Here is a 144,179-nt window from a genome sequence, read left to right as displayed (position 1 = left end):
TCACACCCATGTCCATGCCCCAAACCCCCAACAACACCCATTTAGCAGTGCTGATCACACTGACTGGTACTGAGGGCACAGTGGCTGGCATTGTGGGCACAGTGGCTGGTACTGTGGGCACACTGACGGGGACTGAGGAAAAAACAGAGAGAGAGAAAAAAGAAAACAGAGAGAGAGAAAGAAAAGAGAGAGCAATAAAGGAGAGAGTGAGAAAGAAAGAACAGAGAGAAAGAAAGAAAGAAGAAAGAAAGTGAAACAGAGATAGAAAGAAAGAAAGAAAGAAAGAAAGAACAGAGAGAATTAGAAATGGGACAGAAAAAAGAACAGAGAGAGAGAAAAAAGAAAGAGGGGAAAGAAAGAAAGAACAGAGAGGGAGAGAGAAAGAAAGAGGGGAAAGAAAGAACAGAGAGAGAAAGAATGAAAGAAAGAAAAAGAAAGAGGGGAAAGAAAGAAAGGGGAAGGAAAGAAAGAAAGAAAGAAAGAAGGAACAGAGAGGGAGAGAGAAAGAAAGAGGGGAAAGAAAGAAAAGAGAGGGAAGGAACGAAAGCAAGAAAGAAAGAGAAAGAAAGAAAAGAGAAAGAAAGAAAGAAAGAAAGAAAGGGGAAAGAAAGATAGAAAGAAAGAAAGAAATAAGGAACAGAAAGGGAGAGAGAAAGAAAAAAGAAAGAACAGAGAGAGAAAGAAAGAAAGAAAGAAAGAAAGAAAGAAAGAAGTAACAGAGAGGGAGAGAGAAAGAAAGAGAGGAAAGAAAGAACAGAGAGTGAAATAAAGAAAGAAAAAGAAAGAGAGGAAAGAAAGGACAGAGAGAGAAAGGAAAGAAAGAACAGAGAGATAGAGAGAAAGAAAGAAACAGAGAGAGAAAGAAAGAAAGAAAGAAAGAAAGAAAGAAAAAACAGAGATATAGATAGAGAGAAAGAAAGAAAGAACAAGAGAGAAAGAAAGAGGGGAAAGAAAGAAAGAACAGAGAGAGAAAGAAAGGGAAAAGAAAGAAAGAACAGAGATAGAAAGAAAAGGAAACAGAGAGAAAGAAAGAAAGAAAGAACAGAGAGAGAGAAAGAGGAGAAAGAAAGAACAGAGAGGGATAGAGAAGGAAAGAACAGTGAGAAAGAAAGAGGGGAAAGAAAGAGAACAGACAGAGAAAGAAAGAACAGAGAGAAAGAAAGGAAGAACAGAGAGAGAAAGAGAGAAAGAACAGAGAGAGAAAGAAAAAAGATTAGAGAGAGAATGAAAGATTAGAGAGAGAAAGAAAGAGGGGAAAGAAAGAACAGAGCGAAAGAAAGAACAGAGAGAAAGAGAAAGAAAGAGGGGAAAGAAAGAACAGAGAGAAAAAGAAAGAACAGAGACATAAAGAAAGAACAGGAAGAGAAAGAAACAGAAAGAGAAAGAAAGAATGATTCTATAAAGATACTATACCAGACTGGCTCACATTGTAGTGCCCACCTGAGCCTCCTGGTGCAGGACATATCATGATCCACTCACATGGCCCACATCCTTGAGTCCAAGGCAATCCCGCTGTCCGCACTGTCAGAGGAGGACACGGTGATGATCTGAAGCATTCCCTGAAGTGCCTCCATGGTTCTGTCACAATCTCCTCTCGAAATCACCTCATTTCCGGTCAGCTTCAAGCACGTCACTTCCAATGGAACATCACGTGTGAGTTTTCAAGTGCTCCTCGGGACTCCGCCATGTACTCCTGTGTCTGCGGGAAAAGTAAGCTCCCGGTCAGGGCATTGGGGCAGACTCTCAAAATCTGGGATGGTTGGGAGGTATGAATGCTCCCCATCAAACACCTTGTACACACATGGCTCCGCACACCTCATACACACACAATTCCGCATTGTACACCTCACACACATGGCTTCACTCAGTACCCACATGGCTCCATTCGGTAAACTGCGTACACATGCGTCTCTGCTCCGTACACCTTGTACACTTGCGGCTTTGCTCCATACACCTCGTACACATGCGGCTCCACTCTGCTCTGTAAACACACGGCTCAGCTCTGCACACTATGTACACACAGGTATCCATTCCGTACACCTCGTACACATGCGACTCTGCTCCGTACACCTCGTATACACACACGGCTTCCCTCTGTACACATCTCCGCTCTGTACACACGCGGCTCCGCTCTGTACACCTCGTACACACGTGGCTCTGCTCCGTACACCTCGTACACACACGCGGCTCCATTCCGTACACATCTCCACTCCGTACACACGCGTTTCTGCTCCGTACACTTCGTACACATGCGGCTCCGCTCCGTACACCTCACACACACATGCAGCTCTGCTCCGTAGACCTCGTACAGACACGTGGCTCCTGTCATGATCCATGCTAGATCATGTCAGATAAGAGCACTGGTAACCTTTTTTTTCTCTCTCTAAACTTTGTGCTCAGAGATAGTTTTGCCCCCGGTGGCCAGTATGGTCATTGCACTGGTGTTTTTAGAGATAGTTTTGCCCCGGTGGTGGTTAGTGTAATTGCACGGGAATCACTAACAGGTGTGTTTACTCAATAAAGGTGTGTCAGTTGTGCTCACTCACGTTGGTGATATTGTTGGGCTTTTCCACCCATCCTGGGTGAACGAAGGAGCTAGGAGAGTCCTGAAGTGGCAGCTATGGTGTCAGCGAGGAGTTTTTGTAAAGCATGGTGGAGTGGCAGCTATGGTGTCAGCGAGGAGTTCGTGGAAAGTATGGTGGAGTGGCAGCTATGGTGTCAGTGCAGAATTCTTGCAAAGCTTGGTGGAGTGGCAGCTATGGTGTAGAGCTGCACTCAGTTTGCTGGACTCTGTTACTGGAAAGCTGCACTCAGGTGCTGGACTCGGTTGCTGGACAGTTGCACTCAGTTGCTGGACACTGTTGCTGGACAGCTGCACTCAGGTACTGGACTCTGTTGCTCCAAAGCTGCACTCAGGTGCTGGACTCAGTTGCTGGACAGTTGCACTAGTTGCTGGACACTGTTGCAGGACAGCTGCACTCAGGTGCTGACTCTGTTGCTCCAAGGCAGCACTCGGGTGCTGGACGCTGTTGCTGTAAAGCTGCACCCAGGTGTTGGACACGGTTGGAGGAAGATGCACTCAGGTGTTGGACTCTGTTGCCAGGAACAAGTGCATCAGAGCAAAGCTAAGTGTTTCCCTGTTTGTCACTTTTCCTCATGTTGGTGTTAGTGCAGCGGTGGGGCAAGTGCCTACACCACCCAGCTCCCTATTAAGGAATAGGTGTAGGGTTTGCTAGGGTGACAGGTTCCTGATCGGCGACATGTGAGGAGCCTGTATAGGGAACGTTAGGAGTGTTAGGGACACTGACTCAGGAGAGTGCAGCAGGTCTCCACGTCCCCCGTTCCCTATCGCAGGGCCCACCATTGTAAATGTTTCCCTATCCCCTTTGTCTTGTTGTATTAGTTACCGGCCTGCGGGCCGTGTCACACTGGACAATTACATGTGACGCATCCTGTTGTATTAGTTACCGACCTGCTGGCCATGTCACACAGGACAGGGCACGTGACAGCTCCACTCCGCACACACCTCCGCTCCGTACACACGTGGCTCCCCTCCGTACACCTCATACACACGTGGCTCCGCTCCGTACACCTCGCACACACACACAGCTACATCCACCCTGTAAACCCCTCCTAACCCCACACATACTTCCCTCATCCAGCACGATGACAACCAGCACAGCAGAGTCCTGCATACATCAAGGGCTGTACGCACAGGACGTGTGATGAGGTCACAGGAGGGGAGGAGTCAGGGGCCTCATCACAGGTCCTGTGCGCACAGAGCAGGGATTTATCAGTGAGGGGCTGCGGTGGCTGGTGGGTCTGTCTGGGAGGGCGAGGATGGGATCAATGCATGGGGGGATGGTTGGGAGCTATGGTGATGGATTATAAAGGGGCAATTTACCCTGGGCTGGGCTACAGATAGTATGATCCAGACACAATCTTGGTCTTTCTAGTGAGACCCAAGCATTACCTTAGTCAAGCTTTTAAGTTCTCATGAATCCAAGTTTAGATTTTACAATTCGTTTCATGCAAATTTAGAAAAATAGAGGTCAGCTAAAATTGTCAAGAAGTGGGACAGGGTTAAAAATATGTAATACTCACTTTGTTGTTCACTTGCCCTGGCTCTGTCACTGGCTGCCATCAGGTTCTATGACTCTGGAAATTCTGATCTATGTGATTCAGATGTTTTGGTGCACATTGTGCCATCATGACACCGCCATGTGATTCGTCACACATGCCAAGCTACTGTATATGTTGTCATGACATGCGCTGCAACATCTGAGGCCTAGCTTGTGTGGCAAGTCCTGCCATTGAGCGAAGAAGTCTGAAGAAGAAGACACGCGCTGGGTTGCATCAGAAAGAAGCGGCCAAAATGCACAAAGAACTAGGTGGTGAAGTAATGTGACAGGTAACTATTTTTGTTATGGGTTTTTTTTTTCGGCATGAAGTTGTTATGTTTTGGGGTCTTAACAGAACCCAGAACATGACATTTTGCAGCAAATAACATTGTTGCACATTGAAGTTTCCAGCCAAGATTAGCTATTTGGTTAATTCGAATAACAAATTGCCCTTCTCTAAAAATACATTACTCATTGTAAAATTGATTGTTTTAATAAAAAGTTTATTTAATAATTATAACCTCCTCCTATTCATCCATACTACTACAGACTAGATATTTGTTAGTGTCTTTTATGCTCCTACATGCCTCGTGATGCATTGTTTTTGTATGGTGATTTTTCATTTGATATCTTCCTCTTCCATGCAGTGGATAAGAAGAGTTTGCCACCATGCCTTTACACACTTTTCTTCGATGGAAGCTTGGTGTTGAACTTACCGAATGCTAAAACTCAGAAGTGAGATGGATCTGATGGTAAAACAGCAAAAGAAGACAGAGTATAGACACATTGAATCACATGTCCTGCATCAAAATCCTGAATTATAAGCATGTGCTGTCATAAAATGCAATTAGAAATATTCTTGTCTACAGCTCTTAGAACAGATGAGGGAAGGTTATTAAGTAAAACACATTAGTGTTAGTCGATAAAATCTGTATCTGCTGGATTGGAGCCTTGAGAACTGCCTCTTACCTACTAGCATCCAAGGCTCTTCTTTTGATTACATACCATAGAAGGAAAAAAGCGGGACAAAGGCACAGCTGTGTGACCTCGGGTTAATGAAGCTGCACACACATCAGGGAATATGGGTGCCACTTCCAAGGAAAATAGTCTGTATATCCATAGAGAAGAAAGTGGATAGGCACAATCCGTCCCGTGCAAAGAATACCCTTTATTGTGGCATCAAATTACCAACAGCAGGCAGATAAAACCATGGAGCAAATACAGACGATGATCGTTTTGCGCTTACATTGCGCTTCATCAGGTCACCTGTTGAAGCGCAATGTAAGCGCGAAATGATCATCGTCTGTATTTGCTCCATGGTTTTATCTGCCTGCTGTTGGTAATTTGATGCCACAATAAAGGATATTCTTTGCACGGGACGGATTGTGCCTATCCACTTTCTTCTTTTGATTACCTGGCCTGGTTCAGTGGCATCATTGTGGCATACCTCATTTGTGAAGGCTGGCTAATCAAAAGGGGATTCGTGGTTGCCCCCAGGCAAGATGAGGCTCTCCGAGCTGTCCATCAGGTATGGTTTATAGACCCGGTCCTGCAAATCAATTCACATCAACTCTAGGCAACACCTTTAAAAATATATGTATACATACATTTGCTTACTGAACCAACTATATCCACATTTATAAAATCCTATAGAATCACTTTGAGATCATTTTCTGATTACGTTTATAAGCATTCAATCATAAAACTCTATACCTCAAGTGCAGATACATATTTAATCACGTTATCTACTTTACTTGCAATGTCATCAGTTCTAGATCTTCACTACGTTATCGAAAATTATATACATTGTCTGCAAGGCTGCCTGAAACGTTTATACATATTAATGGGTATTCAAATGGCATCATCTTTAAATGATTTATATTATATTTCAATAATATTTTGAGAAAAGAAGAAAAAAAAACAGATACTGATGACATCTAGGGCTGCATGACACCAGAGATACCTTTGCTGCTGAGATAAAGAGTATCATCTGCATGATATAAATAGTAGGAAGCACTGTTACATTTTTTTTTAAATGTTAGATTGATAATTCACACAACTCGGTTGAGACAGAACAGAGATACAACATGTACTGTATTCTACTATTAGTCCTGGATGGTACACTTTCAGTAGCATAACCTTATGCTGACCCTGTCCAGCCACTGCTTGTTGTAGATTTGACATTCAGTTAATTTATAGGTCTGAAAATCTGCATGCATCATTGCCTTTGGACATTTATTTCAAGAATAGCTGTCAGCTTCAAGGGGGAATGCGGCAAAATTGGAAACATTCTTACTCAGGAATTTATAATAGGACTGGGAATCAAAACAGCAAAAGTTTGCTAAAAAAGAGAAATGAACAATTGATATAAAAAGCAGCTAAATAAAATGTCTCTTCTTGATTATATATTTGGAAAATAAATGTTAGGATTATTTAATATGGTTCTGGAAAGGTTTGTTTATGGATGCAATCAATAGGCCGCAGTCGTTTTTGAGTGATGTTAATTCAGTACAGTGATATTTCATTTGTGATATGATGGACCTCTAGTTTTATTCAGCAATAATGTGTAAATCTTTAGCTGCAAACTTCAGAATATATTTAAACTTGCAAGTGCCAGAGAAGCAAATCATAATTTTACTAATGATTGGTGTTCTTACTGCTAACAGACGACATGACTTTACAATTATGTCTGCAACATTAGAGCAACTTATTAGGAATGCTTTCCCCTTGAATTCTTTATTTTAAACCTGGAAACCAACGTTATCTAAAGAATTGTATAATCATGAGTTTACTTGTAACTTACAGGTGATTCTCACAAAATTAGAATATCATCAAAAAGTTCATTTATTTCAGTTCTTCAATACAAAAGGGGAAATGTTACGGGGCAGTTGCAGGGAAACAGGAGACATGGAACCAGGGCCCCTGAACTGCCCCTCAGGCTAAGGAGGTGCCCTGACTTTCCTTAACTTGGGGGTAGACTTAAAAGTAGTGAGGCCCAAGTCCCCGACCTGTCACGATCTCCTGTTTAGCCCTAGGCTAAAGCCCCAACCCCTTCCCCAGGAGGTGAGACAGGGAAAAGATGTACTGCACCAATAACACAAAGGAAAGATACAACAGACACCATGGGGTTAAAGCAACTGAACAGCAAAACTTATCTTCCTCTGCAGTCATGCACCGGACAGCAGAGTTAGGCACCAGAAAAGGAAATAGCTGGAGCTCCACTGTAACACCACCTGCTCCTGACTCCAGCTTGGTTGAGGAATAATATCACCAACACTGAGTGCAGCACCTGATGACCCTTTATAGAAAGGAGGGAGTGGTCACACCTGCTGACTGGCTAAACATGTAGTAACACCAGCGGACACCAGGAGGGAAACCCAGAAGCATACTAACTAAAGTTGTAGTAACACCAGCGGCCACTGGGGGCAAAAACCCATATTAACCTCCGAGGGCTAGAAAGGAAAAAGGTTTATATTAGAGATTCCAGACTCTGACACAGATCCAAAAATGGATCGTGACAGTACCCCTCCTTCAATAAGGGGCCTCTGGACCCTCAACACTGCACCTCACCAGAAAAACACCTATGGTGTGGACGTCTAGATCCAACAGTAGTTCACCTCAGCAACCACCTGACTCGCAGGTTTATGGCAAACGTGGGCAGATGGGAGTGGCAATGTATGCTCCGGAGGCACAACAAATCTCCAGAGTGCTGACCTGGGGAATGAGTTGTGTATTATTATTATTATTATACATTTATATAGCACCATTTATTTCATGGTGCTTTACATGTGAAAAGGGAAAATATAGACAAGTACAATAAACATGTGCAAGACAAGGGACACACAAGTACAGAAGGAGAGAGGACTCTGCCTACGAGGGCTCACAGTCTACAGGGATGGGTGAGGATACATTAGAGGGGAGAGCTGGTTGTGCGGTGGTTCAGTAGACTGAGGATCATTGCAGGCTGTAGGCTTGTCGGAACAGGTGGATCTTCAGATTCTTCTTGAAGGTTTCCGTTGTTGGTGAGAGTCTGTGTTGCGGCAGAGAGTTCCAGAATATGGGGGAAGCACAGGAGAAGTCTTGTATGTGGTTGTGGGAAGAAGAGATGAGGGGGGAGTAGAGAAGGAGATCTTGAGAGGATCGAAGGTTGCGTGCGGGTAGGTACGGGGAGACCATGTTAAAGATGTATGGAGGAGACAGGTTGTGGATGGCTTTGTATGTCATGGTTAGAGTTTTGAACTGGAGCCTCTGGACAATAGGAAGCCAGAGAAGGGCCTTGCATAGGGGGGAGGTTGGGGAATAGCGGGGGGGACAGGTGGATTAGTCGGGCAGCAGAGTGTAGGATAGACTGGAGTGGTGCCAGAGTGCTGGAGGGGAGGCCAGAGAGTAGGAGGTTGCCGTAGTCGCAGTAATCGAGGCGGGAGATGATAAGGATTTGCACTAGTGTTTTTGTGGTTTCTTTGTCGAGGAATGCGCGGATCCGGGAAATATTTTTGAGTTTAAGGCGGCAGGAGGAGGCAAGGGCTTGGATATGTGGCTTGAAAGAGAGGGCAGAGTCGATAATCACCCCAAGGCACCGAGCGTGCGGGACTGGGGAAAGAGAGCAGCCATTGACATTGATGGATTGGTCTGGTGGAGGTGTAGAGTGAGATGGGGGAAAGATGATGAATTCTGTTTTGTCCATGCTCATTTTGAGAAAGCGAGCAGAAAAGAAGGCTGAAGTAGCAGACAGACATTGTGGGATTTTGGTCAGTAAGGAGATGAGTTCAGGTCCAGATAGGTAGATCTGCATGTCATCGGCGTAGAGGTGGTACTGTAAGCCATGGGATTCTATGAGCTGTCCCAGGCCGAAGGTGTAGATGGAGAAGAGTAGGGGTCCGAGGACTGAGCCTTGAGGAACACCGACAGACAGGGGGCAAGACGAGGAGGTGGCATGTGAGAGGGAGACACTGAATGTTCAGTCTGTTAGGTATGATGAGATCCAGGATAGGGCCAAGTCTGTGATGCCAGTGATGCCAAGAGATGAGAGAATCTGCAGCAGGAGGAAATGGTTCACGGTGTCGAAGGCAGAAGACAGGTTCAGGAGAAGGAGGACTGAGTAGTATCGCTTGCTCTTGGCGATTAGTAGGTCATTAGTGACTTTAGTTAGGGCAGTTTCAGTTGAGTGATGTGGTTGGAAGCCAGATTGTAACCAGTCAAAGAGGGAACAGGAGGAGAGGTGGGAGGACAGTTCAAGATATACATGCTCTTTCAGTACTATAAAGAGAGCACGGCACTCAGGAATAGCTTGGTTGTTGGTGCTCAAGTCGAGTATCCACCCATCAATCAAAAATGACAAAAATCTTGGCACTCAATATGTGAAATATTCAGACACTTTTATTTTGTGCATCCAGACAGAAAGGTTTAAACGTTTTCGGTCCAGCATAGGACCTTCATCAGAAAAATCTCGTTTACTGAAATAAATAAATCCTTGCAATGGTAGCCAAAAGAAGGACAAAGTAGAGAGTCTGGATGGCCAGTGGAAATGTTAAATGGCTGGCGTCTGGAAAGCGTATGTGGACTGAGCCGCCCAAAATTAGAACAGGCAGCTGTACAGTGTAGGGCTTCAGAAAAGGGACCTCCAGGGTCACTAAAATAAGGAGAGAAGACAGCGCTGATAGCAGTGGGTATACAACCTCTAGAATTGAATTGCGCTGGTGAAGCCCTGGTCTGTGGTCTGGCTGCCCTGTGTGGAAGACGCTCTTCCACACAGGGCAGCCAGACCACAGACCAGGACTTCACCAGCGTAATTCAATTCTAGAGGTTGTATACCCACTGCTATCAGCGCTGTCTTCTCTCCTTATTTTAGTGACCCTGGAGGTCCCTTTTCTGAAGCCCTACGCTGTACAGCTGCCTGTTCTAATTTTGGATGGCTCAGTTCACATACTCTTTCCAGACGCTAGCCATTTAATATTTCCACTGGCCATCCAGACTCTCTACTTTGTCCTTCTTTTGGCTACCATTGCAAGGATTTATTTATTTCAGTAAACGAGATTTTTCTGATGAAGGTCCTATGCTGGACCGAAAACATTTAAACCTTTCTGTCTGGATGCACAAAATAAAAGTGTCTGAATATTTCACATATTGAGTGCCAAGATTTTTGTCATTTTTCATGCTCTTTCAGTAGTTTTGAGGCATAAGGGAGAAGAGATATCGGGCGATAGATAGACACCAAGGATGGGTCGAGGGAAGGCTTTTTGAGGATGGTTGTGATTGAGGCGTGTTTGAAGGATGAGAGAAAGACACCATTTGTAAGTGAAAGGTTGAAGAGGTGTTTTAGAGTTGGGATGAGGACTGTGGCAAAATTAGGGATGAGGTGGGATGGGAGCGGGTCAAGCGCACAAGTGGTGAGATGTGATCTTGACAGGAGGGTGGAGAGCTTATCTTCTGTCATGGTGGAGAAGCTGGTTTTGGGAGAACAGGGATGAGCGGCTAAGAGGGGCATTGGGGGCTGCGGGCCAAAGCTTTCTCTGATTGTAGCAATCTTCTGCTTAAAGAAGGAGGCAAAGTCTTTAGCAGAAATGAGAGGAGATGGAGGAGGTGATGTGGGACGGAGTAGAGAATTGAAAGTGTTGAAAAGCTGTTTAGGGTTGTGAGACAGTGAGGATATGAGGGATGCAAAGTAAGTTTGTTTTGCAGCAGAGAGCATGTACTTGAAGCTGGCAAGGGACTGCTTGTATGCATTGAAGTGCTCGGTAGAACGGATTCTCTTCCATCTCCGCTCAGCGGCCCTGGAAACCCGTCTCAGTTCTTTGGTCAGGCTGGTCAGCCAGGGCTGCCTGTTGATTGTATGGAATTATTGGGGCATTGTATAGGCATTATTGGGGGTAGCTCCAGCTGGTAAGTCCTTGGGCCGAGGATGGCCGAGACCCGATCACCTGAGAACTCTAGACACCAGCAGCACATCTCTACCGGATGTTTTTGGGGGACAGCCATATGTACTCATTCACACACAGGTCCATACCTGAACGTTTATTGCCACGCACACGTCTGCCACAAGATGGTGAACTCTTCACAGCACCGACAACAGAGGCATCCCCCTGTGTCATCACACTCACACCCCCACAAAGCTCAGAAGGAGTCACCACCTTCCTCTGACCCCTCCTCGTAAGAGGACTCCGACACCCAGGGTTAGCATGTGGTGAGGGTAGAGACTTGCCCCTACTCACTGGCAGCACCTCTGCTGCCCCCACTGGAGAAGAAGGAGATGGTTGTAGAAAGGCAGCAGAGACAGTAGCCCCCAGGCAGCAGCCCTCACATGACTGATCCCAGCTGACTACTTCCCAAGACCGCCAATCTATTTCCAGGTTGTGTCTTTCCAACCAAGGGAGGCCTAAAACGATGGGTGATGGCATACCCCCCAAGACGTAGCATGACAGGGACTCTTCATGCTTATTCCCTATACGCAGGTGTATATTTTCTACGACATGGGTCAACCTCCCCTGACTCAGTGGGACAGAGTCAATGGCATGGACAATTAGGGGTTTAGCCAGCGTCCTGCACTTCAGGCTATGGAAACACAAACAAAAAGCACAGAATGACAAATGCGCAGAAATACCTTGCAGTAAGACATATGACAGTAGCCAGCAATTGCTGATAAAAGGTAACAACAAATACTGGGTATTTAGTTGATAATTTGTTTGCAAAAAAATGTATGCCAAGCTGCTCCACCTCATCAATGTAACCCATATTGAAGCAGTCCCTATCTAATGTATTTAAAACCTGAACATATGAACAGTGTCTAAATGAGCAGGATTAAGACAGGCGCTTTCTAGTATGGGCACGTGGTGTAAGACAGCTCCTTATGTGCACAACCAAACTGTGAGGAAGCATGAGCAATCTCAAGCCTACAAGTCCATCTCCAAAGACCTGAATGTTCCTGTGTCTACTGTGCGCAGTGTCATCAAGAAGTTTAAAGCCCATGGCACTGTGGCTAAGCTCCCTAGATGTGGACGGAAAAGAAAAATTGACAAGAGATTTCAACGCAAGATTGTGCAGATGTTGGATAAAGAACCTCGACTAACATCCAAACAAGTTCAAGCTGAACTGCAGTCCGAGGGTACAACAGTGTCAACCCGTACTATCCGTCGGCATCTGAATGAAAAGGGACTGTATGGTAGGACACCCAGGAAGCTCCCACTTCTTACTCCGAGACATAAAAAAGCCAGGCTGGAGTTTGCCAAAACTTACCTGAAAAAGCCTAAAACGTTTTGGAAGAATGTTCTCTGGTCAGATGAGACAAAAGTAGAGCTTTTTGGGCAAAGGCATAGAGTTTACAGGAGAAAAAAGAGGCATTCAAAGAAAAGAACACAGTCCCTACAGTCAAACATGGCGGAGGTTCCCTGATGTTTTGGGGTTGCTTTGCTGCCTCTGGCACTGGACTGCTTGACCATGTGCATGGAATTATGAAGTCTGAAGACTACCAACAAATTTTGCAGCATAATGTAGGGCCCAGTGTGAGAAAGCTGGGTCTCCCTCAGAGATCATAGGTCTCCCAGCAGGACAATGACACAAATCACACTTCAAAAAGCACTAGAAAATGGTTTGAGAGAAAGCACTGGAGACTTCTAAGGTGGCCAGCAATGAGTCCAGACCTGAATCCCATAGAACACCTGTGGAGAGATCTAAAAATGGCAGTTTGGAGAAGGCACCCTTCAAATATCAGGGACCTGGAGCAGTTTGCCAAAGAAGAATGGTCTAAAATTCCAGCAGAGCATTGTAAGAAACTCATTGATGGTTACCGGAAGCGGTTGGTCGCAGTTATTTTGGCTAAAGGTTGTGCAACCAAGTATTAGGCTGAGGGTGCCAATGCTTTTGACTGGCCCATTTTTGGAGTTTTGTGTGAAATGGTCAATGTTTTGCTTTTTGCTTCATTCTCTTTTGTGTTTTTTCATTTAAGACAAATTAAATGAAGATAATAATACCAAAGAATTTGTGTTTGCAGTCATTTTCAGGAAGAAACGGAGCATTATCTGACAGAATTGAAGAAACTGAGCATTATCTGACAGAATTGCAGGGGTGTCAATACTTTTGGCCACAACTGTATGTGCAAAAATATGTCCTCATAAATGCAAAAAGTCCAATGACATAATCATTCTTGTTTTCTTATTATAGCTAATGTAAAAAAATCTTCGTAGTCATTTTCTTGCTTTCCAAGATACAAATCCCAGAAGCGGCCATCATTCACCATCCTATATACATATTAAATGGCATAGAACAACTTCTAAAAAACAAACAAAACAAAAATTAAGAAAAAATAATATATAAAAAATAAAAACAGAGACCAACTAAAAAGGAGGTGTAATATCTGGAGAGAGGATCAACAGCCGAAGGTACGTATTACAAAAAAAGATGAAAACCCTTTAGTTTCATTTAAACCATTGGTCACCATAGTGCCCAATGTAAAGATCCATTTACATTCTTTTTGGGTGAGGAAACGTCTCACGTGACCTCCCCTTATTCCACAATGTACATGTTCAAAACCATGGACTGTTAGTAATTTGGGGTTACATTAATGGAACATATGAAAATGTCGGTGCAATGTTTTTAATTGTGACACATCAGTTTCCGTTTTAGCTGCCATGATGTCACAGACATGTTCCCGTGTCCGTGTACCCAATCATCTGAAGGTTGTCCAATATATATTTTAGGACAAGAACACATGGCATAGTAGACAACTTGAATTGTGTTGCATGTTATATGTTCTTTAATGGAGAATTTCTTCTTACCATCAACTGACTCAAAAGTAGATGTTCGAAGAATATTTTACATGCAACACAATGGCCACAGGAGAAACATCTCTTAATTGGTCCACTCAAACCGAAAGGGTTTTTCTTCTTTTCTACCACTGAGACATAGTGACTTTTCGTTAAATGATCTCTCAAATTATCACTGCATCTTGAGGTCATTAGAGGTTGATCCATCAGGTGCATAGCAAGGACTGGATCTGATCTTAAAATATTCCAATGCTTCTGAAGGCATGTCCTCATCGTGGCCCATTCACCATTAAATGTTGAAATATAATGAATTTTATCATCTGCTTTTTTCTTTCTTCCCATGTTGGGTTGTAATAGGACATCACATGAGCATTTTTTAGCCCTATTCAATCCTGCTTTTATGCACCGGTTAGAGTAACCCCTAGCCTTGAGTCTCTCACAGAGATCCAATGCCTGGCTCTCAAATCGAGAGTCTGAAGAACAGATCCGCCTCATCCTGAGAAATTGACCAACTGGGATAGCCCTAATAGTACTAGAAAGATGACTAGAACTAGCATGCAGCAACGAGTTGGTAAAAGTAGGCTTCCTGTGGACATCAGTTTGTAAAAAAAGATCTTCATCAACTGAAATTTTAATGTCCAAAAAGTCCACAGAAGTCCCACTCATTGTGTAAGTCAATTTGATGTTATACTTATTCAAATTTAGTTGCCGCATGAAATCATGTAATTGCAAATCAGAACCCTGCCAAATAATAAATAAATCATCAATGTAGCATAACCAGCACTGCACATGGTCCACGGCCCAGACACCATCAAAAGCCTCTCACTCCCAAAAACCTAAAAAGAGGTTGGCAAAAGATGTCGCACAGGCCACGCCCATGGCAGTGCCACGCTGCTACAAATAAAAAACATCCTTGAATACAAAGAAAAATTCAATCTAACTATGGTGTTAGTAATATGGAAGTCTTATAGACATCTCCCCATTATTAATCTGTGGGCTTGGTGTCAGCAGCCATAAAACAGCTGACATCAACCCCACAAATATTACCCCACTTACCACTGCATCAAGGCAAGGGATAAAAGCCAAGCAAAGCACCAGAATTGGCACATCAAATAGAGGTGCCTTTTCTGGGGCAGCTGCATGCTGCTATTTTTAGGCTGGCAGGGACTATATCCATGGTCCCTAACCAGTCTGAGAATATCAGTCCTCAGCTGTTAGCTTTAGCTGGCTGGTTGTCAAAAATGATGAGACCCCAAGCCCTTGTGTTGTGAACTCATTTTCTGGTCTGCCTCTGGTTTCTGGCAAGGGAGCTAGTTGTGCTGACAGAGGAGTTGTGAGTTCTCTTTCTGGGCTCCCTCTGGTGGTGACAGGAGGTAATGAAGCTGATCTAATTAACAGAGACCTGCCACCTGATAATGAGGATGAGGATTGGACATCTGGAGTCTTTGACTGGATTTAAGACAGCTGACTCCCTATTCCCATGCTGGTGATTTTTTCCTGCCTTCTGAGGTCTTAGTTTCCAGCTCAGTTCCTGCCTTCTCAAGCTAAGTTGTTCTCTGCTTATGTTCACATTTGATTTGGTTTGGTCTATTCAGTTTTTTGTGTGGTCAGCCAGCCCCGGCTGGGGCTGTGCTGAATTTCCTGTTGTGAGTTCATTTTCCCCTTCGTCACTGAGGTATGGTGAACTCCCTATTCTGGTAAAGGAAGGTAATGAGCCTGATTATCAGGCACCTGAGCCTAATGATGATGACTGGCTGAGTGGAGTCACAGACTGGATATAAGGCTGCCGACGCCCTTCTGCCCTGCGGGTGATTTCTCTGTGGACTTCTAGGAGATCAGTCTGATTCCTGCTCCTCTAAAGCTAAGTTTTCTGCTTTGCCTTTTAGCATTTGTGTTTTGTTTTTGTTTGCCTTGCTTTTCTGGATTCTGCCATTCCCTGCTGGGGTGAGCTGAATCTCCTTTTGCCGGTTGCTCTGTCTTCAGAATATTCCTGAGTACTGACATAGTCTTTTTGAAGCCTAGCGTCTTCAGGGCCATTTTCACTGTCAGTCTGTTGGCTCTTATTTTCATAGGGTTTTTCATGGATTGCAGACAGCAGCCTTCCTGTCCTTTCCTATCTAGTTAGCTTGGGCCCCGTCTTTGCTCAGTCTATCTTTCTGTCTGTGTTTTGTTCTTTCTTCTTGCTTCACCGTCATTGTATGTGGGGGGCTGCCTTTTGCTTTGGGGTCTGCTCTGGGGCAGTTTAGATTTCCCTTTCTGTCTTTAGGCTATTTAGTCCTCCAGCTGTGTTCGAGGGGTCTAGGGCATCGTAGGAACCCCCCACGGCTACTGCTAGATGTGTTGATAGGTTCAGGGGTCTGCAATCCGATAGCTGCCAACCTCTCTGGTTTTCTGGACTTAGCTAGCATTTCTGTTTTTGCCTCCTACGGTGACTCAATCATAACAGAATCACCCGCCATACCGCAGATCCTAGGGTACTCAATAGCAGGAAAGAATTGTGTTTAAAAAAAAAAAAAAAGTGTATATTCTTTCCTCTATATCTCTGAGGCCGTAGGGGGAATTTTTTTTTCTCTCAATGGAGATAAAGCAATTGTCTGATCGTGTGGAGCAGCTCGCTGCGAAAGTGCGGGGAATTTCCGCCTACCTTGCTCGTTCGCATTCTGTTGAACCAAAGATCCCTACACCTGATGTATTTTTTGGGGATCGATCTAAATTTTTGAGTTTCAAACATAATTGTAAATTATTTTTTGCCTTGAAGCCTAATTCGTCAGGGAGCTCCGCGCAGCGGGTTAAAATTGTCATCTTTGCTGCGTGGCGATCCCCAGGATTGGGCGTTTTCTTTGAAACCAGATGATCCTATTCTGACTAATGTGAACGCATTCTTTCAAGCCTTGGGGTTGTTGTATGATGAACCTAATGCTATTGAACAGGCTGAAAAGACCCTGTTGGCATTGAACCAGGGTCGAGATTCTGCAGAGTTGTACTGTCAAAAGTTCCGAAAATGGGCGGTCCTTACTACCTGGAATGATAATGCCTTGGCTGCTCTCTTTCGGAAGGGTTTGTCCGAAGCCGTAAAAGATACTATGGTGGGATTTCCTGTTCCCTCTGGTCTGGACGATTCTATGTCATTAGCAATTCAGGTTGATCGGCGTTTACGTGAACGCAGGATTGCACGAGAGGTGTTGCCACCGGTTGAACAGACGTCTGAACCTATGCAATGTGATAGAGTTTTGTCTAAGGCGCAACGTCAGGAGTTCAGAAGGCGTATTAAGCTGTGTTTTTTCTGTGGAGATGCCTCGCTTATTATTTCTGTTTGTCCTAAACGAGAGAAACGCTTTGCACACACATTTTCTGTTGGTGGTGTTCAACCTAAGTTTCTTCTGGCAATTACTCTGATCTGCTCCCTGTCCACATTTTCCGCCAAGGCTTTTGTGGATTCAGGAGCAGCGCTAAACCTAATGGACTTGGATTTTGCTAAACGTTGTGGATTTCCGATGACACCTCTGCAGACGCCTATCCCTTTGAGGGGGATTGATGCTACTCCTTTGGCGAAAAATAAACCTCAGTTTTGGACCCAGGTGGTCATGCGGGTCGCCCCAGACCATCAAGAAAATTGCAGATTTTTGGTGTTGCATGGTCTGCATGATGCCGTTGTTCTGGGGTTTCCCTGGTTGCAAATTCATAATCCAGTTTTGGATTGGAAATCTGTGTCTGTGGTGAGTTGGGGTTGTCGGTGTGCCTTTAGTGAGGCTCTGTTTTTTTCCACCTCTCCTCAGTCGCATGATGTTCCTGACTATTTGGTGGACTTTTATGATGTATTTAGTGAGAATGAGTCTGCGTCCTTGCCTCCTCATAGGAGTTATGACTGTGCAATTGAACTGAGCCCGGGGTGTAAATTTCCCAAGGGTCGGCTCTTCAATTTATCTGTACCCGAGCACGAGGCTATGCGGTCCTATATTAAGGAGGCATTGGAGAAGGGTCATATTAGACCATCCTCTTCACCCTTAGGTGCCGTTTTTTTTTTTGTGGCCAAAAAGGATGGTTCTTTAAGGCCTTGTATTGATTATCGTGCCCTCAACAAAATTACTATTAAATATCAGTATCCGTTACCCCTGATTTCGGATCTATTCTCTAGAGTTAGAGGTGCTTGCTGGTTTACCAAGCTTGACCTCAGGGGGCGTATAATCTTATCCGCATTAAGCAGGGGGATGAATGGAAGACGGCGTTTAATACTCCGGAGGGACATTTTGAGTACCTGGTGATGCCTTTTGGGCTCACTAATGCCCCTTATGTCTTCCAGTGCTTCATGAACGATATTTTCCGAGACTTTGTCGATAAATTTTTGATTATCTATCTGGATGATATTTTGATCTTCTCCAAGGATTGGGATTCTCATGTGGAACATATTCGGACTGTGTTCCGGATCTTGAGGGAGAATTCCCTGTATGTCAAAGGATCGAAATGCCTTTTTGGAGTACAGAGGATTTCATTTTTGGGATTTATTTTGTCTCCGTCAACTATTGAAATGGACCTGGCCAAGGTACAGGCCATTTATGATTGGGTTCAGCCCACTTCTTTGAAGGCCCTCCAGAAGTTTTTGGGTTTTGCTAATTTTTATCGGAAATTTATAGCAAAATTTTCTAGTATTGCCAAGCCATTGACTGATCTGACTAAGAAGGGTGCTGATGTGTTGAATTGGTCTCCGGAGGCTGTTGCTTCCTTTCAGGAGCTGAAGCAAAGATTTACCTCCGCCACAGTTTTGCGGCAACCTGATGTCTCACTCCCGTTCCAGGTAGAGGTGGATGCTTCTGATTGGTGCAGGAGCTGTTTTGTCCCAAAAGGATCCTGTAACATCTAAAATGAATCCCTGTACTTTCTTTTCCCGAAAGTTCTCTCCATCTGAACGTAACTATGATGTGGAGAATCGGGAACTGTTGGCCATGAAATGGGCATTTGAGGAGTGGAGACATTGGTTGGAGGGCGCTAAACATAGGGCGCTAAACATCAAGTTGTGGTCCTCACTGACCACAAGAATTTGATTTACCTAGAGTCGGCTAAACGCTTGAACCCTAGACAGGCTAGGTGGGCCTTGTTTTTTACACGGTTTGATTTTGTGGTCTCTTTTCTTCCTGGAACTAAGAATGTCAAGGCAGACGCCCTCTCTAGGAGCTTCTTTGCTGATTCTCCTGTGGTGACCAAGCCTGCTACCATCTTAGGCGAAGGGGTAGTTCTTTCTGCCATCTCGCCCGATTTGAGACTTGCTCTGCAAGAGTTCCAGGAGGACAAACCTGAGCGTTGTCCCAGTGGAAAGTTGTATGTTCCTGACCAGTGGAAGAAGAGAGTGATGTCTGAAGTTCATTGCTCTGCACTGGCTGGTCATCCAGGTATTTTTGGTACTAGAGATCTGGTGAGTCGCTCTTTTTGGTGGCCCACCTTGTCTCATGATGTCAGGAATTTTGTGCAGTCCTGTGGGACTTGCTCCCGGTCTAAATCTTGTTCTCACTCTAGTGGGTTGTTGATGCCTTTGCCGGTCCCCAGGAGGCCATGGACCCATATTTCAATGGATTTCATCTCTGATATGCCGGTCTCTCAAAGAATGACTGTTATTTGGGTGATTTGTGATAGGTTCTCTAAGATGGTTCATCTTGTACCACTCCCTAAGTTGCCGTCTTCCTCTGAGTTGGTGCCCCTGTTTTTGCAACAGGTGGTTCGCTTACACGGGATTCCTGAGAACATTGTATCTGACAGAGGAGTTCAGTTTGTGTCTAGATTTTGGAGGACTTTCTGTTCCAAGCTGGGAATTCAGTTGTCCTTCTCCTCTGCTTTTCACCCTCAGACCAATGGGCAGACAGAGAGAACAAACCAGACCTTGGAGTCGTATTTGAGATGTTTTATTTCCGCTGATCAGGATGATTGGGTTTCATTTTTGCCCTTGGCCGAATTTGCTTTAAATAATAGAGCTAGTTCTGCCACTTTGATGTCACCTTTTTTTTGTAACTTTGGGTTTCATCCTCGATTTTCTTCAGGGCAGGTGGAGCCTTCTGCCTGCCCAGGTGTTGACACTGTGGTGGAGAGAATGCACCAGATCTGGGACCAAGTGGTGGATAAGTTATCTCTCTCCCAGGAAAAGGCCCAGCGGTTTTCCAATCGACATAGGACCATTGGTCCCCAGTTTAAGATTGGTGATATGGTGTGGTTATCATCAAAAAATATTGCTATGAAGGTGGCTTCTCCTAAGTTTAAGCCTAGATTTATTGGACCTTACAATATTTTGGAGATTATTAATCCGGTCTCTTTTCGTTTGGCTCTTCCTGTCACATTTAAAATCAATAATGTGTTCCATAAGTCCTTGTTGAAGAGGTTTGTCGAACCAGTTGTTCCTGGGGTGGCACCTCCGGACCCTGTATTGGTTGAAGGTAACATGGAATATGAGGTAGAGAAAATACTGGATTCCCGTCTGGCTAGACGGAGACTCCAGTATTTGGTCAAGTGGAAGGGTTATGGTCAGGAGGATAATTCCTGGGTCTCTGCCTCTGATATTCATGCCAAAAGATTGGTGCGTGCCTTTCATCGGACTCACCCTGATCGCCCTGGTGGCGTGGTTGAGGGTTCGGTGACCCCTCCTCAAGAGGGAGGTACTGTTGTGAGTTCATTTTCCCCTTCGTCACTGAGGTCTGGTGAACTCCCTATTCTGGTAAAGGAAGGTAATGAGCCTGATTATCAGGCACCTGAGCCTAATGATGATGACTGGCTGAGTGGAGACACGGACTGGATATAAGGCTGCCGACGCCCTTCTGCCCTGCGGGTGATTTCTCTGTGGACTTCTAGGAGACCAGTCTGATTCCTGTCTAAAGCTAAGTTTTCTGCTTTGCCCTTTAGCATTTGTGCTTTGTTTTTGTTTGCCTTGCTTTTCTGAATTCTGCATTCCCTGCTGGGGTGAGCTGAATCTCCTTTTGCCGGTTGCTCTGTCTTCAGAATATTCCTGAGTACTGACATAGTCTTTTTGAAGCCTATCGTCTTCAGGGCCTTTTTCACTGTAAGCCTGTTGGCTCTTATTTTCATAGGGTTTTTCACGGATTGCAGACAGCAGCCTTCCTGTCCTTTCCTATCTAGTTAGCTTGGGCCCCGTCTTTGCTCAGTCTATCTTTCCGTCTGTGTTGTGTTCTTTCTTCTTGCTACATCGTCATTATATGTGGGGGGCTGCCTTTTGCTTTGGGGTCTGCTATGGGGCAGTTTAGATTTCCCTTTCTGTCTTTAGGCTATTTAGTCCTCCGGCTGTGTTCGAGGGGTCTAGGGCATCGTAGGAACCCCCCACGTCTACTGCTAGTTGTGTTGATAGGTTCAGGGGTCTGCAATCCGATAGCTGCCAACCTCTCTGGTTTTCTGGACTTAGCTAGCATTTCTGTTTTTGCCTCCTACGGTGACTCAATCATAACAATTTCCACTCTTATGTCATAGTATGTGCTAGTTTGCTTTTTGTCCCTTGTTAGATTGGCCTCTTTTTGCTCTGTTCTCAGAATATGCCAGAGTGCTGATATAGTGGGAGAAGTCTAGTGACGTCTGGGTATTTTTTGCTATCAGAAGTGCTGGACATTTTTGCAGGGTTTTTTGGCGTGATTGCAGACAGTATCTTTCCTTTCCTGTCCTTTCTAGTTAGTGTGGGCCCCATCATTTGCTCAGCCTCTTTTCCTACCTGTGTTTGTGCTTTCATCTAGTCTCACCGTCAATGCATGTATGGGGGCTCTCTATTCCTTTGGGGTCTGCTCTGGGGGCAGTTTAGATTTCCCTGTTTCTTGCTTTAGGCTTATTTATTCCTCCGGCTGTGACGAGGCGTCTAGAATCATCGTAGGTACGCTTCACGGCTGCTGTTAGTTGTGTGGTTAGGATCAGGGGTCTGCAATCCGCGTAGTTATCAACCTCTCTGGTTTTCTGTGACTTGGCTTTGTCTTGTTTTCCTCCTCAGTGACCCATTCATAACACCCTTGTTTTGAATTATTTATTTAAACAATTAAAAACAAACAGTGTGAGACCCCTCTATTCTTAATAACCAGCCATGATAAAGCTGACAGCTAAGGGTTGCGACCCATAGCTGTCAGTTATGCCTGCGCTTGTTATCAAAAATAGAAGAGACCCCATGTCATTTTAAAAGAAAAAAAATATTTATTTACAGCGCACAGGTACTAGTGGAATTATTTTTTCCCTTAATAATAAAGACCTTCATTTAAAAACTGCATTTTGTGTTTACTTATGGTATATTTGTCTAAAATTGTTTTAGTGATCAGAAACATTTAAGTGTGACAAACATGAAAAAGAATAGGAAATCAGGATGTGGAAAAACACTTTTTCACAAAACTGTATATAAAACTAAGGGAAAAGAGAAGAATTAACTGATTAGAAGAGCAAATTCGCAATTTTAAGTACACTGTGCAATATATTATATATACTGTAGATATGATGACTGTTATATAGTAACAAGATAAATAAACACCAAAAAACACCTTCGGGAGGAAGGCAAAAACACCACTAGGCAGATGCCAATTGCTCCATATGAGGGGAAAAATTTGTTCTCAATTTCAAAAATTACAATCAGACTAGTTTCCTGGATCAATGTCCAATATCTAAAATCTAGTTCTGATAACTTGTAATATTATATTTTTCAAAAACGGCATCCAGGCCTATCTTCTACTTTTTTGGTGAATCAACAATTAAAACATCATGTGGCAGAGAATTCCATAGTCTCGCTGTTTATACAGCTAAATAAATCACTGTCTATATTTTTGCTGATTAAACCTAGGTGCAATGCTCCCTAGGATATCCCTAAGATATGACAAGGGATATATCCCTTGTCATATCTGTAAGCTCGTAAAGAGCTGGATATTGACTTAAAGGGCCACTTAATATGGTGGTAATGGTGGTCTCCGAAAGGAGCCACTCCTTGGCTGGGTCCTTTCCTGGAGGAAGGTCTGGCTAGTCCCGTGTTTGAGACTCTTAAATGAGGCTCCACGGACTTTATTTGCATATTCGTATTTCCCAGGGAGCATTGCACCTAGGATTTCACTGATTGAGCGCATTTGCCGGCTGCCGCAGTGTTTTCTTTGACTGGTCTCCCTGAGATCAGTGATTGTTTCGTGATGTTGGTCTACTAGGCATTGCTCCCACCTATCCAGAATCCTAGTCCACACTGATGAGGGGGCAACACCCCGAAACAGCTGTCTGTGGATGGATACCTGGCCTTGTTATTTCCCTTGTCATATCTGTAAACTCGTAAAGAGCTGGATATTGACATAAAGGGCCACTTAATATGGTGGTAACGGTGGTTTCCGAAAGGAGCTACCCCTTGGCTGGGTCCTTCCCTGGAGGAAGATCTGGCTAGTCCCGTTTTTGAGACTCTTAAATGAGGCTCCACTGACTTTATTTGCATACCCTGAATAGTAACAAGAGTACTCTGCATACCTTACTTGACTGACTGCATCATGGAACTTGCTTTTCACCATGAATTGAATCCACCAGTAGTTATTGCTAATGTAAACTTCTTTAAGGAAGAAATCCCATCAACCTTTTTTTTCTCTTGATAAATTGCAATGATTCTGTTATATGGCACTGTGAATTTACATGAGTCATCATCAGAACTACAATTTTACATCACTGCAAAGACCCTGGCAGCCCAGTTCCATCCCCTCTTCAACTCCTGACCTAGCTTCCCCACTCACCCCCCCACCAGGGACTTTGCAGTGATGTAGAATTGTAGTTCTAATGATAAATCATACAAGGAAAAAAGAACTTCATGTGCTGGGTTCAACCGGAAGATGTCACCTCAGTGTATATCCCCCTAAAAAAAATCATATACTTAAACTTGGCAGATAGCCATAGACCTAAGGAAAATTAGGAATCAATGAAGCCCAACAATTTTTTATTAACAAATTTGCTCTTTCTGACTGCATATAAATGTACAGTGGCGCAATCCTAACCAGAATGAGCTCCAAGCAAATGAAAGGCGTTCTCCAGCTTAAACCCCTTCATGACCCAGCCTATTTTGACCTTAATGACCTGGCCATTTTTTGCAATTCTGACCAGTGTCCCTTTATGAGGTAATAACTCAGGAACGCTTCAATGCATCCTAGCGATTCTAAGAATGTTTTTTTTGTGACATATTGGGCTTCATGCTAGTGGTAAATTTAGGTTGATAATTTTTGCGCTTATTTGTGAAAAAAACAGAAATTTGGCAAAAATTTTGAAAATGTTGCAATTTTTACAATTTGAATTTTTATTCTGTTAAACCAGAGAGTTATATGACACAAAATAGTTAATAAATAACATTTCCCACATGTCTACAATTTTGGAAACAATTTTTTTTTTTGCTAGGAAATTGTAAGGGTTAAAAGTTGACCAGCGATTTCTCATTTTTACAACAAAATTTACAAAACCATTTTTTTTAGGGACCACCTCACATTTGAAGTCACTTTGAGGGGTCTATATGGCAGAAAATACCCAAAATTGACACCATTCTAAAAATTACACTCCTCAAGCTACTCAAAACTACATTCAAAAAGGTTATTACCCCTTCAGGTGCTTCACAGGGACTAAAGCAACATGGAAGGAAAAAATGGACATTTTAATTTTTCCAACAAAAATGTCCTTTTAGCATCAATTTTTTCATTTTCACATGGGTAACAGGATAAAATGGATCCTAAAATTTGTTAGACAATTTCTCCTGAGCACATCAATACTGCATATGTGGTCATAAACCACTATTTGGGCGCACGGCAGGGCTCAGATGGGAAGGAGCGCCATTTGACTTTTTGAATGAAAAATATGCTGGAATATTTAGCGGTTGCCATGTCGGGGTTGGAGAGTTCCTGTGTGCCTAAACATTGGAGCTTCCCCACAAGTGACCCCATTTTGGAAACTAAACCCACCAAGGAACTTATCTAGATGCATAGTGAGCACTTTGAATCCCCGAGTACTTCACAAATCGATCCATAATAAAAGTACTTTTTTTCACAAAAATTTTCTTTTAGCCTCAGTTGTTTCATTTTCACATGGACAACAGGGCAAAAATGGATCATAAAATTTGTTGTGCAATTTCTCCTGAGTACAATGATACCTCATATGTGGTCATAAACCACTGTTTGGGCACATGGCAGGGCCCAGAAGGGAAGGAGCACCATTTGACTTTTTGAATGGAAAATTAGCTCCAATCGTTAGCGGACACCATGTCATGTTTGGAAAGCCCCTGTGTGCCTAAACATTAGAGCTCCCCCACAAGTGACCCCATTTTGGAAACTAGACCCCCAAAGGATCTTATCTAGATGTGTGGTGAGCACTTTGAACGCCCAAGTGCTTCACAGAAGATTATAACGCAGAGCAGAGAAAATAAAAAATCATTTTTTGCTCAAAAATGATTTTTTTTAGCCTATTTTTTATTTTCACAAGGCTAACAGGAGAAACTGGACCACAAAAGTTGTTGTGCAATTTGTCCTGAGTACACCGATACCCCATATGTGGGGGGTGACCACTGTTTGGGCGCATGGGAGAGCTCAGAAGGGAGGAGCGCCATTTTGGAATGCAGACTTTGATGGAATGTTCTGCGGGCGTCATGTTGCTTTTGCAGAGCCCCTGATGTGCCTAAACAGTGGAAACCCCCTACAAGTGACTCCACTTTGGAAACTAGAATCCCCAAGGAGCTTATCTAGATGTGTAGTGAGCATTTTGAACCCCCAAGTGCTTCACAGAAGTTTATAAACGTAGAGCCATGAAAATAAAAAATCTGTTTTTTCCTCAAAAATGATTTTTTAGTCCACAATTCTTTATTTTCCCAAGGGAAACAGGATAAATTGGACGCCAACCGTTATTGTCCAGTTTGTCCTGAGTATGCTGGTACCCCATATGTGGGGGGAACTGTTTGGGCACACGTTGGTGCTTGGAAGTAGTGATGTTCTGAAATGCCGACTTGAAGGAATGGTCTGCGGGCGTCATCTCACAATTGCAGAGCCCCTGATTCGCCTAAACAGAGGAAACCCCCCACAAGTGACCCCATTTTGGAAACTAGACCACCTAAGGAACTGATCTAGACGTGTGGTGAGTAGTGTTGAGCGATACCATCCGATACCCTAAAATATCGGATCGGATGGTATCGGCCCGATACGAAAAAAGTATTGGGTATCGCCGATTCCGATACCGGAAGTCCCATTCAAGTCTATGGGACTTCCGGTATCGGAATAAGAAAAACCCTTTTCTGTCCTTGTACAGCCTCTCGGGGGGGTGTACGGACCTTCTGGGGGTCTGTGCCGACTGCCCGGGGTCTGTGCGGACTGCCGGGGGGCTGTGCCGGCCAGCCGGTGGTCTGTACCGACTGCCCGTGGGTCTGTGCGGACTGCCGGCTGGGCTGTGCCGGCCTGCCGGTGGTCTGTACTGACTGCCCGGGGGTCTGTGCGGACTGCCGGGGGGCTGTGCTGGCCTGCCGGGGGGCTGTGCCAACTGTCCGGGGGTCTGAGCAGACTGCGGGGGCCTGTGCAGGATCGTCCGATGGGACTACAAGTCCCATCGGGCGATGCCTTGTACCATGACGGTGATTGACACATTAGCCAATGATGGGACAGTAATAGTCCCATCATCCGGCTAATGTGTTGAATGTACAAAAAAAAAAAAATGCATACTACATACATACTACATGCTACATACATACTACATACATGCTACATACATACTACATACATGCTACATACATGCAACATATATACTACATGTATGCAACATACTTACATACTGCATATATACCACATGCATGCAACATGCATACTAAATATATACCACATATATACTACATGCATGCAACATGCATACTACATATATACCACATATATACTACATGCATGCAACATGCATACTACATATATACCACATATACCGGGGGTCTGTGCCGACTGCCCGGGGGTCTGTACCGACCTGCCGGTGGTCTGTACCGACTCTCCGGGGGTCTGTGCAGGCTGCGGGGGTCTGCGCAGGCTGCGGGGGTCTGTACCGGCCTGCCGGGGGGCTGTGCCGGCCTGCCGGTGGTCTGTAACGACTGTCCGGGGGTCTGAGCGGACTGCCGGGGGTCTGTACCGGCCTGCCGGGGGGCTGTGCCGGCCTGCCGGTGGTCTGTACCGACCACCCGGGGGTCTGAGCGGACTGCCGGGGGTCTGTACCGGCCTGCCGGGGGGCTGTGCTGGCCTGCCGGTGGTCTGTACCGACTGTGCGGGGGTCTGTGCAGGCTGTGGGGGTCTGTACCGGCCTGCCGGGGGGCTGTGTTGGCCTGTCGGTGGTCTGTACCGACTGTCCCGGGGTCTGAGCGGACTGCCGGGGGTCTGTACCGGCCTGCCGGGGGGCCGTGCCGGCCTGCCGGGGGGCTGTGCCGACTGTCCGGGGGTCTGTGCCGACTGCCCGGGGGTCTGTGCGGCCTGCCGGGGGTCTGTACCGGCCTGCCGGGGGGCTGTGCTGGCCTGCCGGGGGGCTGTGCCGACTGTCCGGGGGTCTGTGCAGGCTGCGGGGGTCTGTGCAGGTATCGTCCGATGGGACTACAAGTCCCATTGGGCGATGCCTTCTACCATGACGGTGATTGACACATTCGCCAATGATGGGACAGTAGTAGTCCCATCAGCCGGCTAATGTGTTGAATGTACAAAAAAAAAAAAAATACATACTACATACATACTACATGCTGCATACATACTACATACATGCTACATACATGCAACATACATGCAACATATATACTACATGCATGCAACATACATACATACTGCATATATACCACATGCATGCAACATGCATACTACATATATACCACATATATACTACATGCATGCAACATGCATGCTACATATATACTACATGCATGCAACATGCATACTACATATATACCACATATACCGGGGGGCTGTGCCGACTGTCCGGGGGTCTGTGCCGACTGCCCGGGGGTCTGTACTGGCCTGCCGGGGGGCTGTGCCGGTCTGCCGGTGGTCTGTACCGACTGTCCGGGGGTCTGAGCGGACTGCCGGGGGTCTGTACCGGCCTGCCGGGGGGTTGTGCCAGCCTGCCGGTGGTCTGTACCGACTGTCTGGGGGTCGGAGCGGACTGCCGGGGGTCTGTACCGGCCTGCCGGGGGGCTGTGCTTGCCTGCCGGGGGTCTGTACTGACTGTGCGAGGGTCTGTGCAGGATGCGGGGGTCTGTACCGGCCTGCCGGGGGGCTGTGACGGCCTGCCGGTGGTCTATACCGACTGTCCGGGGGTCTGAGCGGACTGCCGGGGGTCTCTAACGGCCTGCCGGGGGGCTGTGCCGGCCTGCCGTTGGTCTGTACTGACTGTCCGGGGGGGTCTGTGCAGGCAGTGGGGGTCTGTACCGGCCTGCCGGGGGGCTGTGCCGGCCTGCCGGTGGTCTGTACCGACTGTCCGGGGGTCTGAGCGGACTGCCGGGGGTCTGTACCGGCCTGCCTGGGGGCTGTGCTGGCCTGCCGGGGGGCTGTGCCGACTGTCCGGGGGTCTGTGCAGGCTGCGGGGGTCTGTCCAGGCATCGTCCGATGGAACTACAAGTCCCATCGGGCGATGCCTGCTACCATGACGGTGATTGACACATTGGCCAATGATGGGACAGTAGTAGTCAAAAAACAAAAAATACATACTACATACATACTACATGCTACATACATACTACATACATGCTACATACATACTACATGCATGCAACATACATTCATACTACATATATACCACATGCATGCAACATGCATACTACATATATACCACATATATACTACATGCATGCAACATACATATATACTACATACATACTACATGCAACATACATATATACTACATGCAACATGCATACTACATGCATGCAACATACATACATACTACATATATACCACATGCATGCAACATGCAAACTACATATATACCACATATATACTACATGCATACTACATATATACCACATGCATGCAACATACATATATACAACATATATACTGCATGCAGCATACATACTACATATATACTACATGCATGCAACATACATACTACATATATACTACATGCATACTACATATATACCACATATATACTACATGCATGCAACATGCATACCACATATATACTACATACATGGAACATACATACAACATATATACTACATGCATGCAACATGCATACTACATATATACCACATATATACTACATGCATGCAACATACATATATACTACATGCAACATGCATACTACATATATACTACATGCATGCAACATACATACTACATATATACCACATGCATGCAACATGCATACTATATATATACCACATATATACTACATATACTACATGCATGCAACATACATATATACTACATATATACTACATGCATGCAACATATATATAATACATATATACTACATGCAATATACATACTACATACATACTACATATATACCACATGCATGCAACATGCATACTACATATATACTACATGCATGCAACATACATATATACTACATACAATACATTCATACAATACATACATATAGACATACAGTACATATAACATAGAGTACATACTCACCATCACTTGTCACTTTGATCCCCGAAGCCATTGTCATCTATGGAATAAATATTAAAATAACAAAGCACCAATATACTCACCCCTGATCTGCAGAAGTCCACGGGTGTCCCACGACGATCTTGCGTGGAGAACAGCAGCATCATCTCTACGGGCTCCAGGAAACCAGTGTCGGGAGGTAGGTATCCTTCCGCCCTGTATTCCTCCGCCACTGTGAAAAAAAAAAGTTATTTTAATATTTATTCCATCGATGACAATGGACTCTATGTTATATGTACTGTATGTCTATATGTATGTATTGTATGAATGTATTGTATGTAGTATATATGTATGTTGCATGCATGTAGTATATATGTAGTATGTATGTTACATGTAGTATGTATGTATTATATATGTATGTTGCATGCATGTAGTATATATGTGGTATATATGTAGTATATATGTATGTTGCATGCATGTAGTATATATGTGGTATATATGTAGTATGCATGTTGCATGCATGTGGTATATATGTAGTATGTATGTAGTATGTATGTTGCATGTAGTATATATGTATTATATATGTTGCATGCATGTAGTATATATGTGGTATACAGTCATGGCCAAAAGTATTGACACCCCTGCAATTCTGTCAGATAATATTCAGTTTCTTCCTGAAAATGATTGCAAACACAAATTCTTTGGTATTATTATCTTCATTTAATTTGTCTTAAATGAAAAAACACAAAAGAGAATGAAGCAAAAAGCAAAACATTGATCATTTCACACAAAACTCCAAAAATGGGCTGGACAAAAGTATTGGCACCCTCAGCCTAATACTTGATTGCACAACCTTTAGCCAAAATAACTGCGACCAACCGCTTCCGGTAACCATCAATGAGTTTCTTACAATGCTCTGCTAGAATTTTAGACCATTCTTCTTTGGCAAACTACTCCAGGTCCCTGATATTTGAAGGGTGCCTTCTCCAAACTGCCATTTTTAGATCTCTCCACAGGTGTTCTATGGGATTCAGGTCTGGACTCATTGCTGGCCACCTTAGAAGTCTCCAGTGCTTTCTCTCAAACCATTTTCTAGTGCTTTTTGAGGTGTGTTTTGGGTTATTGTCCTGCTGGAAGACCCATGACCTCTGAGGTAGACCCAGCTTTCTCACACTGGGCTCTAAATTATGCTGCAAAATTTGTTGGTAGTCTTCTGACTTCATAATGCCATGCACACGGTCAAGCAGTCCAGTGCCAGAGGCAGCAAAGCAACCCCAAAACATCAGGGAACCTCCTCCATGTTTGACTGTAGGGACCGTGTACTTTTCTTTGAATGCCTCTTTTTTCTCCTGTAAACTCTATGTTGATGCTTTTGCCCTAAAAGCTCTACTTTTGTCTCATCTGACCAGAGAACATTCTTCCAAAATGTTTTAGGCTTTTTCAGGTAAGTTTTGGCAAACTCCAGCCTGGCTTTTTTATGTCTCGGGGTAAGAAGTGGAGTCTTCCTGGGTCTCCTACCATACAGTCCCTTTTCATTCAGATGCCGACGGATCATACGGGTTGACACTGTTGTACCCTCGGACTGCAGGGCAGCTTGAACTTGTTTGGATGTTAGTGGAGGTTCTTTATCCAACATCCGCACAATCTTGCGTTGAAATCTCTTGTCAATTTTTCTTTTCCGGCCACATCTAGGGAGGTTAGCCACAGTGCCATGGGCTTTAAACTTCTTGATGACACTGCGCACGGTAGACACAGGAACATTCAGGTCTTTGGAGATGGACTTGTAGCCTTGAGATTGCTCATGCTTCCTCACAATTTGGTTTCTCAAGTCCTCAGACAGTTCTTTGGTCTTCTTTCTTTTCTCCATGCTCAATGTGGTACACACAAGGACACAAGACAGAGGTTGAGTCAACTTTCATCCAGGTCAACTGGCTGCAAGTGTGATTTAGTTATTGCCAACACCTGTTAGGTGCCACAGGTAAGTTATAGGTGCTGTTAATTACACAAATTAGAGAAGCATCACATGATTTTTCGAACAGTGCCAATACTTTTGTCCACCCTCTTTGTTATGTTTGGTGTGGAATTATATCCAATTTGGCTTTAGGACAATTCTTTTTGTGTTTTTTCATTTAAGACAAATTAAATGAAGATAATAATACCAAAGAATTTGTGCTTGCAATCATTTTCAGGAAGAAACTGAGTATTATCTGACAGAATTGCAGGGGTGTCAATACTTTTGGCCATGACTGTATATGTAGTATATATATGTATGTTGCATGCATGTAGTATATATGTAGTATGCATGTTGCATGCATGTGGTATATATGTAGTATGTATGTTGCATGCATGTAGTATATATGTAGTATGCATGTTGCATGTAGTATATATGTATGTTGCATGCATGTAGTATATATGTGGTATATATGTAGTATGCATGTTGCATGCATGTAGTATATATGTTGCATGCATGTAGTATTTATGTGGTATATATGTAGTATGCATGTTGCATGCATGTAGTATATATGTGGTAGATATGTAGTATGCATGTAGTATATATGTAGTATGTATGTTGCATGCATGTAGTATATATATAGTATGTATGTTGCATGTAGTATATATGTTGTATATATGTAAGTTGCATGCATGTGGTATATATGTAGTATGCATGTAGTATATATGTGGTATACATGTAGTTTGCATGTTGCATGCATGTGGTATATATGTAGTATGCATGTATGTTGCATGCATGTAGTATATATGTATGTTGCATGCATGTAGTATATATGTAGTATGTATGTTGCATGTAGTATGTATTATATATGTATGTTGCATGCATGTAGTATATATGTGGTATATATGTAGTATATATGTATGTTGCATGCATGTAGCATATATGTGGTATATATGTAGTATGCATGTTGCATGCATGTGGTATATATGTAGTATGTATGTAGTATGTATGTTGCATGTAGTATATATGTATTATATATGTTGCATGCATGTAGTATATATGTGGTATATATGTAGTATATATGTATGTTGCATGCATGTAGTATATATGTGATATATATATATAGTATGCATGTTGCATGCATGTGGTATATATGTAGTATGTATGTTGCATGCATGTAGTATATATGTAGTATGCATGTTGCATGTAGTATATATGTATGTTACATGCATGTAGTGTATATGTGGTATATATGTAGTATGCATGTTGCATGCATGTAGTATATATGTTGTATGTATGTTGCATGCATGTAGTATATATGTGGTATATATGTATGTTGCATGTTGCATGCATGTGGTATATATGTAGTATGTATGTATGTTGCATGCATGTAGTATATATGTATGTTGCATGCACGTAGTATATACAGTATGTAGTATGTATGTTGCATGTAGTATGTATGTATTATATATGTATGTTGCATGCATGTAGTATATATGTGGTATATATGTAGTATATATGTATGTTGCATGCATGTAGTATATATGTGGTATATATGTAGTATGCATGTTGCATGCATGTGGTATATATGTAGTATGTATGTAGTATGTATGTTGCATGTAGTATATATGTATTATATATGTTGCATGCGTGTAATATATATGTGGTATATATGTAGTATATATGTATGTTGCATGCATGTAGTATATATGTGATATATATATATAGTATGCATGTTGCATGCATGTGGTATATATGTAGTATGTATGTTGCATGCATGTAGTATATATGTAGTATGCATGTTGCTTGTAGTATATATGTATGTTGCATGCATGTAGTATATATGTAGTATGCATGTTGCATGTAGTATATATGTATGTTGCATGCATGTAGTATATATGTGGTATATATGAAGTATGCATGTTGCATGCATGTAGTATATATGTTGTATGTATGTTGCATGCATGTAGTATATATGTGGTATATATGTAGTATGCATGTTGCATGCATGTAGTATATATGTGGTATATATGTGGTATATATGTAGTATGCATGTAGTATATATGTAGTATATACAGTCATATGTTAAAGTTTGGGCACCCCTATTAATGTTAACCTTTTTTCTTTATAACAATTTTGTTTTTTTGCAACAGCTATTTCAGTTTCATATATCTACTAACTGATGGACTCAGTTATATTTCTGGATTCAAATGAGGTTTATTGTACTAACAGAAAATGTGCAATCTGCATTTAAACAAAATTTGACCGATGCAAAAGTATGGGCACCCTTATCATTTTCTTGATTTGAACACTCCTAACTACTTTTTACTGACTTCCTGTACTTGGTTTTGTAACCTCATTGAGCTTTGAACTTCATAGCCAGGTGTATCAAATCATGAGAAAAGGTATCTAAGGTGGCCACTTGCAAGTAGTTCTCCTATTTGATTCTCCTATGAAGAGTGGCATCATAGGCTCCTCAAAACAACTCTCAAATGATCTGAAAACAAAGATTATTCAACATAGCTTTTCAGGGGAAGGAAACAAAAAGTTGTCTCAGAGATTTAACCTGTCAGTTTCCACTGTGAGGAACATAGTAAGGAAATGGAAGAACACAGGTACAGTTCATGCTAAGCCCAGAAGTGGCAGGCCAAGAAAAATATCAGAAAGGCAGAGAAGAAGAATGGTGAGAACAGTCAAGGACAATCCACAGACCACCTCCAAAGACCTGCAGCATCATCTTGCTGCAGATGGTGTCACTGTGCATCGGTCAACAATACAGCGCACTTTGCACAAGGAGAAGCTGTATGGGAGAGTGATGCGAAAGAAGCAGTTTCTGCAAGCACGCCACAAACAGAGTCGCCTTAGGTATGCAAAAGCACATTTGGACAAGCCAGTTACATTTTAGAAGAAGGTCCTGTGGACTGATGAAACAAAGATTGAGTTGTTTGGTCTTCCAAAAAGGCGTTGTGCATGGAGGCTAAAAAACACAGCATTCCAAGAAAAACACTTGCTACCCACAGTAAAATTTGGTGGAGGTTCCATCATGCTTTGGGGCTGTGTGGCCAATGCCGGCACCGGGAATCTTGTTAAAGGTGAGGGTCGCATGGATTGAACTCAGTATCAGCAGATTCTTGACAATAATGTGCAAGAATCAGTGACGAAGTTGAAGTTACGCAGGGGATGGATATTTCAGCAAGACAATGATCCAAAACACCGCTCCAAATCTACTCAGGCATTCATGCAGAGGAACAATGACAATGTTCTGGAATGGCCATCCCAGTCCCCAGACCTGAATATCATTGAACATCTGTGGGATGATTTGAAGTGGGATGTCCATGCTCGGCGATCATCAAACTTAACTGAACTGGAATTGTTTTGTAAACAGGAATGGTCACAAATACCTTCATCCAGGATCCAGGAACTCATTAATAGCTACAGGAAGCGACTAGAGGCTGTGATTTTTGAAAAAGGAGGATCTACGAAATATTAATGTCACTTTTATGTTGAGGTGCCCATACTTTTGCACCGGTCAAATTTTGTTTAAATGCAGCTTGCACATTTTCTGTTAGTACAATAAACCGCATTTGAATCCAGAAATATAACTGAGTCCATCAGTTATTAGATATATGAAACTGAAATAGCTGTTGCAAAAATCAAAATTGTTATAAAGAAAAAAGGTTAACATTAATAGGGGTGCCCAAACTTTAACATATGACTGTATGTATGTTGCATGCATGTAGTATATATGTATGTTGCATGCATGTAGTATATATGTGGTATATATGTAGTATGCATTTTGCATGCATGTGATATATATGTAGTATGTATGTATGTTGCATGCATGTAGTATGTATGTAGCATGTATGTAGTATGTATGTAGCATGTAGTATGTATGTATTTTTTTTTTTTTTACATTCAACACACAGGCCGGATGATGGGACTACTACTGTCCCATCATTGGCTAATGTGTCAATCACCGTCATGGTAGCAGGCATCGCCCGATGGGACTTGTAGTCCCATCGGACGATCCTGCACAGACCCCCGCAGTCTGCTCAGACCCCCGGACAGTCGGTATAGACCACCGGCAGGCCGGCACAGCCCCCCGGCAGGCCGGAACAGACCCCCGGCAGTCCGCACAGACCCCGTGCAGTCGGCACAGCCCCCCTGCAGGCCGGTACAGACCCCCGGCAGTCTGCTCAGACACCCGGACAGTCGGTACAGACCCCCGGCAGGCCGGTACAGACCCCCGCAGCCTGCACAGACCCCCGGACAGTCGGTACAGACCACCGGCAGGCCGGCACAGCCCCCCAGCAGGCCGGTACAGACCCCCGCAGCCTGCACAGACCCCCGGACAGTCGGTACAGACCACCAGCAGGCAGGCACAGCCCCCCCGGCAGGCCAACACAGACCCCCGGGCAGTCGACACAGCCCCACGGTATATGTGGTATATATGTAGTATGCATGTTGCATGCATGTAGTATATATGTGGTCTATATGTAGTATGCATGTTGCATGCATGTAGTATATATGTGGTATATATGTAGTATGCATGTTGCATGCATGTAGTATATATGTGGTATATATGTAGCATGCATTTTGCATGCATGTGGTATTCATGCAGTATGTATGTATGTTGCATGTATGTAGCATGTATGTAGTATGTATGTAGCATGTAGTATGTATGTAGCATGTAGTATGTATGTAGTATGTATTTTTTTTTTACATTTAACGCATAGGCCAGATGATGGGACTACTACTGTCCCATCATTGGCTAATGTGTCAATCACCGTCATGGTAGCAGGCATCGCCCGATGGGACTTGTAGTCCCATCGGACGATGCCTGCACAGACCCCCGCAACCTGCACAGACCCCCGGACAGTCGGCACAGACCTCCGGCAGGCCGCTCAGACCCCCAGACAGTCGGTACAGACCACCGGCAGGTCGGCACAGCCCCCCGGCAGGCCGGTACAGACCCCCGGCAGTCCGCTCAGACCCCCGGACAGTCGGTACAGACCACCGGCAGGCCGGCACAGCCCCCCGGGCAGTCGACACAAACCCCCGGACAGTCGGCACAGCCCCCCGGTATATGTGGTATATATGTAGTATGCATGTTGCATGCATGTAGTATATATGTGGAATATATGTAGTATGCATGTTGCATGCATGTGGTATATATGCAGTATATATGTATGTTGCATGCATGTAGTACATATGTTGCATGTATGTAGTATGTATGTAGCATGTATGTATGTAGTATGTATTATTTTTTTTTTCTTACATTCAACACATAGGCCGGATGATGGGACTACTACTGTCCCATCATTGGCTAATGTGTCAATCACCGTCATGGTAGCTGACATCGCCCGATGGGACTTGTAGTCCCATCGGACGATGCCTGCACAGACCCCCGCAGCCTGCACAGACCCCCCGGACAGTTGGTACAGACCATCGGCAGGCCGGCACAGCCTCCCGGCAGGCCGGTACAGAACCCCGCAGCCTGCACAGAACCCCGGACAGTCGGTACATACCACCGGCAGGCCGGTACAGACCCCCGACAGTCCGCTCAGACCCCCGGACAGTCGGTACAGACCACCGGCAGGCCGGCACAGCCCCCCGGCAGGCCGGCACACACCCCCACAGCCTGCACAGACCCCCGGACAGTCAGTTCAGACCATCGGCAGGCCGGCACAGCCCCCCAGCAGGCCAGTACAGACGCACAGCAGTCCGCACAGACCCCCGGGCAGTCGGCACAGACCCCCGGGCAGTCGGCACAGACCACCGGCAGGCCGGCACAGCCCCCTGGAAGGCCGGTACAGACCCCCGGGCAGTCAGCACAGCCCCCCGGCAGGCCAGCAAAGCCCCCCGGCCCGGCAGGCCGATACAGACCCCCGGCAGGCCGCTCAGACCCCCGGACAGTCGGTACAGACCACCGGCAGGCCGGCACAGCCCCCCGGCAGGCCGGTACAGACCCCCGGCAGTCCGCTCAGACCCCCGGACAGCCGGTACAGACCCCCGGCTGTCCGCTCAGACCCCCGGACAGTCGGTACAGACCACCGGCAGGCCGGCACAGCCCCCCAGCAGGCCGGTACAGACCCCCACAGCCTGCACAGACCCCCGGACAGTCAGTACAGACCACCGGCAGGCCGGCACAGCCCCCCCAGCAGGCCGACACAGACCCCCGGGCAGTCGACACAGACCCCCGAACAGTCGGCACAGCCCCCCGGTATATGTGGTATATATGTAGTATGCATGTTGCATGCATGTAGTATATATGCAGTATGTATGTATGTTGCATGCATGTAGTATATACAGTATGTTGCATGTATGTAGTATGTATGTAGCATGTATGTATGTAGTATGTATTTTTTTTTTCTTACATTCAACACATAGGCCGCATGATGGGACTACTACTGTCCCATCATTGGCTAATGTGTCAATCACCGTCATGGTAGCTGGCATCGCCCGATGGGACTTGTAGTCCCATCGGACGATGCTTGCACAGACCCCCGCAGCCTGCACAGACCACCGGACAGTCTGCACAGCCCCCCGGCAGGCCGGTACAGACCCCCGCAGCATGCACAGACCCCCGGACAGTCGTACAGACCACCGGCAGGCCAGCACAGCCCCCCGGCAAGCCGGTACAGACCTCCGGCAGTCCGCTCAGACCCCCGGACAGTCGGTACAGACCACCGGCAGGCCGGCACAGCCCCCCGGCAGGCCGGGACAGACCCCCACAGCCTGCACAGACCCCCGGACAGTCGGTACAGACCATCAGCAGGCCGGCACAGCCCCCCGGCAGGCCGGTACAGACCCCCGGCAGTCCGCTCAAACCCCCGGACAGTCGGTACAGACCACCGTCAGGCCGGCACAGCCCCCCGGCAGGCCGGTACAGACCCCCGGCAGTCTGCCCAGACCCCCGGACAGTCGGTACAGACCACCGGCAGGCCGGCACAGCCCCCCGGCAGGCCGGTACAGACCCCCGCAGCCTGCACAGACCCCCCGGACAGTCGGTACAGACCATCGGCAGGCCGGCACAGCCCTCCGGCAGGCCGGTACAGACCCACAGCAGTCCGCACAGACCCCCGGGCAATCGGCACAGACCCCCGGGCAGTCGGCACAGACCACCGGCAGGCCGGCACAGACCACCGGAAGGCCGGTACAGACCCCCGGGCAGTCGGCACAGCCCCCCGGCAGGCCAGCACAGCCCCCCGGCCCGGCATGCCGGTACAGACCCCCGGCAGGCCGCTCAGACCCCCGGACAGTCGGTACAGACCACCGGCAGGCCGGCACAGCCACCCGGCAGGCCGGTACAGACCCCCGGCAGTCCGCTCAGACCCACGGACAGTCGGTACAGACCACCGGCAGGCCGGTACAGCCCCGAGGCAGGCCGGTACAGACCCCCGCAGCCTGCACAGACCCCCGGACAGTCGGTACAGACCACCGGCAGGCCGGTACAGACCCCCGGGCAGTCGGCACAAACCCCCGGACAGTCGGCACAGCCCCCCCGTATATGTGGTCTATATGTAGTATGCATGTTGCATGCATGTAGTATATATGTGGTATATATGTAGTATGCATGTTGCATGCATGTAGTATATATGTGGTATATATTTAGTATGCATGTTGCATGCATGTGGTATTCATGCAGTATGTATGTATGTTGCATGTATGTAGCATGTATGTAGTATGTATGTAGCATGTAGTATGTATGTAGCATGTAGTACGTATTTTTTTTTTTTTTACATTTAACGAATAGGCCAGATGATGGGACTACTACTGTCCCATCATTGGCTAATGTGTCAGTCACCGTCATGGTAGCAGGCATCGCCCGATGGGACTTGTAGTCTCATCGGACGATGCCTGCACAGACCCCCGCAACCTGCACAGACCCGCAGACAGTCGGCACAGCCCCCCCGGCAGGCCAGCACAGACCCCCGGACAGTTGGTACAGACCACCGGCAGTCAGGCACATCCCCCTGGCAGGCCGGTACAGACCCCCGCAGCCTGCACAGACCCCCGGACAGTCGGTACAGACCACCGGCAGGCCGGCACAGCCCCCCGGGCAGTCGACACAGACCCCCGGACAGTCGACACAGACCCCCGGTATATGTGGTATATATGTAGTATGCATGTTGCATGTATGTAGTATATATGTGGTATATATGTAGTATGCATGTTGCATGCATGTGGTATATATGCAGTATGTATGTATGTTGCATACATGTAGTATATATGTTGCATGTATGTAGCATGTATGTAGTATGTATGTAGCATGTATGTAGTATGTATGTAGCATGTAGTATGCATTTTTTTTTTTTTGTACATTCAACACATTAGCCGGATGATGGGACTACTACTGTCCCATCATTGGCTAATGTGTCAATCACCGTCATGGTAGCTGGCATCGCCCGATCGGACTTGTAGTCCCATCGGACGATGCCTGCACAGACCCCCGCAGCCTGCACAGACCACCGGACAGTCGGCACAGCCCCCCGGCAGGCCAGCACACCCCCCCGGCAGGCCGGTACAGACCCCCGCAGCCTGCACAGACCCCCGGACAGTCGGTACAGACCACCGGCAGGCCGGCACTGCCCCCCGTCCGGCCGGTACAGACCCCCGGCAGTCCGCCCAGACCCCCGGACAGTCAGTACAGACAGCCAGCAGGCCGGCACAGCCCCCCAGCAGGCCGGTACAGACCAACGCAGCCTGCACAGACCCCCGGACAGTCGGTACAGACCACCGGCAGGCCGGTACAGACCCCCGGCAGGCCGGTACAGACCCCCGGGCAGTCGGCACAGCCCCCCGGTATATGTGGCATATATGTAGTATGCCTGTTGCATGCATGTAGTATATATGTGGTATATATACACTCACTGGCCACTTTATTAGGTACACCATGCTAGTAAGGGGTTGGACCCCCTTTTGCCTTCAGAACTGCCTCAATTCTTCGTGGCAGAGATTCAACAAGGTGCTGGAAGCATTCCTCAGAGATTTTGGACCATATTGACATGATGGCATCACACAGTTGGCGCAGATTTGTCGGCTGCACATCCCTGATGCGAATCTCCCGTTCCACCACATCCCAAAGATGCTCTATTGGATTGAGATCTGGTGACTGAGGAGGCCATTTGAGTACAGTAAACTCATTGTCATGTTCAAGAAACCAATCTGAGATGATTCGAGCTTTATGACATGGCGCATTATCCTGCTGAAAGTAGCCATCAGATGTTGGGTACATTGTGGTCATAAAGGGATGGACATGGTCAGCAACAATACTCAGGTAGGCTGTGGCGTTGCAACGATGCTCAATTGGTACCAAGGGGCCCAAAGAGTGCCCAGAAAAAATTCCCCACACCATGACACCACCACCACCAGCCTGAACCGTTGATACAAGGCAGGATGGATCCATGCTTTCATGTTGTTTACGCCAAATTCTGACCCTACCATCCGAATGTCGCAGCAGAAATCGAGACTCATCAGACCAGGCAACGTTTTTCCAATCTTCTACTGTCCAATTTCGATGAGCTTGTGCAAATTGTAGCCTCAGTTTCCTGTTCTTAGCTGAGAGGAGTGGTACCCAGTGTGGTCTTCTGCTGCTGTAGCCCATCTGCCTCAAAGTTCGACGCACTGTGCATTCAGAGATGCTCTTCTGCCTACCTTGTTTGTAACGGGTGGCAATTTGAGTCACTGTTGCCTTTCTATCAGCTCGAACCAGTCTGCCCATTCTCCTCTGACCTCTGGCATCAACATGGCATTTCCGGCCACAGAACTTCCGCTCACTGGATTTTTTTTCTTTTTCGGACCATTCTCTGTAAACCCTAGAGATGGTTGTGCGTGAAAATCCCAGTAGATCAGCAGTTTCTGAAATTCTCAGACCAGCCCTTCTGGCACCAACAATCATGCCACGTTCAAAGGCACTCAAATCACCTTTCTTCCCCATACTGATGCTCGGTTTGAACTGCAGGAGATTGTCTTGACCATGTCTACATGCCTAAATGCACTGAGTTGCCGCCATGTGATTGGCTGATTAGAAATTAAGTCTTAACACACAGTTGGACAGGTGTACCTAATAAAGTGGCCAGTGAGTGTATAGTATGCATGTTGCATGCATGTGATATATATGCAGTATGTATGTATGTTGCATGCATGTAGTATATATGTTGCATGTATGTAGCATGTATGTAGTATGTATGTAGCATGCAGTATGTATGTAGTATGTATTTTATTTTTCTTACATTCAACACATAGGCCGGATGATGGGACTACTACTGTCCCATCATTGGCTAATGTGTCAATCACCGTCATGGTAGCAGGCATCGGACGATGCCTGCACAGACCCCCGCAACCTGCACAGCCCCCCGGCAGGCCGGTACAGACCACCGGCAGGCCGGCACAGCCCCCCGGCAGGCCGGTACAGACCCACGGCAGTCCGCACAGACCCCCGGGCAGTCGGCAGAGACCCCCCGGGCAGTCGGCACAGACCACAGGGAAAGGCCAATACGGACCCCCGGCAGTCCGCACAGACCCCCGGGCAGTCGGCACAGACCCCCCGGCAGGCCAGTACAGAACCCCGGGCAGTCGGCATAGACCCCCCCGGAAGGCCCGAACTAACGGCGCATCATGATGATGTCATTTCGGCAGCCAATCAGAGCCACAGCAGTGGCTCTTTGCATTATGGGAACTTCCGATTCCGATATCCGATATTGAAAAAATATCGATACTCGGTATCGGAATTCCGATACAGCGAGTATCGGCCGATACCCGATATTTGCAGTATCGGAATGCTCAACACTAGTGGTGAGCACTTTGAACCCCAAGTTCTTCACAGAAGTTTATAACACAGAGCCATGAAAAAAAAATCTTTTTCTTTTCACAAAAATAATTATTTTAGCCCCCAATTTTTTATTTTCCCAAGGGTAACAGGAGAAATTAGACCCCCAAAGTTGTTGTGCAATTTTCAAGTATTTTTCCTTTCATGTAATCTGACTGCTGTAGCTAATCACAGGCTTAAGCAATCAGGTAACTGAAGGACAGATTAGTTTCACTTTGTGTCCTAACAGCAGACAAAAAGGCAGCCACACTTACCTGCCCAGATCTTGGAACAAAGGCACTGCAGGGTGCAGCCAGCCCATAAAACAAGATGTTAGCAACACAGGTGCAAAATACCAGATCAATAGCCACTCTCCACCTACCCATTCCTGGAGGGGGTGACTGCCAAGTATACAATTGCACAATAAAGGCCCGCATAGGGCGCTGTTCACACAAAGGTACTGCATAGTGTCTGGTTCCCAGCCTATTAGTCACGCCCCTACTTTTTGTGTAGGTGGGCTGGCCAGCACACTCTCAATGCAAAACAGTGTGAACACCCCTCATGCGAGACCAAACGTGTTTGGGCTTGGCTGCACCCCAAAAAATATAGAGCAAAAAATACAAAAATAGTGAGGTATTAGTTGATATGTTCCCCCTCCTCCTCTCATTTCCATCTGGCTGGCAACATGCTTTCTTTTATTAGCTTTTGAACAGTCTTACTTGCTGATTCCATTGGCTGGTTGTACCTGGACCTTTCTTATACTTGAAAATCCTATGGGATCTTTCAGTTCCCATATGTGTTGTGGTTTTCATGGTTAGGACCATCTTTATGGCTTTATTTTCATAATGTTCATTTATTATTAGTAAGACATCATGCTTCATGGGTCTGACGTTTTACATTATGAATCGATATAATTGTGGATAAAGGTGGGCATATAACTTTTTGGTTATCTGTCAAAAATCAGCAAGAGGTTTATATTCATTGCATATCTATTATAATAAATGCCCTAAGCAGCTTCCGGTTGTAACAACTTCCGTCCAGTTGTAACCGGTGACGTCACCGCACACCTCTTTCCATGTTAACCCTCAACACACACACTCCTCTCACCTTTCACCATCTCCACTCACTCTTTCACTCCACATACGACCCTTTCTCTCACTCCGTCTCTCATACTCACGCTGTCATCGCCGCTGATCCACGATCCCCGACATCTTCTTCCGCTGGCGCCATCCTGGATCCAGACGTCCTCCACACCGGCGACATGTTCCTGCGGCGACGCTATTTTGGATCGGCAAAATCCCACGATACTCAAGATGGCGTCGCCGCAAGAACATGTCGCCGGCGAGGACGACCTCGGGATCCAAAATGGCGTCGGCGAAAACTCGCGAGAGTATCGCGGGATTTCACGATACTCAAGATAGCGTCGCCTCAAGAACATGTCGCCGGCGTGGACAACGTCTGGATCCAGGATGGAGCCGGCGGAAGAAGATGTCGGGGATCGTGGAGCAGCGGCGATGACGGCGTGAGTATGAAAGACGGAGTGAGAGAAGGGGTCGTATGTGGAGTGAAAGAGTGAGTAGTGATGGTGAAAGGTGAGAGGAATGTGTGTGTTGAGGGTTAACATGGCAAGAGGTGTGATGCTATCGCATCCTCCCGATGCGATAGCATCGGGCCATAATCTAGTATATATATATATATGTTTGCCTAGCACTTTGGAGGAGGTGAGGTCCTCACATGGACCTTTGGTGGTGTATTTATGGGGCCTTTTTGGCTTGTTTTAATTGTTTTTAAATTTGTCTTTCAAGTGTGTCTTATGTGTGTTTATACAATTAAAATTTTATATATATTTTTTGCTATATATTGTTCTCATATGTGGTTGATCAAGACCTTAGTACACACTACTTTTCTTGTTTCTCTGTAAATATATATGGGTGCCTTTTGTTAGGCATCACTAGATATAGCTCTTAATAACTGTACAGTATTTGCCTTTTAAAGGTTTCAAAAATAATTATTTTAGCATTCAGGTGTATAATGTATCTAAAAATGAAATCAAATATGTGTACAAGTCATAAGGATTACCATGTAAATGTTCTTTAAATAGTGTAATAAAAAGTCTAACCATATATCAAAAAGTCATTTAGGGTTTTTAAAAGTTTCACTAAAGGCCTGGAATGTACCTAAAATAAAAAAATAATATTGACCTTTTAAATTTCACCAAAGTTACATTCATGGATCTACCATGCTCAACATTATAAATCTGGCTCAAAGACGTCTCATCATATAAATATGGAGCTTAGTAGGTGCCAATGGATGTGATGTAGCTGTGGACAAATCGTCAGACTACTACTACTATATGATGTAACGTGATGTTGCAAGTGGTGACAGATTATTGTACCAAATTGCAAACAATGAGCATCACAAACCCATGGTAAAAGTGGCAGAGCAGAATTTTAATAGAAAACATATTTTAAAAATATTCTATTTTGAGTCTTTTTTTCCCTCAAAATTTCCCCTTTAAGTTACTTCTGCATGTATAATATTCATTTATTTAGCTGAGTATTCATTTCACGATTTATGAATTTTGAGCACAGTTTCTTTAGCTAATTTCCACTTCCTTGGTGCTATGTGGGTTGACTGACCTATTGGTTCATCAAAAATTGTGCATCTGAAAATACATTTTTCTTTGTAAATGTATTAAAGCCAGCAATAATCCAGAAAATCAATGGATCCTTCATATTTAATGTCAATTAATCATAGCAAACATTGATTTACCTAATATGATTCTGTGCACACACTCATGAGCTGACAAATTAGAGATATGTCATCAATAAATGTGAAAATAAATTCATTTCATCCAACTCATGGAAATCTATGACATATTTTAACTATGTTGTATTACTCCAAGTAATAAATTACAGTCTGTTTATATGCACCACGCGAATTCTAAGGTTTAAATCCAAGAAAACCTTAAAAGGATTTTGCCTTTTTATTATTTAGACTTAACCTCTAAGGGTTTTATTGTACGTGTGGGTCCCATCTTTAGGACACCAACAAATCTTACTAATGAGTAAAACCCCATAGATACATTAGGGCACTATTCTTAACCATAAGCAAGTGCTGAATAGTGAATTATTTGCGCTAGTCAGTTAGGATTTGCTTTTCATTTTCGTGCTACATTAAGTTTCCCCCGTTAAGGGACAGCAACACAGAGGTTGAAGCATTTTAGTGAGAACTGGGAGTTTTTTCATTAAAAAGAACAATGAACATCCCTATCAATGCAATATGGAAGAACATGGAAGATAAAGAACCGTTTCAGCAGAATTCTAGCTGAAGAAGAAAATACTTGCATGGTTGATACGTTGATATTAAGGTAATATTGGGCAACGACAAAGCTAAGAACAACGCTGTTGAACAGTCTCCTCCATAAGTTTTCTATGGGATTAAGGTCTAGAGACTGGCTGGCCACTCCACGACCTTAATCTATAAATGTTTTTGTACACCACAGTGGACAAAAATATAAAATCAATAAAATGATAAGTATATTGATCCCCCTCAGTACTTCTCAAGACCAGTAGAAATCCATGTAGTGACCAAGTAAATGCACTTATATTAAATTAGAAAATAAAAGCTAATGTATAGTTACTCACACAATCTTTAGTTAGGGTCTATTTGTCATTGGCAATCTGTAAATAAGTGTTTAATACCCTACGCTGATTCTTTATGAACAAGTGAAGGTGCAATATGTATGATTATCTCACTAATGAAAGTTCCCTCTAAAGTCCACTAATCACTAGTGGTCCAGCAGCTTGGACAGTCTATATGCATTCGACAGCTGTCTCAAAAAACTCCTGATTGATATGCACACTGAACATTTATCACCATCAAAATCATGTGAGGAAGGATAAAAAAGGAAAAATCAGCAACTCACCAGTGAAGGAGAAATGGCAGATAGGGCGCTGTAGCATGGATAGCTCCAGGCTGGTTCCTGGGCTGAATTTGAAGGAGAGAAAGTTGTTAACCAGCGGCTGCAATATCAAAACAATAAATATAAAACTTTTTATTTATTTGGATGATTAAAATTAAAACCTGGGAAAAGACATAACCGTGGCAATAGGTGTCCAAATGCCAGATCTGTGCTCTTCGAGGAAGCAAGTTGTTTTTTTTTGAGATAGCAGATGCTAGCTGAATACTCTTTTGTACTGCACGATTCATGACCATATTCATATTTATCTCCTTAAGAACTAAAGGGTAGAGCAGGTGAAATCTAGATGTCAAATCCTTATATCTCCCAACAACTGCTGTCATAGTCCCACCTGCACATGAATGCTTGGCTGATTAAGTTAAATCATTAAGGTTCATCTGATATATATATATAAATGCGTAAAGCCAGTTGAAAAAACTCATAGATAAGATGAAATCGTTATAGAAGACGTGGCAGGACACACACTGCAGAAGACAATAAATACATACATATATATCAGACAATCCAAACACTGCTGTATAATGAAATTTATTTGCATTTCATTACATGAGCGTTGAAATAAAACGAAAAAAGTGGTTTGGTACCGTGTTAGCCAGTAGAAAAAAGTATATAAAAGTGCTCTCAGTGAGAGAAACAAAATAGACGATGAGACCTCATCCTTGCTCTCAGTCTCTGTCCTGTTTCTCCAACATAGAGGCCACCCACAGGACATATATTGCATTGAATTAAATACACCACATTGGAAGAGGAACAACGATGAGACCTCATCCTTGCTCTTTGATCCACTCGCGCCTATTAAGTAGTTAAATGCTGCTGTCAAACACTAACAGTGGCATTTACCAAAGGCTTCCGGCCACCGGGCTGGAAATACGTGACCCATTGACCCCCATCACATGATTGGGGGTCATCGGTGCATTGGCATAACAACCAGAGGTCTCCTGGAGACCTCTACGGTTGTTGATGCCGGATTGCCCTGTGGTCGGCGCTCGTAGCAATGCAGTAATTCTGCTACATAGAGGTGATCTGAGCATCAGTAGCAGAGGCGATCGAGCTATGGCAGCTTCTAGCCTCCCATGGAGACTATTGAAGCATTCCAAAAGTAAAAAAAATGTTTTAAAAATATGAAAAAAATAAAAATACATAAAAATTTAAAACACCCCCATTTCGTCCCATTCAAAATAAAACAATAAAAAGTGAAAAATACACATATTTGGTATCACCACATTCAGAATCGCCCGATCTATCAATTAAAAAAAGGATTAACCTGATTGCTAAACGGCGTAGTGACAAAAAAAAGTCAAAATGCCAGAATTACATTTTTTGGTCGCCGCGACATTGCATTAAAATGCAATAACGGGCAATCAAAAGAATGTATCTGCACAAGCGTGGTATCATTAAAAACGTCAGATCGGCACGCAATAAATAAGCCTTCACCCAACCTGAGAGCACTAAAAATGGAGATGCTATGGGTCTCAGAAAATGGTGCATTTTTTTTTAGCAAACTTTGGAATTTTTTTTCACCACTTAGATAAAAGAGAACCTAGATATGTTTGATGTCTATGAACTCAGAATGACCTGGAGAATCATAATGGCAGGTCAGTTTCTGCATTTAGTGAACCTAGCCAGAAAGCCAGACAAAAAACAAGTGTGGGATTGCACTTTTTTTGCAATTTCTCCGCACTTGGAATTTTTTCCCGTTTTCGAGTACACGACATGCTAAAACCAATGGTGTTTTTCAAAAGTACAACTTGTTCCACAAAAAAATAAGCCCTCACATGGCCATATTGATGGAAAAACCTCTGAAGGTGCTGATGCCACCACTGCATCTCAAGTTAGGCCTCATCAAGCAATTTGTCACTGCTCTTGACAAGGAGTCAGCAGCTTTCAAATACCTCCAAGATCTCTTTCCAAAGTTATCCAAGGCAAAGGTCAAGGTTGGTATCTTCATCGGACCGCAGATCAAGAAGATCATAGAATGTGACGAGTTCGCCAAGCTGCTGAACAGGACAGTGAAAGCAGCTTGGAACAGTTTTGTTGCAGTGGTTCATGGCTTCCTGGGTAATCACAAGGCTGAAAACTATGTGCAGTTGGTTTAGACTCTCATAAAGAGTTACGCCACAATGAGATGCAAAATGTCTTTCAAAGTTCATATCCTTGAGGTTCATCTTGACAAGTTCAAGGAGAACATGGGAGCTTACTCAGAGGAGCAAGGTGAGCGCTTTCATCAAGATATATTGGACTGAACTTCGTTACCAAGGACAGTATAAAGAAAACATGATGGGGGACTACATATGGGGGCTTCTTCGAGAAAGCGATTAGCAGTACACTCGCAACTCTAGAAAAACTGCTCATTTCTGGACCTTTTTGAGTGATTTTTGACCGTCTTTGTCTATTTACCATGCAAGTGTTTTTTATCAGATTGCATGAACAAAATTATAATAATTTCCTTTTTTTGACACAATAAATACAAAATTTTTCTTGCCTGTGGCTATAAAATCAAAGTTTGTGCTGAATGTAGTCGTTTTTCCATTGTCTTTAAACATAAGCAGTTGAAATATTACACTTGGAAGCCAGGAACAAAAATTGTGTTACATAGTGTAATAGAATCTTCTGGTGAGACAGTTCCAACTAAACCTACTGTATATTGTACTAAATATAAAATTCTTACATTTTTTGTATTGTATATGCATATACTACACAACCCTTGGGCACAAAGTAGTTTAAATAGTTATTACCATACTAGAAAGAGACCCAATGCTATAGCATCGGGAGGGCAGTAATGTCATGATGGGGGCAGGCTTTACAGCATTTAGAATCTCCCCCCATGTGCTCACTCACCTATCCCCTCTCTCTTTCCCCATGTGCTGACCTGTCCCGTCTGTACTTTGTTCTTTGACCTGTCTACCCCATGTGCTATCCCCCTTGTCTGCTGTCTCCTTCCTGTGCTCTGTTGTCATCTCATGTACTTACATGCATTGTTTTTGTCCCAGCGATGCTGTTGCTCTTCAAGAGTCTCATTTGCCCGTTGTTGTCTTTGACGTTGTGCCTTTGCTTCTTTCCTTTCATTGTCATTGGCATACTTTTTAGGAGGAGCCATGTTGGCATTGATATTTACTTTTTAAAGGGGTTTTACCATGAACAAAAGTTCATTTTAAAAATTGTGTTTGACCGTGTACAGAACATACCACAGCTCCTGGGCAGGGGAGGAAGCAAAAGACAATACTGACATTACAGCAGTAGATCCCAGAGGATACATTTTGTGAGGTAAAATATTGTTTAAAAACAGTCAGTGAAGTATTTTACCTCACAAAATGAATCCTCTGTGATCCTCTGCTGTAATATCAGTATTGTCTTTTGCTTCCTCCCCTGCCCAGGAGATGTGGTATGCTCCGTACATAGTCAGACACAGACAATTTTTAAAATGAACTTTCATTTGTGGGAAAACCCCTTTAATGTGACCGGCTTCCTCTGCCTGTAGACACGTTGCGCATCTGCCACCAGGATCAGCCGAGTGATTCACTGCGCCTGCGCGGAATTCATGCAGGCACAGTAAATCAGACCACCGCCATCTTTGTGCAGACAGCGGCGGTCACATTAAAACTGCGCATGCGCTTCTCCTGTACTAAGATGGTGGCGGTCAGGGAATCATTCGGCTGATCCCGGCGGTGGCATGTTCGCGATGGTGTTCCGCTGGTGGTACCACGCAAGAGGCTGCGTACGGCATATACAGTGTGCTTGTGGTGCATACAGCATATACAGTGTGTGTTTGTGTGTGTGGTGCGTACGGCGTATACAGTGAGTGTGTGTGTGTGGTGCAACGGTGTTCCGCTGGTGGTACCGTGCAAGAGGTTGGTACCACCAGCAGTTTCCATATTGAGACACCTATCACGTGGGTGTCCCAATATGGCAGTCGGTTAACTTCCGCCGCTTGGAATTCTGGGATCTGGACACATCTGGTTGGAACAGGATGTGAAGACATTACAAGGTAAGTATATATTAGATTGGACATTTAAGTTGTGTTCAGATAAAGAGTTTTATTTTCTCTCCTTCCTAATTTACTGGTTGGGATAATGTCAGGTGGGGATTTAGGATTTTTTAATTAAAGTAGGTTTATATTTTAATGAGCAGTTATTAAATATTAAAAAGAAGCTATATTCAAATACATCTAACACCTTAATAGACATTTCGAGCCATTCGTGTGATGTTTATTACTGTACATATTAGCAAAAACAAAATACCAAGGACAAGTATCTAAAAATTTACAATTATTCAAGTAAAATTGCGAGAATTGTACAGACTGATATATTTGCAGATCAACAGTGAACACATTTGTTAGGAAGACTTAATGTGATTTTTTGATGTACTCTGGGCTAGAGATGAGCAGGTCATTTGAAAATCAAATTGACAAAGTTTGGTAAACTTGCCATAGCAAATCAATTTGTAGCATTTTGTTCACAGCGAAATGGAGGAAGAGGGAAGTGAGAAAAAGAGAGAATGATTTACAATCCGAGCTATTGTACTGCTGTGAGGAATCCTGTGGATGTGAGAAGGTTGTGTTTTATTTGAGTACAAATACCGCAGAACAAATGGACAATTTCAGTAATCAATTTCTACATGCTACTAACTAAAGCATTTGGCAAATGTTTTAAACATTGTCTCCCTGTCCCAATTGCTGAGCTCTAATGTCATCACACTAGCCATCAAGGACCCTAAAATAGCCACTGGATCCCTCACGTAGTCTTTGATACAAGGTCTGAAATTCTCATTATGGAGGGTAATGTGGAGACATATGCAATTGAATTCTACAGCTGTGTAAGAAGTGACCTTAGGCATTATTTTTTATTTTTCTATCCTATCAAAACTCAAAGTATACAAATTTGCATGAACAAAAATATTTCAGGAAATTTGAGATTGAACTTATTAGAGCGTTAGGGTACCGTTACACCTAGTGATGCACCAGCGATCCCGACTAGCGATATGACGCGGTCAGGATCGCTGGTGCATCGCTAGGTGGTCGCTAGTGAGCTGCCACACAGGCAGATCTCACCAGCGACATCGCTGGGGTCGGGGATCGCTACTTACCTGTCAGACGCGGCGATCCTGGCGTCCTCCCGCCCGCCTCCACGCGACGCTCGTCGGCGCCACAGGAAGCGCCGCAGGAAGTGGCCGACGAGGAATGGTCCAGGAGCTTCTCGCGCGATCAGCGATAACCAGCGGGGGAGCCGGTCCGAGGTAAGTATCACATGCAGCGATATCGCTAGCAATATCGCTGCTGCGTCACAAAATCGGTGACTTTACAGCGATATTGCTAGCGATATCGCAGTGTGTAACGGGGGCTTAATACTGCATGATTATTATTATTTATACACCTAAATAAAATGGGAATTGTTGGTGACATCAACTTCCTGTTTGTGGCACATTAGTATTTGGGAGGGGAAACTTTTCAAGATCGGTGGTGACCATGGTGGCCATTTTGAAGTTGGCCATTCTGGATCCCACTTTATTTTTTTCCAACGGGAAGAGGGTCATGTGACACATCAAACTTATTGAGAATTTCACAAGAAAAACAATGGTGTGCTTGGTTTTAACATAACTTTATTTTTTCATGAGTTATTTACAAGTTTATGACCACTTATAAAATGTGTTCCCCACTGTTGACACAATGACAGCAGCACCGCAGAAGAAATGCTAGCACAGGTTTCCAGTATTCGTTATTTCAGATGCTGCACATCTCGTAACTTCAACGCATAGACAATTGCCTCCAGTTGACTCCAAAGATAAAAGTTTAAGGGGGTCAGATTGGGAGATCTTGGTGGCCATTCAACTGGCCCACGGTGACCAATCCACTTTCCAGGAAACTGTTCATGTAGGAATACTCAGACTTGACACCCATAATTGATGGTATGGTGTGGTATATGGGGTACAAAGATATTGGGGCCATTCTTCGGCAATGGAAACCTCAATGCCACTGGATATCTGAAATTGCTACATGATGATGTGTTGCCCTCTTTATGCACTGAAGATGGCACGTTCCCTGAATTTTTCCAGCAAGATGGTGCACCACCACATTATGGGTGTCAGGTCCGAGCATTCCTACAAGGAATGTGACCCCCTTAGACTAGTATGTCTTCTGCAGTGTTGCTATCAGTGTGTCAAGAGATTATTGTTATTATTTACTTATAGAGCACCACTGATTCCATGATGCTATATGTTTCTATAGATAACTAAAATACTTGCCAAATTATGTTAGTGAGATCAAGTCATTTCAGGTTCATACAGATGGCCTTTTTATGGATTTTTGTTATAAAAATTTACAAAAATCCACCCCATATATTTCTATCGTTCTAAACTGTACCTCAATGTGCCTTTTATCATTTGCTTTATTACACAAACTTTCTTCCCTAGAAACATTGCATCTAGAAGAAAATACAGTGCCTTATGTGTATAATCCTTTATTAGGAGTTTTCTGTTACTGCTGCAGATTCATTTAACTGACAGCAGTACCCTCCTGTTGCCTTATACACATGCATTCTCAACTTTGTCAAGTATATAGGTGTTTTCATGTGTGTGGGAAAGATGGAATGAGCAGCTACCAAACACATCTAAAAGCAATTTATATTCCACATGAAAAAAGATCAGGAAAGTTGAAATCCAGCATCTGAATTCTTTTTTTCCTCTGACTTTTGTCATTGGAATTAGTGTTGAGCATTCCGATACCGCAAGTATCGGGTATCGGCCGATACTTGCTGTATCGGAATTCCGATACCGACTTCCGATATTTTTTCAATATCGGAAGTCGGCATCGGAATCGGAAGTTCAAAGTTGATTGACAGCCTGACGTCATCATGATGCGCGGTGTGTGCGCATCATGATGCGCCGTCATTTCGGGCCTTCCGGGGGTCTCTGCCGGCCTGCCGCGGGGCTGTGTGGACTGCCCGGGATCTGTACCGGCCTGCCGGGGGGCTGTGCCGGCCTGCCGGTGGTCTGTGCACCCTGTGGGGGTCTGTACCGGCCTGCCGGGGGGCTGTGCCGGCCTGCCGGTGGTCTGTGCACCCTGTGGGGGTCTGTACCGGCCTGCCGGGGGGCTGTGCCGGCCTGCCGGGGGGCTGTGCTGATGTCCGGGGGTCTGTGCAAGCATCGTCCGATGGGACTACAAGTCCCATCTGGCGATGCCTGCTACCATGACAGTGATTGACACATTAGCCAATGATGGGACAGTAGTAGTCCCATCATCCGGCTAATGTGTTAAATGTTAAAAAAAAAAAAAAAAATACTACATACATACTACATGCATGCTACATACATACTACATGCTACATACATACTACATACATACCACATACATACTACATACATACTACATACATACCACATATATACATACATACATAACACTTATATACTACATGCATGCTACATACACACTACATGCTACATACATACTACATGCTACATATATACTACATACATACTACATATATACTACATGCATGCTACATACATACTACATGCTACATATATACTACATGCATACTACATACATACTACATACATACTACATGCATGCTACATACATACTACATGCTACATACATACCACATACATACTACATACATACTACATACATACTACATGCATGCTACATACATACTACATGCTACATACATACTACATATATACTACATGCATGCTACATACATACTACATGCTACATACATACTACATATATACTACATACATACTACATACATACTACATGCATGCTACATACCACATACATACTACATACATACTACATGCTACATACATACTACATATATACTACATGCATGCTACATACATACTGCATGCTACATGCATGCTACATACATACTACATACATACTACATGCTACATACATACCACATATATACTACATACATACTACATACAATACATTCATACAATACATACATAGACATACAGTACATATAACATAGAGTAACATACTTACCAATACTTGTCACATTGTTCCCCGAAGCCATTGTCTTTTACGGAATAAATATTAACATAACAAACCACAAAAATACTCACCCACGATCCGAAGCAGTCCACGAGTGTGTCCCACGACGATCTTGGGTAGAGAACTGCAGCATCAGCTGTTGCTGCCGTTCTCTACGGGCTGCAGGAATCCAATGACAGAAGGTAGGTATCCTTCCGCACTGTATTCCTCCGCCACTTAAAAAAAAAAAGTCCCTAGTCTCACTTTATGCCATTGCTGTGTGGGAATTTCCCACGCAGCAATGGCATAAAGTGAGACTAGGGACTTTTTTTTTTTTAAGTGGCGGAGGAATACAGTGCGGAAGGATACCTACCTACCGTCATTGGATTCCTGCAGCCCGTAGAGAACGGCAGCAACAGCTGATGCTGCAGTTCTCTACCCAAGATCGTCGTGGGACACACTCGTGGACTGCTTCGGATCGTGGGTGAGTATTTTTGTGGTTTGTTATGTTAATATTTATTCCGTAAAAGACAATGGCTTCGGGGAACAATGTGACAAGTATTGGTAAGTATGTTACTCTATGTTATATGTACTGTATGTCTATGTATGTATTGTATGAATGTATTGTATGTAGTATGTATGTAGTATATATGTGGTATGTATGTAGTATGTATGTAGCATGCATGTAGCATGCAGTATGTATGTAGCATGCATGTAGTATATATGTAGTATGTATGTAGCATGTAGTATGTATGTAGTATGTATGTGGTATGTATGTAGCATGTAGTATGTATGTAGCATGCATGTAGTATGTATGTAGTATGTATGTAGTATATATGTAGTATGTATGTAGCATGTAGTATGTATGTAGTATGTATGTAGCATATATGTAGTATGTATGTAGCATGTAGTATATATGTAGTATATATGTAGCATGTAGTATGTATGTAGTATGTATGTGGTATGTATGTAGCATGTAGTATGTATGTAGCATGCAGTATGTATGTAGTATATATGTAGTATGTATTTAGCATGTAGTATATATGTAGTATGCATGTTGCATGCATGTAGTATATATGTAGTATGTATGTTGCATGTAGTATATATGTAGTATGTATGTTGCATGTAGTATATATGTAGTATGCATGTTGCATGCATGTAGTATATATGTAGTATGTATGTTGCATGTAGTATATATGTAGTATGAATGTAGCATGTATGTAGTATGTAGTATGAATGTAGCATGTATGTAGTATGCATGTTGTATGTATGTAGCATGTATGTAGCATGTAATTTTTTTTTTTTTTTTACATTCAACACATTAGCCGGATGATGGGACTACTACTGTCCCATCATTGGCTAATGTGTCAATCACTGTCATGGTAGCAGGCATCGCCCGATGGGACTTGTAGTCCCATCGGACGATGCCTGCACAGCCCCCCGAAGCCTGCACAGCCCCCCGGCAGGCCGGCACAGCCCCCCGGCAGGCCGGCACAGCCCCCCGGAGCCTGCACAGCCCCCCAGCAGGCCGGCACAGCCCCCCGGCAGGCCGGCACAGACCACCGGAGCCTGCACAGACCCCCTGGCAGGCCGGCACAGCCCCCCGAAAGGCCCGTACAGACCCCAGAGAGGCTGTACAAGGGAAAAACAGGATTTTTCTTATTCCGATACCGGAAGTCCCATAGACTTGAATGGGACTTCCGGTATCGGAATCGGCGATACCGATACTTTTTTTTAAGATCGGCCGATCCATTCCGATCCGATACTTTGAAGTATCGGACGGTATCGCTCAACTCTAATTGGAATAGATTTTGGTGGCTCCCACAACCATTAAACGGGTTTTCCCATGAATAAAAGTTCATTTTAATCTAAGACTATTTAGAATTTAGAGTCCTCGGTGGTTGATACCTTTTAAAAGGAATCTGTCACCTATTTTTAGCCCTATCAGCTGCCGTCACCGCCATCAGGGGCTTATCTACCGCATTCTAATGCGGTAGATAAGCCCCTGATGTGACCTGAAAGATAAGAAAAATAAGTTAGATTATGCTCACCCGGGCGTTTGGTCCGACGGGTGTCGCGGTCCGGTCCAGCGCCTCCCATCTTCTAGCGATGCCGTCCTCCTTCTTACTTCTGCCTTGGCTCCGTCGCTCTCTGACCTTTCCCGGCACCTGCGCACTGCAGTACTTTACTCTGCCCTCAACAGTGCAGAGAAAGTAGGCCTGTGCAAGAGCCGCTGCAGAAGTAAGAAGGAGGACGTCATATCTGGAAGATGGGAGGCGGCGGACCGGACCGTGACACGCATCGCTTCAGACCGCGCCCCCTGTTAAGTATAATCTAACTCATTTTTCTTATCTTTCTTGTTACATTGGGGGGCTTCTCTACAGCATTGCAGAATGCTGTAAATAAGCCCCTGATGGCGATGCCGGCAGCTGATAGGGATAAAAATAGGTAATAGATTCCCTTTAATGGCTAACTGAAAAGATGGTAACAAATTACAAGCTTTCGAGACTACTCAGGTCTCTTCATTAGGCAAAGACTAATACAGAATCTAAAGAATCACATATTTATGCACAACCCAGCACAGAAAGAAATAATGCAGTAGATAAGACAAGTGACATGACATGTGAAGCAGAAATATCATTATGGGAGAGTGATAAGTAGTTGTGGCCATAAATATTAGAGCAGTTCATAGATAAGGAGTGTGAAAGTTTTATAGTCCTCTGATTGGGGTCTGTGTTATGAATGGGTCACCGATGAGGATGGCAGGAACAGGCTAAGCCACCAGAAAACCAGAGAGGTTGGTAATTAAACGGATTGCAGACCCCTGATCCTATCCACACAACTAGCAGTAGCCATGGAGCGTTCCTACGATGCCCTAGACGCCTCGGCACAGCCGGACAACTAACTAAGCCTAAAGTCAGAGAGGTGAAATCTAAACTGCCGCGAAGCAGATCCCCAAACATATAGAGAGCCCCCAAACATATATTGTCGGTGAGACAAGATGAGACACAAACACAGGCAGAGAACAGACTGAGTAAACGGTAGGGCCCAAGCTGTCTAGACAGGACAGGACAGAAAAGATACTGTCTGCAATCACGCACAAAACCCTTAAAAAAATCCAACACATCTGATATACAAAAAACCTGAGGCCACACGACCTCACCCCCGCTAGATCAGCATGCTGGTATGAACTGGAAGCAAAGCAAAAGATGCTAACATAACAGGGGACTTAACAAACTGACACAAGCTGTAACATATGAGCGGGGCCCAGTGCTGCCCCCAGCAGGGAGTACACTGAACCCTAGTAACAAAGCAGAAAGCAAAAAAAAGGCACGACTAGATTAGATGCAAAGGATTAGCAAAAGAATCACTTAACTGAACCATGCAGATCAGCCAGTAATCCCAGATTCCCAATTATCGTCGTCAGGTTGCAACTTCCATCAACCTGGCCAGCTCCACTACTCCCAGTAACCACCAGAAGGAGCAGAGGGAGCTCCGGCTCAGAAGTCCGAGCAAGGGAATTCACAATAGGTCTGGTTCTGTGTCGTGATGCCCCCATAAGGTCTGAGGGGCAAATTCCTTAATTGACATAAAAAGACATAAATCCCTGCCACACATTCATTCCTGCAATGAGTGTGTCAAAGGTCATCATCAGTTTATACTCCCAGACCCTTCTGTCTCTCTGAGATTTGAAATTACCTTTCAAAGCAAATAATTTCATGTCTATGGTGCTGTGATCCAGCATACAAAAGTGTTAGGCATTTTAATCTAGAAATGTTGAAATAATTATACCTTCCACAATTGGATGTTTTTAAATAAAATGTTCCTGTGCTGAGATAATCTTATAAATGCGACCCAGCTATGTTCTGTCTAAGGCCTCTTTCACACATCCTTGTGATTTGTGTACAGAAAAAAACAGTATTGTGAGATCTTCAGTCCATGTCCATGTGACTTCCGCTTGTACGTATGTGACATCCTAGTGACATCAATGTAACCGTGTGCTGTTCAGATGTCCATGCGATATGTACTGGTGCATGGAAAGGCAGTAGAGTTCACACTGATACAAGGAGTAGACAATGATGTGCATTGTGCTCAACATCAGCTATGTAACTCCAGTGTAAAATAAAGAATTAATTTTAAAAAAGGCATGCAATTTTCATAACCATAAGACGGAAAACCCATGGCTGAGGGTTGATATGTTAAGAATCTGGGATAAGGGACAATATCCCATAAGGTTTCCAGGCTATTAATAATAGCTCACCACGGTTTGCTTAACCTTTCCTGGTAAATTTATGGGGAACTACAGAAAAAAAGGCATAGGGTCCCCCTATACATTCAGAACAGCAAAGGTTAAATAGATGTGTGCTGACATTAATAGCCTGGGAAAGGGTCAGAGATATTGCCGCGCCAGGCTACCAACATCAGCCCTCATCCACCCCAGAAATCACACATCCATATATGTCAAATCTGGCGCTTAGCCTCCCTATTCCCACTTGCCCTGTGGCGATGGCAAGAGAGGTAATATTTGTGGGCTTGATGTCATCTTTATATTGTCATGTGACATCAATCCGCAGTTCAATATTTTTGTATTTTTGCAGGGGACATTGGCATCTGTGAATTAGGCATAAGGTGAGTATTTTTGTTGTTTATTATTTTCAGTTTTTTACAGGGGACAAGAGTTTCAAAAGAATAGGCAAAAGGCAAGTATAACTGTGTTTTTTATTTTTAAATAAATGTGTAAAACAGAGTGTTGATTTTTTTCAAATAAAAGACTATTCTGGCTGTATCTTTTTTACAATATGATTATGGAGTTAGTAATGGAGAGGCCCATAAATATTACCCCACTTGCCACTGGCAGATGGCAAGTGGGAAAAAAACTAAGTGCCAGACTTGGCGCATCTTATGCATGCATCACTTCTGGATCAGCTGAGAGCTGATGTTGGTAGTCTGGAGGGGTGGCAATATGTTTTAGCATCAACTCACAGCTGTCTGTTTAATCCTTTGTTGATTTGATTTTATAGGGGGACCCTACATCATTGTTTTCTGGGGTCCCCCATAAATTCACAAGGAAGGCTAAGCAAACAGCAGTGAACTTTTAGTAATAGCCTGGGAACTTTATGGGATATTGTCCCATGTCCTAGATTCTTAATATAAGCCCCTCAGTGAGCATCGGGGTATGTGCCAGACATACACAGACAGTCAGCAAGCCAGGTAATACCACCCTATTGTAAAACATGGACTTACAACTGATGTTCAATACTCAGTGCTAATGCTGCGGGCACCATGTTATTACTACATTTATACAAACAACTGATTTACATGTGTGTTTATTTTCAGCATGTATTCCCTGGCCCCCTATACTTACCTATTGCTTTACTAATATTGCTCTATTTAGACTTTAAGCACTTTAGTACTTTAGTATGTATTTTATGGATACTCTGACTTGTGTCCTGTAATTGTTCAGCCTTGAATATATCACTATACACTACCTTTTATATATATACAGTACCTATGACCTGGCTTTTATCTTTTTAACTTTTTTTTCACATTTTGTTTACCTACTTCATTCCTCTTTTTAATGTTATTTATTGCATAATTCTTATGACCTCATGTTTTGCTGTTGTATGTTTAGTCACCCCTTGTTAGTTGTGTCACCATTTCACCATGTATCCACAAGAAAGGTGTTTCAATTAGGGATGAGAAAGTAGTGAAGTGTTCAGACTTGCTGTACTCGTTACGAGTACCTCCTAATACTCGGGTACTCGTAGCGAGTCCTATGTAAGTCTATGGGAAATGCGAGTAATGGGCTGTGTGTGTGCTGGGCTGGGCGGGGACTGTGCGAAGACTGTGTCGGGCTGTGCGGGACTGTGCTTGCCTGTGAGAAGACTGTGCCGGGCTGTGTGGGACTGTGCTGGCCTGTGCGAAGAATGTGCCGGGTTGTGCGGGACTGTGCTGGCTTGTGCGAAGACTGTGCCGGGCTGTGCAGAACTGTGCTGACCTGTGCAAAAACTGTGCCGGGCTTTTTGGGACTGTATTGGCCTGTGCAAAGACTGTACAGGGCTGTGCGGGACTGTGCTGGCCTGTGCAAAGACTGTGTCGGGCTGTGCGGGACTGTGCTGGCCTGTGCGAAGACTGTGCCGGCTGTGCGGGACTGTGCTGGCCTGTGCAGGTACTGTGCGGGGACTATGCCGGGCTGTGTGGGACTGTGCTGGGATTTGCAGGTACTGTGCGGGAAGAATAAATGGCAGCAATGAGGGCTAGATAAATACATAATTAAAGCTCAGAGTGCCAGTGAGAAAAATAGAAGTTCCAGCTCATCATAGGACAGTGTAGGACACACTGCATACATAGATAATAAACCACACAGAGGAAAAAACAGTGCAAACAAGTCCAGCGTGTATATGGGTAAAAGATAAATCTTTATTAAATACCAGGTGTAGTAAAATTATGGACTAAAAAGTGACACAGAAATAGGCAGTGTAATGGTGGACAACATACCTCAGCATAGTTTATATAATATAAAAAGTGCATCCCTGGCAGGGTAAATAGTAGCATACATAAATAGTGCGGTGGAGTGGAAGGCACATAAGCATAGTGAAGGAAAAAATCCCTGGCTCAACCCCATTAGATTTAGAACCACCAAAATCGCTGAACGCAAACAAAACACATACCAGGGAGAGAGGGTACTGCTCAGCATACACAGCCAGCCCCGACGCGCGTGAGGACACCCCCTGAGGAAGGAATTATATCCGAAACGCGAGTCGGGGCTGGCTGTGTATGCTGAGCAGTACCCTCTCTCCCTGGTATGTGTTTTGTTTGCGTTCAGCGATTTTGGTGGTTCTAAATCTAATGGTGTTAAGCCAGGGATTTTTCCCTTCACTATGCTTATGTGCCTTCCACTCCACTGCACTATTTATGTACAGTATGCTACTATTTACCCTGCCAGGGATGCACTTTTTATATTATATAAACTATGCTGAGGTATGTTGTTCACCATTACACTGCCTATATCTGTAAGTGTCACTTTTTAGTCCATAATTTTACTACACCTGGTATTTAATAAAGATTTATCTTTTACCCATATACACGCTGGACTTGTTTGCACTGTTTTTTCCTTTAGGTACTGTGCGGGGATTATGCCGGTCTGTGTGGGACTGTGCTGGGCTTTGCAGGTACTGTGCGGGACTATGCCAGGCTGTGTGGGACTATGCTGGCCTGTGCGGGACTGTGCTGTGCTGTGCGGGGACTGTACGGGGACTATGCCGGGCTATGTGGGACTATGCTGGACTGTGCGGCGACTGTGCGGCGACTGTGCTGGGCTGTGCGGGGACTGTGCTGGGCTGTGCATGGACTGTGCGGGCTGTGCCAAATATTGCGAGGTGAGTAGTGAAATACTCACCAGGATTCGAGTACCGCATTACTCGCTGAGTACCGAATCCTAACGAGTATACTCGCTCGTCCCTAGTTTCAATACATAACATCTTGCTTCACTTTTCCTTTATTGAATATATCCTTCCTTTGACCTTTATTTGGTAGTTTCTGTATTGGGTCTTGGTCAGCCCATGCCATTTTTTCATTTAACTATTTATTTTACACAGGAGAGACACAGCTGCTGTTGAATACAACTTCCATTATTGTTTCTTGGTCACGCTGATCTCAGGGTGACCAAGCGACAATGATGAGCACTGCGTTCAGCAGCTGATCACTGATGATAATGCTTCTTCCCATGCACCGATACATGTCACACTGGTTACACACAGATGTCATCCGTGTGTCATTAGTGTGTATGTGTGTACACACATTTTGTTCGTGCTGCACAAAAAAAACTGATATGTCTGCAGGTTTTTCACAAGACACACAGTCCATGTGTAAAACCTGACATGAGTGCACCACAATTAAATACAAAGTGTGTGCATATGTCCATATTTGCAGTCCTTAAAAACAGACCACATACTGTATGCAAATCGATGTAATCTATAAAATTCTCTCTGCAGCAGAGAAGGAGAAGCGGCGTACAGAGAATCTATGTCGTTATTGTGGGGGCACTGGACATTTTGCCATCAACTGTCCTAATAAAAGGACCATAACATTCACAAATGCCAGGACTAAAAGCGATTTAGACCTCTTTGAATGGCCAGACCCAGTTCGGCAGACCATCTCATCCATAATGCAAGATAAAGGCAAAGAGCAATCACCATCATCTCATTTTGTCATTCCCTTACAGGCTTACAGGTCATAATTGGGAGCCAAAACATACAATGCTCTGCAATGTTAGTTTCTGGAGCAGGAGGAAATTTCGTGGACTTACAATTCACACTTGACAATAACATTGCAAGTAGGACTAAATCCATGCCCATCGATACTTAAACAGTGGATTGATCACCTTTATCATCTGGACCTGTTACTCACGAGACAATTGAACTGGAAATCTGTATGGAGCCAAATAATCATGAAGCGGTTAGTTTTCATCTTATTTCACCTCCAAAATTTCCAGTTATTCTAGGAATTTCCTGGTTTTCAATTCATATCCTATCTATCAACTGGGCATCGAGGACCATTACTTTTCCCTCTAAGAACTGTAAGAACAATTGCCACGCTAATTTACCTGCTTCCAAATTCAAATTTCTGAGATTTCTCATCAGAATGATGATAAACTACCACCTCAGTACCAGCAGTTCAGTGAGGTCTGCAGCAAGAAGAAAGCCGATCAACTGCCTACTCATAATGCTTATGACTGTCCCATTGAATTGCTTCCTGGAGCATCAATTCATTTTGGGCGAATTTACAATCTTTCTGAGCCAGAATTAAAAGTATTAAAGGAATACCTAGATGAAAATTTAGAAAAAGGCTTTATTCAACCTTCCTCTTCGCCAGCTGGAGCACCCTTATTTTTTGTAGAAAACAAGGACTCAACCCTGTGGCCATGTATTAATTATAGCGAAATCAATAAAATTACCATTAAGAATGGCTATCTACTCCCCTTACCCTGGAGGGGCATTGCAGTCATGTCCAGTTAGTCCTGCAACGTCTACTAGAAAACCATTTCTTTATTAAACTGAAAAAATGTGAATTCAAGCAAACCAGAAATCCATTTCTGGGATATATCATCTTACCAGAAGGTCTAAGCATACTGTAGATCCCAGTAAGAGCAGAGCCGTAGTTGACTGGCCTACCCCAGGATATCTAAAAAAACGTTCAGCGCTTTATAGGATTTGCAAATTTCTATAGAAGATTCATTAAAAACTTTTCAAAAATAATTTTACCAATTACTTCACTCACAAAGAAAACCAGAGTATTTTTTTGGTCTCCAGAGGCACAAATGGCATTTGACAAACTAAAGATACTTTTTACTTCCGCACCATTACTTGTCCATCCAAACCCTGAACTGCCATTTGTTGTTGAAGTATATGCATCAGACTCTGTGGTGATAGCCGTTTTATCACAGCAAGTTGGAGACAAAATGCAGCTTCATCCACGTGCATTTCTTTCTCATACCATGTCAGCTTCAGAAAACAACTATGACATTGGAAATAAGGAACTGTTAGCCATTAAAGTTGCCTTCTCCGAATGAAGACATCTTTTGGAAGAGGCCCATCATCCGGTGACTGTTCTTACTGACCACAAAAATTTAGAATTTATCAGCTAAGAGGTTGTCTGCAAGACAAGCACATTGGGCATAATTTTTCTCCAGCTCTAATTTTCTAATTTCTTATCGGCCTGGTTCAAGAAATGGCAAGGCTAATGCTCTGTCCAGGATTTTTGTTGAATCTGGACTAGAGGAGAGGTCTAGCACTGACTGTACCAATCTACATCCAAAAAATGTTTTGGGGATACTGGACTCCAAATAATTTTTGACGAAAATTAAAGAGGGATACCAAACAGACTTCTTTCTTAACCATCCTTCTAAAGACATTGATCTTTCCTTTAAGGAGAGATTTTGGATGCAGAACCACCAAATATATGTCCCCGAATATGCTTGATTTGAAGTCCTCAAACGTGTCCATGATTCTAAACTTGTAGGACACCCTGGAGTAATGAAAATGCAAGAGCTACTACTTCATTCCTTTTGGTGGCCTAATTGTAGGAAGGATGTGAGAAAATGTTTCTTCCTGTTTAACATGTGCACGGAACAAGACGCCATGATCTTCTCCTCTAGGACTTCTTCAACCTCTTCCAGTTCCATCTAGGCCTTGGGGATGAATCTCAATGGATTTTATCGTGGACCTTCCTCCCTCAAAAGAAATGACTATTATCCTTGTTGTGGTGGATCGGCTCACAAAGATGGCCCATTTTATTCTGACTTAAGGAATTCCTAACACTGACCAAACTGCAGAATTATTGGTCAAGGAGGTATTCAGACTGCATGGAATTCATGACAATGTCGTTTCTGATAGAGGTGTTCAGTTTACATCAAGATTTTGGAAAACATTCTTTACATCATTAGGAGTTACTGTCAATTTGTCTACTGCCTTCCACTCACAGTACAATGGACAGACTGAAATAACTAACCAAACCCTTGAACAATACCTGTGCTGTTTTATTTCTTACCTACAGAATGACTGGGCGAATTATCTACCAACAGCCGAATTTACATGTAATAACTCCATACACAGTTCTACATTCCAAAGCGCATTTTTTGCTAACTGTGGCTTGCATCTGGTATTTTTTCCCAATGTTCCATTCAGTACCTTACTACTTCCTGCTGTTACAAACAGACTTACTGAATTGCAGAAAACTCAAAAAGAACTAACTGAGAAGTTACAAAAGACCCTAGAAAATGTTAAAGAAGCAGCAGATAAACATCGCTAAGCCCCTCCTACCTTTCAGGCAGGTGACAAGGTTTGGCTTTCTACCAAAAATATGTAGACAAACGTACTGTCTTCTAAATTAGGTCAAAAATTCATAGGACTTTTTCAAATCTCTGCATAAATTAACCCAATGGCTTTCCATTTGAAACTTCCTAGCAGCCTCAAAATTCACCCTGTGTTCCATATGTCCTTGCTCAAGATATTTATTGAGAACCCTTTTCCAGGAAGAACTCAGCCACCTCCTCCACCAGAAAAAGTCCACGGTGAAGAAGAGTACATTGTGGATGAAATTCTGGACTCTAGAAAGTTTAGAGGGAGACTACAATATTTGGCACAATGGAAGTGATATGAATCAGAAGATAATTCATGGGAGCTGGAGGGCAACGTCCATGCACCCAGGCTTACAAGAGCTTTTTTTATCTGAGACATACAGAAAAGCCAGTGCCTGAGATGTCCCGAGGCCTTCCTGGAAGGAGATGAGTACTGTCAGGATTCCAACCTAGCAGCTCTTGTGCACCAGTCGGCAGCTCTTCCTTCTGAGCTATTCAGCTCACTGGACAGTTCCTTGCTTATCCAAATACTTGTACCTATGTTGTTGCTGATGTCTCCTCTCTGAGTTATGACCCTGAGTTCCTGATTGGCTCATTCTGATTGCACATCCTATTTAAACCTGGCCTTGCTCCCTGTTCCTTGCGTGATTATTGAGCTACCTGCTTTTAGTCAAGCTTCTTTCCACCTGCTATTCCTTCAAACAACACTGCTGCCCCTGGTTAATGACCCCTGGTTTCCTTGACTGCAACTCCTGCTTATTCCTTCAGATGACACTGCTGCTCCTGGTCAACCACCCCAGGCTTCTTGACTACGATTCCCAATTCCTGCTTATTCCTACAAAATTCATTCCTGTGTATCGACATCTTGGCTATTCCAGATTACGCTATCTAACCGGTGCTGCCCCTAGTGGTTGAAATATCACTACTCAAACCAGGTCTGTCCGTAACAATTGTAGTGCCTGTTTTATAAATATTACAAGTGATAACATTCATAGCTGAGCACAACATCTAAATATTAGAAAAGTAATGTCAATCACAAAAATTGTGATTTTGTTGAATTTTTATTTTTTATTAGGTTTTCTGCACTGAATATTTGGAAGGAGCTACGCTTGATAAAATGTCAGATTTTTTCCAGGTCCTACAAAATGTCCCTGGCCAGAATATAAATTTAATGTATAATCACTACAATACGGCTATGTATCATCAAAGTACATTATTAAAAAGGGCTCGGATGTTTTTTTCAAGACCATCCCCTCAAGATATGCTATATTTTGAATGATTTACTGAAAGTTCTACTGCCTCCAAGCTGAGCAATCTTAGAATGATAGTGAACAGATACCTTAAGGTTATAGCTTACATTTCTGGAAACTTGTTTATTTTCTCAAGAATGCATTCCATAGAGGGAATAAGCAATATTACCTAACATTTTCTATGTGATTTATTTAGAAGAAAGTCATAGTCACTATGGAACTATATAAGGGCATAGACTAGAAAATTTAGATAGCCAAAAAAGCCAATTCAGTTAATTTTATGATGACCGTTGCACCCCTTCCAGTCAGACTGGTGCGAATGAAGACATTTTTGGTTGATTTGTTTCTGGATCCCCAGTGAACTTCAACAATTTATTTAAATAGTTATTCCATGGTGCTGGCTTCACACTTGACTCTGCTACATCAAGATGCCTGTCTGCCATCTCAGCTATGCTGTTCTAAGAAGCTGTCTACACAATAGGCACTTCTGTACCAATTTGCCTAAGTGCATTGACCTGCCAACACAAGGTACTGTCCACACACTAAGTTCTGTTGTACCAACATGCCTGACTACGTGCATTGCCTGGATATCCGAGGTGTTGTCTGCACACTTAGCTCTGCTATTTCAACATGTCTGTTTATATATCCTGCTCCATTGATCCATGTGACATCCACAACATAAATCTGATCGGAGATATACTGTATGACATCCTGCATATCCAAGTCAACTGTGCATATCCTAGTCAACTGTTCTTTGCTCTTTCACATGCCATTGGGCCTAATAAACGTCACTGCATTAAATTCCTTCTTTCTGTGCTGCTTGGTTTGATCAACAGTTTAGAAAATCCACCTTGTCACATGTCATAGCAGAATCACCGCAACTCAGCCACAACATAGTAACATAGAAACATAGTTAGCAAGGCCGAAAAAAGTCATTTGTCCATCAAGTTGAGCCTATATTCCGTCAGAATAGATCCCCAGATCTACGTCCTTCTAAAGAACCTAATAACTGTAAGATACCATATTGTTACGCTCCAGGAAGACATCCAGGCCTCTCTGGAACTCCTCGACTGAGTTCACCATTACTACCTCCTCAGGCAAGGAATTCCAGATTCTCACTGTCCTAACAGTAAAGAATTCTCTTCTATGTTGATAGAAAAACCTTCTCTCCTCCAGACATTGAGAATGCCCCCTTGTGACCATCACCTTCCTTGGTAAAAAAACAAAAGCATCCTCTGAGAGATATTTGTATTGTTCCCTTATATACTTATACTTGGTTATAAGATCACCCCTCAGTCGTCTTTTTTCTAGACTAAATAATCCTAATTTTGCTAATATCTCTGGGTATTGTAGTTCCCCCATCCCCTTTATTAATTTTGTTTCCCTCCTTTGTACTCACTCTAGCTCTATTGTATCAAAGTGGTAGATCATGAAATGGTTACAGAACTGGGTCACTGACTGCTAAGGTACATAGTGCATAAAAGTTGGCAACAATCTGCTGACTCAATAACTTAAGGGTTCCAAACTGCCTCTGGCATTAACAACAGCACAAAAACTGTTAAATATGAGCTTTATGGTATGGGTTTCTATGACTTTGCAGCTCAACGCAGGATTTGCTTCATCAAGCACAATGCCAATCATCAGATGCACGAAAAGCACACTTCTACTAATCTCTAGCGGTGGAAATGAGTTCTGCTGAGTGATGACTCATATCATATCATATCTTACAAGTTTCATGAACAAGGCTGCAGGTTGTGAGAACAATTTTCATGCTCAGCATACAGTACTAAGACATTTTTGAGAATAATACTTATGACATTGTGGAAACAGTTTAGGTAAGGTTGTTTTCTGTTGCAGTAGAACTTGACCCTAGTGAAAAAATAAAGGACCATCTATTTATATAATTTCCTTGTAATGTTTTCATTTCCTGTTCTGTCCAGATGTCACCGTATCCCAGAATTCCAAGCAGAGGAAGTTCACCGACCGCCATATTGGGAGACCCAAGTGATGGTGTCTCAATGTTGAAACTGCTGCTGGTACCAAACTATTGCACAGTACCACCAGTGGCACACAGTCTCACCACACACACACACACTCAGACACTCACTCACACTCAATCTCACCCTCACACACTCACGCAGCCTCTTGCGCGGTACCACCAGCAGAACACCGTTGCACTGCGCCTGTGTGAATTCTATTGAATCATTTTGCTGATCCCGGCAGCAGATGCGTGATGTGTCTACAGGCAGATGAAGCCGGTCACATTAAAGGGGTTTTCCCAGGAACAAAAGTTCATTTTAAAAATTGTCTGTGTCTGACCATGTACGGAGCATACCACATCTCCTGGACAGGGGAGTAAGTAAAAGACAATACTGACATTACAGCAGGGGATCACAGAGGATTCATTTTGTGAGGTAAAATATTTCACTGACTATTTTTAAACAATATTTTACCTCACAAAATGTATCCTCTGCGATCTCCTGCTGTAATGTCAGTATTGTCTTTTGCTTTGACCCCTGCCCAGGAGCTGTGGTATGTTCTGTACATGGCCAGACACTGGGGTGAGAGAGACAGAGCACATGAGGGAAGCAGCTCATGAGGAGAGAACACAGCACAGGAAGGAGAGAGAGACAGCATACAAGGGGGATAGCACATGGGATAGACAAGTCAAAGAAGAGAGCACAGATGGGAGAAGTCAGCACATGGGGAAAGAGAGAGTGGATAGGTGGGTAAGCACATGGGGGGGAGATTCTCAACGCTGCAAAGCCTGCCCCCATCGTGACTTTACCACCCTCCTGATGCTATCGCATTGGGCCTCCATCTAGTAAATACATAACTTGGCAAGTTTGGGATGGGAGAACTTGACTGGCCTAACCTCAACCCTACTGAACAACTTAGTGTTGAACTAGAACAGAGATTGCAAGCCAGAATCTCTCATTCAACATTACTATCTGATATCACAAATGTTCTTCTAAATAAACAAGCAAAAATTTGCACAGATTTGCATAGAATTTCCAAAATCTTATAGAGATCCTTCCAAGAAGAGAAGAAGCCATTCTAGCCTAAATATTTAAATGTCTATGGATATAGAACGGAATGTCATATAAGTTCCTATTTGTGTAATCTGTCGGTGTCCCAACATCTTTATGGATATAGTGTATAGGAAAATGTTTTTGGAAATATAATCTTAACCTTCGTCAGGCTGCATAATTTTACAACGTTAACAGGCTGCAGAGGTACAATTGTACCTTTATATATACCTCCACTGTGGGAAGACTTTCTCCTTTACTTGGTTTCAGAAACTAAAGTTCATTCAGCTACAAATGTTATGCTGATATCTATTGGCCAGTGTTGTTACTGCTCACTTATGTTGCTGTCAATTAAGTTGATTCAAACTGGGAGTGGCTTCTACTTCTCATCCTGCCTCCCTCCTCTCAGTAGCCATTTTGCTGTTCATTGCTGTGAGCACACACATTTCTAGGCTTGTGAAGTCTTCAATTTCTTGGATACGAAGGTAGGAAAGTCTCACAGCATCTAACAGCCAGTTATACCTTCATTCGCCTTATGTGGGGACAGAACAGTCAGAAATTGTCTTTGAGCCTGGACTTGGATAACATATATTTTGTATGAAACTTATCACTATAGGTATGATTTTTATACGAAAAATGGATAATACTTAGTATCTACATATTGTTTTACGATGTTTTACTTATATTCAGCACAAAATAAAGATGGTGGCTCTGTTATAATTTTCCTATTGGTCGAAAAAACAGTCGAAGATGGAATGAAAATTCTGAAACCGTATACGGTTTACATAATATATAAATTACATTTATAAATAATTATCACTAGAAATAATTTACTTTTTTATCTGCACTTTAGAACCGAGTTTCATTCTACTTGCCACGTGTTACGGAACTAAATTACGAAGCCAAAATTCATCTACCAAATCATCATGAGTGATAGTGATGCTGGATCTAGTTTCCGCCATATTCCAAGAAAACGTGTTTGCAGGTTAGTATCATTTTGTGAAAAGCCAATAATGTAGTATTGTGTAGTATTTCCGAAAATTATTTATTTTTCATTTTTTCATATTTACAGATTTACGTCTGATGAAATAATGCAAATGCTAGAAGAATCTGATTCTGAGCATGAGGAAGAACCATATGTTGCATCTGATGATGAAAACTATGTACCACAAGTGGATGTTACTGAAGAAGATTCAGACATTGAACAAGAAAGGGTCATAGAGCAGGAAAAAGAATACGACTCAGACGAAAGTGTTGAGGATGAGTCTGTGCCTCAAAGTGCAGGCGACATTTGGACTGCTAAGGATAAAACTCAATGGTATAGTGATCCACTGCCAAATGCACAAACAAAATCTTGTAATGTCCTATGACAAAGAGGTGGCCCTGCATCAATCAGCAACCTGTATACAGCAAAAGAGATATTCAAGTCAATCATGACTCCCGAGTAGTGTTGAGCGATACCGTCCGATACTTAAAAGTATCGTATCGGATGGTATCGGCCGATCTAAAAAAAATATCGGGTATCGCCGATTCCGATACCGGAAGTCCCATTCAAGTCTATGGGACTTCCGGTATCGGAATAAGAAAAACCCTATTTTTGCCTTGTACAGCCTCTCTGGGGTCTGTACGGACCTTTCGGGGGGCTGTGCCGGCCTGCCAGGGGGTCTGTGCAGGCTCCGGTGGTCTGTGCAGGCCTGCCGGTGGTCTGTGCAGGCTCCGGTGGTCTGTGCAGGCCTGCCGGGGGGCTGTGCCGGCCTGCCGGTGGTCTGTGCAGGCTCCGGGGGTCTGTGCCGGCCTGCCGGGGGGCTGTGCCGGCCTGCCGGTGGTCTGTGCAGGCTCCGGGGGTCTGTGCCGGCCTGCCGGGGGGGCTGTGCCGGCCTGCCGGTGGTCTGTGCAGGCTCCGGGGGTCTGTGCCGGCCTGCCGGGGAGCCGTGCCGGCCTGCCGGGGAGCTGTGCAGGCTCCGGTGGTCTGTGCCGGCCTGCCGGGGGGCTGTGCAGGCTCCAGGGGTCTGTGCAGGCATCGTCCGATGGGACTACAAGTCCCATCGGGCGATGCCTGCTACCATGACAGTGATTGACACATTAGCCAATGATGGGACAGTAGTAGTCCCATCATCCGGCTAATGTGTTGAATGTAAAAAAAAAAAAAAAATTACATGCTACATACATACAACATGCATACTACATATATACTACATGTAACATACATACTACATATATACTACATGCAACATGCATACTACATACATGCTACATACTACATGAATGCTACATACATGCTACATACTACATACATACTACATACATAATACATATATACTACATGCATGCAACATACATACAACATATATACTACATGCATGCAACATGCATACTACATATATACTACATATACTACATGTAACATACATACTACATATATACTACATGCTACATACATGCAACATACATACTACATACATGCTACATACATACTACATACATAATACATATATACTACATGCATGCAACATACATACAACATATATACTACATGCATGCAACATGCATGCTACATATATACTACATGCATGCAACATGCATACTACATATATACTATATATACTACATGTAACATACATACTACATATATACTACATGCTACATACATGCAACATACACACTACATGCTACACATGCTACATACATGCAACATACATACTACATACATGCTACATACTACATACATGCTACATACATACTACATATATACCACATGCATGCAACATGCATACTACATATATACTGCATATATACTACATGCATGCAACATACATATATACTAATACAATACATACATATAGACATACAGTACATATAACATAGAGTACATACTCACCGTCACTTGTCACTTTGATCCCCGAAGCCATTGTCCCCTTGAGGAATAAATATCAAAATAAAAAAACACCAATATACTTACCCCGATCCGCAGAAGTCCACGAGGGTCCCACGTCCATCTTGCGTGGAGAAAAGCAGCATCAGCTGATGCTACCGTTCTCTACCAGCTCCAGGAATACAATGACGGAAGGTAGGTATCCTTCCGCACTGTATTCCTCCACCACTTTAAAAAAAAAAAAGTCCCTAGTCTCACTTTATGCCATTGCTGCGTGTAGTATATATGTAGTATGTAGTATATATGTAGTATGCATGTTGTATGTATGTAGCATGTATGTAGCATGTAAATTTTTTTTTTTTTACATTCAACCCATTAGCCGGATGATGGGACTACTACTGTCCCATCATTGGCTAACGTGTCAATCACTGTCATGGTAGCAGGCATCGCCCGAGGGGACTTGCAGTCCCATCGGACGATGCCTGCACAGACCCCCGGAGCCTGCACAGACCACCGGCAGGCCGGCACAGCCCCCCGAAGCCTGCACAGACCACCGGCAGGCCGGCACAGCCCCCCGGCAGGCCGGCACAGACCACCGGAGCCTGCACAGACCACCAGCAGGCCGGCACAGCCCCCCGGCAGGCCGGCACAGCCTCCCGGAGCCTGCACAGACCACCGGCAGGCCGGCACAGCCCCCCCGGCAGGCCGGCAAAGACCCCCGGAGCCTGCACAGACCACCGGCAGGCCGGCACAGCCCCCCGGCAGGCCGGCACAGACCCCCGGAGCCTGCACAGACCACTGACAGGCCGGCACAGACCCCCGGACAGTCGGCACAGCCCCCCCGAAGGCCCGAACTGACGGCGCATCATGATGCGCACAGACAGCGCATCATGATGACGTCATTTCGGCAGCCAATCAGAGCCACAAAAGTGGCTCATTGCATTTTGGACTTCCGATTCTGGTATCCGATACGAAAAAAGTATCGGTACTCGGTATCGGAATTCCGATATGGCAAATATCGGCCGATACCCGATACTTGCGGTATCGGAAAGCTCAACACTACTCCCGAGATGTGTGACATCATATTACGAGAAATGAATCGAAAGGCCAAGAGAGTTTGTGATGCTTACAACAACGAACTGGTACAACGTTTTCCTGAACGGCCACCACAAAAAACATTCAAGCAATTTACTGAAACTGAACTCCATGCATTTTTGGGCATACTGATTGCTGCTGGTGTGCACAGAGACAACAAAGAGAATCTGGAGGAAATGTGGAATGTTGATGCTCTGCCTCTTATACGTGCAGCCATGTCTCGTGACCGCTTCAAGATGATACTCAGATTTATCAGATTTGACAATGAAAATACACGTGCAGAACGTGTGCAAACAGATAAAGCTGCACCAATACGGGACATCTGGACAATGCTGAACAGAAATCTGAAGAGAACCAACAAGCCATATAATTGTATCACCGTCGACGAGCAATTATTTCCATTTAGAGGCCATACTAAATTTACCCAGTATATACCTTCAAAACCAGCTAAATATGGCATAAAGATTTTCTGGGCTTGTGACTCCTCAAACGCCTACCCATTACAAGGTCAGCTCTACACTGGGAAACCAACTGATGGTCCTCGACAAGTAAACATTGTTGAACGAACAGTATTGGACCTAGTGAGCTCGTATAAAGGCTCTGGAAGAGATGTCACCACCGATAACTTCTTTACAACCATGGAACTAGCTAAGGTATTGAACTCCTGGAACATGACACTGATCTGACAAAGATCTTATAGATCGAAACGCGTTGCCGTGTCCGTGGTTGTGGCATATACTTGTGAAGATGTTATATTTTAAATGATGGAATAAAGAAGAATTTTACACGCAGCTGGAACTAATCGCTTTTTCTAATTGGTTTCACGTCAGTCCAGACAGAGTTCCGAGGTCCGCGGTGGATACCTGGTGAGCTGGCTTATGTTTCTTTTGTGCGTTGACAATTGTACCTACTCAGCCGGACGAAGGTTAAACTATTAAAGCAAATTGCTTCAAATTTTTGATGCTTTTTTTATTTTGGTCACCGATTGGAACATCTACTATATGAATTAAAGCCTCAGAAAGAGGAAAAAATCCTCCAAAAAAAATCAAGAGAAAACCAGACAGGCCTAAATACATCTGCACTAACCAGGGTGCAGCTTACCCTTATTTGAGGCTAGCTATTTCATTTGGTATTATTGCACCTGTGCAGTTGCCATTTTACTTGAGTCCGCTGCACCCTGGTTAGTGCTGATGTATTTAGGCCTATCTGGTTTTCTCTTTATATGAATTATAGAATGCAAAAACTCAATAATTTATGCTGCAAAACAATGATGATGTATAAAAAATACAAAAAACGTAGACATGTAAATATCCAATGAGCCAACTTTAATCCAAAATGACTGCCTATATGCCTTTTAACGGTGGTAGTTAAGGGTACTTAAACCACAGCGCCATTTAGTGATGGCGCTGTGGAAAAGGTGTATAGCGCCCCCCAGATTTTCTCCAGGGTCTCAGCTGCTGGCGGTAGCCGAGACCCCATAGAACATGATTCGGGTCAGTTTTAACTGACCCTGCCTTTGCGATCGCCGTTATTAACCGTATAACGGCGACCGCAAAAAAAAGTCCGAAGTACCATTTAATTTCTCTCTCCTCTGATGTAATCGCACATCAGAGGAGAGGGAAATAAGGTCCCCAATCCTCCCGATCCCTCTCGGTGGTCCTCAGCCCGCATTCTTCCTCTGCATTGGCGCCACCATCTTCTTCTGGGAAGAAAATGGCAGGTGCATGCGCAGTGCACCCGCCGAGATCTGCCAGCCAGCAGATTTCATTCATTCATTCAATGTACATTTTGTTCACTGTGATAAACCCTATAACAGTGATCAAAATAAAAAAAAATAGTAAATAATCCCCCTTTATCACCCCCTTAGATAGGGAAATATAATGAAATAAAGAAAATATATTTAGTTTCATTTTTCCACTAGGGTTAGGGTTAGAACTAGGATTAGGGTTGGAATTAGAGTTAGGGTTAAGATTATGGTTAGGAATTAGGATTAGGGCTAGGGTTGAGATTAGGGTTGGGGTGTGTTGGGGTTAGGGTTGGAGCTAGAATTTAGGGGTTTCAACTATTTAGGCACATCAGGGGGTCTCCAAATGCAACATGGCGCCATCATTGATTCCAGCCAATTTTGCGTTCAAAAAGTCAAATGGTGCTCCCTCCCTTCCAAGCCCAGCCATGTGCCCAAATAGTGGTTTACCCCAACATATGGGGCATCGGTGTACTCAGGACAAATTGCACACTAACTTTGAAATTGGGGGCTAAAAAATCATTTTTGTGGAAAAAAAAGATTTTTTTATTTTCATGGCTCGGCGTTATAAACTTCTGTGAAGCACTTGGGGGTTCAAAGTGCTCACCACACATCTAGATAAGCTCCTTGGGGGGTCTAGTTTCCAAAATGGTGTCACTTGTTTGGGGTTTCCACTGTTTAGGCGCATCAGGAGCTTTCCAAACGCAACATGGCGTCCGATCTCAATTCCAGCCAATCCTGCATTGAAAAAGTCAAAAGGCACTCCTTTCGTTCAAAGCCCTGCCGTGCGCCCAAACAGTGGTTTACCCCACATATGGGGTATTGGCGTATTCAGGAGAAATTGATCAACAGATTTAATGGTTCATTTTCTTTTTTTACACTTGTGAAAATAAAAAAAATTGGTTCTGAATTAAAATGTTTGTAAAAAAAGTTAAATGTTAATTTTTTCCTTCCACGTTGCTTCAGTTCCTGTGAAGCACGTAAAGGGTTAATAAACTTCTTGAATGTGGTTTTGAACACCTTAAGGGGTGCAGTTTTTAGTATGGTGTCACTTTTGGGTATTTTCTGTCATATTGACCTCTCAAAGTGACTTCAAATGTGATGTGGTCCCTAAAAAAATGGTGGTGTAAATTTTGTTGTAAAAATGAGAAATTGCTGGTCAACTTTTAACCCTTATAACTTCCTAACAAAAAAAAAAATTGTGGTTCCAAAATTGTGCTGATGTAAACCAGACATGTGGGAAATGTTATTTATTAAGTATTTTTTGTGACACATCTCTCTGATTTAAGGGCATAAAAATGAAAAGTTTGAAAATTGCAAAATTTTAAAAATTTTCGACATATTTCCATTTTTTTCATAAATAAGCGCAAATCATATCGAAGAAATTTTACCACTAACATGAAGAGAAATATGTAACGAAAAACCAATCTCAGAATCAGCGGGATCCGTTAAAGCGTTCCAGAGGTATAACCTCATAAAGTGAAAGTGGTCAGAATTGTAAAACATTGGCCTGGTCATTAAGCTGCAAATTGGCTCCGTCACTAAGGGGTTAAGTTTTAAGAGATATCAATATTTTTATTGCTCCATTTCAATTACTGTATTTTTAGCAGAATATTATATTCTTTTCTCCTGAACTCAGAACATATCAGAATTAATTTATGACATATAACATGACATGTATATCATGTACGCATTATATGATTTAATTATTGTGACATATCAAAGATGATCATAATTGCAGTCTGCTTTAGCAGTCATAGAATAGACAGGAAAATGACATTTCAAATTATACGTTGTTATTCTTATCAACGTATCACTGCTTGAATACATTATGCAAAAATGTCCACTGTGCAGTAACCCGTAGCAACCAGTCAAAAATTCACTTAAAGGGATGTAATGTAAAATTCATGTGTATACATTTACTCAATTAATTACATTTATAAGCGTGTCATTTTGCTTTAGAATTTAATTAAGCCATATGAGAAAGATTCACATTCATAAAGTTGGAGCTGTATGCTTTACTCACAAATAATAATCACACCCAAAAAGTGTAACTGTTGTGCCAAGAGAACACGTGGCAGAATAACTCTCCATACAATTTTATGAGCACCAACTGCCATTTCCTATTTGAATACTGAGAAAATTTGTATTAATTGAAGACAGCTTTTACCTGTGAATTTAGAATGCAATTCCACTCCAGAAGGAGAAAGAAGCAAATTTCTTTGATAAGGCATATTACGGAGCTTCATATTTTAATGTGTACATGTGATTTACTAAAACAGAAAAATTAAAATGACAATTACACTTTAGCAAATTCAGAACTTTGACATTTTTTTCTAATTCCTGATCAAGCACATTTTTGAGCTTTATCATACATATCGTCTTAATGGCTCTAGAAAAAAAATAATTCAGATATTAAAATAATTTTTGCCTTTTCTTCTGATATCAGGAGAAAATGTACTAAAAATTAATAGGAAATACAGTGGGGAAAATACAATGGCCAAGGTGGAGAGGTTGGAGTGTGATTGAGTATGTGGACAGGTGTCTTTTATGCAGGTAACAAGTTCAAACAGGTGCAATTAATACAGGTAATAAGTGCAGAGTAGGAGGGCTTCTTATAGAAAAACTTACAGGACTGTGAGAGCCAGAATTCTTGCTGGTTGGAAGGTGATCAAATACTTATTTCATGCACTAAAATACAAATTAATTATTTAAAAATCATACAATGTGATTTTCTGTTATTTATTTTTAGATTCTGTCTCTCACTGTTGAAGTGCAAATACGATAAAAATCTCAGACCTCTCCATTCATTGCAGGTGGGAAAACTTGCAAATTCGGCAGGGTATCAAATACTTATTTTCCCCACTGTTCATGTCTCTTTTCACATTTTTTTAATTACTTTATTTTGCACCACAAAGGTTCTCTGAATACATTTTAAACAGCATCTTGCTTTCCGCAGAATTTTTTTTAATATATTTGACTGATCTTTTGCTGATGGAGGCAGAGACAAAAACTGTAGCTCAAATAGAGATATATCATTTTTTTGCTTCATTTTTAAATTCTGTTATTATTTACTTACTTTTTAATTTATTTTAAACACCGTGTCCCTCCCCTTACCAATGTATAAGATTTTAAAAGATCTTTGTGGGGAATTTTAACAAATTAATGCATTTTTATTGTTGCTGATTTCCCATGTAACTGGGGCTGGTATATTATCCATAGTTAAAGGGGAAATTCAGCTTGCTGCATGCATGCACCCAGAAGAAGCTGGCGTCGAAACGCGTGTCAGGGTGAGGGGATGCCAAGCACATCTCCCTTGGCTGACTTATACCTTACAGGTAAAAACTATTCATTCCATTTACCTATTGACAAGTTTTGTACCTGGCTGGCAGCACTGTATTACTAAAGCTATTAATATTGGTTTCCTTTCGCATCCATTCCCTATCCTTATTACGAGGAGGTACATAATATATCCTCTTGTTTCTACGTTATATGGGTTATTTGTGCATTATCATTGCCATTACAGCAAAGGTGTTTTTTGAAGGATTATATTCTTGCACTGTGCCATATGTATGGTTTATTTATCTGGTTATTTGGCTAGAGGGAGAAATTGCAGTATTTTACCCACCTCTGTTATTTGGTATATCATATTTTTTCTCCTCCCTTGTTCGGGATCCATTTTTACGGCATTTTGCTTTTTTATTATATATTTCTAATATATGTGTTGTGAATTCGCTTTTGTGGCCTACCTCTGGTTACTACTGAAGGTAGTAGAGCTGGTCAAATTGACAGAGGGGTTGCAAGTTCTCTTTCTTGGCTCCCTCTGGTGGTTACTGGACGAAATGGAGCTGATCTGATTAACAGAGACTTGCCACCTGATAATGAGTACGACGATTGGAGATCTGGGGTTTCAGACTGGGATTTAAGAAAGCCGACTCCCTCTATCCCTGCTGGTGATTTTCTTCCTGCCTCCTGAGGTCTTAGTTTCCAGCTCAGTCCCTGCATGTTCAGCTAAGTGTTCATTTGCTATTCTGTTTACATTTGATTTGGTTTTGTCTATTTCAGTTTTGTGTGGGTCAGCCAGCTCCGGCTGGGGCTGTGCTGAATCACCATCCATATGTTACTGCTTGTGCCAGTTTGTTTTTGTCCCTTATTAGATTGGCCTCTTTTTGCTCTGCTTTCAGAATATACCAGAGTGCTGATATAGTGGGCGAAGTCGTGCGACTTCAGTATTTTTCGCATCAGACGTGCTGGACTTTTTGCAGAGTTTTTTGAGTGATTGCAGACAGTGTCTTTCCTTTCCTGTCCTGTCTAGTCAGTGTGGGCCCCATCATTTGCTCAATCTATTTTCCTACCTGCATTTGTGTTTCATCTTGTCTCACTGACAATATATGTTTGGGGGCTGTCTATTCCTTTGGGGTCTGCTCTAGGGCAGTTTAGATTTCACCTTTCTTGCTTTAGGCTTAGTTAGCTCTCCAGCTGTGCTGAGGTGTCTAGGATCATCGTAGGCACGCTCCACGGCTACTGCTAGTTGTGTGGATAGGATCAGGGGTCTGCAATCCGCTTAGTTACCAACCTCTCTGGTTTTCTGTGGCTTAGCTTGGGCTTGTTCTCCTCCTCGGTGACCCAATCATAACAGAATCACCAGCCTAACCGCAGACTCTAAGGTACTCAAAAGAAGGAAAGAATTGTAAAAAAAAAAAAAAGTGTCAGAATTTCTTCATATATTTTTTTCTCTGGGGCCATAGGAGGATTTTTTCTTTAATGGAGATTAAGCAATTGTCCGATCGGGTTGAGCAGCTAGCTGCTGAAATGCGGGAATTTCTGCCTTTCTCGCTCAATCATCTGCTGTTGAACCAAAAATTCCTACTCCTGATTTGTTTTCTGGGGATCGGTCTAAATTTTTGAATTTTAAGAATAATTGTAAACCAATTCTTGCCTTGAAGCCTAACTCATCGGGGAGCTCTGTTCAGCAGGTTAAAATTGTCTTCTCCCTGCTGCGCGGCGATCCCCAGTATTGTGCTTTTTCTCTGACACCTGAAGATCCTATTCTGACTAATGTGGACGCATTTTTTCAAGCCTTGGGGTTGTTGTATGATGAACCCAATGTTATTGATCAAGCTGAGAAAACCTTATTAGCATTGAACCAGGGTCAGGATTCTGCAGAGTTATATTGTTAAAAATTCCAAAAGTGGGCGGTCCTTACTAAATGGAATGACTATGCCCTAGCAGCTCTCTTTCAGAAGGGTTTGACAGAAACCGTAAAAGATGTTATAGTGGGATTTCCTGTTCCCTCTGGTCTTGACGATTCTATGTCATTGGCCATTCAAGTTGATCGGCGTTTATGTGAACGTAAAACTACACGAGAGGCGTTGCCGCCTTTTGAACGAATGTCTGAACCCATACAATGTGATAAGGTTTTGTCTAGGGCGCAACGTCAGGAGTTTAGAAGGTTTAATAAGCTGTGTTTTTTTCTGTGGAGACACCTCTCATACTATTTCTGTCTGCCCTAAACGAGAAAAACATTTTGCTCACACATTTGCCATGGGCAGTGTACAGCCTAAGTTCCTTTTGGCAATTACTCTGATCTGCTCCTTGTCTACATTTTCCGCTAAGTCTTTTGTAGATTCAGGAGCAGCTTTGAATTTGATGGATTTAGACTTTGCTAAATGATGTGGTTTTCCCATGATACCCCTGCAGACTCCTATCCCTTTGAGGGGTATTGATGCTACTCCTTTGGCGGAGAATAAGCCCCAGTTTTGGACCCAGGTGATAATGTGGGTCACCCCTGACCACCATGAAAATTGTAAATTTTTGGTGTTGCACAATTTGCATGATACTATTGTTCTGAGTTTTCCCTGGTTGCAAACTCATAATCCTGTTTTGGATTGGAAATCTGTGTCTGTGGTGAGTTGGGGTTGTCAGTGTGTTCTTAGTGACACTCCTGTTTTCTCCACCTCTCCCCAGTCTCACGATATTCCTGATTATTTGGCTGATTTTTCTAATGTATTTAGTGAGAGTAAAGGTACCGTCACACTTAGCGATGTACCAGCGATCCCGCCCAGCGATATGACACGGTCAGGATCGCTGGTACATCACTAAGTGGTCGCTAGTGAGCTGCCACACAGGCAGATCTCACCAGCGACATTGCAAGGGTCGCTACTTACCTGTCAGACGAGGCGATCCTGATGTCCTCCCGCCCGCATCCACGCGTCGCTCGTCGGCGCCACAGGAAGCCCAGCAGGAAGCTGACGATGAGAAACGGCTCAGGACGTTCTCGCGCGATCAGCGATAAACAGCGGGGGAGAGGTCGGAGGTAAATATCAGACATAGCGATGTCGCTAGCGATATCGCTATAACATCACAAAAACCAGTGACGTTATAGCGATATTGCTAGCGATATCGTTTAGTGTGACAGGCCCATAAGTCTGCGTCTTTGCCTCCTCATAGGAGTTATGACTGTGCAATTGAGTTAATGCCCAGGTGAAAATTTCCCAAGGTTCAGTTTTTCAACTTATCGAAACCCGAACATGATGCTATGCGATCTCATATCAAGGAGTCGTTGGAGAAGGGTCATATTAGACCATCCTCTTCACCTTTAGGTGCTGGGGGTTTTTTTGTGGCCAAGAAAGATGGTTCATTAAGGCCTTGTATTGACTATCGTTCCCTTAACAAAATCACTGTTAAATATCAATACCCCTTACCCCTGATTTCTGATTTATTTTCCAGAGTTAAAAGTGCCTGTTGGTTTACCAAGCTTGACCTCAGGGGAGCATATAATCTTATTCGCATCAAGCACGGAGATGAATGGAAGATGGCGTTTAATACTCCGGAGGGACATTTTGAGTACCTTTTGGGCTCACTAATGCCACTTCTGTCTTCCAGTCCTTTATGAATGATATTTTCCGTTACTTTGTGGATAAGTTTTTGATCATCTTTCTGGATGATATTTTGATCTTTTCTAGTGATTGGGATTCTCATGTGGAACACGTCCGGAATGTGTTCCGGATTTTGAGGGAGAATTCCCTGTTTGTTAAGGGATCGAAATGCCTCTTTGGTGAACAGAGGATCTCATTTTTGGGATTTATCTTATCTCCATCGACTATTGAAATTGACCCGGCCAAGGTACAGGCCATTTATGATTGGGTTCAGCCCACTTCTTTGAAGGCTTTCCAGAAGTTTTTGGGTTTTGCTAATTTCTACCATAAATTTATAAGTAATTTTTCTGGTATTGTCAAACCACTGACTGATCGGACCAAAAAGGGCACTGATGTGGTGAATTGGTCTCCAGAGGCAGTCTCGGCATTTCAGGAGCTTAAGCGGAGATTCACTTCTGCTCCGGTTCTACGGCAACCTGAGGTCTCACTCCCATTTCAGGGGGAGGTAGAAGCTTCTGAGATTGGTGCAGGAGCTGTTTTGTCCCAAAAAGATCCGGTGACTTCTAAAATGAATCCCTGTGCCTCCTTTTCTCGAAAATTCTCCCCATCTGAATGTAACTATGATGTGGGGAATCGGGAATTGTTGGCCATGAGATGGGCATTTGAAGAGTGGAGACATTGGTTGGAGGGAGTTAGACATCAAGTTGTGGTCCTCACCGACCACAAGAATTTGATTTATTTTGAATCAGCCAAATGCTTGGATCATAGACAGGCTAGGTGGGCCTTGTTTTTCACACGTTTTAATTTTGTGGTCTCTTTTCTTCCGGGTACTAAGAATGTTAAGGCGGACGCCCTTTCTAGGAGTTTCTTTGCAGATTCTCTTATTCTGACCAAGCCTACTACCATTCTAAATGAGGGTGTAGTTCTTTCCGCCATCTCACCTGATTTGAGACGTGCCATGGAGGAATTTCAGGAGGACAAACCTGAACGTTGCCCTATGGGAAAACTGTATGTCCCTGACTAGTGGAGGAAGAGAGTAATGTCTGAAATTTATTGCTCTGCGTTGGCTGGTCATCCAGGTAATTTTGGTACCAGTGATTTGGTGAGTCGGTCTTTTTGGTGGCCTGCCTTATCTCGTGATGTCAGGAATTTTGTGCAGTCCTGTGGAACTTGTTCTCGGTACAAACCCTGTTCTCATTCTAGTGGGTTGTTGATGCCCCTGCCGGTGCCCAGGAGGCCATGGACCAATATCTCAATGGATTTTATTTCCGATCTTCCTGTCTCTCAGAGAATGACTGTTATCTGGGTGATTTGTGATAGATTTTCTAAGATGATCCATCTTGTACCACTCCCAAAGTTGCCATCTTCTTCTGAGTTGGTGCCCTTGTTTTTACAACAGGTGGTTCGGTTGCAAGGGATTCCTGAGAACATTGTGTCGGACAGAGGAGTCCAGTTTGTTTCCAGGTTTTGGAGAGCTTTTTGTTCCAAACTGGGAATTCAGTTATCTTTCTCCTCTGCAATTCATCCTCAGACCAATGGGCAGACTGAGAGAACAAACCAGACTTTGGAGTCCTATTTGAGATGTTTTATATCTGCTGATCAGGATGACTGAGTCTCATTTTTGCCCCTGACCGAATTCGCGCTAAACAATAGAGCTAGTTCTGCTACTTTGATGTCGCCCTTTTTCTGTAACTTTGGGTTTCATCCTCGATTTTCTTCAGGGCAGGTGGAATCTTTGACCTGCCCAAGTGTGGACACTGTGGTAGAGAGAATGCAGCAGATTTGGGACCAAGTGGTGGATAAGTTGTCCCTCTCTCAGGAAAAAGCCCAAGGGTTTTCCAACCGGCATAGGACCATTGGTCCCCGGTTTAAAGTGGGTGACATGGTTTGGTTGTCATCAAAGAATATTCCTATGAAGGTTGCATCTCCAAAGTTCAAGCCAAGATTCAATGGACCTTATAAGATTTTGGAGATCCTTAATCCTGTTACTTTTCGATTGGCTCTTCCAGTTACATATAAGATCCATAACGTGTTTCATAAATCTCTGTTGAAGAGGTTTGTGGAGCCAGTAGTTCCTATGGTGGTGCCTCCTGACCCTGTATTGGTTAAAGGCAATGTGGAATATGAGGTAGAGAAAATATTGGATTCTCGTTTGGCTAGACGGAGACTCCAGTACTTGGTCAAATGGAAGGGTTATGGCCAGGAGGATAATTCTTGGGTCTCTGCTTCTGACATTTATGCCAATAGATTGGTTTGTGCTTTTCCCCAGGTCCATCCTGATTGGCCTGGTGGCGTGGTTGAGGGTTCGGTGACCCCTCCTCAAGGGGGGCACTGTTGTGAATTCGCTTTCTGGCCTACCTCTGGTTACTACTGAAGGTAGTGGAGCTGGTCAAATTGACAGAGGGGTTGAGAGTTCTTTTTCTGGGCTCCCTCTGGTGATTACTGGAGGTAATGTAGCTGATCTGATTAACAGAGGCTTGCTACCTGATAATGAGGATGACGATTGGAGATCTGGGGTTTCAGACTGGGATTTAAGACAGCCGACTCCCTCTATCCCTGCTGGTGATTTTCTTCCTGCCTCCTGAGGTCTTAGTTTCCAGCTCAGTCCCTGCATGTTCAGCTAAGTGTTCATTTGCTATTCTGTTTACATTTGATTTGGTTTTGTCTATTTCAGTTTTGTGTGGGTCCGCCAGCTCCGGCTGGAGCTGTGCTGAATCACCATCCATATGTTACTGCTTGTGACAGTTTGCTTTTGTCCCTTATTAGATTGGCCTCTTTTTGCTCTGCTTTCAGAATATACCAGAGTGCTGATATAGTGGGCGAAGTCGTGCGACTTCAGTATTTTTTGATTCAGACGTGTTGGACTTTTTTGCAGGGTATTTTGCATGAGTGCAGACAGTGTCTTTCCTTTCCTGCCCTGTCTAGTCAGTGTGGGCCCCATCGTTTGCTCAGTCTATTTTCCTACCTGTGTTTGTGTTTTCATCTTGTCTCACCAACAATATATGTTTGGGGGCTGTCTATTCCTTTGGGGTCTGCTCTGGGGCAGTTTAGATTTCCCCTTTCTTGCTTTAGGCTTAGTTAGCTCTCCGGCTGTGCCGAGGCGTCTAGGATCATTGTAGGCTACTGCTAGTTGTGTGGATAGGATCAATGGTCTGCAATCTGCTTAGTTACCAACCTGTTATGATTGGGTCACCGAGGAGGAAAGCAAGACCAAGCTAAGCCACAGAAAACCAGAGAGGTTGGTAACTAAGTGGATTGCAGACCCCTGATCCTATCCACACAACTAGCAGTAGAAGTGGTGCGTACCTACAATGATCCTAAATGCCTCGACACAGCCGGAGAACTAAATAAGCCTAAAGCAAGAAAAACATATATTGTCGATGATACAAGATGAAAACACAAACTCAGATAAGAAAATAGACTGAGCAAATGATGGGGCCCACACTAACTAGACAGGACAGGAAAGGAAAGACTCTGTCTGCAATCACGCAAAAAAACCCGCAAAAAATGCCCAACATGTCTAATAGAAAAATGCTGAAGTCACTAGACTTCGCCCACTATATCAGCACTCTGGTATATTCTGAAAGCAGAGCAAAAAGAGGCCAATCTAATAAGGGACAAAAGCAAACTGGCACAAGCAGTAACATAAGGATGGAAATTCAGCACAGCCTCAGCCGGAGCTGGCTGAATACACAAAACTGAAATAGACAAAACCAGATCAAATGTGAACAATAGCAAAAGAACACTTAGCTGAGCATGCAGGGACAGAGCTGGAAACTAAGACCTCAGGAGACAGGAAAAAAATCACCAGCAGGGATAGAGGAAGTCGTCTTAAATCCAGTCAGAAACTCCAGATCTCCAGTCATCCTCCTCATTATCAGGTGGCAGGCCTCTGCTAATTAGATCAGCTCCATTACCTCCAGTAACCACCAGAGGGAGCCCGGAAAGAGAACTCACGACCCCTCTGTCAATATAATATAACCAGCTCCACTACCTTCACTAGTAACGAGAGGTAGGCCAGAAAGCGAATTCACAACACCAACCTCTCTGGTTTTCTGTGGCTTAGCTTGGGATTGCTCTCCTCCTCGGTGACCCAATCATAACATATATATTTGAATTAAAATGTATTAATTTGTGTTGAATCTTCTTTTTTCCCCCACATTTAACATTATGTTTGGGATTTGTTGTTATTACTGCATGCATAGCAGGGTTGGCTGGGTTTCCTATGACCCAGCAGCTCCTGCTGCCTTTCTACACCTATCGATGACATGAACACTTGGTTCAAAGCAGGAAGTACTGTTAGTGCTTTATAATCTGTATACACAAATGCTGGTTCAGCATTGTGCATATAGGGAATGAGAAGGCAAATACGGTATTAAACCTTTTTTGTCTTCTCTGTAAGGATTCATTTTGTGCCTAACGGCTGGTTCCCTGCACCCACAACTGCAAGATTTCGTGCAAGCTGCCTACCCTATATTTACATTTTAGAACATCAGTATAAAGTGTGGATCATCTGGATAGTTACAGTTTATGGGTGGCCTTGAATTAGTTAAAGTGGATTTTTCACCAGTTTAAGCATATTAAACTGTCCACATTATGGAAATAGAAGCGGTAGAGCTATAGTAAAATGTACTTTTAATTTTTAATTGCGGAGATGTTTCTAAATTTTAGGTTATAATTATGTTAAGTCATAAGGGGCACCATCAGAGATTCTTCTATGGGGCATGTATTTTTTTCCCTGCATTACATTAACCAATCATAAGCATGAGGCATCAGGGGAAAAAAAGAACACGCCCACCCAATAGCTTAGAGCAGGCTTTCTCATGTGAGAGGATATAATGGAACTAGAGCGGGTACAAAGGAGGGCAACAAAATAAATAAAGGGGATGGAGGAACTACAATACCCAGACAGATTAGCAAAATTAGGAATATTTAGTATAGAAAAAAGACGACTGAGGGGCGATCTAATAACCAAGTATATAAGGGGACAATACAAATATCTCTCCGAGGATCTGTTTATACCAAGGAAGGTGACGGTCACAAGGGGGCATTCTCTGCGCCTGGAGGAGAAAAGGTTTTTCCACCAACATAGAAGAGGATTCTTTACAGTTAGGGCAGTGAGAATCTGGAATTCCCTGCCTGAGGAGGTGGTGATGGCGAACTCAGTTGAAGGGTTCAAGAGAGGCCTGGATGTCTTCCTGGAGCATAACAATATTGTATCTTACAGTTATTGTTAGGTTCTTTAGAAGGACGTAGATGTGGGGATTTATTCTGACAGAATTTTATAGACTGAACTGGATGGACTAATGTCTTTTTTCGGCCTAACTATGTTACTATGTTACTATGAGACGTGATAGGACAAGGCCCTGTCTTGTAATAAATGTTGTTCGCTTAACACTAAATTTCTACAGCAACTGCAACTAAAATTTTTGCTGCTTTTCTTGGCTTGTGATGTCAGCAGCTGGACCCTCGGCAATCAGATGATCGACAGTCCTCACTGAAATTGGGTGATGTGAAGATGGCACAGCCTATTTCATTTAATAAAGGATTTCAGTTAAAAAATATCACTTACAATAATGAATAATAATTGAAACAGCGCAAAGAACATACAGTATGCTACTTATTATATCACATATTATTAAAATTAGTAGACTAGAATGGGGGCAGAATAAGAAATTGTCACTTCATACTTCAGTTCCTAATAATAAATAAATATACAAAATAAAATCTAAAGACAAAAAAATCCTATTTTTTACTGTAGAATAAGGCTATGTTGAAAGAACATATTTGGCTATCAATGTTTATAGACTTTGATTTTATTCTTTATGTTACAATTTTATGAAAATGGTATATTAACAGAAATGCATCTGTTCCATATTATTAACCCCTTAACCCCCAAGGGTGGTTTGCACGTTCATGACCGGGCCAATTTTTACAATTCTGACCACTGTCCCTTTATGATGTAATAACTCTGAAACGCTTCCATGGATCTCGGTGATTCTGACAATGTTTTCTCGTGACATATTGTACTTCATGCTAGTGGTAAAATTTCATTCATATAACTTGCATTTATTTGTGAAAAAATGGAAATTTGGTGAAAATTTTGAAAATTTTGCAATTTTCCAATTTTGAATTTTTATGCCCTTAAATCTCAGAGATACAGCACACAAAACACATAATAAGTAACATTTCCCACATGTTTACTTTACATCAGCACAATTTTGGAACCCAAATCTTTTTTTCTTAGGAAGTTATAAGGGTTAAAAGTTGACCAGCGAGTTCTCATTTTTGCAACACCATTTTATTTTTACGGACCACATCACATTTGAAGCCACTTTGAGGGGTCTATATGATAGAAAATACCCAAAAGTGAAACTATTCTAAAAACTGCACCACTTAAGGTGCTCAAAACCACATTCAAGAAGTTTGTTAACCCTTCAGGTGCTTCACAGGAATTTTTTTAATATTTAAAAAAAAATTAACATTTAACTTTTTTTCACAAAAAAAATACTTCAGGTTCAATTTTTTTTATTTTACCAAGGGTAACAGGAGAAGTTGGACTGCAAAAGTTGTTGTGTAGTTTGTCCTGAGTACGCTGATACCTGATATGTGGGGGGGAACCACTGTTTCGGCGCATGGCAGAGCTCAGAAGGGAAGGAGCGCCGTTTGACTTTTTCAATGCAAAATTGGCTAGAATTCAGATCGGACGCCATGTCACATTTGGAAAGCCCCTGATGTACCTAAACAGTGGAAACCCCCCACAAGTGACCCCATTTTGGAAACTAGACCCCCCAAGGAACTTATTTTCCCAAGGGTAACAGGACTGTAAAAGTTATTGTGCAATTTGTCCTGAGTACGCTGATACCCCATATGTGGGTGTAAACAACTATTTGGGTGCATGGCAGAGCTCAGAAGGGAAGCAGCGCCATTTGACGTTTTTGGCTGGAATTGAGATCGGACACCACGTCGCGATTGGAAAACCCATGATGTACCAAAAAAGTGGAAACCCCCACAAATAACACCATTTTGGAAACTATATCCCCCAAGGAACTTATCTAGATGTGTGGTGAGAACTTTGAACCCCCAAGGGCTTCACAGAAGTTTATAACGCCTGGGCGTGAAAGTAAAAAAATCGTATTTTTTCCACAAACATGATCTTTTAGTCACCATTTTTTTTTATTTTCCCAAGGGTACCAGGAGAAATTGGACCCCAAAAGTTGTTGTCCAATTTGTCCTGAGTACGCTGATACCCCAAATGTGGGAGAAAACTACTGTATGGGCACATGTCGGGGCTCGGAAGGGAAGTAGTGATGTTTTGGAATGCAGACTTTGATGGAATGGTCTGCGGGTGTCATGATGCTTTTAGAGAGCTCCTGATGTACCTAAACAGTGGAAACCCCCCACAAGTGGCCCCATTTTGGAAACTAGACCCCCTAAGGAACTTATCTAGATGTGTGGTGAGCACTTTGAACCCCCCAGTGCTTCACAGAAGTTTATAACGACCGGGCGTGAAAATAAAAAAAATCGTATTTTTTCAACAAACATGATCTTTTAGTCACCATTTTTTTATTTTCCCAAGGGTACCAGGTGAAATTGGACCCCAATAGTTGTTGTCCAATTTATCCTGAGTATGCTGATACCCCAAATGTGGGAGAAAACTACTGTATGGGCACACGTCGGGGCTTGGAAGGGAAGTAGTGACGTTTTGGAATGCAGACTTTGATGGAATGCTCTGCAGGTGTCATGTTGCGTTTGGAGAGCCCCGAATGTACCTAAACAGTGGAAACCCCCCATAAGTGACACCATTTTGGAAACTAGACCCCCTAAGGAACTTATCTAGATGTGTGGTGAGCACTTTGAACCCCCAAGGGCTTCACAGAAGTTTATAATGCCCAGGCATGAAAATAAAAAAATTGGTATTTTTTCAACAAACATGATATTTTAGTCCCCAATTTTTTATTTTCCCAAGGGTAACAGGAGAAATTGGACCACAAAAGTTGTTGTCCAATTTGTCCTGAGTACACTGATACCTCATATGTGGGAGAAAACTACTGTATAGGCACACGTCGGGGCTCGGAAGGGAAGTAGTGATGTTTTGGAATGCAGACTTTGATGGAATGCTCTGCGGGTGTCATGTGCGTTTGGAGAGCCTCTGATGTACCTAAACTATTGAAACTCCCCACAAGTGACCCCATTTTGGAAACTAGACCCCCCACAGAACTTATCTAGATGTGTGGTGAGCACTTTGAACCCCCAAGTGCTTCACAGAAGTTTATAACGCCTGTGCGTGAAAATAAAAAATCATTTTTTTCCACAAAAATGATATTTTTGCCCCCAATTTTTATTTTCCTAAGGGTAACAGGAGAAATTGGACCCCAAAAGTTGTTGTACAATTTGTCCTGAGTACGCTGATACCCTATATGTGGGGGTAAAACACTGTTTGGGCGCATGGCAGAGCTTGGAATGGAAGGAGCACCATTTGACTTTTTCAACGCAGAATTGGCTGGAATTGAGATCAGACGCCATGTTGCATTTGGAGAGCACCTGATGTGCCCAAACAGTGGAAACCCCCCAATTCTAACTCCAACCCTAATCCCAACACACCCCTAACCCTAATCTCAGCCCTAACCCTAGCCCTAACCCTAGCCCTAGTCCTAACCCTAATCATAGCGGGAAAATGGAAATAAATACATTTTTTTTATTTTATTATTTTTCCCTATCTAAGGGGGTGATAACGGGGGGTTTGATTTACTATTTATGGCGGTTTTTATATTTAGCAGCTGACGCACGCTAAAAGACGCTTTTTATTGTAAAAATAGTTTTTGCATATTGAGAGCTATAATTTTTCGATATTTTGACCCACTGAGTCATGTGAGGTCTTATTTTTTGCGGGACGAGTTGTCGCTTTTATTGGTATCATGTTCGGGCACGTGACATCTTTTGATCGCTTTTTATTCCGATGTTTGGGACGCAGAATGAACAAAAACCAGCGTTTCATGAACTTCTTTTGGGGGGTGCGTTTACACCGTTCCACCTGCGGTAAAATTGATAAAGCGGTTTTATTCTTCGGGTCAGTACGGTTACAGCGATACCTCATTTAGGTCTTTTTTATGTTTTGGCGCTTTTATGCAATGAAAACAATTTTATATAAAAAATAATTATTTTGTATCGCTTTATTCTGTGAGCTATAACTTTTTTATTGATGCAGTGTAGCAGCTTGTTTTTTGCGGGACAAGATGACATTTTCAGTGGTACCATGCATATTTATATGTGTCTTTTTGATCGCGCGTTATTGCACTTTTTGTTTGGCGGTATGATAATAAATCATTATTTTTTGCTTGGCCTTTTATTTTTATTTTTTAAGGGGTTTGCTAAAGGGGTTAACTAATGGGACAGTTTTATAGGGCGGGTCATTACGGACGTGGCGATACCAAATATGTGTACTTTTATTGTTTTTTTCTTTTTATTTCCAAAAAATGAATTTATTAGGGAATATTTTTTTTTTTTAAATTTATACAGCGATTTTTTAAAAATTATTTTTAATTTTTTTTTTTTAACTTTATTACATTGTCCCAGGTGGGACATCACTGTCCTGTGACAGATTGCTGATCTGTCACATCACAGATCACTGTGACAGATCAGCAATCTGTCACAGGCAGTGTGCAGGTTTCCTCCTTGCCTGTGCTTTGCAGGCACTGAGGAAGCCAGCTCCCGCAGGCCCCCGAAGGCCCCCGTCGCCATCTTGGATCCGGGGACCTGCAGGGAAAGAGCCCCCTACAGCAGCATTGCACACTGCGCTGCTGTGGGGGTCTCAGGGAAGCACGGAGGGAGCCCCCTCCCTGCCGATGCTTCCCTTTAACCCCCGGTACACCGCGATCGTGTTTGATCGTGGTGTGCAAGGGGTTAACGTGTCGGGGGCGGTCCGTGACAGCCCCTGACACATTGTGCCGGGTGTCAGCTGTGATAATCAGCTGACACCCGGCCGCGATCAGCGGCGCTCACACGTGGGCGCCGCTGATTGCTGTGACGTACTATCCCGTCCCTGGGAATTAAGTCCCAGGGCACATGGACGGGATAGTACATCACATGACAGAAAGGGGTTAAACAATCACATTACAAGAAAATAAAATTTCAGAAGATATTGTAACTTGTCAATCTTAGCAATTTCTTAGGGGGTTAAGCGTAATACAAAAAAAATGTAATTAAATTGCAATTCCATTGATTGCTTTTTATTTTATATAAAGAAATGAAATCGCTAAGTGATATTTTAAGTGATATGTTCAGGTCTCTACTCAGCCCTATCATGTGTGCACATCTATTGGATGATTTCATTGAAAGTGTAATTTTGGTTTAATGACACACCAGCTGATACATTAGAAATCTGCATTTACACACATGGTAAAGTTATGTGTACCAAGCTACTGTAGTATGGTCGAATACAAAAGCACAGAGGAAACTTCTTACTGTATATTAATTTTGCTTATTGATTTGTATTAAGCTATTGAACTTTTAAAACCTCTCTGGCTGTCTACTAATATCCAACTAGTTTTTCATTGTGATATACCTTCCAGGATTACGGGTGACCTTTACTTGCATGGATTATGCCAATTTCCCCCAAATTATGTGGGTATTAGTGTTCATACATATATAGTTTGGCTATAGCTGCTGTAACAATTCATGCATGCTTCCTTTATGAGAACCATAAAGTTCCCATGTTTTTTCATGTCCTGGTGTTCATTTGTATAGTCAAGTTTGACTTTTCAGAACATGTTTGAAGGGATTGGCTGCTCTTCTTTTATAAGCTTATAGTTAGAGTTGAGCGAAACGGGTCGAAAAAATTCAAAAGTCGCCGACTTTTGGCAAAGTCGGGTTTCATGAAACGAAACCCAACCCTAGGATGAGGTCGGCCACGAGGTCGGCGACTTACGCGCCAAAGTCGCGTTTCAAAAGTTTGTTTTGCGCTCTTTTTCAGCCAATCAGTATCCACGGACACTGTGGGCAACGTGATGACATAGGCACGGGTCACCACCATCTTTCAGAAGGGCATGCAAGTGATTGGCTTGCTTTGGTGGGCGTCACAGGGGGTATAAAAGGGCGTGCACGCCGACCGCCATCTTACTTCTGCCGATCTTAGTATAGGGAGAGGTTGCTGCTGATTCTGTAGGGAGAGCGTTAGGCAGGGAAGAAGACAAAAAAACTGCTTCTGCTGCTAGCGATTTGGCCTGCACAACACACAAGTCACTGTGTGTGCAGTGCAAGGGGAGGCTATATTGTGGTGTATCAGTGGTGTTGGTTGTTGGGCTGCCTTTTAAGGCTTCCTGACACGCTGGCATTGCTGTTTACCCACTGCTCCGCAAACTGCTTTTTTAAAAGCAATCCAATCTCCCTTATCCTCTCGTCACTTTGGTCACAGGCAGCTGTGCCATCGAGCGTGTCACATAGCGCTCAGATATCAGTGGGCGGCACACAATCCACAAGTGTCCACTGTCCACAAGTGTACGCAGAGATTCAAAATCTCCATTATCCTCTCGTCACTTTGGTCACAGGCAGCTGTGCCATCGAGCGTGTCACATAGCGCTCAGATATCAGTGGGCCGCACACAATCCACAAGTGTCCAGTGTCCACAAGAGTACGCAGAGATTCAAAATCTCCATTATCCTCTCTTCACTTTGGTCACAGGCAGCTGTGCCATCGAGCGCGTCACATAGCGCTCAGATATCAGTGGGCCGCACACAATCCACAAGTGTCCAGTGTCCAAAAGTGTACGCAGAGATTCAAAATCTCCATTATCCTCTCGTCACTTTGGTCACAGGCAGCTGTGCCATCGAGCGTGTCACATAGCGCTCAGATATCAGTGGGCCGCACACAATCCACAAGTGTCCACTGTCCACAAGTGTACGCAGAGATTCAAAATCTCCATTATCCTCTCGTCACTTTGGTCACAGGCAGCTGTGCCATCGAGCGTGTCACATAGCGCTCAGATATCAGTGGGCCGCACACAATCCACAAGTGTCCACTGTCCACAAGTGTGTGCAGAAATTCTAAAACTCCCCTGTCCTATAGACACCTTGTACCTTGTTTTACATTACTATATAGTTTGTTGGATTTTGTCTACATTTCTACCAAAAATGAGGAAGGCTGGTGGAAGAGGCCGTGGAATTGGGCGGGGGTTGGCAGCTGGTAATGATGGTGTTGGTGGTGGATCTGATGGTAGTGGCAAGAGCAAAATAGGACCGAATGCAGGAGGTGCTGACCCTGCGTCATCGTCTGGCTACATAAGGCCTCAAACGCTTAGTTTTCTAGGAGTTGGCAAACCGCTTTTAAAGGCAGAGCATCAGGAAAAAGTTTTGTCTTACATTGCTGACTCAGCCTCCAGCTCTATCGCCTCCTCTTCTTCAGTTGTAAAAAGTAAAAGCACTGAGTCGTCATTGGAGGCTCATGTTCATGAACCACACCTTTCCTTGTGTCCTTCACCCCAACCAAGATTGAAGGATGACGCAGGCCATACTACTGATTACTCCATGGAGCTGTTTTCACATACCATGCCTGGATTATCAAGTCAAATGGTGAATTACCCAGGCCAAGATGAATCTGACATGGAGTGCACTGATGCACAGCCGCTGATGGATGATTCTGCTGGTACATTCACTCAGAGCACTACATTGTCCTCGCAGTGTACAGAGCCAGATTTTGACCCTGATGAGACTCAGGTGCCCCTTCCCGCACACTATACCACCATACACGGTGACACAGAGAAAGGTGCACATGACATAGAAGAGGAGGTGATGGATGACCCAGTTGTTGACCCAGATTGGCATCCATTGGGGGAAGAGGGTGCTGCTTCCAATAGCTCAGATGAGGAGCATCCACAGCAGACATCAACATCGCAACAGCTGTTATCTGGCAGGCCCGGAGCACTCCAAAGACAGGTTCCAAACATCAAAAGAGTTGCTGGACAGCTTGTCCAGAGGGTCAAAAGATCACAGCGTGCTAGGCCGCAAAATGTCTGCCAAAGTAGGAAGAGTGCAGTGTGGCACTTTTTTGAACAAAATCCTCATGATCAGGCCAAGGTTATCTGTAAGAAGTGCGCAAAGACCTTTAGCCGAGGGAAAAATCTGAAAAATTTGAATACCAGTTGCATGCTTAGACATTTAACCAGCATGCACTTGCAAGCGTGGACACAACACCAAACCTCAAGTGCCACATGTGCAACTGATCACAACGAAGGTAGTCAGCAACGCTACATTGTTTCCCCCACTGTAAGCCCACCGGTTAGCACTGCAGCAAATGTTGAGGTGTCGTTGCAAGGCCACAGCAGTCAGGGAATCCCACTGTTATATCAACGAAAGACTGATTCTAGGCCATCAGAAAGAACACCAACTCCATCACCATCATCAACCCTCTCTCAGTCCGCCCTGTCCACCGCTACTTCCACCATATGCAGCTCTCAAGTCCAGCTCACCCTCCCAGACACTATGAGTAGGTCAAGAAAGTACTCAGTCTCTCATCTGCGTACACTGGGTTTGAACGCCCACATTGCCAAACTAATCTTGTTTGAGATGATGCCCTTTCGGTTGGTGGAAAGCACAGCTTTCCGCGAACTCATGGCCTATGCAGTACCACGCTATGACCTACCCAGTCGCCACTTCTTCTCTCGCAAAGCCATCCCAGCCCTCCACCATCATGTGAAAGACCGCATTGTCCATGCACTCAAGCAGTCAGTGAGCGGAAAGGTGCACCTCACAACTGATGCATGGTCCAGTCGGCATGGCCAGGGCCGTTACGTGTCCATCACTGCGCACTGGGTTAATGTGGTGGATGCAGGGTCCACAGAGGACAGCGGTGGTGGGACAGTGCTGCCTAGTCCACGGTATAGGAAACAGTTGGTTGTAGGCGTTCGACCCTCCTCCTCCTCCTCCTCCTCCAGAAGCGACAGCTCGTCCACAGAGCGCAGTCGTACGAGCACTCCATCTGCAGCTGCCACTTCTGCACACGATGTGTCCCCCTATCGAGCAGCTAGTGGAAAGTGTCAGCAGGCTGTGTTGCAGATGATGTGTTTGGGCGACAGACACACCGCCGAGGTGCTGGCCGAGTACTTGAAGCGACAAACTGAGTCATGGCTGGGCAGTGTACATCTTGAGGCAGGCAAGGTAGTTAGTGATAACGGCCGTAATTTTGTGGCAGCCATAGCCCTTTCAAAACTCAGCCACATACCTTGCTTGGCTCACACCTTGAACCTGGTGGTGCAGTGCTTCCTCAAAAATTATCCGGAGTTAACAGCCCTGCTCCAGAAGGTGCGAAGACTGTGCGCGCACATCCGCCGGTCGCCTGTACACTCCGTTCGTATGCAGAAGCTGCAGCGATTGCTCCACCTTACCAACCACCGCCTCATTATCGACATTGCAACAAGGTGGAACTCCACCCTGCATATGGTGGAGCGGCTGTGCGAGCAGAGGCAGGCCATAATGCATTTGTGGGAGGATACACGGCCAGGCACTTTGAGAGCAGACATGGAGTTGACAGGCGTGCAGTGGTCGAAGCTGAAAGACCTTTGTAAAGTCCTTCAGTGTTTTGAGGAATGCACACGGCTGGTAAGCACAGACGACGCCATCCTAAGCATGAGCATCCCACTTATGCGTCTGCTCATGCAAACTTTGACGCACCTGAAGGAGCAGGCGTCTGCAGCCAATGTTGATGAGGAGGAAGAGGAGGAGGGAATCCTTGATGACATTCAGCCATTGTCTGCTCAGGGACCTCTCCTGGACGAGGTGGAGGAAGAAGAGGAGGAGGAGGAGGAGGATGATGGGGATGATTACTTAGGGGAGGAGGATGCATCTCGTGGGGCAAGTGAAAATGTTGGCGTGGCAAGGTCTGGTACAGGGTTTGTGCGTGACTGGAGGGATGTGGATTTGCCAGAAAGTGCTCCTCCACCCAGCACTCGCAGTGCATCATTGACACCGGGAACATTGGCCCACATGTCAGATTATGCCTTGGGGATCCTAAAAAGGGACCCCCGCATTGCCAAAATGATGAACGATGACGACTACTGGTTGGCCAGCATCCTGGATCCACGCTATAAAGGCAAATTACAAAACATCATGCCACAGGAGAACCTTGACCTAATATTGGCTAATAAACAAGCAACTCTGGTAAATCGGTTGCTTGAGGCATTCCCAGCACACAGCAGCGGTGATGGTTCTCACACGAGCCGTACGGGCCGGGGGCAGCTTGGCAGAGTTGTTCGTGGTGCACACAGCAGAAGTGGCGTTGGAGACAGGGGTTTCATGACAATGTTGTGGACTGATTTTTCAAATACCGCTCACACAACTGGTAATACTGCATCGATGGAAAGTGACAGGAGACAGCAGTTGTCAACTATGGTTACAAACTACTTTTCCTCCAATATCGATGTTCTCCCACACAGGTCATTCCCCTTTGACTATAGGGCCGCTAAACTGGACACCTGGCCTGAATTGGCCCAATATGCCTTACAGGAGCTCGCTTGCCCAGCTGTAAGTGTGCTATCGGAAAGAGTCTTCAGTGCAGCTGGATCAATCCTGACAGAAAAAAGGACCCGTCTGTCAACCCAAAATGTGGATGATCTAACCTTCATTAAAATGAACCACTCATGGGTTTCCAAGGATTTTGTCCCACCTTCCCCTGATGACACATAGGGTGACAGAAAAATGGCTTGCTTTGGTCCACCTCTTCCTGGTACTTCACCTATTTCGCCTTTTGCATCAGTTGAATGTCCAACATCAACATATGCCACTTTCTAAAACTCCCTAACTGTGCTGCCTCCCCCCCCATGGCCAGGGTCACCACCTAGCGCACGACACCGTGCGAGTGCCGTTGCCCTGGACAGGTGGGTAGGCCGACTCTTGGGCGCGGGCACTGGCACAGGGTCCCTCATAGTGCAATCAAGTGTCTCTGACGGTGGTGGTGCACACCCGCTGTCAGACACACCGCTGTACTATGAGGGGACCAGTGCCAGTACCGACGCCCACGAGTGGGCCCCCCTTGCTTGGCCAGGGCCCCAGCATTTGCAATCTTTACCTCTCCCTGCTCCTCCGCTGTGTAATCTGGGCCGTCAAATCCATACTGTGCCTGACACCGTCTGAGCCTGCCTCCTGAGACATATATTTTGAATGTGTACGCTATCCATACATGTTATCCGGGGATACGGTACCCTTTCTAACCTTTGTGCAATGACGTGCAATCCATACTGGGCCTAACACCGTCTGAGCCTGCCTCATGCTGTATAGACATATATTTTGAATGTGTACGCTATCCATACATGTTATCCGGGGATACGGTACCCCTTCTAACCTTTGTGCAATGACGTGCAATCCATACTGGGCCTAACACCGTCTGAGCCTGCCTCATGCTGTATAGACATATATTTTGAATGTGTACGCTATCCATACATGTTATCCGGGGATACGGTACCCCTTCTAACCTTTGTGCAATGACGTGCAATCCATACTGGGCCTAACACCGTCTGAGCCTGCCTCATGCTGTATAGACATATATTTTGAATGTGTACGCTATCCACACATGTTATCCGGGGATACGGTACCCCTTCTAACCTTTGTGCAATGATGTGCAATCCATACTGGGCCTAACACCGTCTGAGCCTGCCTCATGCTGTATAGACATATATTTTGAATGTGTACGCTATCCATACATGTTATCCGGGGATACGGTACCCCTTCTAACCTTTGTGCAATGACGTGCAATCCATACTGGGCCTAACACCGTCTGAGCCTGCCTCATGCTGTATAGACATATATTTTGAATGTGTACGCTATCCATACATGTTATCCGGGGATACGGTACCCCTTCTAACCTTTGTGCAATGACGTGCAATCCATACTGGGCCTAACACCGTCTGAGCCTGCCTCATGCTGTATAGACATATATTTTGAATGTGTACGCTATCCATACATGTTATCCGGGGATACGGTACCCCTTCTAACCTTTGTGCAATGACGTGCAATCCATACTGGGCCTAACACCGTCTGAGCCTGCCTCATGCTGTATAGACATATATTTTGAATGTGTACGCTATCCACACATGTTATCCGGGGATACGGTACCCCTTCTAACCTTTGTGCAATGATGTGCAATCCATACTGGGCCTAACACCGTCTGAGCCTGCCTCATGCTGTATAGACATATATTTTGAATGTGTACGCTATCCATACATGTTATCCGGGGATACGGTACCCCTTCTAACCTTTGTGCAATGACGTGCAATCCATACTGGGCCTAACACCGTCTGAGCCTGCCTCATGCTGTATAGACATATATTTTGAATGTGTATGCTATCCATACATGTTATCCGGGGATACAGTACCCCTTCTAACCTTTGTGCAATGACGTGCAATCCATACTGGGCCTAACACCGTCTGAGCCTGCCTCATGCTGTATAGACATATATTTTGAATGTGTACGCTATCCATACATGTTATCCGGGGATACGGTACCCCTTCTAACCTTTGTGCAATGACGTGCAATCCATACTGGGCCTAACACCGTCTGAGCCTGCCTCATGCTGTATAGACATATATTTTGAATGTGTACGCTATCCATACATGTTATCCGGGGATACGGTACCCCTTCTAACCTTTGTGCAATGACGTGCAATCCATACTGGGCCTAACACCGTCTGAGCCTGCCTCATGCTGTATAGACATATATTTTGAATGTGTACGCTATCCATACATGTTATCCGGGGATACGGTACCCCTTCTAACCTTTGTGCAATGACGTGCAATCCATACTGGGCCTAACACCGTCTGAGCCTGCCTCATGCTGTATAGACATATATTTTGAATGTGTACGCTATCCATACATGTTATCCGGGGATACGGTACCCCTTCTAACCTTTGTGTAATGACGTGCAATCCATACTGGGCCTAACACCGTCTGAGCCTGCCTCATGCTGTATAGACATATATTTTGAATGTGTACGCTATCCATACATGTTATCCGGGGATACGGTACCCCTTCTAACCTTTGTGCAATGACGTGCAATCCATACTGGGCCTAACACCGTCTGAGCCTGCCTCATGCTGTATAGACATATATTTTGAATGTGTACGCTATCCATACATGTTATCCGGGGATACGGTACCCCTTCTAACCTTTGTGCAATGACGTGCAATCCATACTGGGCCTAACACCGTCTGAGCCTGCCTCATGCTGTATAGACATATATTTTGAATGTGTACGCTATCCATACATGTTATCCGGGGATACGGTACCCCTTCTAACCTTTGTGCAATGACGTGCAATCCATACTGGGCCTAACACCGTCTGAGCCTGCCTCATGCTGTATAGACATATATTTTGAATGTGTACGCTATCCATACATGTTATCCGGGGATACGGTACCCCTTCTAACCTTTGTGCAAAGACGTGCAATCCATACTGGGCCTAACACCGTCTGAGCCTGCCTCATGCTGTATAGACATATATTTTGAATGTGTACGCTATCCATACATGTTATCCGGGGATACGGTACCCCTTCTAACCTTTGTGCAATGACGTGCAATCCATACTGGGCCTAACACCGTCTGAGCCTGCCTCATGCTGTATAGACATATATTTTGAATGTGTACGCTATCCATACATGTTATCCGGGGATACGGTACCCCTTCTAACCTTTGTGCAATGACGTGCAATCCATACTGGGCCTAACACCGTCTGAGCCTGCCTCATGCTGTATAGACATATATTTTGAATGTGTACGCTATCCATACATGTTATCCGGGGATACGGTACCCCTTCTAGCCTTTGTGCAATGACGTGCAATCCATACTGGGCCTAACACCGTCTGAGCCTGCCTCATGCTGTATAGACATATATTTTGAATGTGTACGCTATCCATAGATGTTATCCAGGGATACGGTACCCTTTCTAACCTTTGTGCAATCATGTGCAATCCATACTGGGCGTGAGAACGGCTGGCGAGCTGTTAAGCAAGCTACAGCACCTGTCCAGACAAGTACAGGGATTCCCTAGCGAGGAGACTTATTTGATTGTTTTCTATGTTGGGACAGCAATTTTTGGGGAGCACTATACTCTGGAGAATGATAGATGGGGCCCACCATACACTGGAACATTCCAAAGGTGGACATCAGACACTGGAGCAGCATTTACAGGGCCCATTATACACTAGAGCAGTAGAAATGGGGCCCATTATGTTTGGAGCATTATTTGGGCCCATAAGACAGTGGAGCTTCATCCATGGGGACCAACATATACTGTAGCATTATGTGGAGCTCATCATATACTGTTTCAAACATTATATGGGACCAATGATTTTGTATGGAGAAATAGATGGGCCTCGTCATGAGATGTAAAAAGTGAGGTATTTTTCATTGTACTATACCGCTATTTCTCTGCCGTATCGGAGCATGATGAGTTGTGGTATGTGTTAAAGGGGCGCTCTTTCGCCCAGGGCACATGAAAACCTGCAGCCAGCCCTCCCCCCCCACAAATTTAGCCAAATAACCCCCATTTTTCAGTGCGTAACTTGTATTATGAAGTTAATTAAGGTTGACAAGCTTAAGTAAGAAGAATTGATGCTTTTGGCATTCAAATGGGCACTGTAGGTGTGTTTCCTGTCCTCCTCTCACTGCCGACTTTTATTCCCCATTGACTTACATTGGGTTTCGTGTTTCGGGACGACCCCGACTTTTCCCTATAATCGGACGATCTTGCTCGACCCGACTTTTGGAAAAGTCGGGTTTCACGAAACGAAACGCGACCCTAAAAAAGCAAAAGTCGCTCAACTCTACTTATAGTTGATTAAATGGAAACTGGAAGTTTTTAACATCTGTTTCCTCTATATTTGTGACTATGGTGTCATGAGAACTTTGTTCTGTGATGTCATGATCAGGCATCACACATTTGGTTGATCACATACTGTAGGGTCCCTGCCATTAGGTAAGTAACTTGCTCTTCCCTGTGACACTAACACAAGTACCTGATTCCCAGGCTTAAATTGTTTCACTCGAGTCGACCGATTATGCCCCCTGGATTTTTCATCTTAGGCTTTGAGGAGGCTCTCTTTTCCTTTTCCCTTCACTTTTGGTCCCATAAAACAACTGATCATTATACATGGCCTTTTACGGAAACCGATTATCAGCTCCCATTTCTTGGGTAACTCCATTTAAAACACTTACATTTTACAGACTACCTTTTACTGTTCATTTTCTGAATTGAGTAGTCCCACAATTGTCCTGGAACTCCTTCAGGTCAGGAATATTGGCTTCAGGGGATGCTTCCTCATCCTCCTTTCTAGCCAGTATAGTGGACAGAAATTCACTGGTTACATCTTAGGCTTTGAGGAGGCGCTTTATTACCTGACCCTTCAGTTTTGGTCCCAAGAAACAACTGATTATTATACCTGGAACCTTGCGGATACCTATTTTTGGCTCCTGCCTATTGGGGAACTCCATTTAAAACACATTTTCCAGAGTACCTTTTACTGTTAATTTCCTGAGTTGGGCAGTTCCACAGTTGTAATGGACCTCCGGTCATGAATATTGGCTTCAGTGGATGATTCCTCATCTTCCTTTCTAGCCAGTATAGTGCACAGAAATTTACTGGCTACATCATGTGCCTTTGCTGCCATAGTCGACTCCTGGTGGCATACTGGACTACTTAGTGCTACAGCTTTAACCTATGAATCCAAGGAAAAGGAAAATCTCAACCAATAACAATAGCATGCAAAAAGTCCTTTATCATTCCCATTTGGTGGGACACGGAACCCCAGTTTGTGCATATGTCAACTTGGGCTAATGGGAATAATTAATGGGATAATTTTGGCATCTCCTTAGACACACCTTACACATACCCCCTTTCCAGGGACTAATACATGGGTAATTTTGACCTTTACCAGTGTCACCAAACTCAGTGAGTCCATAAATCACATCACTTGAATGGATACCTTTCAGTCACCTGGCATTCCTGAGGCCTCCTCATCATGATGAGGATAATCATTGCAGACAGGGAAGAAGATGGAGTAGCACTTGGATAAGCTGTAGCCCATTAGCTCCGAGGTTAAGGTACAATTGGCTGATATATGGCCAAGCACTCTACACCTCTAACAGACAAAAGTACGAGATGAACCCTTTGAAACTGGCTCTGACCCCTCCTGGGTCTTTGTGAGCTTTTCAGGCTCTGTTAATTGCTCAGGGAGTTTTCCACAGCCAAGTATCTTTCCATGAGGTTCACAAGGTTATCTGAATTCGGTGGATCTCTGTGGGCAATCCAGCTTGGCACAGATTTTGATAGTGAGTGGATAAATCAGTTCACTACCACTCTTTCCACCATCAGTGCTGGAAAGCAGGTCTCAGGCTGCAGCTTTTTTGCACCAGGTGTAATAGGTCAAACACCTGGGACTGGGTTGGTTTGTCCCTTTGGTAGAGTCAGAGGTGCACCCGTTGTGCTTAGACTTCCAGAGTAGCACCCAAACTTGCTATAATATCTGCCTTTAACTTGTATTCAATGGCATTCTGTAGGGCAAGGTCATACTATGCATTCTGCAATTCTCTAGTAAGGTATCGAGCTAGGACTCCTGCCCTTTGTTCTGGGTCAGTTTCCCTCTGTCTGCGACCCCTGAAAATACAGTCAGGAAAGCCTGAACGCCATCCTCTGTAAGACCTCAAACCGTTTTCCTCACCTGGATACCTTCACTTTGGCTGGCAGGTGTTGCCATCTCCCAGGCCTGAACAGTTTCTGCCAGAAGAGACATATGATGCTTCTTTAACTCCTGCTGCTGTTGTTGAAATGGCTGGATCAGAAGCTTGTTAGTCTCCTGCTGGATCAGATGCTGCTGCTGGTGGTCCTGCAGTGTCTGCTGCTGCACCTGATAAATTGCTTAACAAGAGCCTTCATGCTTTCAGACTGTGTTCGCAATGATATAGCTGTCTTTCCCCACGACATTCAATCTTTACACTGCAATCACCTGTGCTCTCCGGGACTTCACATCCACATTTGAACCACCAATTGTAGAGATTCTCTATCTCAAGAAACAGGTAGCATTCACACCAGCACTGGATTTTTGTATCAAAACATTGTGGCATTTAATTAAACCAGTTGCACAGTGCCAAAGTAAAACCATTAACATAAATCTCTAACATTGTCCAGGCACTAACTAAACAATATATACCCTGTCTACCTCAGACACCGCTGAGCTAGCCCCAGTTAGGTTCTACAAAACAGTTACCATCCATATCAACCAGTGATACATGTGGTTTGGTGCACACAGCCTGTGCAAACTCTTCTCAGAGAGAGATTCTGGCTTCTGTCTCTCTTGCGCTCCAACACACATCTAGTCTGGTCAGCTTCTCTTAGCAGATTGACTAAGGTGAACACCTAGTCTGGTTATAAGCTGAGCCAGTCAGGAACACAAATCATAGCCTGAAGAGCATATATGTAGAAATCAAGGCAGAAAAGTCCAGCAAGCGGAAACTTCTGGTGGTATAATAAAATCCAAGAATTTTTATTGCAGATAATTTAAAAAATCCAGAGTTCAGTAACAAGATGCAGACATAATGCTGAACAGACTACGCATTTCGGCGGTAACAACTGCCGCCTTCTTCACAGTCTGAAACCGTGAAGAAGGCGGCAGTTGTTACCGCCGAAACGTGTAGTCTGTTCAGCATTATGTTTGCATCTTGTTACTGAACTCTGGATTTTTTAAATTGTCTGCAATAAAAATTCTTGGATTTTATTATACCACCAGAAGTTTCCGCTTGCTGTACTTTGCTGCCTTGATCTCTACATTGTTGGACTTGTTACCAGTCTTTGTCCGTGCACCACAGAGGAAACAGGTATTTACCATCCAGAGTTCGGAGGTTAGCTGGTCTATGTGCTGTTTTGATTGATATATATATATATATATATATATATATATACTGTATATACACTTTTTTATAATTAAGGAAATGTAATAAATAGGCAAGAAGGGCTATATATTCTACATACAGAGTTCTATATTATATGTTTAACTTTGTTTTAATAGGAAATTATATACTTGACTCTGTTGATGAATTGGATCTTGAATAGGGTTCCAATCTGTAAAAGAAAAAGAGACACATGAGAATCAAACTGATCACAATTTTTATCACGTTTTAATTTTTATTTTTGTTTTTGTGTATAAAGTAAAAATACCCTTTCACTTATACTATTGTTCTATGTTTCACACAGCACCATTATGATGAAGATTTGGATTCAGCGCCGAAACATTAAACATTCTGGAGTTATCTCTGGTTACATTGGATTGATTACTTCACTGCCTACCTCTGAGTGCAGAGTCTTAAGGCCCCGTCACACACAGTGATATCGGCAGCGAGATCACTGATTTTGTGACGCCACAGTGATCTCGCCAGCGATATCGCTGTGTTTGACATGAATCAGCGACCGGCCCCCCTGCCGGGTACCGCTGATCGCGCTGGAATGTCCTGGGCCGTTTTTTGATCGTTGGTCTCCCGCTGGCCAGCATGCATCGCTGCGTGTGGCAGTGAGAGACCAGTGATCAGCGACGCTGGATGCTGGTTTCCAGGGTAAACAGCGGGTATCTAAGAGCCGCACGGCTCTTGGATACCCGCTGTTTACCTTGGAAACCAGTGTGCACGCTGGTTTCCAAGGTAAACAGCGGGTAACTAAGAGCCGCGCGGCTCTGTTTACATTGGATACCAGCTTGTTCGCTGGTCCTGATCGCTGGTGGGTCTGTCTATGTCCCAGCTATCCCATCCATGTCGGATCGTTGGTGGGATCGCTGGGACATTGATGCGTGTAACGGGGCCTTTAGACTAGTTTTGCTTCAATGGCATAATTATTTTAATGCATCAGAGCTTTTACACCAGAATTTTAAAAAGTCACCAGAGCTTTGCGCAACATGAAGCTGCACAATAATTTAGCAACTTTTACAGTTTTTACACCATTTTCACCCTGCTCTGACAAATTGGGGTGGTCTTAGGGACCCCTTCTCTTCAAATCTATGTCAAGATGCAGCATTCCTTATGCAAAAGATCTTGTTCTAGTCCCTGAATGGAATAAGATTTGTGGTCAGGTTCACACACCACCCTGTACCTTGCCTGTTTCATTAATTATACCTCACACTCCATCCATTTCACGTCACAACCAGCTTGAAAAAATGGTGAATTGTAGCAATTATGATTTTCATTTTAAATAAAATATCTTTTAGCATACAATTTGGAGCCTGGTCTTTTTTTACGATCCATATACACACACAGACTATTGACGTAAACATTTCTACACATTGTTAGTAGCTCATGCTGATGAAAATCATATCTACATTATATATCCTTTGCAAATCAATGCATTTACGTAACAAATATTGAATTTGTTTCATGTTCAAAAGATAAAAAAAATCTCAAAATAAAAGCTACAAAATTTAGAGCAAGTAAAATTATGTTAGAATTTTACGTGATGAACACTGTACACGCAAGCTGTAAATCACATTTAAAGAGCAACTGCATTTACTACATTTATTTTTTACTATTTTTAAAATATATAATTTCTTGTATATCCCAAACATAGACGGTGCTCTAGAGTTTAAATCCTAAAGTCCCGCTGAGTCTCATATCTTGAAGAGAATAGGAACTATAGGTGAAATTTAAAGCTCCAGTATATTCGTTGTCACATTCTCATAATGATCATTAATTAATATAAAGGTAATCACATATTTAACTGCATGGCAATAGATCAATCACTTCAGCAGTCTGAATTTAAATGACAAATTATAGCAGTTTAGAAAGCAGAAAGGCTATGGGTTTGAGCTTCCACCCACAAATGTGCTCTTTTGGATGGACATTAATAATGCAAAAAAAAAAAATCCATTGGTGGCCCTTCTAAATAAATTCATCACCAAGCTCTCAGAGTAATTCCCACTTCTCCTGTACGTTAACTTTTTGACACAAGACAAATGCTTCCAGTTTGACATTAAAGACTGCCTTTTCTGATACATAAATACAGCACTTTACACATTTCCCATGTAATGCAAACATAAAATATTATTACTGATTTCATCCCGGTGGTGATAGCTCTGCAGGCAAACGCTTTACAATTCATCTAATCCACCGTTTGTTGTATACCTCTCAATGTCAATTCCCTATAGGTCACTTTTCTTGTGCCATTATTCTTCCATCCCCTATTTTATTTATCTCTTTTTTTAAAGAAAATTCTAGTATCTTTTCCCCACTATGTTTTCCATACATAATTGATCAATGCTGACTTGGCCCAATAAGAATCTCATGTGTATGAGGCCTAAAAAGTGGAAACAAGTAGTGTCATGTTGCTTTCACCATGCTTTATCCCCGATCAACCTGAGCGATTGATGCTGCCAGATCTGTAAAGCTTTCTCTCTTTATTGAAATACACAATGTTTCAAAGTTACAAAGGAGTTTTTTTTTTATTCTTTATGTATGCGAAAAAAGTTAACAGAATAATTTGACATTGCAAGTGATCACTTACAGCAGTTAAATACAGTAACATGGCATGGCATCAATTAAAAGGAAATACGCTTGTCCCTCAAAAATTGGATGAGGGATCCGTTGTATGAAAAGTGTGGTTTTTTTCAATAGAATAATTAGTCTTGAGAAATGTTTTCTTTTTTAGGGCGAGAAAAAGACTAATTAGATGAAAGGAGAAAGTAGCGGTGTGGGGATTTGTAAGGGGACCATACTAGGCAACCAACCTTTTTCATTCAAGAAGTGCATTCAGGGAGAGGTATGTGGAATAACTAAGCTTCCATCTTCTCTGGAACATTGAACCTTCATCCAGTAGTACCATGTCTTGTAAAAACATTGTGACTGCTATAAATCAAAGCCATCAGGTACTCCATATAGTGTAAGTCATTGACCTTGGAAATCCAGAGGGACATACTAGGTGGATTTGTTGTCTTCCAAAGTAGAGGGATGCAGGATCTGGCAGTCATCATCAAGAATCTTAATAGTAAGAGTTTATAGTAGGAAGCAGTAGCCTCCCAGAGCTGAAGGAGAAACAGTTCAGGACTCATCTCTGTTGTATGACCAGTGACTAGCCTAGCTTTTCAAATCAGTCCAAAAGGGTTGTAGATGCAAACGATATTTGGAAAATTGTCTTCATGACTAGTGTTGAGCATTCCGATACTGCAAATATCGGGTATTGGCCGATATTCACTGTATCAGAATTCCGATACAGAGTACTGATAATTTTACAATATCGAATACCGGAATCGGAAGTTCCCATAATGCAATGAGCCAGTTGTGTTAGCCACATTAACTAATGGCATGGCGGTGATTGGCTGCTGAAATGATGTCATCATGATGCGCTGTCTGTGCGGGCCTGCCGGGGGTCTGTGCGGGCCTGCCGGGGGTCTGTGCGGGCCTGCCGGGGGTCTGTACGGGCCTGCCGGGGGTTTGTGCGGGCTGCCGGGGGTCTGTGTGGGCCTGCCGGGGGTCTGTACAGGCCTGCCGGGGGTCTGTGTGGGCTGCCGGGGGTCTGTGCAGGCCTGCCAGGGGTTTGTGCTGGCTGCCGGGGGTCTGTGTGGGCCTGCCGGGGGTCTGTACGGGCCTGCCGGGGGTCTGTGTGGGCTGCCGGGGGTCTGTGCGAGCCTGCCGGGGGTTGTGTGTGTGTGCAAGCATCGTCCGATGGGACTACAAGTCCCATCGGGCTATGCCTGCTACAATGGCAGTGATTGACACATTAGCCAATGATGGGACAGTAGTAGTCCCATCATCCGGCTAATGTGTTGAATGTAAAAAAAAAACAAAAAAAACCCATACATACTACATATATACTACATATATACAACATTCATACAACATACATACATACTGCATACTACATACATACTTCATATATGCTACATTCATACAACAAACATACATTCTACATTCATACAGCATACATACTACATACTACATACATACTACATATATACTACATTCATACGACATACATGCATACAACATACTACATACATACTACATAAATACTACATTCATACAACATACATACTACATACTACATACTGTGATAAAACACTGCGGGATCGCCTTCGCTGGGGTCAAAGGTCACGTGCGTTCAGCATGAAACTCAGGCGCAGAGCTGGGATTCGTGTATAACTGACCCTGGGTCAGGTTTATTAACGGTGAAAGCAATGCAAAAGGAAATAAAACATAAAACAAATCCTTGCCTGTCCGGCACTAACTAAACAATGGACAACCTAACTACCAACTGGCGGGCTTCTCCCGTCCAGCCAAACCACAGTTGCAGTGGGCACTGCTTTCACTCACGTGTGTGTCTCTCACACAGACAGGCTCTCTGTGTTCCCAGGCTGAGACACTCACACAACCACCTGGCATCCTTTTATATCCACCTCCCATTATTCATTAGCAAGCAGGTGCGATACTGATCAGAGTAGGCCACATAGGAAAGGAATCTGAGTGAGATATACCTGCCCTCATCCACTATTCCCACATGATTCTCACATATCCCCCTTCTGCTCAGACCACTCCGGTCGAGCAATGACACCCGCCAAACAGTGCACTCGGGACAGGGCATCTGCATTTCCCATCTGTACCCCTGGGCGGTGCTCCACCATAAAAGTGTAGGCCTGCAGGGCAAGGAACCACCGGGTCACCCGGCTATTCCGTTCCTTGTTCAAGTGCATCCACTTGAGAGGGGCATGGTCAGTGATCAGCCTGAACTTTCGGCCCACCAGGTAATATTTGAGGGCCTCTAGAGCCCACTTAACGGCGAGGCACTCTTTTTCTACGACTGCATACCTTTGCTCGTGTTTATTCAGCTTCCTGCTGAGATAGAGGACTGGGTGTTCCACTCCGTCCCTCACTTGTGAGAGTACGGCCCTGATACCGGTATCAGAGGCATCCGTTTGTACCACAAACTCGCTGCGGAAGTCCGGAGTCACCAGTACGGGCTGAGAGCAAAGTGCCCGTTTTAGGCTATGGAAGGCTTCTTCAGCCGCTAAACTGCATTTAATCATGACTGAGTCTTTCCCTTTTGTAAGATCCGTCAGGGGGGTAGCGATGGCTGCAAAATTGGGTATGAACCGGCGATAATAACCGGCGATCCCCAGGAAGGCTTGCACCTGCTTCTTGTTGACAGGTTGTGGCCAGTCCTGAACCGCCTGAATCTTATCAACCTGGGGTTTAACAACACCCCTCCCAATTACATACCCCAAATACCGGGCTTCTTCTAGCCCGATGTGACATTTCTTGGGGTTCGCGGTTAGACCTGCCTCCCACAGGTCGTCAATCACAGCTTGTACTTTCTGGAGATGAGTCTCCCAGTCCAAGCTGTAAATGACAATGTCATCCAAATAGGCCGAAGAGTACCGCCTATGTGGCCTCAGGACTCGATCCATCAGTCTCTGGAAGGTTGCCGGTGCCCCGTGCAGTCCAAACGGCATATACACATACTGAAATAAACCTTCCGGCGTAGCAAATGCCATCTTTTCTCTGGCAGCCTCCGCCAGAGGGATCTGCCAATACCCCTTTGTTAGGTCTAGGGTCGTAAAATACCGGGCTTTTCCTAACCGATCTATTAACTCGTCGACCCGGGGCATAGGGTAGGCATCAAATTTTGAGACCGCATTCAGTTTCCTGAAGTCATTGCAGAACCGGATGGTGCCGTCCGGTTTAGGAATTAGCACAATCGGGCTGGACCAAGCACTGTGCGATTCCTCAATGACACCTAACTCTAACATTGCCTTCACTTCTCGGGAAACGGCTTCACGGCACGCTTCCGGGATTCGGTAGGGCTTTACGTGAACTGTGACACCAGGTTCCGTTACAATGTCATGTTTCATTAGCGTAGTCTGCCCGGGTTTTTCTGAGAAAAACTTTTGGTTGTGAAGTAGAAACTGCCTGACCTCAGTCTTTTGTCGCTCCGAGAGAGTCTCTGCAACCCATACCTCCGGTACGGTATGTGAGCAGACGGGACGGGCCAGCTCCGCTGACAAGGCAGACCGATCTTTCCAGGGTTTTATCAGATTTACATGATAAATCTGTTCAGATTTCCGTTTACCTGCCTGGTATACTTTGTAGTTTACTTCACCAACTCTTTCCTTAATCTTAAAGGGGCCCTGCCACTTTGCCAGGAACTTACTGTCCACCGTGGGGATCAGGATCAACACCCTATCTCCGGGTGCAAACGTACGGATCTTGGCGCCCCTATAATAGATTCTTTTTTGGGCTCCTTGAGCCTGTATCATGTGTTCTTTGACGATAGGCATAACAGCCGCAATACGGTCCTGCATTTGTGTGATGTGATCTATCACTGTTTTAAACGGTGTGACCTGACCCTCCCAGGTTTCTTTTGCAACGTCTAACAGTCCGCGAGGACGTCGGGCGTACAATAACTCGAAAGGCGAGAATCCCGTGGAAGACTGGGGTACTTCCCTGATGGCAAAAAGCAAATACGGAAGTAAATAGTCCCAGTTCTTCCCATCCTTGTCTATCACCTTTCTCAGCATCTGCTTCAGAGTTTTATTGAACCGTTCGACCAACCCGTCTGTTTGAGGGTGATACACGGATGTGCGTAACGGTTCGATTTGTAACAATCGGCAGAGCTCCTTCATTACCCTGGACATAAAGGGGGTCCCCTGGTCGGTGAGTATCTGTTTTGGTATACCGACCCGACTAAACACATGCACCAGTTCCTTGGCAATCGTCTTGGTGGCCGTGTTACGCAAAGGGATGGCCTCCGGGTAACGAGTGGCATAATCCAAGATGACCAGGATATGTTGGTGTCCACGTGCAGACCGTGGAAGGGGCCCAACTAAATCCATCCCAATCCTCTCAAACGGGACTTCAATAATAGGTAGGGGTACCAAAGGGCTACAGAACCGGGGCTTAGGTGCAGAGGCTTGGCAGTCAGGACAAGACTCACAATATACACGAATATCGTGATGCATGCCTGGCCAAACAAAACAGTGTAATATCCTTTCGGTGGTTTTCTGGACTCCCAGGTGACCTCCCATCACATGTCCGTGGGCCAGGTCCAGCACCTGCCGCCGGTAGGGTTTTGGCATGACTAATAGTTGCACCGTATCTTCCCCCTTTTTCTCTATCTGATAGAGTAAATCATTCTCCAGAACCATGTAAGGATATGCCAGCCTAGAGCCAGGTTCTACGGGTACCCCATTTATCACTTTTACATTTGTCCTAGCCTGAGAAAGGGTAGGATCCTTTATTTGCTCGCTTTGGAAGTCATCTTTCTGAACTTCTAAATCCGGCAAACGGGGAGGTGGACGGCTGTCGGCCTCCTCCTCTTCCCCGGTCTCCTCCGTATCACCCGCCATGACTGAAAACGGGAACGGCAGGTCATTTCCCACAGACTCTTCCCCAGAGTCTTCCGGGGAGACCTCTTCCAGGGGTTCGGGACCCACACGCGCCCTGGGAGAAGAATCATGTACACTATTACCCTGGGGTATCAACTGATTCTCCCACAATTGCCAGAAGTGGGGAAAATCCCGGCCCAGGATAACATCATGCAATAACGCCGGGACGAGTCCCACTTTATGTTGCACAGACCCATAGGAAGTAGTAATGCATATGACCGTGGTGAGGTACGAACAGGTGTCTCCATGCACACGTTACAGAAAATTTGTCTGATGGTCCAGTCGGGGCTGACACCAGACTGGCCTTCACCAGAGTCACCACACTTCCCGAGTCTAACAATGCCACCACATTTTTGCCATCAACAGTTAAATCACACAAGTGTTTTTCCACATCCTTTTGACCGGCATTCACACTCACCACCCGTGCAACCATAGACATGCGGTTTTTAGAGTCTGTGACGTCGCACTGCATGGGTTCAGTAGTGACCGGACAGTTCGCAGCAATATGTCCCATCTCTTGGCAGCGGAAACACCTAACGGGCCCCTTGCTTAGACCATAGTTCGTTACTCTCGGCCTCGCAGTGCGGGCAGTCCCGTTTTCCTCCCCCACTGTCTTAGGGATTTTTCCATCTCCCCTAGTCCCTGGAACAGTCTTACCGGTTCCACGTGGAGATGATGAAGAACGAGGTGGGGTAGCGTCATCTCGGAGTCCTTCCGCCACGGAGTAACGTTCAACCAGATCCACCAGTTGATCTGCTGTCGTAGGATTTCCATGGCTTACCCACTTCCTCAGTGCTGGCGGTAGAGGTCTCAGGTACTTGTCCATGACGACTCTCTGGATTATCTCTGGCGCTGTCAACACCTCGGGTTGTAGCCACTTCTTCGTCACGTGGATCAGGTCGAACATCTGGGACCCCGGTGGTTTATCCGGCTGATAAGTCCATTGATGCACTCTCTGTGCACGGACAGCGGTCGTCACTCCCAGCCGGGCCAAGATCTCGGCTTTCAATTTGTCAAAGTCCTGCGCGGCTTCAGGCTCTAAGTCATAATAAGCCTTTTGGGCCTCACCGGAAAGAAACGGGGCAATCAGGCCGGCCCATCGTGCCTTCGGCCATTTTTCTCGCACCGCCGTCCGTTCAAACGTGGTCAGGTATGCCTCGACGTCATCTTCGGTCGTCATCTTCTGCCAGTACCGACTCACGTGAATCACTCTCGACTCCGCTTCCAGGTTAAGCTCAGGTAAGCTTGCCAAGCGCTACGCCACCTGCTGGAGAAGCGAACGATCGGTAACTGTCATGTCCACCAACTCCTTCAGCTGGGCCATCATCACCCAATTAGCTTCTTGCTGGACGGCGGTGGACTGTACCAGCGCTTTCACCACGTCCTCCATGCTCATGCTTGCAACGTGATGCCCGTGTTCTCCACCACAATGTGATAAAACACTGCGGGATCGCCTTTGCTGGGGTCAAAGGTCACGTGCGTTCAGCATGAAACTCAGGCGCAGAGCTGGGATTCGTGTATAACTGACCCTGGGTCAGGTTTATTAACGGTGAAAGCAATGCAAAAGGAAATAAAACATAAAACAAATCCTTGCCTGTCCGGCACTAACTAAACAATGGACAACCTAACTACCAACTGGAGGGCTTCTCCCATCCAGCCAAACCACAGTTGCAGTGGGCACTGATTTCACTCACGTGTGTGTCTCTCACACAGACAGGCTCTCTGTGTTCCCAGGCTGAGACACTCACACAACCACCTGGCATCCTTTTATATCCACCTCCCATTATTCATTAGCAAGCAGGTGCGATACTGATCAGAGTAGGCCACATAGGAAAGGAATCTGAGTGAGATATACCTGCCCTCATCCACTATTCCCACATGATTCTCACATATCCCCCCTTCTGCTCAGACCACTCCGGTCGAGCAATGACACCCGCCAAACAGTGCACTCGGGACAGGGCATCTGCATTTCCCATCTGTACCCCTGGGCGGTGCTCCACCATAAAAGTGTAGACTAGGCCACATAGGAAAGGAATCTGGGCGAGATATACCTGCCCTCATCCACTATTCCCACATGATTCTCACAATACATACTACATAAATACTACATTCATACTACATACTACATATATACTACATTCATACAGCATACATACATACTACATGATACATACAGTACATACTACATATATACTACATTCATACAACATACATACATACATACAACATACTACATACATACTACATTTATACTACATTCATACAGCATACATACATACATACCGCCCACAACTTCGCCCACAACAAACTTAACCAACTCCAAGACGCCCTCCAAGACAACTCCTTCTGGGAACTATGGAACCACATGGGCACAAAAGACAAGAAAAACAACATCCATATCCAAAATGGCAACATCTGGCTCCAGTACTTCAGAGACCTCTATAAAGACATTCCAAAGGAAGAACTAAGCCAAGAACAGGAAAGCATAATGGCAAAACTAAAAGCAATGGTGGAAAAAGTAAAAAATTTCCAAAACCCCGTGGATGCACCTATTACATTATAGGAAGTAGCAGAGAGAATCTCTTCCATAAGATGTAGAAAAGCCGGTGACCTGGATGGAATCCTACCAGAAATGCTGAAGTACAGCCCACCAGAAATACAGGCCGCAATGGTTAAACTCTTCAATATTGTGCTAAGTGCCGGATACTTCCCTCGTACCTGGAATCAAGGCCTCATCACACCCATACACAAGAATGGGGACAGGTATGACCCTGCCAACTACAGAGGCATATGTGTCAGCAGCAACCTGGGAAAACTGTTCAACAGCATCCTGAACAAGAGGATCCTCAGTTTCCTCACAGAGCACAATGTCCTCAGCAAGAGCCAAGCAGGGTTCATGCCAAACCACCGCACTGCTGACCACATCTACACCCTGCACAGCCTCATTCAGAGCCACGTCCACAATACAAAGAACGGGAAGATATACGCCTGTTTCGTGGACTTTAAAAAGGCCTTTGATTCGGTGTGGCACCCAGGCTTACTCCTGAAACTGCTGGAGAGAGGAATAGGAGGAAAGACCTATGATGTTATCAAAAGCCCCTACACCGAGAACCTCTGCAGTGTGAGTGTGAATGGCAGAAGAACGGCCTATTTCCAGCAGAGCCGGGGAGTCAGACAAGGCTGCAGCCTAAGCCCAACGCTCTTCAACATTTACATCAACGAGCTGGCTACCGCTCTGGAATCTTCCACAGCACCAGGTCTCACCCTCCACGACGCGCAGGTGAAATTCCTGCTGTATGCAGATGACCTGCTGCTTCTGTCACCAACCGAGAAAGGCCTCCAAGACAGCCTGAAAATCTTAGAGATATTCAGCTCCACCTGGGCACTATCGGTCAACCTAAAGAAAACCAACATCATGGTGTTCCAGAAGAGAAAGGGAAAATCAGACCAGTACCCTTCATTTTCCTCAACAACTGCGCCCTTACAGGAACGGACAAATATACCTACCTGGGCCTAGAGATTCACCAATCAGGGAGCTTCAAACAAGCCAGAGACCCTGAAAGACAAGGCATGCAAAACCTTCTATGCCATCCGAAGGAAACGCTACCATCTAAAGCCACCAGTGAGGGTCTGGTTAAAAATCATCGACTCTATCATCGCCCCAATTCTCCTGTATGGCAGCAAAGTCTGGGGTCCTCACACCTAACAGAAATATTCCACCTGGAATTCTGCAAGCACCTTCTCCAAGTCCATCGGAGCACGTTCAACAGTGCTTGCTGGGCCGAGCTGGGCAGATTCCCTCTACACCTAATGGTTCTAAAGAGTGCACCGTCATTCTGGGCTCACCTAAGTAGGAGCAATCCAAGCTCCCATCACCATAAAGCCCTGACACATGTAGGGGAAACAGAAAAACCAGGATCCTCGGAACAGCCCACCCAAACCCAACCTGACCAGAACACCAATCACAACAACCTAACAAAAGCCAGAATCAGGAAGATGGTAAACGAAGGCCTAGAGAGGTACGTAAGTGACTGGAAGAACGACATCATCAGCTCACAGAAACTGACCATGTACCAGAGTCTACAGAGAGACTACAGACTGGCCCCATATCTGGAGAAACTCCCGGACCCCAGAGACCGCAAGATCCTGAGCCAGTATAGACTCAGTGCCCACAGTCTGGCCATCGAATCCGGCCCACACAGGCAGAGCTACAAGCCCAGGGAGGAAAGGCTATGCCAACACTGTGACCAGGAGGCCCTGGAGGATGAGACCCACTTCCTGCTACACTGCTCCAAATACTCAGCAGTGAGGGACACTCACTTCAGGAGACTCTCACATCTCTTCCTGGATTTCATCACCATGAAGAAGGAAGAGAAAACATATATCCTGCTGGGGGAAGAAGAGAGAGCAGTGGAGATAGCAAGCGCAATATGTGAGCGAATGTCATAGACTGCGAGAAAGAGAACTATGATATGCCATGGACTTCTATGGCCCCCACCCTGGATATGTCCCAAACCCCATCCACCTTCCCTATGCCATGGACTTCTATAGCCTCATCCTGGATCTGCCCCATCCAACTTTCCTACAGCCCCTACCCAACATCCCTACAGTCCCTATCCCTATTCCCTTCTGTACACTTGCTTTGGCAAAACTAATGTGTATTTTGTCCTGCCAATAAAGCTTCTTTGAATCTTGAATCTACATACTACATACACCATGCATACTACATACATACTACATACATACTGCATACAATATATTCATACATTCATACAATACATACATATAGACATACAGTACATATTACATAGAGTACATACTCACCATCACTTGTCACTTTGATCCCTGAAGCCAGTGTCATCTCTCTGTAAAATATATTAAAATAACAATCAACCAATATACTCCCTGATCCGCAGAAATCCACGCGTGTCCCACGATGATCTCCTGCAGTGCATCACTGAGAGGTTACTATAGTTCACAGGTCTCACTTTATGGCAAAAGCTGCGTGGGAACTTTCTCACACAGCAATGCCAAAAGTGAGACTAGGGACTATTTTTTTACAGTGGTGGAGGAATACAGTGCGGAAGTATACCTACCTCCCATCATTGTATTCCTGGGGCCCCTAGAGAGCGGTCGCATCAGCTGATGCAGCTGTTCTCCATGGGAGATGGTCATGGGACACTCGTGGATTTCTGTGGATCAGGGAGTATATTGGTTGCTTGTCATTTTAATATTTTTTACAGATGACACTGGCTTCGGGGATCAAAGTGACAAGTGATAATGAGTATGTACTCTATGTTATATGTACTGTATGTCTATATGTATGTATTGTATGAATGTATTGTATGTAGTATGTATGTAGTATGTATGTTGTATGTCTGTAGCATGTTTTATGTATGTTGTATGTATGTAGTACAGTATGTACTATGTATGGATGTTGTATGAATGTAGTATATATGTAGTATGTATGTAGTATGTATGTATGTATGTTGCATGAATGTAGTATATATGAAGTATGTATGTAGTATGTAGTATGTATGTTGTATGAATGTAGTATATACAGTATGTAGTAAGTATGTAGTATGTATGAATGTAGTATATATGAAGTATGTATGTAGTATGTAGTATGTATGTATGTTGTATGAATGTTGTATGTATATAGTATGTATGTAGTATGTTTTTTTTTTTTTTTACATTCAACATATTAGCCGGATGATGGGACTACTACTGTCCAATCATTGGCTAATGTGTCAATCACTGTCATTGTAGCAGGCATAGCCCGATGGGACTTGTAGTCCCATCGGACGATGCCTGCACACACACACAACCCCCGGCAGGCCCGCACAGACCCCTGGCAGCCCGCACAGAGCCCCGGCAGGCCCACACAGACCCCCGGCAGGCCCGTACAGACCCCCGGCAGGCCCGCAAAGAGCCCCGGCAGCCCGCACAGACCCCCGGCAGGCCCGCACAGACCCCCGGCAGGCCAGCACAGACCAGCGAGAGGCCCGTACAGACCCCGCCCGCACACACAGACATGCACAGTGTCCGCCCATGCACTGCCCACACTCTTCCCCCCTCCCGAACTGGATGTGCAATGAAAGAAAGGGTTTATTTTCGTTCCAATATTTGTGCCCCATTGACTTGCATGGGTTTCCGGTATCGGAATCGGCGATAGCCGATATTTTTGGGGTATCGGTCCGATCCAATCCGATCCGATATTTCCAGATAACGGAAGGTATCGCTCAACACTATTCATGACAGCTACATCTCTAACACATAGGATCAATGGAGGGGAACATTTTATCTCATTTAGTTAGAACCCTATATCATCTGAACAAGATTTTATAATTCATTTCTTGGCTTATTCAAGATTTGTGAGTGAAGGGTAAAACCGTAAACCCTTTGATTTTTGATTGGTGAAAGAGAAATGTTTCTAAAACTAAACAGCAATAGCACAAAAAGAGGACTTGAAAATCCTCCAAAATTCAAAAATACTGAAAAAAGGCAGAGATGCTTACCTGCCAAGGCCTCCAAACAAATGCACTATCAGGATGCAGTGGACCCATATAGTTAAGATGGCGGCAACTCAGGTGCAAGAATACCGATGAGACAGCCGCTCACATCCTACCAATCCATGGAGGGGGCGGCTGCTTGGTATATAAATGCAGAATGAAAACTTGTGTATGGTGCTGTTCACACTATGGCAATGCACAGCATCCAGGTTACCAGCCTATTAGTTACGCCCTTCTATTAGATCAGGCAGGCTGCCCAGTGCTATCAAGATGCATCCCATGTGAACTGACACCACAGTTTGCACCCCGAATAAAAAAGTGCAAAAAACACATTAAAAAATGTGAGGTATTAGTTGATAATTTTACACCAAAATGCCTCTCAAAATAATTATATGAACTGGATATTACCAACAATGAGATACTTGAGGATTACCTAGAGTTTCAAAATTTTAACTAAAGTAATTTTGCAGATAATAGCAAAAAAGAAAGCACTTGGGCCTAAAAATGCCCCCAATCCGCATTGTAGGGTTAAGAAGAGGATGTTCAGTAGTTGACAACTTTTATACTAGAACCAATATACTGGGTACCAGATTAAGAATGTGAGTTAGCAATTAAACACGTTATATGTAGTAAATGTTGCATAACTGCTAATGAATTTACATTGGATGCTCTGACTTTATCCAGTCACCCTAATTGGATTTTACAAGTGGCATTTACTCACAAGGCACTGAATAAGGACCTTCTCATAACTGGGTTCCAACGTTAAGAAAGACTTGACACAGATAGTTGCACCAGAAAGAATACATAAAATGAACCAATCATCTCCAAAGACTCAAAAATATGCCTAGTGCTTAGAAAAACTGAGAAACCATCTGAAAGATACCCTAAACAGGAAACTCTCTAAAAATCTTCCTTTACTATATAAACAAAATTTCTGCTTACAGGGAAAATTTGGGATAATTAATGCCAATGCTCATTTAAAAATAGAGGGCGAAGTGGTTTATTAACTCCATTAGAAATAATAAACGCTCTCTGTTAACCACTATGTCTTATATAGCTAGGGAATTTAAAGATTTATATTCATCGCTTTACAATTTGTGAAATTCTAAATCCAATGCAGATGTACTACACTTAAAAATAGCATAATAAAACAATTTCTGTATTCCATTTAAGTCCAATCTCGACACTATAACACTATGGTGACATTACAAAACTCTTAAGCCCCCGTTACACATAGCGATATCGCTAGCAATATCGCTGTAACGTCACCGATTTTGTGACGTCGCAGCGATATTGCTAGCGATATCGCTACATGTGATACTTACCTCCGACCGGCTCCCCCGCTGCTCATAGCTGGTCGCGCGAGAACGTCCTGGACCATTTCTCGTCGGGAACTTTCTGCTGGGCTTCCTGTGGCGCCGACGAGCGAGACACGTGGACGCGGGCGGGAGGACGTCAGGACAGGGCCAGCCCAAGAGATTACGGTGCCCTAGGCAAAACTATTTTGTTGCGCCCCTACTATTCTTGGCAGTAGATGAAAACTTGGGATATAAATTTAGGAGAAATGAAAGTAGAAGAGCTGCGCCTGTCAGATCCATTGTTCCTGACGGAGGGTTAAGTATACGTATTTTTTTCTCTCGGGCACCCCCTTAGTGTAGTGTGTGCTAAGTGTGCATTTTTGGTTGTCTGCTTTGCTTTGCCAACATTTGAAAACTTAGGAGCAAAATAAACGCGCAGGATCAAACACCTGTCAGCAGACGATGCAAACGACTCACGTCCGTAGTTTAGCGGCTCCTTTACGTGCGTAAATTGAAGCTCAATGGTTTTTCTTTTAAATTTATGGTAAAAAAATTTATGTACACTTTTCTTTCCATCCCTAAAACTTTTTGCCTTTTGAAAAGATTTTTTATAATTTTTTTCTATTTTTTCTCTGGCGCCCCCTTTGGGTTGGCGCCCTAGGCGGCCGCCTAGTTCGCCTATACGTTCGGGCCGGCCCTGCGTCAGGATCGCCGCGTCTGACAGGTAAGTAGCGACCCCCGACCCCTGCTATGTCGCTGGTGAGATCTGCTTGTGTGGCAGCTCACTAGCGACCACTTAGCGATGCACCAGCAATCCATATCGTTGTCGGGATCACTGGTGCATCACTAAGTGTAACGGTACCATTAGCCCCCATCACCAAGAAAGGGGTGAAAGAGATATATTTGTCCTTTCCATGGGAGAAAAACCTGGGTCCAAATGGATTAATATAGGAGATTTCAAATCCTTCCTTCACTTGAGTTTATAATGCTCTAATAAAAGGAGAGCCATTGCCTATGAAACATTATGAAATCCCTATTTTGCACAAGGTTGGTAAATACTAATCTTTATCTCAAATTTACAGGCCTATTTCACTGTTAAAATCTGGAGCAAATTCTTAGCCACAAAAATCCACAAGCCTCACCCTAAATGTATCCATTCTGGACAAATGGACTTTGTTTGTAGCAGACAGGACAAGCATAATGCTCTGTCTAATGAAGGCAATCTTGCATGAAAGCGATTACGGTAATTAATTATTTTTGGAACAGATACTGAGAAGGCATTTGAGGGTGACGTGGGATTTTAGACACCATACTCTCATTATATCTAGCTTTCCCTTTCACATTGTCTCAGCAATATTTTAATTATAGTCTCCACAATTTTGCATACAAAACAGCACACAACAGAGCTGTCCATTATTGCCTTCTCTCTTTCACTTTTTGTGCTACTTATGGAACAACTGTTACAAAAATTGAGACAAAAATCAACAATACGAAGCCTGAATTTAGGAGCACACACGTTGTTACAACATTTGCAGATGACTTTAGCTTTCCTGGCCACAAACCTACAACAGGCCCACCTACATATCTAAAATATTTTTGAGGTGAAGTACGGGAAATCTGAAATTCTTAACATTGCTCTCTCTCCAGGTAGAGCCCATAGTTTGAAAAACAATTCACCTTCTTGTGGCCTAAATCCTAGTTCCATTATCTAGTAACAAGCAACCTACATCTAGTATCTAAGTTTCTCTTAGGAAAGATGTGAATGATCTCTACACACTTAACCCCTTTCTGCCAGATGACCAACTATCCCATCCATGTGCCCTGGGACATAATTCCAATGGACAGGATAGTACGTCATCACCGATCAGCTGCGCTCACTGGGGGAGCGCGGCTAATCGTGGCCAGTTGTCAGCTGATTCTCACAGCTGACACCCGACACTAAGTGCAAGGAGCGATCACGGTCAACCATGATCAGCTCTGACAGCCCCTCTGCCTTTGGATCAGAGACCCCAAGGCATGTCTCAGGGTATCGATCACTGCCATGGAGACCCAATGTCATCATGATGACATCCGGGTCTCCTGGCATGAGAGACTTCCTGTTATGCGCAGTGCATATCAGGAAGTCTCCCAGGTCAGTGTAAAATTATCTGTATGCTATAGACGCGATCAGCCTGCTCAAAATGAGTGTCCCATAGTGGGACAGGGTGTAAAACTAAGACTTAAATAAAAAAAAAAATTAAATAATTGTAAAAATATTTAAATAAATAATAAAAAATAATTAAAAAAATCAATATTTATTCTAACATTAAATCAATATTTGAATAAATAAAATCTAAACAATAAAAGTACACATATTTGGTATCCCTGCGTCCATAACAACACAACCTATAAAACTGTCCCACTAGTTAACCCCTTTAGTGAACACAGTTAAAAAAACAAGTAAAAAATGCTTTATCATCATACCACAGAACAAAAAGTGGAATAACATGCGATCAAAATGACAAATATAAATAAACATGGTACCGCTGAAAATGTCATCTTGTCACGCAAATCACAAGACCTCATATAGCATCATCAGCAAAAAAATAAAAAAGTTTATAGCTATCAGAATAAAGTGATGTAAAAATAATTATTTTTTATATAAAATGGTTTTTATTGTTTAAAAGCGCCAAAACATAAAAAAATATAAATGAGGTATCGCTGTAATCGTACTGAGCCGAATAATAAAACTGCTTTATCAATTTTACCATACGCAAAATGGTGTAAACGCCCCCCCAAAAGAGATTCATGAATTGCTGGTTTTTGTTCATTCTGCCTCACAAAAATCTGAACTAAAAATGATCAAAAAATGTCATATGCTCGAAAATGGTACCAGTAAAATTGTCAACTCATCCAGCAAAAAAACAAGACCTCACATGACTCTGTGGGCCAAAATATGGAAAAATTATAGCTCTCAAAATGTGGTGATGCAAAAACTATTTTTTGCAATTAAAAGCGTCTTTTAGAGTGTGACAGATGTCAAACATAAAAACCCGCTATAAATAGTAAATCAAACCCACCTTTATCACCCCCTTAGTTAGGGAAAAATAATAAAATAAAAAAAATTATTTATTTGCATTTTCCCGTTAGGGTTGGGGCTAAAGTTAGGGATAGGATTGGGGCTAAAGTTAGGGTTAGGATTGAGGCTAAAGTTAGGGTTAGGATTGAGGCTAAAGTTAGGGTTAGGGTTGGGAATATGGTTAGGGTTGGGATTAGTTAGGGTTGGAATTAGGGATAGGGGTGTGTTAGGGTTAGGTGTATGGTTAGGGTTATGGTTAGGGTTGTGATTAGGATTAGGGGTGTGTTGGGGTTAGGGCTGGAGGTAGAATTTGGGGATTTCCACTGTTTAGGCACATCAGAGGCTCTCCAAACACGACATGCGCCTTATCTCAATTCCAGCCAATTCTGCGTTGAAAAAGTCAAGCGGTGTTACTTCCCGTACGAGCTCTGCCATGTGCCAAAACAGTAGTTTACCCCCTCATATGTGGTATCAGCATACTCAGGACAAATTGCACAACAACTTTTGGGGTCCAATTTCTCCTGTTACCCTTGGGAAAATAAAAAATTTGGGGCGAAAAGATCATTTTTGTGAAAAAAATAAGATTTTTTTATTTTTACGTCTCTACATTATACATTTCTGTGAAGCACTTGGGGGCTCAAAGTGCTCACCACACATCTAGATAAGTTCCTTACGGGGTCTACTTTCCAAAATGGTGTCATTTGTGGGGGGTTTACACTGTTTAGGAACATCAGGGGCTCTCCAAACGTGACATGGCGTCGGATTTCAATTCCAGCCAATTTTGCATTAAAAAGTCAAACGGCGTTCCTTCCCTTCCAAGCTCTGCCATGCACCCAAAACAGTGGTTTACCCCCACATATGGGGTATCAGCGAACTCAGGACAAATTGTAGAACAACTTGTGGGGTCAAATTTCTCCTGTTACCCTTGGTAAAATAAAACATATTGGATCTGAAATAATTTTTTTGTGAAGAAAAGTTACTTTTTTTTAAACATTCAAAAAATTCCTGTGAAGCACCTGAAGGGTTAATAAACTTCTTGAACATGGTTTGAGCACCTTGAGGGATGCAGTTTTTAGAATGGTGTCAATTTGGGGTATTTTCTATCATATAGACCCCTCAAAGTGACTTCAAATGTGATGTGGTCCCTAAAAAAATGGTGTTGTAAAAATGAGAAATCGCTGGTCAAATTTTAACCCTTATAACTTCCTAACAAAAAAAAAATGTGGCTCCAAATTTGTGCTGATGTAAAGTAGACATGTGTGAAATGTAATTTATTAACTATTTTGAGTGTCATATTTCTCTGTTTTAAGGGCATGAAAATTCAAAGTTGGAAAATTGCAAAATTATCATCAAATTTTCATTTTTTTCACAAATAAATGCAAGTCATATGAAATACATTTTACCACTATCATCAAGTACAATATGTCATGAGAAAATAATGTCAGAATAACTGGAATCAATGGAAGCATTCCAGAGTTATTACCTCATTAAGTGTCAGTGGTCATAATTGTAAAAATTAGCCTGGTCATTAATGTGCAAGCCACCCTTGGGGGTAAAGGGTTAACATACAAATGTTGTTTTTCAAACTTCCTATGAACAAGTAGAAAATTGAGATAACCTCATTGTCTTTAATTTCAAGAGAAGAGTACTGCCGGATGTGTTATTATACGAATAATCTTTACACTTACAAAAGTGTCTGGGCCTATGAGCTCCAGGGGGACTAGATTGGTGTAATGATAGTGACACAACTCTATTAGGAGCTGAGTTGAATGAGAGATTGCTTCTTAACCCCTTCACCCCAAGGGTGGTTTGCACGTTCATGACCGGGCCAATTTTTACAATTCTGACCACTGTACTTTTATGAGGTCATAACTCTGGAACGCTTCCATGGATCCCGGTGATTCTGACATTGTTTTCTCGTGACATATTGCACTTCATGTTAGTGGTAAAATTTCATTCAAATAACTTGCGTTTATTTGTGAGAAAAACGGAAATTTGGCGAAAATTTAGAAAATTTCGCAATTTTCCAAATTTGAATTTTTATGCCCTTAAATCACAGAGATATGGCACCCAAAAAACTTGATAACTAACATTTCCCACATGTTTACTTTACATCAGCACAATTTTGGAACCAAAATTTTTTTTTGTTAGGAAGTTATAAGGGTTAAAAGTTGACCAGCGATTTCTCATTTTTACAACACCATTTTATTTTTACGGACCACATCACATTTGAAGCCACTTTGAGGGATCTATATGATAGAAAATACCCAAAAGTGACACCATTCTAAAAACTGCACCCCTTAAGGTGCTCAAAACCACATTCAAGAAGTTTATTAACCCTTTAGGTGCGTCACAGGAATTTTTTGGAATATTTAAAAAAAATGAACATCTAACTTTTTTTCACCAAAAAAGTACTTCAGGTTCAATTTTTTTTATTTTACCAAGGGTAACAGGAGAAAATGGACGGCAAAAGTTATTGTGCAATTTGTCCTGAGTACGCTGATACCTGATATGTGGGGGGGAACGACTGTTTCAGCGCATGGCAGAGCTCAGAATGGAAGGAGCACCGTTTGACTTTTTCAATGCAAAATTGTCTGGAATTCAGATCGGGCGCCATGTCACGTTTGGAGAGTCCCTGATGTACCTAAACAGTGGAAACCCCCTACAAGTGACCCCATTTTGGAAACTAGGCCCCCCAAGGAACTTATCTAGATATGTGGTGAGAACTTTTAACCCACAAGGGCTTTACAGAAGTTTATAACGTACAGCGGTACAATTAAAAAATCATATTTTTTCCACAAAAATGATCTTTTCACCCCAATTTTTATTTTCCCAAGGGTAACAGGACCCTAAAAGTTATTGTTCAATTTGTCCTGAGTACGCTGATACCCCACATGTGGGGGTAAACCACTATTTGGACGCATGGCAGAGCTCGGAAGGGAAGCAGCGCCATTTGACGTTTTTGGCTGGAATTGAGATCGGACATCATGTCGCGATTGGAAAACCCCTGATGTACCTAAACAGTGGAAACCCCCCACAAATGACACCATTTTGTAAACTAGACCCCCCAAGGAACTTATCTAGATGTGTGGTGAGAACTTTCAACCCCCAGTGCTTCACAGAAGTTTATAACGCCCGGGCGTGAAAATAAAAAATTCGTATTTTTTCCACAAACATGATCTTTTAGTCACCATTTTTTATTTTCCCAAGGGTACCAGGAGAAATTGGACCCCAAAAGTTGTTGTCCAATTTGTCCTGAGTATGCTGATACCCCATATGTGGGAGAAAACTACTGTATGGGCACATGTCGGGGCTCGGAAGGGAAGTAGTGACGTTTTGGAATGCAGACTTCGATGGAATGGTCTGCGGGTGTCATGTTGCCTTTGGAGAGCCCCTAATGTACCTAAACAGTGGAAACTCCCCACAAATGACCCCATTTTGAAAACTAGACCCCCTAAGGAACTTATCTAGATGTGAGGTGAGCACTTTGAACCCCCAAGGGCTTCACAGAAGTTTATAATGCCCGGGCATGAAAATAAAAAAATCGTATTTTTTCCACAAACATGATCAATTAGTCCCCAATTTTTTTATTTTCCCAAGGGTAACAGGAGAAATTGAACCCCAAAAGTTGTTTTGCAATTTGTCCTGAGTACGCTGACGCCCCATATGTGGGAGAAAACTACTGTATGGACACACTTCGGGGCTCGGAAGGGAAGTAGTGATGTTTTGGAATGCATACTTTGATGGAATGGTCTGCGGGTGTCATGTTGCCTTTGGAGAGCCCCTAATGTACCTAAACAGTGGAAACCCCCACAAATGACCCCATTTTGAAAACTAGACCCCCTAAGGAACTTATCTAGATGTGAGGTGAGCACTTTGAACCCCCAAGGGCTTCACAGAAGTTTATAATGCCCGGCATGAAAATAAAAAAATCGTATTTTTTCTACAAACATGATCAATTAGTCCCCAATTTTTTTATTTTCCCAAGGGTAACAGGAGATATTGAACCCCAAAAGTTGTTGTCCAATTTGTCCTGAGTACGCTGACGCCACATATGTGGGAGAAAACTACTGTATGGACACACGTCGGGGCTCGGAAGGGAAGTAGTGACATTTTGGAATGCAGACTTTGATGGAATGGTCTGCGGGTGTCATGTTGCCTTTGGAGAGCCCCTAATGTACCTAAACAGTGGAAACCCCCCACAAATGACCCCATTTTGAAAACTAGACCCCCTAAGGAACTTATCTAGATGTGAGGTGAGCACTTTGAACCCCCAAGGGCTTCACAGAAGTTTATAATGCCCGGGCATGAAAATAAAAAAATCGTATTTTTTCCACAAACATGATCAATTAGTCCCCAATTTTTTTATTTTCCCAAGGGTAACAGGAGAAATTGAACCCCAAAAGTTGTTTTGCAATTTGTCCTGAGTACGCTGACACCCCATATGTGGGAGAAAACTACTGTATGGACACACGTCGGGGCTCGGAAGGGAAGTAGTGACGTTTTGGAATGCAGACTTTGATGGAATGGTCTGCGGGTGTCATGTGCATTTGGAGAGCCCCTGATGTACCTAAACTATTGAAACTCCCCACAAGTGACCCCATTTTGGATACTAGACCCCCCCACGGAACTTATCTAGATGTGTGGTGAGCACTTTGAACCCCCAAGTGCTTCACAGAATTTTATAACGCTTGGACGTGAAAATAAAAAAATCATTTTTTTCCACAAAAATGATATTTTTGCCCCCAATTTTTTATTTTCCTAAGGGTAACAGGAGAAATTGGACCCCAAAAATTGTTTTGCAATTTGTCCTGAGTAGGCTGATACCCTACATGTGGGGGTAAAACACTGTTTGGGCGCATGTCAGAGCTTGGAAGGGAAGGAGCACAATTTGACTTTTTCAACTCAGAATTGGCTGGAATTGAAATCAGATGCCATGTTGCATTTGGAGAGCCCCTGATGTGCCCAAACAGTGGAAACCCCCAATTCTAACTCCAACCCGAACCCCAACACACCCCTAACCCTAATCTCAGCCCTAGCCCTAACCCTAGCCCTAACCCTAGCCCTAACCCTAGCCCTAGCCCTAACCCTAGCCCTAGCCCTAACCCTAACCCTACCCTAACCCTAACCCTAACCGTAATGAAAAAATGGAAATAAATACATTTTTTTTATTTTATTACTTTTCTCTAACTAAGGGGGTGATAACGGGGGGTTTGAATTACTATTTATGGCGGTTTTTATGTTTGGCGGCTGTCGCACGCTAAAAGACGCTTTTTATTGTAAAAATAGTTTTTGCATCACCACATATTGAGAGCTATAATTTTTCCGTATTTTGACCCACCGAGTCATGTGAGGTGTTATTTTTTGCGGGACGAGTTGACGTTTTTATTGGTACCATTTTCGGGCACGTGACATTTTTTGATCGCTTTTTATTCCGATTTTTGGGACGCAGAATGAACAAAAACCAGCGTTTCATGAATTTCTTTTTGGGGGGGTGCGTCTACACCGTTCCGCGTGCGGTAAAATTGATAAAGCGGTTTTATTCTTCGGGTCAGTACGGTTACAGCGATACCTCATTTAGGTCGTTTTTTTATGTTTTGTCGGTTTTATGCAATGAAAACTATTTTATATACAAAATAATTATTTTTGCATCGCTTTATTCTGCGAGCTATAACTTTTTTTTTTTTTCGCTGATGAGGCTGTGTTGTGGCTGGTTTTTTGCAGGACAAGATGACGTTTTCAGCGGTACCATGGATATTTATATGCGTCTTTTTGATCGCGCGTTATTACACTTTTTGTTTGGCGGTATGATAATAAATCATTATTTTTTGCTTCGTTTTTTATTTTTATTTTTTAAGGGGTTCGCTAAAGGGGTTAACTAATGGGACAGTTTTATAGGGCGGGTCGTTACGGACGCAGCGATACCTAATATGTGTACTTTTATTGTTTTGTTTTTTTTATTTTCAAAAAATGGATTTATTTGGGGGAATATTTTTTTTTTTTGTAATTTATTTGGCGATTTTTTTTAAATTATTTTAACACTTTATTTTTATTTTTTTTTTACTTTATTAAATAGTCCCAGGTGGGACATCACTGTTCTTTACATCACAGATCACTGTGACAGATCAGCGATCTGTCACAGGCAGTGCACAAGGCTTCCTCATGCCTGCGCTTTGCAGGCACTGAGGAAGCCAGCTTCCTGCAGGCCCCCGAAGGCCCCCGTCGCCATCTTGGATTCGGGGGCCTGCAGGAAAGGAGCCCCCGGCAGCAGCACTGCACATTGCGCTGCCGTGGGGGGGCTCAGGGAAGCACGGAGGGAGCCCCCTCCCTGTCGATGCTTCCCTTTAACCCCCGGTACACCGCGATCATGTTTGGGGTTAACGTGACGAGGGCGGTCCATGACCGCCCCTGACACATTGTGCCGGGTGTCAGCTGTGATAATCAGCTGACACCCGGCCGCGATCAGCCCACCATGTGGGCGCCGCTGATCGCGGTAGACGTACTATTCCGTCCATGGGCATAGGGGCCCGGGTCCCATGGACGGGATAGTACGTCTGATGTCAGGAAGGGGTTAAAAGCACTCTACAGGTATGGCCAGACCTCTCAACTGAAGAACAGAACAAAATAGTGCCCTCACTCCCAATGCCTGCCACCTTCTTGCTTCTGTTGCATTTCTACCTCACTCACTGATGGAACTTACTTCCAGTTTGGTCTAAAGTGAGCAGTGACTGCTACAGCCAATTATGGGAGAACTTGGCAATGTTAGAACTGGAGCAGAAAGGAGTATAAAATGTGAGTCATCTTTATTTTAATGTAGTACCACCTTCCCTACATAACAAGTTTTTGTTTTTACACTTTTGTTTTATCGTTCCCTTCTTCCAAGAGCTATAACTTTTTTGCAATTTTATAACCATTTGAGGGCTTGTTTGAAGAATGAGCTGTAGTTTTGAAGGACAACATTCATTTTAATATTTAATAAACTGGAAAGGGAAAAAAAAATTCCAAGTCTGAGGAAATTGTGGAAAAAATTCTAATGGCAATTCCATCATGGTTTTTATGCTTTGGTTTTACAACTTACTTATTACGGTAATTTTTTTTCTAAATCATGATTCTGCCAGTATTTTTACAGTAATACCAAACTTGTACAGATTATTTTTCATATAATTACAACTACCCAGTCTATGGGGGAACTATGTACTAAGTGTGCCCTCCTCTAATATCCCAAGAAGGCATGAAATAACTTTCCCTGACTACACAAAGAACACATAATATTTATGCAATATTATCATACAGGAACACAAGGCAATATATACAGTTTTCTACATAATGTTAACACATTCAAGTGACAATACCATAGCAATGAGCAGTAATACATAATTATAAATGTAGCAGTGCCGCAGGCAATAATCATAAAAACACGTCTGTAAACATTAAGAACTGGAAGACAATCAGAGGGGAGGGATGCATGAGAGACATCATATCTTACCCCCTTACACTTGCATACAAATTTTTGAAATTTGTACACCTTGTCAGAGGTTCGATGTTTATGCAGTGTTATGGTATTTGCTGATGACCAAGAATGGAGACAAGGTCCATTTGCATAATTGGATTATCACCTGTTGCGTCTAGCATTTGATTTGTTAGGCAATAATCACTGCATTGTATACAATGGTTGTAACCATCACACATGCTATATACTTGCCTGGAGAAGGAGTAGGAACTGCTCAGTAAAGAATAGCAAATAAAGCAAAAATTAAGGGGCCCATCACACATAGCAAGATCGCTAGCGAGATCGCTGATTTTGTGACGCATCAGCGATCTCGCTGTGTGTGACAAGCAACATCAACCGGCCCTCCCGCCGGGTATCGCTGATCGTGCAGGAATGTCCTGGGCCATTTTTTGATCGTTGGTCTCCCGCTGACCAGAGCGCATCTCTGCGTGTGGCAGCGGGAGAGCAACGATCAGTGAGCTCCCAGCGCTGTAAGCAGACGCTGGGAGCTGGTATCCAAGGTAAATATTGGGAACTAAGCACGCGCGGCGCTTAGTTTCCTGCTGTGTACCTTGGATACCAGCATGCTCGTGCTGGGAGCTGGTATCCAAGGTAAACAGCGGGTAACTAAGTGCTGCGTATGCTTAGTTATCCGATATTTACCTTGGATACCAGCTCCCAGCGCGAGCACGCTGGTATCTAAGATACACAATGGGTAACTAAGCGATGCGCGCGCTTAGTTACCTGATATTTACCTTGGATACCAGCGTCCTCGCTGGTCCTGATCGTTGGTGTGTCTCCCTGTTTGGCAGCTCACCAGCGATCATGTAGCGATGCACCAGCGATCCTGACTAGGTCGTATCGGTGTCAGGATCGCTGGTGCATCGTTTAGTGTGACGGGACCCTAAGAGACCACTGCACAGTTTTAGAAAAATCAGCTTCTCTACATGTCTGACAGCCATTCCACTCCAGTGTTAGTTGAATTCCAATGAGAGTACACCTCATTCTACTTAATATGCTTCTGATTAGGTGATCACCTGAACCAAATCTTATATAACGAAGAAAAGTATAAAAAATCCTGCTGTGGTGTTCACAATCCTCTTGCAATAGGACAAGCTGGATGGCAAAACAAGTGCTAGTAATATCTCAAAAGTAATAAGAAAGAAAAAATGACTTTTAAGCATGCCAAAGGAGTTGAAAAGAAAAGTCTTAAGTGAGGAAAAGAAGGGCTCAATTCTGGCTTTACTAGCAGAGGGATACAGTGACCATCATGTTGCCTCCATCCTAACAATTTCTAAGAAGGCAGTCCATTACAACAAGGTCAAGCAGCAGACATTAGGGACAACGAAGCTACAGACTGACAGAGGGCAAAAATGACTCTCCACTGACCGGGATGACCTTCATTTTGTTCGACTGTCACTCAGCAACCACAGGATGACATCAAGTGACCTACAAAAGGAATGGCAAATGGCAGCTGGGGTGAAGTGCAAGGCAAGAACAGTTCGTAACAGGCTCCTAGAGACAGGGCTCAAGCCATGTAAAGCTAGAAAAAGCCTTTCAGCAATGAGAAGCAAAGGAGAACTAGGCTGAAGTTTTCCAAAGACCATTAGGATTGGACCATAGAGGACTGGAGTAAGGTAATCTTCTCTGATGAGTTTAAGTTTCAGCTTTGTCCAACACCTGGTCATCTAATGGTTAGATGGAGACCTAGAGAGACGTACAAGCCACAGTGTCTTTCACCCACTGTGAAATTTGGTGGAGGATCGGTGATGATCTGGGGAATGCTTCAGCAACGCTGGAATTGGGCATGTTAATCTTTTCAAAGGATGTATGAATCAAGCCGCATACAAGGTTATTCTGGAAAAACAAGTTGATTCCTTCTGCTCAAGCAATGTTTCCCAACTCTGAGGACTGTTTTTTCCAGCAGGGCAATGTGCCATGCCACACAGCTAGGTCAATCAATGTGTGGATGAAGGACCACCACATCAAATCCCTGCCATGGCCAGCCCAATCTCCAGACCTGAACCCCATTGAAAACTTCTGGAATGTAATCAAGAGGAAGATGGATAGTCACAAGCCATCAAACAAAGAAGTGCTTAAATGTTTGTACCAGGAGTGGAACAAGGTCACCTAAAAGAAGGGTGAAAGACTGAAAGACTGGTGGAAAGCGTGCCAAGAGGCATGAGAGCTGTGATTAAAAATCATGGTTATTCCACAATATATTGATTTCTGAACTCTTCCTGAGTTAAAACATTAGTATTGCTGTTTCTAAATGATTATGAATTTGTTTTCTTAGCATTATTTGAGATCTGCAAGCACTGCTTTTTTTGTTATGTTGACCATTTCTCATTTTCTGAAAATAAATACAAAATTAAGTGCTTTTCAATTCGAAGACATGTTATCAGTAGTTTATAGAATAAAAGACCAATTTACATTTTACGCAAAAATATACCTATAAAGAGAAAAATCAGACAAACTAAAAATTTTGCTGTGGTCTCTTAAAGGGGTTGTCCGGGCTTTTCACATAATCTCAGTACATATCTGGGCTGCAGAATTATGACAATAAGTAATTTACTTTCTGTCACTAGTTTGCACAGTTTTCTAGATATTCTGAACAGAACATCCAAGGGGGGGTGTTATGGCATTGAAATGAGAACTAGTGGTAACCTCCTACTCTACTCCAAACATGCCCTCTATGGCAACAACCCCACTCTCCATAGCTAGAGGCCCTCCCCGTCCACATGAAGCAGCCCTCATCACACAGTATCAAATCCTCCCCCTCTAGCAACCTCACTGCAGAGAGCAGACCACCCAGCTGCTCCTCCCCCAGACACACACTGAACAGTTATCTATGGAAAGTGAAACTAGTGAGGAGGGAAAATCGTCCTGTATTCTGGGCCATTCCATGATTACAATACATAACTCATTATCAGTAATTCCTTCCCTCACTGTCCCAGGCTGCTGGCAGCAGTGAGAACAGACTGTGTGATGGCCAGTGATGGGGGTCTGCAGCTTCTAATCTGCACAGGGGATGGCAGTCATTGATGTAATCTGTTCTGTGACAAAGCCTCTGCTGTATGAATGAGACAGCTCTGTGTCACTGATGTCTTCACACAGCAGCAGATTTGGTGCAGTGTATGTGAGAAGCTCCTCCAAACTCCCAGCAAGCTCCAGTGACCAGAACCACCCACTGCCCACTCATTGGCTGGCAGTAAACTGCACCAGCACTCATCTTTATCCTCATTCCAGCATTGGAAAGAACACAGCAGTGATCCTGTATTTGTGAAAGCAGCACAATACATACATACACCCCCCAACACTTCACACTGTTACAGCTGCTGATTGGACAGGCTGCTCCCATCAGTATTTGTGTCATTAGAGACACAGTGCTCACACGTACACTGCACCAAATCTGCTGCTGTGTGAAGACATCAGTGACACAGAGCTGTCTCATTCACACAGCAGCGGCTTTGTCACAGAACAAATTACATCTCTACATCTCTAATGACACAAATACTGATGGGAGCAGCCTGTCCAATCAGCAGCTGTAACAGTGTGAAGCGTTGGGGGGTGTATGTATGTATGTATTGTGCTGCTTTCACAAATACAGGATCACTGCTGTGTTCTTTCCAATGCTGGAATGAGGATAAAGATGAGTGCTGGTGCAGTTTACTACCAGCCAATGAGTGGGCAGTGGGTGGTGCTGGTCACTGGAGCTTGCTGGGAGTTTGGAGGAGCTTCTCACATACACTGCACCAAATCTGCTGCTGTGTGAAGACATCAGTGACACAGAGCTGTCTCATTCACACAGCAGAGGCTTTGTCACAGAACAGATTACATCAATGACTGCCATCCCCTGTGCAGATTAGTAGCTGCAGACCCCCATCACTGGCCATCACACAGTCTGTTCTCACTGCTGCCAGCAGCCTGGGACAGTAAGGGAAGGAATTACTGATAATGAGTTATGTATTGTAATCATGGAGTGGCCCAGAATACAGGACGATTTTCCCTCCTCCTCACTAGTTTCACTTTCCATAGATCACTGTTCAGCATGTGTCTGGGGGAGGAGCAGCTGGGTGGTCTGCTCTCTGCACTGAGGCTGCTGGAGGGGAAGAATTTGTTACTGTGTGATAAGGGCTTCTTCATGTGGACGGGAGGGCCTGTAGCTATGGAGGGTGGGGTTGTTGCCATAGAGGGCATGTTTGGAGTAGAGTAGGAAGTTACCACTAGTTCTCATTTCAATGCCATAACACCCCCCCCTTGGATGTTCTGTTCAGAATATCTAGAAAACCGTTCAAACTAGTGACAGAAAGTAAATTACTTATTGTCATAATTCTGCAGCCTGGATATGTACTGAGAATATGAGAAAAGCCCGGACAACCCCTTTAATTTTTGCCAGAGCTGTATATTGTCATTTTTTTTCCATTTTAAACATAATAAAATGGAAAATGGGCCAATGCAAAAGTTTAGAAAACTGAGTGTCTATAAAAAACAATTTATGGATCATACTAACAGATTACCCTGAGGGTAATTGGACCCAACTTAAGGGATAATGTGATTAAAACTTGACTTTTATCTTAATTATTAAACAAATAAGGTGGGAATAAAATAACTCAGATGGTATTGCTGTGTAGCATTTCTTTGGGACTTCTCTATGGGATATCACTCTGCTAAAGCTAATATATCTCTTACCTAGATTAATGGCTGCAGTCCTCTAGCTAGGATATCTTTTCTCAGGATAATTATAGATGTCATCTGCAAGACCACTAGAGCTGATTAAAATTCACTCATATCTTCCCTGACATGTTTCGCCTTGACTGGCTCCATCAGGTAATTGAGACTAAACAATAACTGCAGCCATTAATCTAGGTAGGAGATATATTATCTTTAGAAGAGTGATATCTCATAGAGGAGTCCCAAATAAATGCTGCACAGCAATACCATCTGAGTTATTTTAATCATTATTTATTTGACCATATTAATTAGAATAAAATTCAAGCTGTGATGCAAATGTTTAGGCACCCTTGGAGATTTGTGTGCTCAGATAGCTTTGACCAAAGTGTCAGACCTTAATTAGCCTATAATGGCCCCGTTACACGCTTCAATGTCCCAGCGATCCCACCAACGATCCAACGTGGATGGGATCGCTGGGACATAGTTAGCTGATCACTGGTGAGCTGTCACATAGACAGACTCACCAGCGATCAGGACCAGCGAGGAAGCTGGTATCCAGGGTAAACAGTGGGTAACTAAGAGCCCCGCGGCTCTTAGATACCCGCTGTTTACCCTGGATACCAGCGTGCACGCTGGTGTCCAGGGTAAACAGCAGGAATGCTGTAGATAAGAATGCTGTAGATAAGCCCCTGATGGCTGTGGCTGCAGTTAATAGGGGAAAAATGGGGTGACAGATTCTCTTTAAGAAATGTCAGTAAGATGGCGTGGCCTGGCTGGGCATGTAGGAGGACGTGCATTGTGATCAGCTCGGTAGTAATCCTGTCTTATCTCCTGTTCACCAGGGAGCACGGCAGCTCTGCTTGGTACAGACAGGTGGGGGAAGGTCTGGAGAGTGCCTGGAGAGTAGTAAAGGGCCTGTCACACTAAGCGATATCACTAGCAATATCGCTATAACATCACTGGTTTTTGTGACGTTATAGTGATAATGCTAGCGATATCGCTATGTCTGAGACTTACCTCCGACCGCTCCCCCGCTGGTTATCGCTGATCGCGCAAGAACATTCTGGACCATTTCTCGTCGTCAGCTTCCTGCTGGGCTTCCTGCTGTGACGACGAGCGACGCGTGGAGGCGGGCGGGAGGAGGTCATCATCGCATCGTCTGACAAGTAAGTAGCCACCCCCGACCCCTGCGATGTCACTGGTGAGATCTGCCTGTGTGGCAGCTCACTAACGACCACTTAGCGATGTACCAGCGATCCTGGCAGCGTCATATCGCTGGTCGGGATCACTGGTACATCGCTAAGTGTGACAGTACCTTATCTTCTGTCATGACAAGGCAAGATAAAAAGAGAAAGCAAGTGGCTGCTCTGATGGAGTCTGGCATTCAAGATGGCGCAGTAGCATCTGCTAGCACAGTAGCAGTGGAGGAGGGTAAATGACCGGACATAGCAGCACCCCTGGAGCCATGTGCCAGGTTACCCCAAATCAGAGGTAACACGCAGAGAGCAGGGAGCATTTCTCATCCACAAAAGAGCTGCAAATAGGAGATAATCTGACTGTGCAGCAGAGTGTGGTAGCAGTAAAAGTGATTTCTCCTACACTTGCAGTCTCTCAAGCTGTCCCTGTGACTGAGAGAACTATGAATCATCGGGCTGTGGATGGGGGGATAACTGACCCGACACTTGGGGATATGTTTCAGGCTGTAACCCAGTGCTGTGCTGCTCTAGCTGATATGAAAAGCCATATGGGATAATTAAAGATGGACGTGTCTTAGGGTCCCGTTACATTTAGCGATGCACCAGCGATCCAACCTGGTCAGGATCGCTGTTGCATCGATAAATGGTCGCTAGTGAGCTGCCAAACAGGCAGATCTCACCAGCAACGCAGCAGCGATAAGCGATCCGTCGGCGGTCGCTCTTACCTGTCACACCGCAACGATGATGATAACTTCCACCTGCGTCCATGCGTCGCTAGTCGGCGCCAGCGGGACGCCAACAAGGAAAAAATGGCCCAGGACATTCAAGCGTGATCAGCGATATACAGCGGGGGGGCTGGTCGCAGGTACATGTCACACAAAGTGAGATCGCTAGCGGTATCGCTGTTGCATCACAAAATCGGTGACGCTTTAGCGATATCGCTAGCGATCGCGCTATGTGTAAAAGGCACTTTATATTAGACAAGATATGCAGAAGATGGGTGACCGCATGGTGGATGTTGAAGGCCATGTGAGTGAGGTGGGAGATATATTGCCACCGTTATCCAAAGAAGATAAATCTGTCTCTGTTAATATGGCGGCCCTATTAAGCAAAACTGATGATCTGGAATATCGGCTACGGTGCAACAATATACGTCTGGTGGGGGTTCCGGAGAAAGCAGAAGGGAGTGCTCCAGCAGAATTCTTGGCTGATCTCCACGTTTGGTAAAGAGGAACTCTCCAACTTGTTTGCTATTGAAAGGGCACTCAGAGTGCCATCCAGACAGCTGCCACCAGGAGCACCGCCAAGATCCAGACTAATTAAGCTTCTGCATTTTAGGGACAGGGACAAAATCCTGAAGCTTGCACGCACTTCTCAGGATATCCATATTGCGGGTTCAAAGGTGTCCATTTTCCCGGATTTCTCCTCAGAAGTGCAGAAACGATGGGTCCAGTTACAGGATTTCAAGAAAAGATTGCACCAATTACAAGTGCAATACAGTTGTGGCCAAAAGTATTGACACCCCTGCAATTCTGTCTGATAATACTCAGTTTCTTCCTGAAAATGATTGCAAACACAAATTCTTTGGTATTATTATCTTCATTTAATTTGTCTTAAATGAAAAAACACAAACGAGAATGAAGCAAAAAGCAAAACATTGATCATTTCACACAAAACTCCAAAAATGGGCCAGACAAAATTATTGGCACCCTCAGCCTAATACTTGGTTGCACAACCTTTAGCCAAAATAACTGCGACCAACCGCTTCCGGTAACCATCAATGAGTTTCTTACAATGCTCTGCTGGAATTTTAGACCATTCTTCTTTGGCAAACTGCTCCAGGTCCCTGATATTAGAAGGGTGCCTTCTCCAAACTGCCATTTTTAGATCTCTCCACAGGTGTTCTATGGGATTCAGGTCTGGACTCATTGCTGGCTACCTTAGAAGTCTCCAGTGCTTTCTCTCAAACCATTTTCTAGTCCTTTTTGAAGTGTGTTTTGGGTCATTGTCCTGCTGGAAGACCAATGACCTCTGAGGGAGACCCAGCTTTCTCACACTGGGCCCTACATTATGCTGCAAAATTTGTTGGTAGTCTTCTGACTTCATAATGCCATGCACACAGTCAAGCAGTCCAGTGCCAGAGGCAGCAAAATAACCCAAAACATCAGGGAACCTCCGCCATGTTTGACTGTAGGGACTGTGTTCTTTTCTTTGAATGCCTCTTTTTTTCTCCTGTAAACTCTATGTTGATGCCTTTGCCCAAAAAGCTTTACTTTTGTCTCATCTGACCAGAGAACATTCTTCCAAAACGTTTTAGGCTTTTTCAGGTAAGTTTTGGCCAACTCCAGCCTGGCTTTTTTATGTCTCGGGGTAAGAAGTGGGGTCTTCCTGGGTCTCCTACCATACAGTCCCTTTTCATTCAGACACAGATGGATAGTACGGGTTGACACTGTTGTACCCTCGGACTGCAGGGCAGCTTGAACTTGTTTGGATGTTAGTCGAGGTTCTTTATCCAACATCCGCACAATCTTGCAATGAAATCTCTTGTCAATTTTTGTTTTCCGTCCACATCTAGGGAGGTTAACCTCAGTGCCATGGGCTTTAAACTTCTTGATGACACTGCGCACGGTAGACACAGGAACATTCTGGTCTTTGGAGATGGACTTGTAGCATTGAGATTGCTCATGCTTCCTCACAATTTGGTTTCTCAAGTCCTCAGACAGTTCTTTGGTCTTCTTTTTTTCTCCATGCTCAATGTGGTACACACAAGGACACAGGACAGAGGTTGAGTCAACTTTAATCCATGTCAACTGGCTGCAAGTGTGATTTAGTTATTGCCAAAACCAGTTAGGTGCCACAGGTAAGTTACAGGTGCTGTTAATTACACAAATTAGAGAAGCATCACATGATTTTTCGAACAGTGCCAATACTTTTGTCCACCCTCTTTTTTATGTTTGGTGTGGAATTATATCCAATTTGGCTTTAGGACAATTCTTTGTGTTTTTTCATTTAAGACAAATTAAATGAAGATAATAATACCAAAGAATTTGTGTTTGCAATCATTTTCAGGAAGAAACAGAGTATTATCTGACAGAATTGCAGTGGGTGTCAATACTTTTGGCCACAACTGTATGCCATGTTGTATCCTGCTAAGCTGAGAATTGCTGCACTTAACGACACACATTTCTTTGATGAGCCCAAGGAGGCTTTGCTTTGCCTAGACTTCCACGAGCGTCAACTGAGGCCCCGCTGGCACTTTTGTCTGTTTTACTTCTGTCCGGTGTTATGGGGCTCCTGTGCCTTTTAAAAATTTTTGCTATATCACAGTTTGATTTTAGATGTTTATGCTAAAAGTGATAGCTGTTGTGTGGGAAGGCTGTGTTCCCTGGCAAACTGATATATGCCTTAGGAGCTTTAGTTCTTCCTGGTATGCATGGTTATATGGGAGGAACTACCTCATGCCACTTTGTTGGTGTTGTTACACTGAAATTTATGTGACGCCTGTTGCATTTCCTACCTTCAGGTATTTTATATGCTCTGGTTGTATGTTGGGGGTAGGGGAGGGGTGGTAGGGGGGTTGTGTTACTTGTGTATGCAGTCTCCAGGCCTCAGGACAAAAGTCTATCCAGTAGGAAACAATACAGGAAAATTTGGTCATACCGTATAATTAAATGCACTCATGGTGGGTCAGGTTAATTTGATTTCGTGGAATGTTCTGGGTTGGGTGAGACCACTAAAAGATCAGCCATTTTTAAGATACTTAAGGGCTTTGGAACAGCTGTGATTTGTCTCCAGGAGACTCATACAACCTCTAAAAGTGCCCAAACTCTCAGTAAATATTGGAGAGTGCCATCCTTTCATTCTTCATATAGCTCATACGCCAGAGGCTTTAGTATTTCTATCCAAACGCAATCTTTCTTTTACATGTGTAAAAGCCACAATAGATCCCGGGGGCAGATTTATCTGCTTGTTATGTCTGCTTTAATGCGCATGGGTGTGCATAATAGCATTATATATTCCTCCACATTCTCAATGGGAACTATACGGCTGATAATCCAGTTGCTGATGGAGCACACAGATACGCCAGCTATTAATATTGGGGATTTCAATATGTATCTCAATGTGGCTCTAGACAAATACCAGGGAAACTTGTTGGTTGGGGGGGAGAGAGGACACAGCGTTGGCCAAGGTATTACTGGAGCTGCAGTGGTATATGATCTGGATGATTAACCCCTTCACCCCCAAGGGTGGTTTGCACGTTCATGACCGGGCCAATTTTTACAATTCTGACCACTGTACCTTTATGAGGTCATAACTCTGGAACGCTTCTATGGATCCCGGTCATTCTGACATTGTTTTCTCGTGACATATTGTACTTCATGATAGTGGTAAAATTTCATTCAAATAACTTGCGTTTATTTGTGAAAAAAATGGAAATTTGGCAAAAATTTTGAAAATTTTGCAATTTTCCAACTTTGAATTTTTATGCCCTTAAATCACAGAGATACGGCACACAAAAAACTTGATAACTAACATTTTCCACATGTTTACTTTACATCAGCACCATTTTGGAACCAAAATTTTTTTTTGTTAGGAAGTTATAAGGGTTAAAAGTTGACCAGCGATTTCTCATTTTTACAACACCATTTTATTTTTAGGACCACATCACATTTGAAGCCACTTTGAGGGGTCTATATGATAGAAAATACCCAAAAGTGACACCATTCTAAAAACTGCACCCCTTAAGGTGCTCAAAACCACATTCAAGAAGTTTATTAACCCTTTAGGTGCGTCACAGGAATTTTTTTGAATATTTTAAAAAAAATGAACATCTAACTTTTTTTCACAAAAAAAATACTTCAGGTTCAATTTTTTTATTTTACCAAGGGTAACAGGAGAAATTGGACTGCAAAAGTTATTGTGCAATTTGTCCTGAGTACGCTGATACCTGATTTGTGGGGGGGAACGACTGTTTCGGCGCATGGCAGAGCTCAGAATGGAAGGAGCGCCGTTTGACTTTTTCAATGCAAAATTGGCTGGAATTCAGATCGGACGCCTTGTCACGTTTGGAGAGTCCCTGATGTACCTAAACAGTGGAAACCCCCTACAAGTGACCCCATTTTGGAAACTAGACCCCCCAAGGAACTTATCTAGATATGTGGTGAGAACTTTGAACCCACAAGGGCTTTACAGAAGTTTATAACGTACAGCGGTACAATTAAAAAATCATATTTTTTCCACAAAAATGATCTTTTCACCCCAATTTTTACTTTCCCAAGGGTAACAGGACCCTAAAAGTTATTGTGCAATTTGTCCTGAGTATGCTAATACCCCACATGTGGGGGTAAACCACTATTTGGGCGCATGGCAGAGCTCGGAAGGGAAGCAGCGCCATTTGACTTTTTGGCTGGAATTGAGATCAGACATCATGTCGCGATTGGAAAACCCCTGATGTACCAAAACAGTGGAAACCCCCAACAAATGACACCATTTTGGAAACTAGACCCCCTAAGGAACTTATCTAGATGTGTGGTGAGAACTTTGAACCCCCAAGGGCTTCACAGAAGTTTATAACATAAAGCCGTACAATTAAAAAATCATATTTTTTCCACAAAAATGATCTTTTCACCCTCAATTCTTATTTTTCCAAGGGTAACAGCACCCTAAAAGTTATTGTGCAATTTGTCCTGAGTACGCTGATACCCCACATGTGGGGGTAAACCACTATTTGGGCGCATGGCAGAGCTCGGAAGGGAAGCAGCGCCATTTGACTTTTTGGCTGGAATTGAGATCGGACACCATGTCAAGATTGAAAAACCCCTGATGTACCTAAACAGTGGAAACCCCCCACAAATGACACCATTTTGGAAACTAGACCCCCCAAGGAACTTATCTAGATGTGTGGTGAGCACTTTGAACCCCCCAGTGCTTCACAGAAGTTTATAACACCCGGGCGTGAAAATAAAAAATTCGGATTTTTTCCACAAACATGATTTTTAGTCACCATTTTTTTATTTTCCCAAGGGTAATAGGAGAAATTGAACCCCAAAAGTTGTTGTCCAATTTGTCCTGAGTACGCTGACACCCCATATGTGGGAGAAAACTACTGTATGGACACACGTCAGGGCTCGGAAGGGAAGTAGTGACGTTTTGGAATGCAGACTTTGATAGAATGGTCTGCGGGTGTCATGTTGCCTTTGGAGAGCCCCTAATGTACCTAAACAGTGGAAACACCCATAAATGACCCCATTTTGGAAACGAGAACCCCTAAGGAACTTATCTAGATGTGTGGTGAGCACTTTGAACCCCCAAGGGCTTCACAGAAGTTTATAATGCCCGGGCATGAAAATAAAAAAATCGTATTTTTTCCACAAACATGATCAATTAGTCCCCAATTTTTTCATTTTCCCAAGGGTAACAGGAGAAATTGGACCACAAAAGTTGTTGTCCAATTTGTCCTGAGTACGCTGACACCCCATATGTGGGAGAAAACTACTGTATGGGCACACGTCGGGTCTCGGAAGGGAAGTAGTGACGTTTTGGAAAGCAGACTTTGATGGAATGGTCTGCGGGTGTCATGTGCGTTTGGAGAGCCCCTGATGTACCTAAACTATTGAAACTCCCAACAAGTGACCCCATTTTGGACACTAGACCCCCCCACGGAACTTATCTAGATGTGTGGTGAGCACTTTGAACCCCCAAGTGCATCACAGAAGTTTAGAACGCTCGGACGTGAAAATAAAAAAATCATTTTTTTCCACAAAAATGATATTTTTGCCCCCAATTTTTTATTTTCCTAAGGTAACAGGAGAAATTGGACCCCAAAAATTGTTTTGCAATTTGTCCTGAGTAGGCTGATACCCTACATGTGGGGGTAAAACACTGTTTGGGCGCATGGCAGAGCTTGGAAGGGAAGGAGCACCATAGGACTTTTTCAACTCAGAATTGGCTGGAATTGAGATCAGACGCAATGTTGCATTTGGAGAGCCCCTGATGTGCCCAAACAGTGGAAACCCCCAATTCTAACTCCAACCCGAATCCCAACACACCTCTAACCCTAATCTCAGCCCTAACCCAAGCCCTAACCCTAGCCCTAGCCCTAACCCTAACCCTAGCCCTAACCCTAGCCCTAAACCCAGCCCTAACCCTAGCCCTAACCCTAGCCCTAACCCTAGCCCTAATGGAAAAATGGAAATAAATACATTTTTTTAATTTTATTATTTTTCCCTAACTAAGGGGGTGATAACGGGGGGTTTGATTTACTATTTATGGCGGTTTTTATTTTTGGCAGCTGTCGCACGCTAAAAGACGCTTTTTATTGTAAAAATAGTTTTTGCATCACCACATATTGAGAGCTATAATTTTTCCGTATTTTGACCCACCGAGTCATGTGAGGTCTTATTTTTTGCAGGACGAGTTGACGTTTTTATTGGTACCATTTTCGGGCACGTGACATTTTTTGATCGCTTTTTATTCCGATTTTTGGGACGCAGAATGAACAAAAACCAGCGTTTCATGAATTTCTTTTGGGGGAGTGCGTTTACACCGTTCCGCGTGTGGTAAAATTGATAAAGCGGTTTTATTCTTCAGGTCAGTACGGTTACAGCGATACCTCATTTGGGTCTTTTTTTATGTTTTGGCGCTTTTATGCAATGAAAACTATTTT

The sequence above is a fragment of the Dendrobates tinctorius genome, unplaced genomic scaffold (genome assembly GCF_039654945.1).
Source record: "Dendrobates tinctorius isolate UK_male_01 unplaced genomic scaffold, ASM3965494v1 ptg000129l, whole genome shotgun sequence".
In the NCBI taxonomy this organism is placed as follows: Eukaryota; Metazoa; Chordata; class Amphibia; order Anura; family Dendrobatidae; genus Dendrobates; species Dendrobates tinctorius.
The sequence above is the reverse complement of the archived record's forward strand: the minus strand, read 5'-3'. Positions refer to the sequence as shown.